The 128,027-nt window shown below is 43.1% G+C and overlaps 2 protein-coding genes across 2 annotated transcripts in view; both read left to right on the top strand.

The window, feature by feature from the left end:
• dnaaf11 (dynein axonemal assembly factor 11) overlaps nucleotides 1-5,270 on the top strand; it is a 13,865-nt gene extending 8,595 nt beyond the window's left edge. The window contains exons 10-12 of the mRNA XM_079215764.1: nucleotides 831-926; nucleotides 1,522-1,592; nucleotides 5,075-5,270. Of these exons, the coding sequence (XP_079071890.1) occupies nucleotides 831-926; nucleotides 1,522-1,592; nucleotides 5,075-5,243 (336 nt within the window). The 3' untranslated portion in view covers nucleotides 5,244-5,270. The remainder of the gene's footprint in view (nucleotides 1-830; nucleotides 927-1,521; nucleotides 1,593-5,074) is intronic.
• Nucleotides 5,271-25,837: 20,567 nt separating this feature from the next.
• Nucleotides 25,838-90,317, top strand: kcnq3 (potassium voltage-gated channel, KQT-like subfamily, member 3; the record flags this gene model as incomplete). The annotated part of the gene is made up of 14 exons (XM_079217132.1): nucleotides 25,838-26,133; nucleotides 75,040-75,130; nucleotides 77,464-77,590; nucleotides 78,107-78,279; nucleotides 78,861-79,034; nucleotides 80,219-80,329; nucleotides 81,704-81,799; nucleotides 81,889-81,983; nucleotides 86,842-87,041; nucleotides 87,143-87,245; nucleotides 88,678-88,809; nucleotides 88,936-89,031; nucleotides 89,292-89,379; nucleotides 89,658-90,317. 14 exons carry the CDS (start codon nucleotides 25,838-25,840, stop codon nucleotides 90,315-90,317), a joined length of 2,442 nt encoding a protein of 813 aa, XP_079073258.1.
• Nucleotides 90,318-128,027: the final 37,710 nt, after the last annotated feature.

The raw sequence follows: 128,027 nt of genomic DNA, 5'->3' as shown, positions 1-128,027 counted from the left end.
TGAGACACTTATACTGATCAGAATGACCTAGATTGATTTATTGCTTATTATTTAGTAGGTTACAGGGGTGTGTGCCTGACTGTAAGGGGGACTTATGAATGTTTTAGTGAAACGTTATAATCACTTAGTCATTTTAAGGAGTTTACGGAATTATTAAAACTTAAGGATCTATTATTTTACAACCAGCGGATCATCCGTTGAGCTCGTGAGACGACGAGACGATCACATGTAACCAAAGAGAAGAAAAGAAGCCTTAACACGCTTCTGTATATTGTACAGACTGAACTTGTCTTATTGTGAGTCCGGGTGTCTGGAGATGACCCCCAACAGACCACTAAAACCGGATTAAACCTCATCAATCCAACAGGCGTCATCTTCCTGCTCCTGAACTTCTTCAGGCTGTTTGTTATATTTATGGATCCTGATTGGACGGCTGGCCGTGATTTACACGGCGATGCATCAACTCAGGCCTTTTTAAAATTCCTTCTGAGTATGAAGTCATGTGGAGAACTGACTGCAGTAGTCATCGTTACACGTCAGTCCTCCTCCTCCTCCTCTTCCTCCGCTGTGAGCAACGGTTCCCCCTGAAATTCGCTCTCGGAATAAGATCCAAGTAGATGGATTTTCTCCGTCGGCTCGTTATTCGTCCCGCGTGGATCCTTCTGTCGCTCTGATAGATGGCCGGCGCTATTCTGGTCCCTCGCCAGGCGTCTGTTCTGCAGAGTCCCTATAAAAAGACCCGCTAACGACTGAAGTCATCGGACTCACCGGAGTTGCCAGATCTGCGCGTTAATCTTGCTAATTAAGGTTGTGAATCATTTACTCTGCAGATATTTCAGATGGTGCTGCCGGCTGAAGTGAAGCCCGACAGCTCGACGGCTCAGAGGTCCCAAACCACGGGACACCTGGTCCTCACCATGACCCGGGTACGTATCGGCTCTCAGGAGGCTTCTTTAGGGCGTAAGACCAGTTCAGTTCAGACCAGTTAAGCGGTCCTCGCTGTTAGTGCCTTTCTGTTAAAGAAAGAATATAAATAAACAGTAAAGAAGAATACAATAGCAATATTACATATATAGACGGAGTAAAAACAGTATATGAAAAGTATTTAAATGTATTTATATTGCACCAGATGAGTGTAATTAAAGTGGCCAAAAGTGATTTAAGTGTTTTAAAGTGTTCTAAGTGTTTGTGGTCTACTGTGAGCTCAGCTTGTTATGCAGCCTGACAGCAGCGGGAAGGAAGGACTTTCGGTCTCGTTAACGCCGTTAGAGTTCATCCCAACGGATGAACTTCAGGCTGCTGGCGTTTTTTCTTCTTTTCTGTAACTGTCTTGTTCCAACGAGGATCGGCTCAGTTTGTACTCTCCGAGGTTTAACGAGGGAACTATTCACTGCAGTCTGCTCCTGCAGTCAGAACTGCTGCCATTAATCCTCCGTGTGGCACCAAAGCGCCAGTGAACGCCTCGCAAATGGAAGTGTAAGAATCTGAAAACCCATTTCCTCGTCTGATGTGTCTGTTCAGGCCGAAGGTGAAATCAAAGTGACGAAGGCCGTCCCACGTCCAGCCAGCAACTCGCCGGCGGACAAGGAAAGGTAAAGATTATCTCTGCAGACTCGATGATGTGTGGACAGGAAGCGTAATCAACATGTTGACTCCTTCAGCCCTCATGCCCCGCTGCCTAATCTCATTCCCAGCCTGTAATGAAGTTAGTCACGTCTCTTGTCTCACACGATTACTTTTAGCCTCCATTTTACCATTTTGTCTTTATACCATTATATATGTTTTACATTTTTTGACAATGTAAGCAAACGTGTGTAAAAAAATAATATATACAACAATCAAAACTGACAAAAAACACATAAAGCACTGAACATAAAGACAGACATTTGTTCTGTTCTTTTTTTGGGTTTAAAGTCATGGAAAAGTCATGGAAATCCATTGGTCAGAATGTGTATGAACCCTGTGAAGTTGTCCTATCTCTGGTGGTATAAGTAGGTACAGACGGGACGTTTGTGATATTATTGAGGCATAAAGAGCGACTAGCAGACAGCCGGACGGTCGGATTGTTTGCATGAATGCGTCAGAGTCCAGTGATGGTCTCTTTCGTCCGGGCCTTGAGCTCAACGCCTCCTGCTTATCAGGTCGCTGTGGTCCTGATCACAGAGGCCTGCTGTTCATTAAACGCTCTGCATGAAGAGCGGCCACTGATAACTTTGACCAGAGGAAGATACTCACACACACTATCTCACATGCAGGAGAATACTCTGAGCTCCAGGCATCCAGGCTGGGATTGATTTTGTATTTTTGGGTGGGCCAAAACAGTATTTTGTAAGATTCTGGCGGTTTCACGGTATTTTTACCGCCATCGTTATTCACAGCAACTGGCCAGCAGCTGTTTTGATTGGTACATAGGGAGCTAAACCTGGAGGGATTTAGGACCCAGGGGAATCGGCTGAGGAGTTATTGCGTAATTTGTGTGTGATTAAGGGCAACCTTTGACCCTCAGGCTCAGCCACATATTGTCCACTCAGCCGCGGGACGGAAATGGATCCAAGGGGTTGAGTCAAACATTATTTAAAACAGCGCAGCTCATCGCCTGAGATGAGGACCCATAAAAGGTCAGATGTCAGGGTCAACTTCATGTGCAAGGAGTGAGCTGGATGGTTCAGACACGAAAGCAAAGAACATTCGTCAATACATATGTTTCATTCTTCTTGCATTAAAGCAATTAATCATCACGTCTGTAAAATATCAGAAACGACTGACGTCTCACAGTCTGAAGCCCAAACAGATTTGATCTGCAGTTATGTTTAATGTAATCAGTTTTTATAAATTAATTGAAAATACAAAAGGGTTTTCTGAAAGAAAAGCTTCAAATTCTCATATTTTAGACACTAAAACCAATAACTTCTTTGATAAAAGAATACATCAATGAATGAACTATCAAAATAAAGTTGGTTAATTAAAACAAAACGCATTGATTAATTGTCTGATTGTTTCTTCTACTTATTAATACCACTTTGTTCCCAGATCTCGGCTATTAACTCGGATAGAAATGAAAACATTAATTTGTTTCAGATCATTAAAATCTCATGAAAACATAGTTTTGCATTTTATATTCCATCTGCGCCCCCTAAATGTTTCACGCTCCCTTTTTAAAGTTGTATTTGTTTTCCTCTTTGAAGGATTTTAAATCCACAAATCATAATTAATTATGCATGTTTCATATTTGGGGCTCCACAGAAAGACGACACTGAAGCCGCTGCAGTGAAGTCACAATAATGCACGAGTCCACTGGACCCGTAATTCAATTCAATTCAGTTTATTTTATACAGCCCAACATCACAAATGCAAATTTGCCTCGGAGAGCTTTACAGTCTGTACACACATAACATCCCTGTAGCGGGACCTCACATCAGATCAGGAAAAACTCCCCAAATAAAGATAGTAAAAACCCTTTCACAGGGAAAACAGGGAAGAAACCTGAGGGAGAGCAACAGAGGAGGATTCCTCTCCCCGGATGGACAGAAGCAATAGATGTCATATGACCAGAAAGAACAATGTAACGGAGTTACAACACATTCAATGAATATGACAGAAATTGTTCATATAATGAGTAGTAGGCATGGTCCATGATCCAGATAACCACGATCCATGTCTGTGTCCCTCTTTTCAACCTCTCAACATCTCAACCTCTCAGCCTCTAAAACTTTTAACCTCTAAACTTCTCAGCCTCTAAAACTAAAGATAATTTTCAGCTGAATAAAAATAAGCTATTTGAAGATGTTACTCTGACGTAAACCAATATATTCCACGGCATCATCATCATCATCATCATCATCATCATCACGACTCTCCATCAGCTGTTCAGCCTCTCCTCTACAGGTGACTCACTCTAATCCTGTGTTGATCGGCGGCTTCAGACACTGAACAGAACCTGCTGATGTTGTTACCCCCCCCCCCCCCCCCCCCCCCCCCCCCAGTCTGCAGACATTAAGGAACCCTGAGAGCATCATTTTAAGGCTTTGAGGTCTCAGGTTGACGTAGAAGGAGGGGACAGCAGTTCTGCAGCCTTGATGGACGGTAGAACTCACAACGTCCTCATTTACATGGTTTTATCTGAGCAGCGAGAACGTTAAATAGTAGTAGTAACATTTTAACATTTAATAATGGAAGCAAAGAAGTCAACAAATATGGCAGAATTATGAAGAACTCCCAAAACAGAAATATCACATATTTATTACGTGTTTTGGTGTTTGAAGCCGTCTCTCTTTTGCCTCCATGAGATCACCACGGCGTGACGAACGTCTTCCAGCAGGAACCCAAAGAGAGTTCCCCTCCCTCCGACATATCAAACATACCGTACGTGACATGAGGTCGTTTATCTCACTGCTCCAGGAGCCTGATATATGTACGCATTAGGAGTTATGGGACACAACACCTCCACCGCAATGCATTACTGCATTTCATATTTACAAGTCCGCCGTATATCACTCGACCATCAGCTCCAGTCCCATTAAGGCCTGACGTCTCTGCACCGACCACAACGAGATCTATTGAACTTTGAAGTCCTTCTCATTTGGTCCATTCAGCGATTATCAGGTGTTGTATATGTTATGTTGTGTATGTTATGTATCAGGAACAATCAGCAGATTTAATGTCTCCTGCTGAGAATTAAGTGGGTTCATGTGTTCAAATCTGATTTGTGTTTTTGTACCAAGGGCTTGGGCCACTGAGATACTTGTTTCTGATTGGCTGGCCGATGTACATGGAGGTAATCAAATATAATTAAAAAACGTTCATTAACGTAAATAGTGTGAATTAAAAAGTACAAAAATTATAAATAATAATAGTAACTTGAACACAATAAAATAAGCGATTAAATAAATACCAATACAATTGAATACAATTCTACAACTCAAACACAATAAACCATGAGAATAAGTCTCTGTGTGGACGTGTGGTCACTTCTCAGGTTCTTTACCCTCCATTCAGGCGCGTTCTCACCCCATAAAAGAGGAAGATGAAGCTGTAGTTGGCTCTAACGTGTGTCTTTCCCCTGACGTTTGAACAGAAGGCGCGGCGTTCCCGAGAGGCTGGAGGTGGACCCCAGCAAGCGCACGGCCGTCGACCTCACCGACATCGTGCCGCGCCAGAGCACCAAAGAGGCTCCGCCCACCGCCGCGGGTCACAGGCTCTCTGACGGGTTCGTGGACGACCCTGACGTCCCCCCACTGCTATAAGACTCTAAGACTCGCAGACTCTAACATTCTATGACTCTGATGCGTCTGTTCTCAAAGCCTTTGTTTCTGAGGTAGCCTTTCAGGTTAGGTGGTGAGTAGGCAGCCTTTATTTTGACCTTTATTTGGACCTTTTGGACCTTTTATTTTTATCTTTATTTGGGCCTTTATTTGGACCTCTGTTTGGACCTTTTGGGCCTTTCATTTTTATCTTTATTTGGGCCTTTATTTTGACCTTTATTTGGGCCTTTTATTTTTATCTTTATTTGGGCCTTTATTTGGACCTTTTGGGCCTTTATTTGGGCCTTAATTTGGACCTTCATTTTGGTTCTTTATTTTGACCTTTTGGACCCTTTTCAGGCCTTTATTTTGACTTTTATTTTGACCTTTATTTGGGCTTTTATTTTGATCTTTATTTTCACCTTTTGGACCCTTTTCAGGCCTTTATTTTGACTTTTATTTTGACCTTTATTTGGGCTTTTATTTTGATCTTTATTTGGACCTTTTGGACCCTTTTCGGGCCTTTATTTGGACCTTTATTTTAAATTATATTTGGACCTTTATTTGGACCTTAATCAAATCAACCGAGTTCCACGCGGTTAAAACTACTGAGAGCTAAATTAGAGTCCTCAAGAGACTACCAGCAGTTTATTAACCCTTTAGATAATTTAAACATTCAAAGAAGCTGTATAAACATCTATGTGACAAAACCCTCCACCGGGTGAAACGATGCAGATCGCTGTCTCAGCTTCTGCGTCTTTGATGACATCACAAGTTGCAAGTTCTGTTGCTGTTGCAGAAAACAATAAATAAAATCTTCATGAAGAAAAATGTAAGTTTCTCTCCTCTCCTCTCGAGCCTCCTCCTCACAGCCCTGATCGGAGAGGCCCAGAGGACACGAGTTCAAAGCGCACTCTGAAGTTTGCTTGTCTCTCCTTGAAACTCCTGAGGTCACCTCACTCGCTGCCTTTGCTTCCGGATCTGTCACCACAGAAGAGCAGCTTGGAGGTCACGACTTGCTCCTCTGCTCCCCGAGCAGCTCCGAGCGCCTCCAGAGATCCTGTTTTTGGCTTCGGACCATTTTTTCCCTCCTGACAGCTGCACTCCTCTCTCCTCATGTCGGCGTTCTATATTTGGATCGCGTTGCTCGTATCGTCCGGCAGATTTTGGTGATCGTGATCGTTGTGTTTTACTCCAGATTTATTAACTGAAGATAAGATAAAATAAGATAATCCTTTATTAGAGGAGTGTGGAAATTGCAGGATTGCACCAGCAGTGCATACAAGAGACACATGGTAAATAAAAGTAAACAGTAATAAAAACAGTAAAGAAGAATACAATAGCAATATTATACTGTGTATACAGATGGAATACAAAAGTATGTACAAATATTTAAATGTATATATATATTGCACCAGATGAACGTAATTAAAGTGGCCAAAGTGATTAAAATGTTAGAAGTGTTTGTGGTTTGGAGGACTTGAAGCCCCTCATTTTTTTCCACTACTCACTTGCAAATCAACTTCAATATATTCTTAAATGGATTCATCCCAACCAATCAGATAACACATGGTTAGATATAGAACAGACATTTTGTAAGGACATTCAGATTTCAGATCTCCCATTTCTCAGCCAATCAATCAAACGCCATCCTTGCTTCAAAACACTAACAATAGCAGAGACTCTGACAGCTTGGTGGAAATTCCACAAAATCACAAACATCACCTTTGCGCCTTCAAATTGTACTCCTATATGGAACAATCCTGACTTTCTAAGCCACAATAAACCTCTATATCTCCACACATGGTGCGCTAAAGGCATCACTCATTTGAAACACATCTTCAATAACAATACCCTGGTTTCAATCCCCCAATTGGTTCAGAAGTACGGCATCGGGAACAATCAATTTCTGGAATATCTGCAACTCAAATCATCCATTCAATCCAAATTTAACATTAAGGCCACTAATCTAGAATTACCTCCCATAACCTCACTATTAATTAATATCACCTCCTAAAAAAACTAATCTCAAAAATATGTAGGATAATATCACAGTCGGACCAAACACTATCCATACCGTCAAGAAAATGGGAATTAGATTTATCCATCACTCCTGATGCTGACTTCTGGACCCAAATCTGCAATAACATTTACTTCATGATCAAAAATGAAAATTTACAACTAATACAATATAAAATACTTCACAGAATTCACTATACTGGGCAAGAAATGTTTAAAATGGGATTCACATCAGACATCTGTCCACATTGCACTCAAAATAGTCTGGATAGCTACGCTAAATAAATAAACCTCAGCAAAACAAAACCGCCAATTACTCCTTGTGGCCTTAACTATCGCCAAGAAAACTATCCTCATGAGCTGGAAATTGAGGAATAACATACACATCACACACTGGAAAAACCTAATGATCGAATACATTTCAATGGGAAACCTAACCCCCTCCATCATTTACAATACAACAGAACACCACTCCATCTGGTCATCCTTCACTATGTTTTTACAAACTTGACCCATTCTATTAATATCCATATTTTTGTCTTTTTTTAGGCTGAAACCCAATTGTATTTTACGCACATACATATAAATCTGCTCTTATTTATACTTTTTTTTAAAAAAAATTTTTTAGATGAAAATGTTTCAATGTTTCACCAGGACGAGCTCCGGGAAATTTATATTATTTGTCAACGGACTTTAAAGCGTGCAACCAGTTCAATGTCCACAGACTGTTTATGAGTGACGTGGTGATCGTGACGTCACCGCGTAAATGACCATAATTTACTAAATGAACATCATGCTGAGAAGACTTGAAACTAGAGATTGAGGCATAAACTCATGTTTACAATACATCAAAAGAGAAGTAGAGTCATTTATATAGACTTCTATACAACTAGAGGAGTCACCCCCTGGTGTTCAGGAGAGAGAATGCAGCTTTAACACATGAAGCATATACTTCTATACAACCAGAGGAGTCACCCCCTGGTGGTCAGGAGAGAGAATGCAGGTTTACCACAAGAAACATATACTTCTATACAACCAGAGGAGTCACCCCGTGGTGGTCAGGAGAGAGAATGCAGCTTTAACACATGAAGCATATACTTCTATACAACCACAGGAGTCACCCCCTGGTGGTCAGGAGAGAGAATGCAGGTTTTAAGACATTTCCACATCGGATTCAAGCTTCAGAACCGGAGGTTTCCGCCAGGTCACAAGTGAAAACATGAATATTGGAGTTAATTGGTTTACATCCAACAAATCACTGTCTTGCATTTAACATCTGATGGAAGCTTTCATCGCTCGCGTTTAAACACAGTTTTGACAGTTTTACACTTAACAACTCTTTTCAGATATTCCTTCAGATCTGAGCTCGTTAAATTGACGGTTAAAACTGATCTGTGGTCTGTTGACAGCACAGACTGCTCTGCCTCATTAATTATTGATGAGTAATCTTCCTGCGGCGGCATGTGGCGGTGCAGATAACACACATTGTGCTTTTAACACCAGACATCAACACTGAAGTATGCCGACGACGCTCAATGGGCAGGAAAAGGCATCATTTGTGGTATTTAACAATTAATTTATTGTCTCTCTGGGACCATTAGGTCAAAGTGGTTTCATGGTTCAGTGGTTTCCCAGCATCACATGTTGGATGCTTCTGGTTGGTTGGAACCTTGTTTATTGTTTCAGTGTGTTTAAGGACGAAGTATTCAGATCCTTTACTGCAGTAATTACTAATACACACTGTATAAATACTTCACTTCAAGTAAAAGTCCTGCATTAAATCTGTAAGTATATTAATGTAGTTAAAGTATTGACGGCTCAGTAAAATGTTTTAATATTAAATCGGATGTTCCTGCTGCATTAATGTGTACGTTGCATGTTAACTCCTTTACATCCCGTTGACTAGTTTAATCAACATCAATGCTTCATATTCGATGACATCATCGTGTTGGCTGTCCTGTGAGAACCTCGGATCTCTAAAGAGAACAAACTTCCTCCAGCTGATCCACGAGGCTTTCACATTGTATTCTCTACAATATTTACCTCTGTTGTAGAACAATAAAAGTACAATATGTACCTCTGGGCTGGGGGTCAAAGGTCACCATGACCTCGCCTCTGAAACCAAATGAGATACAGGCTGCAGTGGAATAGTCCTTTTTGGTTAGGAACCTTCCTAACTGAGTGAAATGACCTGAAGTACCTAAGTGGCCGCCATGATAAGTGCCGGTAGAATTCTCTAAACGCAAAGGAAAGGAGCTTCATGCTTCCTAACTTAGCTCCTTTAGCATAGGAACCACTGGACCTGCCTTTACGAAAAGGAAAGGAGATAATGCCGACCCACAATTCCTTGCGGCGGCAACATTTAAAGTGACGTATCATTCGGCCGTTCACGAGAACAAACGATCATGAAGACAAACGCAGATCATGTAAATATCATTAGAATAATATAACATAGGTGTGAGTTTTAAGCTGTTAGAGTAAAGTAACACACACATAGCTATGAACTGATGTAGCTCATTCTTTTAGATTTATACTATTGTTTAGTTTACATAATACATTATGTAAAAAGGGGGATTGATAATATAAATCATTATATTCTGTAGATATTCTGCATTTCATTATTCTTATGTCAATTAGTGTTCAGGTTGTGCGAGGTCAGTTTAACAAATACTTACGTGAGAAGTTTCTGTGAGAACAGTCCGGTTGTCTGTTCCTCAAGGTTCCACGCTCTGCACCACAACACTCACACCTGTTTATCAGTATATTAATATTAGGGAAGCAGACTGGTCATTGCACGTTCCAGCCTTGTGAGAAAAGATGAGGACACGGGTCTCCTCCTCTTAGACAAGTTAGAGCCAATTCAATGTTAGATGTGTCATGACATGTCATGACACATGTCATGACAGAAAGACGTGTATTAAAAGTCATGACAGAAAGACGTGTATTAAAGAGCCGAACTTCCGGCTGTTCGGGGTGTTTTTGGACGGTCAACCTGCGTGTTGACTGGACGACTCCCTGCTATCGCGATTGCAGCATTTGTTACTCTACTTGTGATCAAGGAAAATAAATTCAGAGAACGAGAGAAGTTGTTTGAGCAAGTTCTTCCCGACGCTACACCAGGCATCCAATAATTAGTACGCATTAATTAATAACTTGGAAATACTTTCAATAATCTGTTAAACCTGCTGGAAAACTATGAACGCTACGTTGCTGAAAACTGCTGTAAAGTGATGAAACTGCTATGAAGTCATACACTGCTGTAAAGTAATAAACTGCTGTAAAGTGATGAAACTGCTGTAAAGTGATGAAACTGCTGTAAAGTAATACACTGCTGTAAAGTGATCAAACTGCTGTAAAGTGATAAACTGATGTATTGATATTATCTCTGGTGTTGAACTGCAGCTTCAGCCCTTATTCTTTTATTTTATTTGACTTCAGTTACAGAAGCTTTAATGAAAGAGTTAAACTGGACGAGCTCTTCAGTCTGAGTCATGTTTCTGATTATCATCTTTTTAATCAACTATTTTGTCACATTACAATAAAACACTATCAAGTCAACACTTCTAGTTACACTGAGTTGTGTTTCATAAACTGTCTGCATATTCTTATGATCACATTATTCAATTCAATTCAGTTTATTTCATATAGCCCAACATCACAAATACAAATTCTCCTCGGAGGGCTTTACAATCTGTACACATAACATCCTGTTTCGGGACCTCACATTGGATCAGGAAAAACTCCCCCAATAAAGATAGTAAAAACCCTTACACAGGGAAAAAAGGGGAAGAAACCTAAGGGGGGAGCAACAGAGGAGGATCCCTCTCCCCAGATGGACAGAAGCAATAGATGTCATGTGACCAGAAAGAACAACGTAACGGAGTTACAGGACATTACATGAATAGTATTCATATAATGAGTAGTAGGCATGGTCCATGATCCAGATAACCTCGATCCATGTCCGTGTCCCTCTTCTCTGGGTCAGGGTGGGCATCAGCAGGGCCATGGCAGGAGGAAGGACCGGTTCCAGGCCAGTTCCATCAGTATTATAATCTGTATATAAACCATAACAACATAATATGAGACACACATACCCGGACTCTTTAGTTATGGTCCTTGGGGACTTTAACAAAGGTAACCTCAGCCATGAACTCCCTAAATACAGACAGTTTATTAAATGCCCTACTAGAGAGAAGTGCATTCTGGACCACTGCTACACCACAATCAGTGGGGCTTATCACGTCGTTCAACGTGCTGCTCTGGGAAACTCTGACCATGCCATGGTTCACCTGATTCCCTCATACAGGCAGAAACTAAAGCTCTACAAACCTGTGGTCAGGTAATTCAAGAAGTGGACCAGTGAGGCTCTGGAGGATGTTTGGGCGTGCCTGGACTGTACAGACTGGGATGTATTCAGGACTGCTACTAACCGTCTGGATGAGTTCACAGAGGTTGTAACTTCCTACATCAGCTTCTGTGAGGACAGCTGTATCCCAACCATCTCCAGGGTAAGTTATAACAATGACAAACCCTGGTTCACAGCGGAACTCAGGAAGCTACTGCTGCAAAAGGACCAGGCATTCAGGAGTGGGGACAAGGACTTGTATACAGAGTCAAAATACAGGTTTAGCAAGGCGGTGAGAGATGCTAAACGACTGTCCTCTGAGAAACAACAGCAACAACAGCTATCAGCAAGTGACTCTGCTTCTGTCTGGAGAGGGCGTCAACAGACTGTTTAAAAAACAAAACCCCCGCAAAGCAGTGGGCCCGGACTCTGTCTCCCCCTCCACCCTGAAGCACTGTGCTGATCAGCTGTCTCCGGTGTTCACTGAGATCTTCAACACCTCACTGGAGACATGCCACGTACCAGCCTGCTTCAAGGCCTCCACCATCATCCCCGTCCCCAAGAAACCCAGGATCACAGGACTCAATGAAAACAGGCCCGTCGCCCTGACCTCTCTGGTCATGAAGTCTTTTGAGCGCCTGGTCCTGTCCCACCTCAAAACCCTGACTGACCCACTCCTGGACCCTCTGCAGTTTGCCTACAGGGCCAACAGGTCTGTAGATGATGCTGTCAACATGGCCCTCCATCACATCCTCCAGCCTTCAACACCATCATCCCGTCTCTGCTGCAGGATAAGCTCTCCCAGCTACACGTGCCCGACTCCACCTGAAGGTGGATCACAGACTTCCTGACTGACAGGAAGCAGCATGTGAAGTTGAGGAAACACGTCTCAGGCTCTCGGACCACCAGCACCCGTTCCCCCTAAGGCTGCGTTCTTTCCCCTCTGCTCTTCTCCCTGTACACCAACAGCTGCACCTCCGGTCATCCGTCCGTCAAGCTCCTGAAGTTCGCGGATGACACCACCCTCATTGGACTCATCTCTGGTGGGGACGAGTCCGCCTACAGTTGGGAGACTGACCACCTGGAGACCTGGTGCAGCCAAAGCAACCTGGAGCTCAACGCCCTGAAGACAGTGGAGATGGTTGTGGACTTCAGAAAGAATGCAGCCCCACCCGCCCCTCTCATCCTGTGTGACTCCCCCGTCGACGCTGTAGAGTCCTTCCGCTTCCTGGGCTCCATCATTTCCCAGGACCTCAAGTGGGAGCTGAACATCAGCTCCATCTCAAAGAAGGCCCAGCAGAGGATGTTCTTCCTGAGGCAGCTGAGGAAATTCAACCTGCCAAAGAAAATGATGGTGCAATTCTACACTGCCATCGTTGAGTCCATCCTCTGCTCCTCCATCTCCGTCTGGCATGCTGCAGCCACTGCCAAGGACAAGCCCAGGCTGCAGCGCATCATCCGCTCTGCTGAGAGGGTGATTGGCTGCAACTCGCCGTCCCTCCAGGACTTGTTCGCTTCCAGGACTCTGAAGCAAGCTAGGAAGATTGTCGCTGACCCCTCTCACCCTGGACACAACCTGTTTGAGTCCCTTCCCTCTGGCAGGAGGTTGAGGTCCATCAAGACCAAGACCTCACGCCACACCAACAGTTTTTTCCCGTCGGCAGTCGGGCTCATCAACAGAGCCCGGGTCCCCCACTGACTGATTCTGTCACCCCCGGAACTACTTCTTCTTTTCTTTCTTCTTCTCCCCTGCACACTTCATATTTAAACACTCATGTCACTTACCATACACTTTAACTTAAACACACATGTCACTTTAACATACACGTACATTAACGTTATCTGTTTGTCTGAACACTTCATCTTATACTTGATTTAATATCATTGCACTGTTGTTGTCGTTGATTGTTGATTGTTGTTTGTCTCGTCTAACGTCTCGTGTCTAATGTATGCACCTTCCGCCTAGAAAAATTCCTCGTTTGTGTAAAGATTCCTGGCAAATAAACGGTTTCTGATTCTGATATGTGACACACATTATTAGTGCAATAACGTATTTAATTCAGCATGTTTGAAACTGAACAGAGAGACAGTTTAGTAGCTTTGTACACTTTCATATTCCTTCTTTCATTTCTCATTAATAAAGTAATATATGAACCAGGTTGTTTATGTTGTTAATAAAGTAATACTATGAACCAGGTTGTTTATGTTAATAAAGTAATACTGTGAACCAGGTTGTTTATGTTAATACAGTAATATATGAACCAGGTTGTTTATGTTAATAAAGTAATATATGAACCAGGTTGTTTATGTTAATAAAGTAATACTATGAACCAGGTTGTTTATGTTGTTAATAAAGTTATACTATGAACCAGGTTGTTTATGTTTATTAGCATAAACAACCTGAGCAGGTTATGCATCCTCCAGTCCCAAATACACGTTTTAAATCAAAGACAATCAATCAATGTCTTCAAACCAAACGCACTGGGTATCAATCACACAGAGTATAGAACCTCAGAAGCTGCTGGCTGAGCAAAGTCTCTCAGCGAGGTCACATCACATGGTGATTTATGCGGACCGGTGAGATTGATATGTTTGCTTTAGCGTTCGTGCTGAATCGTCATATCTGCCATGATATGAGTGCCATGAGCATGCCATCGTCATATCTGCCATGAGTTCAGCAGCGGCTCCAACAGCCGGAGACATTTTTCATGCGGTCGGAGACGCGAGCGGCTTGATTCATGGCGGCTTTGAGGCCGCGGGCGTCTCTCTGGAGGCCGAGCCGCAGCACGCGGCCTCACGTTTTCCTCCCGTGAAGGTTAACACACACACACACACACACACACACACACACACACACACAACGCCTCCACCGCCTCCACCTTCTATCCAACCTCAGTCACACACTGGGATTCTCCAGGTCATCTTGGTGTTTAGGCGTCGCCATCTTGGTGTTTAGGCGTCGCCATCTTGATGTTTAGGGGTCGTCATCTTGGTTTTTGGGAGTCGTCATCTTAGTGTTTAGCGGTCGTCATCTTGGTTTTTAGGGGTCGTCATCTTGGTTTTTAGGGGTCGCCATCTTGGTGTTTTTGGGTCGCCATCTTGGTGTTTAGGCGTCGCCATCTTGGTGTTTAGGCGTCGCCATCTTGGTGTTTAGGCGTCGCCATCTTGTTGTTTAGGGGTCGTCATCTTGGTGTTTAGGGGTCGTCATCTTGGTTTTTAGGAGTCGTCATCTTAGTGTTTAGCGGTCGTCATCTTGGTTTTTAGGGGTCGTCATCTTGGTTTTTAGGGGTCGCCATCTTGGTGTTTAGGGGTCGCCATCTTGGTGTTTAGGGGTCGCCATCTTGGTGTTTAGGCGTCGCCGTCTTGATGTTTAGGGGTCGTCATCTTGGTGTTTAGGGGTCGTCATCTTGGTTTTTAGGAGTCGCCATCTTGGTGCTTAGGGGTCGTCATCTTGGTGTTTAGGGGTCGCCATCTTGGTGTTTAGCGGTCGTCATCTTGGTGTTTAGGGGTCTTCATTTTGGTGATTAGGCATCGTCATCTTGGTGTTTAGGGGTCGCCATCTTGGTTTTTAGGGGTCTTCATTTTGGTGTTTAGGGGTTGTCATCTTGGTGTTTAAGGGTGTCAAAGTACTAAGTACTAAGAATATCACAAACAATTTTCTGCCAGAAAGAGGCCCTTCATCTACTTCTAAAGATCTATGTACCGACCTCTGGGCTCACTTTCTACACAAAGTATTGAGAGGATATCAAACATTTTGGAAATAAACTTCTGTCTTTGCAAGAAGTTCAAGTTCCCCATGTGAAACAAGAAGTCTACGTTGTTTTATTTATCACTTAGTAACTTCAGTAATGACACTTCTGTAGTTATTTTAACCCAGAAGATCTTCTCCTAAACCTAACTGTTGGTGTTGTTGTCTAAACCTAACTGTTGGTTGGTTCAAGTTCAGGCCACAAACCCACTGAGTTAGGTTTAGGAAAAGTGCGTGGTTGACGAACTTTCTAGTGATGCCGCAGTTACCGAGCGACATGATGATTCTTTAGGAGACATCCGTCGTTGGTCTCCACCTCCTGAGGGAAACATCCGTCTCTTTAGCTGCTAAACGCTCCACTTTGTTCCCCAGCTGGTCCACAGCTGAGTCTAGTGAACGGGGGCTTTATTTCAGCTGAAATAGGCTACAATGTGACTATTTCTCAGCAGAGATTGTGCTCCACGAACGTGATCAGGATCGTGTGTATTGGGATTCATCTCGGGGAAAGTGTTAAGTGCTGAGGAGACACCGTGTAACAGGACCCTCGCCGGTCTGAAGACGCTCTCACCGAAAGGAAGTGCTGATGTCAGGGATTCTTTTTAAATTTCTGCTCATCTTGTTGTTTTGGTTGAAACTGAACCTTCGACGTCTCAGAACAGAAATCTGTGAAGCTGTTTCCTGCTCAGCCAGCAACTCCATTACAGTCCAGGTGTGCAAATATTTCGTTAGCATCACAATATATTTTTTAAGTAATACAAACACCTATACTATTCCTTTAACTTTTGAAAACCCACCTAGGCCTCTACTTGAAAATGTCATACCCAAACTAAAAAGGGTATATCGCAACCATTAGGGCTATTTGAATAATTTTTGTTTCATAATAAAAGAGTATAATGTGAGTTGTGTGTTCAGAAGTGTAAATATCAGTATGTATGTTACTGGTTATGAGTAAATGAAGAAGTGAATTATACAGTTTTTATAGCAATATCTGCCAAATGGGCTCCACAGTTTTCAACGGGTAAATGTCTTTATATTATGTCACTAAGAACCTTTTATTAGTTGGAATGCTTGAGCAGTCCAACTATTGTTATCCTCTTCTTTATTCAACTTAATCAAATTATTATTATTCTATTTCTTCCGTACATATTTTGAATCTCTTCTCCTCCTTCATATATTAAGCTATTTAAACCGTTCAAATATAAAAATATTCAGATACTTAAGGACACGATGGCTATGACCTTTCATATTTCTGACTTTTCAAATTTCTGAATTATTAAGCTTTTTATGAAAATTAAAATGACTGGGAGCGGATGGGGAAAACCTTCAAATCCTCTTCAACTTCAAAAGCTTACAGGTTCGGTGCAAATCCTCCTCTCTCCTCATTAGCCCCCCCCCATGTTAAATCTCCCTGCTAAAATGTCTCTCCCCGACGATCGTACCTGATTTCGAAATTGCAACTAGAGACACATCGTGTGACCTAGAGACCCACAGACAACTTCCACGCGTTCGCAAGAGTCTTATCTCTCAGAAAATATCCTTATTTTGGCGTCTTGCCTTTTAAGTTCTTGAAATATTAAGCTTTTTATGAAAGAAATGAATGCATTGAAGTCTATGGAGGTCATCTTCAAAGCAAAAACTCAGTCTGTCACTCATGACACAGGTGCATCAAATTAGCTAATCAGTGCAGCTTCACACACTCAAACTGCTATATCATACAAAGAGAGGACACACACGGAGCAACTGCGTGCTCTTAGTGGAGAGGAAGAAAAGTGAATTTGATGCCAGACACACACAAACACACACACACACACTGGGAAACTCTGTCACACAGGAGAAGGTCTCTCCTGTGCGACGAAGTATCATGATAAGTGGGCGGCGTTTACCCAGCATCCAGTTTGCTGGTGTAATTTTATAAATGTGAAACCATGACTGAACATTTGTACCCTGTCACATAAGTAGCGCCCCCTGCGCTCTCAGCTGTATTCTGTGAAAATTAAATGATCCTCTCTTTCAAGAGGGACATTGCATCATGGGTATGAGTTTATGACAATGTCATACCACTAATCCCCTTGGTCCTAAGTCCCTCCATGTTAGTTTCTTAACATGCCACCAACCCTCCATCTCTCTCTCTCTGTAGCCCTCTCCCTCTAACAACTCACTTATTCTCTCTCTCCATCTCTCTCTCTTTCTTTCTCACTTGCTCCTGCTCTGTCTCTCTCCATCCCTCCCTCTCTCTTTCTTTCTCTCTCACTCGCTCCTGCTCTGTCTCTCCCCCCCTCTCTTGCTCTTTCTCCCCCCTGTCTCTCTTTCCCTCCTTCTCTACCTCTCTTTCTAAACCGCGTTCTATACCCCTCTCTCCCTCTTTTGTCTTTCTTTCTCTCTCTCTTCTGTTTCACTCTCTCCCTCTCTCTTTCTATACCTCTTTCGTTCAACTTTGATATCTTCTTCTATTTCTTCCGTACGCATTTTGAATCTCTTCTTCATATATTCAGCTACAGAAACCGCTCAGCTATTAAAATGTTCAGCTCCGTAAGGACACGATGGCAATGGCCATATATTTTTTTCTTTTCATATTTCTGACTTGAATTATTACGCTTTTTATGAAAATGAAAAGGAATGTGATCCAATCAAGGAAATCTTCAAATCCTCTTCAACTTCAAAAGCTTACAGGATCTGCATACGTTCAGCTGCAGACATCTTTTAAACGTTCAAATGTTGACAAAACCTTCAGCTATTATTCTATAATTTCATATTTTTTATATTCAGCTATTTTCAGCTAAATTCAGCTATATTCCGCTATTTTCAGCTATAGTCAGCTATTTTTTCAAATATCTATATTTAAGCTTCAGTTTTTAGCATTCCAATGCATTTTCAGCAGGAAATGCAATTTCTAGTTCTTATTTCTAATTTAGTGTGGTGAAAAAAGACATTATCATAGTATTCTATTAAATAATTATAGTTTTCTTGATTTTTTTTCGTGATGAGTGTCGATTCCCTCCAGTTGTTGAACTGGGAGGCTCCCCGCTGTGAACTGGGAGGCTCGGTGAGCAGCTGACGGTGTGAAGCTGAATGAAAGTCGTTTTTTTTTCTCACTGTTTTTTTTAGCCGCCTCCCCCTTTGTGTGTCTCTTCACCTCGAGTTATGAAAGTTGGATGGAGCGCGTGAATAAAACATGCGGCCTGTGCTTCTGCAGAGTCGGCCACTTCATGCAGATATAACGCAACGCCTGTAACGCCTTCCATTATTCACCATCCGGAGCTCTGACAAAGACCCTCCTGCTCCACGGGAACCGACCACAACACACACTCAAATACCTCGAAAACAAGGACGGTAACTACTGTGTTCATAGTTGTATTAATCTCAAATGAAACATTCTCATCCACACGAGTAAAGTCTTTAACGTTTCGAGGGACACAAAGTTTAAATGTAGTTGAAACCTACAAAACTAAACATGTTTTGTCTTAAAATGACGAGATTGAAAAGTGAAAAAAAACAACAACAATAATATTCTTTCGAATAGCAGCTGAATCAGAATCTGCTTCTTTTTTTTGGCAAGTATGTATGCACATACAAGGAATTTGGATTTTTTATATATATTTTTTTACTACATTCGGTGGCTGTCCCCGCTAGCACCCCACTGTAGCGAGATAGCAGCGCTAGCTGGCTACAGCCGGCTAGCTGGCTACTTTAGGGACAACCACCGAAGGTAGTAGCGGTGTATAACTTTTACGCTATATATGTGTATACACACACACACACATATATATATATATATATATACATATATATATATATATATATATATGTATATATATATATATATATATATATATATATATATATATATATATATATATATATATTAGCGGCTTATTACCCGACTATATATTTATGGTCGGTTTATAAGCCGCTACTACCTTCGGTGGTTGTCCTCTAGCAGCAGCGCTAGCTAGCTACAGCTAGCGGGGACAACCACTGAAGGTAGTAGCGGCTTATAACATTTACGGTATATATGTGTATACACACACATATACTGTATATATATATATATATATATATATATATATATATATATATATATATATATATATATATATATATATATATATATATATATATATATATATATATATATATATATATATATATATACTGAAGGTAGCAGCGGCTTATAACCCGACTATATATATATATATAGTCGGGTTATAAGCCGCTGCTACCTTCAGTGGTTATCCCCTAGCAGCAGCGCAGCAGCGGGGACAACCAACGAAGGTAGTAGCGGCTTATAACCCAACATTTACGGTATATATATATGTATACACACAAGCACACACACACACACACACACACACACATATATATATATATATATATATATATATATATATATATATATATATATATATATATATATATATATCTGAAACATATCCTCATACAACGGTTAGTATGATATCTAACAAAAAATTTTTACGATTACGTGGCTAACGAAGAGAGGGAAGCTAAACTAAGCTAGACGTCTGGCCACTGAGCCCGCGGTTTCACGTGGTGACACTCGAAACGTTTCTCTAAGTTTCTAAAATATTCACAGCACCGCGATTATACCTCGCAGAAATATAATTTTACGTCTGGCGGAAAGAGGAGACTTCCTGCTTCAGGTGCCTGCCCAGGCAGAGCCCAGCATAATTTTAATATCATCAAGCTAGCGAAATGGCAGCAGTGTGTCATCTGACGATGGTAAAAAAAAAAAAAAATCCTTCTCTGTGATTTGTTGAATCATATGTCCGTTGCCATTTCGTGAACTAAAGAACCAATGTACACTCAGGAAGTCTCAAAGCACTACCCACCTGAGCATAGACACACGCTACAGTTTTTAGTCAGAGAAAAGCGACATCATGACGACAAAGAGATTCAACAAGGAGGAAACAAAACGCATGATTCTGGAGAGCAGCCAGGAGGAGGACATGGCATCGTCATCAGAGCTCGAAGGCCTTAGTTCTTCTGAGTAAGATGGTAAGTGTAGTTACTAAACGTTGTTACGTGTCTGTAAGACTGCATGGTGCAAACTAGTAATGTGTACACTGTGCACTGTTTTATATTTCTCAAAATATATTCTGTACATTTTTTTTATAATACATGTTTTTATTTCCAAAACAAAAATTGTTGTGAAGGTCATTTTTCATTTGCACACACTCCATGAAGCTTTATCTGCAGTATGAAGTCATTTCTCAGTCCCATTTTTATCATTTTGGTGAAAGGTCTGAAAGACCATATTTCTACTCAAAAAACGATAATACAACTTTTAGTTTTAGACATTTATTTACATGTATCTACCATTTTATTCATATATTTCACTGCTTTTGTGAATCTACAACCTTTGGTAAACCAATTTCCATCACCTAAACAGAGTTACCACATGAGTAAAGTTAGGTTTTTTTCAAGCGATCTGAATAATTTAAAAAAATCGAGATTCCATTCTTCAGCTTTAGTGTCATATTGTAACGTTTTTCTCTTTACACTTTTGCCTTATGACAATGGTGCCTCTTTATATAGATAGCTGAGATTGTTCTGCAATGTATGATGTAACTCATGGGTATGTATCTTATATGAAAGTGCCTTAAAAGGTGAATCTAAGAAAATAATGTCAAATCGAGAAAATCGACTGAAAATGACCTCCAGTGTTCAGTGTGCTAGGCTAACCCAGCGAGGACCTGAGGCTGCTCCACTACCCAGCATACTCCTGGCTGTCTGATATTCAGTAGCAGAGGAAGAAGACGGGAGCTCGGGGACTGTTGAGTCCGCGTGTTCACAGAAACCTGCATCCCCGTGTTGCATAAAGACAATAAATGTGTATTTGACCCTTTAGCTGTGAGCGGTGCAGCGGGACCGTCCCACAGCGGGAGTCGAACATGTGACCACGGCGTCTCAGCAGCACGCGTCCCGTCCAGCCGCCTGCAGGATGGATGGTCTCTCGCTCGGGGATGGCGTGTTCCTCTCAGCCAGTGAAATTGCACGGATGATGGATTTGGTTCCCTTTCATGGACAGAAGTATTGATCGCTGCCTCGTCCATCACCAATCACGCTACACCCACATATTGACACGCGGAGCACTTTGAAGCGTTCTGCCGACCTCCATCCATCCCGTCCTGAACGCCTCGTGCTGTCACTGAATGCTCTCCCTCAGGTTTCTTCCCTTTTTCCCCTGTGAAAGGGTTTTTACTGTCTCTATTTGGGGGAGTTTTTCCTGATCCGATGTGAGGTCCCGGGACAGGATGCTATGTGTACAGATTGTAAAGCCCTCAGAGGCAAACTTGTCTTTGTTGTGTTGGGGTATATAAAATAAACTGAATTGAATTGAATTAAACTGTCGTGTATCACAGCGGTAAAACAAGTATATACAAGAACTGTGTGTTTATGACATAATATGTAGAATTCAAGGACTTTGCAGTAAAATAGCAAGAATAGGACACTCATCAGAACTTTGAACTGTCTTAACCACTTAACATTACACCCTGCTGTGTAGGGTTTGTTGAACATGATAGGATCAAACCACAACATCCTGATCCCCAACGTACGTGCCCTGTGGTTTTATTTAAGGTTGATTGTAGTTATTTCCCTGTTTTGAATCCCCGTGCTTTATATACAACCACTAAAAACGTATACACCAATAACTGCCTTTTAACCCTTTTTCTTTCTTTCTAAACTTCCTCTACACATCTTATATATATAACAAAAATGTTTGTGTTTAATTTAAATTATATATATTTTTTACTGTGTCCATTCGATTTTACCACAAAACACCTCCTGTGTATTTAATTGCTGCACGTCTCCACCCTGCCCTGGTTTGTAGGCATTCTGTCTGTGGAAGCTGCATGTAAATCTGACTGGGACCAACATACCCTCACTGACTTGATTTCAAGGGTCCCGCCAACGGATGGGGTAGCTTCCCCCGGGCTCTCTCTCTCTCCCCCCACGACTTTCCCCCACTTTCAGCACAAAGTACCTGGACGGCCCTGATGAACCCAAACCTCACCTCTTTTACCTGCTCCCCAAGATCCACAAGCCTCCGGGGACGTGGACGGTCCCTTCTGTTGTTCCGGTCAGTCGACCCATCGTCAGCGACTGCAATTCAGAATCCTATAGAATCACAGAATATATTGACCATTTCATTAACCCACTCTCTAAACTTCACCCCAGTTACCTTCAATAAAATAAAAAACCTTCAGGTACCCGGCCATACTTTCCTCTTTTCCATAGACATAGACTCCCTGTACACAAATATAGAAACACCACTTGGCCTTCTCGCCCTTCAAGACACCTTCAATAAACACCCAGACCCATCTAGACCCGATAAAGAAATAATACAGTTACTACAGATCACCCTTACCCATAATGATTTTGAGTTCAATGACAGACATTATCTCCAGTTGTGCAATGGGCCGGATGTACTCCCCATCATATGCAGATATATACCTGGCCCATTGGGAGGAGGCGGCCCTTTGGCCTCTGGAATCACACCCAACAGCAATTTCAAAACATTTTGGACACCCTCAACTCACACCATCCCAGGATCACACTCAAACATAACATCCAACAGCACACGGTCGAGTTCCTGGACACACAGGTCTTCTTCCACGACTCCAGTGACCAGCACTAAACACTGGCCACCAAGGTGTTCTTTAAGGACACGGACCGTCACGCACTCCTCCACAAATCCAGTCACCACCCCAAGCACACATAGCCGCTGCTTTCACAGGCGGCACAGGCACCCCACAACCACCCGCCCGATCCCTCGTCCCACTAGTTTTAACATTTTCGGACTGTGTCCACAATTCTTTTTTAAAAGTACAAAAAATAAATTCATGGGGCGAGGGAACACTGTGGAGGCCAGCCGGGTGGATACCATAGACCCTCACGGGCTAAACAAAAAATATGAGTTGTTAGTACCCAGTCTCCTTTTTGATATAATCCCCCAACCTGTTTGTACCTTGTGACCTGATATAAAAGGGTCCACTCATTAGCGGTCTCATCACCCTCTGAGCAGGTTGCTTTTAGTTGCTTAAACTTAACCAAACTAGCCATCTCTGTTGCAGAGCAACGGCCTGCTTAACGTTCATCAGGAGACTGAATGGAGTTGGACGCTAAAGAAAACCTTGTCAGCGTGAAGATTAATTTCATCAGAAAGACCTCGTCCAGGTGAAGCGTGTCGGAGCTGCAGACGGCCAGACTCAAGTAAGTTATTGCTTTTTCAATTACAGACTCCTTCTGCCCGTTTTTCATCCAGATAATTAGTCCTTCCTCCGACCGCCAACGATTAGGAAGAACTGCTAACGGCCGCGGAGACACGCGATCAATCTATTTTAAGATCGCTCTGTTCTGTGCTTCAACTCCTGTGTGTGTGTGTGTGTGTGTGTGTGTGTGTGTGTGTGTGTGATCACATAGAGGATTTTAGTTCCTGGAAAGCGCTGATTGAATCAGTGTTTATTGTATTTTAATTAGCGATTGTGCACATGTCTTCTGTATGTGTTTCAGGCTGCTCTCATGTAATGCGCTGCAACTCGTAGACGTCCCACCAAGTCAAAAACCAGGAAGTGTCACATGACCTGAAGCGCTGAGGAGGAGCTTTTCCTGAATGAAATTAGACGTAAGCACCAGCGTGGAAATAAGGGAATTAGAACGTCAATTAGGAGCTTTTTTCATGCTACATAACTGTTGGTGTTGTTGTCTAAACCTAACGGTTAAAGTAGATTTTAAAGTAGATTATAAAGTAGACTATAAAGTACTATAACACTACAACAACATTAAAGTACTACTTGTTCCTCAGTACACGGTGAAGTGTGTTGATGTATTTTTATTTGTTTTGATCCTAAAGAGCAGAATATCTGATGTTTGTTTTAACACCACCTTCTGGTCCAACGTTTGGTCAATATGGTCAATATACATATAAATAATAAATCTCTATATATATAAAAATGTGTATGTATGTATTGTATGGTATATATGTATATAATGTATTGCATATATATGTATATAAATATATATATATATTGCATGATAAGTAATGCTACTTTTGCCTTTCTTTCTAATACTTCAAACAGTGACTGTAGTACTTGTACAGTAGTAGTAGTAGTAGTAGTAGTAGTAGTAGTAGTAGTAGTAGTAGTAGTAGTAGTAGTAGTATTTCTGCGTGTTGATCCTCTCTGCCTCACCTGTCTGCTGTGCACACACATGTTTCCTTCCTCACTGGACACGTCAAAGTGTACCGTGTCTCTCTCTCTCTGTGTGTGTGTGTGTGTGTGTGTGTGTGTGTGTGTGTGTGTGTGTGTGTGTATGTCTGTGTGTGTTTGTGTATGTGTGTATTTGTATGTGTGCGTATGTGTATTTGTGTATGTGTGTGTGTGTGCGTGTGTGTGGGTGTGTGTTTGTGTGTGTGCGTGTGTGTGGGTGTGTGTTTGTGTGTGTGCGTGTGTGTTGTGTGTGTGTGCGTGTAAGCACGTCGACGTCTGCGCTGCTGCTGATGAAAGCCCGATCCTGTCTCTCTCTCTCTCTCTCTCTCTCTCTCTCTCTCTCTCTCTCTCTCTCTCTCTCTCTCTCTCTCTCTCTCTCCTGCTTCTCCTCAGTTTCAGTATCGACCTCCTTCACGCAGCATCTCTGCTCTCCTCCTCTCCTCCTCTTCTCCTCTTCTTCCTCTTCCTCTTCCTCTTCCTCCTCCGCCGCCGCCTCAGCGCCTCTTCCTCTTCCTCGGCAGGTGGATGGAGGCTGGAAGCCCCGGAGACACGCGCCATGCACGGGAGCCTCTGCGGGTAGGGTTCGGTTCGGCTCGGTTCGGTTCGGCTCGGTTCGGTTCGGCTCGGAGCTGTTTGTGTCTTTTATTTCCCTCCCGTGTGTGTGTGTCTCTTTATGTGTGAAGGGATGCAGCGTGATGCCAGGTCTTTGTCTCTCCTGAGTGTGTGTGTGTGTGTGTGTGTGAGAGAGAGAGAGAGAGAGAGAGAGAGAGAGAGAGAGAGATGTTGCTCGCTGCTCTTTTTGGATTTTAAATTGATTGATTGACAGGATTCCTCCGCCAGGGATCAGGTGATTAATGTCGCGTGAGATCTCTGTAATATTACCTATAATAATAATAATAATAATAATAATAATAATAATACTGATATGATTATTAATAATAATGATAATAATAATGATGTGTGCTCACAGAGAGTTTATCAGACTTTCACCTCCCGTGTTGCGTCACTGTGATATTTAGTGTTTAGAATACGCGCGTGCGGGTCTCTGCTCCTCAACGTGGACCAGATGCCGATAGTCCGACAGGATCAATTCTGTAACGCGCTCTCCTCCTCCTCCTCCTCCTCCTCCTCCTCCTCCTCCTCCTCCTCCTCTCTCTCCAGTCACACCGCTGAGAGTCGGGGTCCACATCCTCGCGTGCCCCGCGGCTGAGAGCAGGGATCATGGCATGCCGCCCGCTCGGCGCCTCCATCACTGAGCATGGGTCTCCGGTCCAGGACCGCCGCTAGCAGCGGCTCGGAGGAGCAGAGGAAGAGCGGCGCGCCTCCCGGGGACGTACCGGACCACGGAGCGGATAGGGACGGCGCGCTGCTGCTGGCGGCGCCGGGCCGGGACGACGTGAAGCGGGGCATCGGCATCGGGCTGCTGGCCAAGACCCCGCTGAACTACCGCCGGCCCGCCAAGAGGAGTCACACCCGCCGGAGGAGGGTCCAGACCCTGCTGTACGACGCGCTGGAGCGGCCGAGAGGCTGGGCGCTGCTCTACCACGCCTTCGTGTGAGTACCTGAAGCAGCTGAAGCAGCTGCACTGTACACTGTAAGACATTTCAAGCCAGTTCAACTTGCAAACGAAAGTTGACCTGCTGCCTTGAGCGATCTAGTTGACTCAACTTTAAATTCCCTTTGATTCAACTGATAGATTAAAGTTCATTAGGTTGATGTAACTAGAAGGTGCTAGTTGTCTCAACTTTATGAGTCAAGTTGTCAGAGTTGAGTGAATTGTTTGTCCCTTGTTGTTTGAACTTGATCCACCAACTTAAAACAAAGTGTTTTTACATTATCAGTTCAAGAAAACTTCCCTTAGCGAGTCAAACAAACGCACATTTGTGCTTTTATGTAACTCACAGTTACAAGTTAAAATAACTTTACCATGTCTATACAATTTGCCATTTCAAGTTAAGGGGATTTACATTCCACATTTTTTTCAAATTGCATATAAATGTTATTTGGACTGACAATTTAAAGTGTGCTTGCTTTATAAAAAAGAAATGACCAATAATTCTTACTTCTGTTCAAAATATATAACATTTATTGGAAGAAAATATACACAGACTGAAACATTCGCTACAAGTACATCTCAACACACCCAAATAGAAAAACATATATAGAAAAAACAACTCGAAGGTGTCGTTCATATTAGGGGTTCCTCCAGGTTAAGGCAGTAGACTGTGCCATCAGCATGAAGCCTGTGGGCACGTCTCTGATGATCGGCTCTGAGCTCATGTTGGATGATCTTCTGCTGCCTCGGCCACATCGAAGACTTCCAAAGGAAGTGAATCGTGCAGAATGCCTTCGTGTCCCATCAACAGTCCAACCTGCATTCATCCAGGGTTTCTCCATGAACCTGAAGACAAAGACATTCACATCTTAACTGACATCTCCAAAATAGTGCTAGTTCAATGTTTTGTGAGTCCTCATTAAAAATCCCTAAAACAAAAAAGGTGAAGGAGACTCCATTGAAAAGGTAGTTTGTAATTATACAAAATCTCTATAAAAATGTGTGTGGCTATGGGTAATAAAGCTAATGAACACAAAACATGTTACCATTGTCGTATTACAACCATTGAGTGTAGTACATTTGTAAATACAGTGTCTTACATCACACATCCGGATTATGTCGGAGGAATCCTCTGAAAGATAGAAGCCCAAGCAGGGCAGCTGTTCTTCGGTTCTGGTTTGTATCCTACAAAAACAGACAAGAGTAGATGAATGCAATATTATGGGTATGATGTTAACTTGAGTACAGAGAAGGCCTAAACACCGCCGATGATGTCCATGATGCTGTTTATAATGATGGATTATTCTTCCTTGTCTATTAGAGGAGAATGCACAAAACTTACATTTCCACATCGCGTACTGGACAGTCTTGATGACATCTGGAAACAGAAAAAAAATGAATTGCACGATAGTTTAACATTTTTATTTCATATATATATATATATATATATATATATATATATATATATATATATATATATACTTTATGCTTAAATTATCAATCTTTTACATTTCTAAATAGTTAAAACAAAAACAAGGATCAAGGGATTTTGAAGCAAAAATCCTCCAGTTTACAAAAAACAACAACATGCATCCACACAGCAGAGGGAGGGGGATCAACACGGTCTGTGCTCAGTGCGCAGCTGCGACCCTACAGCATGATCTGCATTAATATAAGTCATAACTGGCATACACATTAAATAGCAACACATTCATACATACATGTTGCCTACTGTAAGGTCAAAATAAAATACAAAGAGCAAGCAAAACACGGGCAGTGACTCTGCCCGTGTCACTTTACAAGTGTGGTCACTTTAAAAAATGAACCAATAGCTTGTACTTCTACATTAATTACGTTTTATCAACTGCAGGACGGATAAAATAGGTCAACCATTTCTCTTAGAAGAAGTTCTAGCTAAACATTAAAGCCACAAAGTATCTAAGCCTTTCCAGACCATTGACAAGCACGAGCTACATAACTGTGTTACATTACTAACGTTTTACGTGCTATTAATTAAGAAAAATACTTAAAGTCATCATTTCAACTCACCTTCATGTGCCCAAGCGAAAAGAATCCTCAGCGCTCTGGTCAGTTGGCTCTACTTGTTGCAGGTGGAAAGTAACGGTGAATTACTCCGCCTCATTCACTGGAGGTTGTCAGGTTAATAGAATCCCTCCGCCGGTGGAAATAGTCATTTCTTGTTTCCCACAAAATGCCTATATTTTCATTGGAATTTAAGTATATGACTTATCTGCAGTGTTTAACCAGTAGATTATGGCCAGGCTTCAACCTGGCCATGGTTTAAAAAATACAGTTTACCTAAAACACAAACATGACAGCATTTGCTTATTTAAATCCTCACTCCCGCCTTGTCCAGTCTTTTCTGTTTTTTTTCTGATAACTTAAAGAGTCAAGTTCAATGAACACTAACAAATCTCAACAAGTCAACACAAGGCATTATTGTAAGTTGAACTAAGTTTTAACTTGTACAGTTAAGTTGAAATCTAAAACTTGTCAGAGCTCTTTGAGTTAAAGAGAAGAAGTAAGTGGACATAACTAAACAGGGCTGTGATGTTTTACAGTGTAAAACACCTGAAGTACCTGACGCACCGAAGCACCTGACACACCTGAAACACATGACACACCTGAAGCAGCTGAAACACCTGAAGCACCTGAAACACCTGAAGCAGCTGAAACACCTGAAGCAGCTGAAACACAAACACCTGAAACACATATAGTTGGTGAGGCTCATTGGTTATCATCAACCTGCTCAGCCTCTGGACCCTCAGAGGTGGAGCTCCATGGCTGAGGTGTTTCAGTGTGAAGCGGGAGGTGTTTCTGGGTGAAGCAGGAAGGGGTTTCAGTGTGAAGTGGGAGGTGTTTCTGGGTGAAGCAGGAAGGGGTTTCAGTGTGAAGTGGGAGGTGTTTCTGGGTGAAGCGGGAGGTGTTTCTAGGTGAAGCGGGAGGTGTTTCTGGGTGAAGCAGGAAGGGGTTTTAGTGTGAAGTGGTATGTGTTTCTGGGTGAAGCAGGATGTGTTTCTGTGTGAAGCGGGATGTGTTTCTGGGTGAAGCGGGATGTGTTTCTGGGTGAAGCGGGATGTGTTTCTGGGTGAAGCGGGAAGTGTTTCTAGGTGAAGTGGGATGTGTTTCTGTGTGAAGCGGGATGTGTTTCTGGGTGAAGTGGGATGTGTTTCTGGGTGAAGTGGGATGTGTTTCTGGGTGATGCGGGATGTGTTTCTGGGTGATGCGGGATGTGTTACTAGGTGAAGCGGGAGGTGTTTCTGGGTGAAGCGGGAAGTGTTTCTGGGTGAAGCGGGATGTGTTTCTGGTTGATGCGGGATGTGTTTCTGGGTGAAGCGGGAAGTGTTTCTGGGTGAAGCGGGGGTTTTTTCTGGGTAAAGCGGGAGGTGTTTCTGGGTGAAGCGGGATGTGCTTCAGTGTGAAGCGGGTGGTGTTTCAATGTGAAGCAGGATGTGCTTCAGTGTGAAGCGGGTGGTGTTTCAATGTGAAGCAGGATGTGTTTCAATGTGAAGTGGGTGGTGTTTCAATGTGAAGCGGGAGGTGTTTCAGGGTGAAGCGGGAGGTGTTTCTGGGTGAAGCGGGAGGTGTTTCTGGGTGAAGCGGGAGGTGTTTCTGGTGAAGCGGGAGGTGTTTCTGGGTGAAGCGGGAGGTGTTTCTGGGTGAAGCGGGAGGTATTTCTGGGTGTAGCGGGAGGTGTTTCTGGTGAAGCGGGATGTGTTTCTGGTGAAGCGGGGAGGTGTTTCTGGTGAAGCGGGAGGTGTTTCTAGGTGAAGTGGGAGGTGTTTCTAGGTGACGTGGGAGGTGTTTCTGGTGAAGCGGGAAGTGTTTCTAGGTGAAGTGGGAGGTGTTTCTCGTGAAGCGGGGAGGTGTTTCAATGTGAAGCGGGAGGTGTTTCTAGGTGAAGTGGGAGGTGTTTCTGGTGAAGTGGGTGGTGTTTCAATGTGAAGCGGGAGGTGTTTCTGGTGAAGCGGGAGGTGTTTCTAGGTGAAGTGGGGAGGTGTTTCTGGTGAAGCGGGGAGGTGTTTCTCGTGAAGCGGGGAGGTGTTTCTGGTGAAGCGGGAAGTGTTTCTAGGTGAAGTGGGAGGTGTTTCTCGTGAAGCGGGGAGGTGTTTCAATGTGAAGCGGGAGGTGTTTCTAGGTGAAGTGGGAGGTGTTTCTGGTGAAGTGGGTGGTGTTTCAATGTGAAGCGGGAGGTGTTTCTGGTGAAGCGGGAGGTGTTCCTGGTGAAGCGGGAGGTGTTTCTGGTGAAGCGGGGAGGTGTTTCTGGTGAAGCGGGGAGGTGTTTCTGGTGAAGCGGGAGGTGTTTCTGGTGAAGCGGGAGGTGTTTCTGGTGAAGCGGGAGGTGTTTCTGGTGAAGTGGGGAGGTGTTTCTGGTGAAGCGGGAGGTGTTTCTGGTGAAGCGGGAGGTGTTTCTGGGTGAACTTTGACCTTTTGTTTTCTGTCGTTGGTGGAAAAAGGAACCAGAAGGTGAAACGTAAAGTTAATGCTGAGCTCCTGTCTTCCTCTCTGACGATGAGGACGAGGAAGAGCATCTTAATATTAATAACTCAGTCTTCTCCTGTCTGGACTCCGGTCAGCTCATAAGAGTTGAGCATCAATATACGTCTGCTCCGATACCGCCGGGGAAAATACCTTTGTTTGTTTGTTTTGTTTTCATGAAGCTGGAACCGGGAGACGTTTGACTTCCTCTCTCCTTGCTCACCTCTCAGACCAAAACACATTTTAGTATTTAATTGATCCCTGATCACATGTTCACTAATAACTGATCATTGATCCATATCAACAGATCCAGATGTTTGTTGTTGTTTCAACGCTCTGAAACAATCCTACAAGTTATACTTCTACTCTGTAACAGTACTTTATAGCGTTTCTTCTTCTTCTTCTTCTTCTTCTTCTTCTTCTTCTTCTTCTTCTTCTTCTTCTTCTTCTTCTTCATAAAAACACACAATTCAAATGATTAGGAGATGAAAGATTGTATTTTTATTGATAAAACAAATCTTGTCATTAGTAATTTTAATGATGAACGGCTCATAATTCATCTCTAAAATCTATTTATGTTGTTGTGAAAACATCTTCTACAAACAGCTGGATTTACGTACGTTAGCCGTTAGCGGTGCTACCGCCGCTGTTAGCGGTGCTACTGCCGTTAGTGGTGCTACTGCCGTTAGCGGTGCTACTGCCGTTAGTGGTGCTACTGCCATTAGCGGTGCTACTGCCGTTAGCGGTGCTACTACCGTTAGTGGTGCTATTGCCGTTAGCGGTGCTACTGCCGTTAGCGGTGCTACTGCCGTTAGCATTGACCGTAAATAAGAGAAAGTTACAGCTCCCACTTTGGAACATTGTTACATTAATCAGAGATCGGCGACTAGAAAACCATGAATGTTGACATCCTGATGGAACATTGACGGATGACGGTTGTCAGTAAATCTTTATTTCACAGGTGTCTGCAGCGTCTCTCCTCCGTCTCACAGAGTTTTAGCCGCGACCTTGAGGGTTTATTGAGGCTCGAGTCTATTTCTTACATTAAACATTAAACGTGCTCGAGGCCAATAAAGAGAACAACTGTCTGTCTGCAGTCAGCTGTGTGTGTAGCAGTTAGCTATTAGCTATGTCGGCAGGTTAAGAGTAGAGAGTATGTCAATCCACGGCAGCAAATAAAATGCGTTTTCCGATGCATGCAGACATGAATGAAATGCACAATATGAAGCAGCTCGGGTGCAGCGGTGTTAGCGTCGTTAGCTGTGGACAGACACATAGACTCGCTCACTCACGCACATACACGGCCGATCGCATTATCTCCTTGCGGGGAGAGACAATAAAATACTTTTTACGTTGTGTTTTCTTATTAAAGGAAACGTACATCAGGTGATGTATTTACAAACATCGATATTTCTGTACGGGTTCAAGTGAAAACCTTGTTCCTTCCCAAATATGAACTTTTCAGAAACAGAATAAACAACCAGTTCAAAGTGATTCATCGTGATTCAGGTATTGGTAGAAATTCAGTAAATTCCGTCAAGTTACGATGTGATCATGAACTGTGTTGTTACAGTTTAATTGAAGTTAATAAAATAACCTTTTTGGACATAACTCCTCCCTCTTCTCACCTGCTGACCGACACAACGCTTTGTTTTTGTTGTTCTTTGCTCAACAAGAGAGAGAGAGAGAGAGAGAGAGAGAGAGAGAGAGAGAGGGAGAGAGAGAGAGAGGCAAAGCAGCAAAGAGGCTGACTCATTCTTCATCCTTCAGCCTTCAGCACGCACGTTTCCCTGCAACACGACATATGCAACTTCCAATATGACCACTCCATATGGGCCGCTGGTGTCAGAGCTGCACCGAGATGACATGTCGAAGCTCTGCCTTCCATCAGCTGATATCACACAAACAACTTGAGGAGAGAGACAGATTCATTTGGTGTGATGTCCTCTCGCTGATCAGGAGGCGACTAATCAAAACGCCTGTCATCGTGGATGAGATTGGGTGTGTTATGTGGGTGAACTGATATTTAATGCTTGTATGTTGATGGACTAAAATGCACATTTATTTGAAGGGCACTTTAAAGTGCTTTAAGAACAATTTACCCTTCGCCAAGTCCCTCCCCATCTGGTTGTATAGAAGTCTATGCTTCATGTGCTAAAGCTGCATTCTCTCTCCTGACCATCAGGGGGCGACTCCTCTGGTTGTATAGAAGTATATGCTTTGTGTGTGTGCCATTTTGTATCAAAACTCAAGAACTGATGTACTGCGGTACCATCGTGTTGGTTACCATAACAACACTGTGGAGGGAAATTAGAGATAGCAGAGATGCAGAGATAGAGAGAGAGAGAGAGAGAGAGATAGAGAAACATGAGATGTTGCCCGTCAGCAGATCGGTGGTGACCCTTGACCCCGATGAGCCTGTCAGGAGGGATCCCTCCCAGAATGCACGGCTGTTTGAATCCCACATCCCCTGCAGAATGTTGATGTTGATGTTGTTTGTTTGTTTGTTTGTTTTACCAGTAAACAACAACAGCTGCAAAGATAAAACCCTGTCGGTGGTTTCCTGCTCTCAGATGTCTGCGAAGGTTCACCTGCAGGAGTCTCTGTGTCGACCTGTCACTCACCTGTAGCCCCGCCCTAAAACATCCCCACAAAGGCTCACTTAATAATAATATGTTGCTTGAAATGCACATATTTATGGATACACTTCTTTTCTCTCATTTAAAACCTTTCTGTCGTCGTCAGACTGAAGCACAGTTTCTGTCTCCTGAGCCGACAAAAATCTATTTTTACCTCCGTAGAAACGTAATTACCTCAAACCAGCAAATTACCGCCTGAATCTGGCTGATTGAGATTAACGTCGCTCCTAAATGTCACATCTGTCTCTGCAGGCGGCGCTCGCTCAGGAGAAGAGAGGCCGAGCGTCCCGTCACGCCGAGCGGTCCCGAGCGTGGTCCCGTGATAAAATGTGATAACGTTTCTGTGTGGTCGGCTCCACATGCAGGAGGAGGCCAAACTGAATATTGTCTCCCCCCAAAAAGTACATAATAACTTGTTTTTCTATTTTTATACAAAAGGAACCCAGTAGATTGTATTGCCTCAACCTTTATTTTGAAAATACCGTATCGTGTAAGGAGTTAGGAACCAGATGCAGCGTGAAGAAACCTCGTGAAAACAGGCTCTCTCTGAGCCCGTGGGTTCAAGTCCTAATGGACTCTGTGGTTGTGGTCATTTAGCGTAATGACATTTATTAGTGAGTCCTTCTGGAGAGACGAACAAGATGGAGGAGCAGGAAGAGGAAGAGGAGCAGGAAGAGGAGCAGGAAGAGGAAGAGCAACAGAAAGAGGAACAGGAACAGAAAGAGGAACAGGAACAAGAAGAGGAACAGGAACCATTACAGCGCTAACTAGCCACAATAGCTTGTGAAGCTAGTAGCCTTCGATCCCACAACTGTCTGCAAACCACTCCCTCCCCTCAGAGGTCACTGTACTTGAAAGGTGCGATAATTTATGATTATATATTAATGTCGGGGGACTGAACAATGACTTTAAAGTCTCTAATCGCTCCCCACAAAGCCCACGTAGCCGTTTGCTAGCTGCTGCAGGGCGGCTCGGTGAGCTAGCTGCTGCTAACGAGGACCCTCGCTCGTTTGGAGTACGTTTACGGCTCAGAGGATGGAGGCTGGGTCAGTGATCACACGGAGCCTCGTGGACGATGAAGCATCACTCAGTGTTATGGTTATGATCCTCACCGACTTCTGCTCTGAGTTTTAAGGCCGATAATCAACACAGCAGGCGATGGATGATGTGAGACTCGGTTCGACCAATCATGTCATCAGAGAGATGTAGCTAAACTAGAATGGTCTCTTGAAAGGTGAAGAGTCTGTTTAGAACAAGTTCTTCAGGAGCATTTAAAGGAACCTGAAACCTTTGAGAATCGGAAGCTTTGAGCTTAAACTGAGCGTCTGTTTCGATCTTGACTCTTTTCTTTGCGTTTTAAAACGTTAACTTTAAACGCTGCCGTGCACGAGGTCTGGTTTCAGTCAGGAGCGGACTATAGGAAGTAGATTAGCCTTATAGCTCCTAGCTCGGGTTAGCTTAGCTTCCATCTTGACTCTCCTCCTGGTTCTGCAGAGTGAAACCGATGCGCACGCACACACACACACACACACACACACACACACACACACACACACACACACACACACACACACACACACACATGGATCGATGGGTGCAGGTGGAGCAGTCGGACCCTGAGGAGGATGATCTTACCGGGAGGAGAAAGGAGATCCCTCTCCCATCCCACAATGCCTTTCTCCACTGCCGGTGCCGAACACCAAACCTCAGCCACTTCTCTGTGTGTGTGTGTGTGTGTGTGTGTGTGTGTGTGTGTGTGTGTGTGTGTGTGTGTGTGTACGTGTGTGTGTGTGTGCTTCATGCTCTTAAGTCTGTAATTTCAGCCCCGTCAGTGTTTTTTTCTACTTCCTGTGAGGTCCCGTCCAGACCGACGTCTCTCCTGCCGCTTGCGAATGCTGCATGATTGTGTTTGTGAAATCCGTTTTGCACCTGAAAGCAGCAGCGTTCATTACTCTAAACGTTGAGAGCACCGCGACTGATGATGATTCATGGAACTCATCAGTCGTTGCTCCAGCAGTGTGAAACAGGAAGCGCTCATGTTTGGGGATTTCTTGATGCAAAGTCCCTCATTACAACTTCATTTATTTTCTGGGTCATTACCTAAAAAATAAAAGTTCTGTTTCGGCAATGAACGCCGACCGTCTGGTCGAAAGTGATGTTTGTTGGGTCGGCCCACCAATAGTCGTCTTTTGGGATGTTATAAAGTTCAGCTGACTCTTCATCGCCGTTACTTTGGTCCTGGTCTGGAGGTCCCATTCAAGAGCTTCCTCTTCATTAGACCACGCAATTACAGCCGGTCCTCGCTAACAAGACGGTGTGTGCGTGCGTGTGTGTGTGTGTGTGTCAAAAATGAATTTGCAGTTAATTAACATGGGTAGCCGTTTGTGTCTGTCACAGGAGTGACTTCCTGTTGGAGGGTGAAGATGTCGCGTTGTGTAGCTGACGGCGAGAGAACCCTGCCTCCTCCTCCCCCTCCACGGTGCTAGCTGCCGGCGCTAGCCTCTCTAGTGCTAACCTCTCCAGTGTTTCCCCTAGGTTTACAGCTTCGGGGGGTGAGGGGGGGCACGGACGGATGGACATACTACATAGTGGTACCTCACAGTACTAGTGTCTCCATCTGCGCTTTTATAAACAATAGAATAAAGAGCATTGCAATCCCTTTCAAGTAAACCAGATCACTCCATCAGACAAACAAAAAGAAAAGTGCTATCACTGTGTTAGAAAAATTAAAATAAAGTTAATCAAAAAATAACTAATATTGAATTATTAGTAAACATGTTATTGTGGAAAACAATTAGCTATTTTCTAACTTTTAAGCACAAGGCGCGGAGTCGCACAGCTCATCATTAGGCTCGTTCGAGATGATGAAATTCTTATTTTATGTGCAGTTGTAATACTTAATGCTGGATTGTTGACTATTCATCTCATGTTTAATCTGAAAACATATCTTGTGTGGTTGTTAATACAAAATTGCATTTATATAACACACATCAAAACTAGTAGTAATGTATTTCACAGGCAGACATTAAAAGAACAAAGGATGCAGCTACACACTCATTTCTACATAAATATATATATTTATAAACACATATGAATGAATCCAAACGTGATCTGTAAACTACAAGTACACAAAGGTTCGGAACTAACAGGAAGTCATTTTTTCTTTGATTTCCTGTGTATACTTTGAAGGCAGCCTAAAACTGTCCGACTTGACCGCAGTTTATTGACAACTCCTCCTGCTGCGGCCGCTGCCGTTGTCTGGATTCCAGGCAAAAAATGCCTTCCTGAATAAAAAGGTTTTTAGAGAGAGAGATTTTTCTTAAAAGAGTTCAGTGTCTGAGTTGCCCTCAGGTGGTCAGGAGAGCGTTCCACAAGTGTGGCGCTGCAGAGCAAAAGACCCGGTCGCCCATGGTGCGGAGCTTGGTGTTGGGGACCCGAAGGAGCGAGCGGCCTGTGGATCTGAGGGGGCGGGTGGAGGTTAGGGGAGTGATAAGTTCTTTTAGGTAGGGGGGTGCATGTCCATTGATGCATTTATAGGTGAGTACTAAGACTTTGTAGTCAATTCGGAATGAAACAGGGAGCCAGTGCAGTGAGTGGATAGTGGATAGTGGACCTGTATAGTTTATCTGTGCTGTTCTCCATTCAGTAAATCCGCCACCAAGTCTGTTTCTTCTCCTCCTTCAGCCATTGAGTGTTAAAAAAAACTACACCAAGCTGAACACTAAATGTTCTCTCATGTTTCAGCCTGAATGTTTCTTGCTATACTACTGAGTTTTATTTTTATTTTTCATTTATTCTTTTCTGTGCGGTCCAGTACCAGGGGACCCAAGTAGTATAGATGACTTTCACTTTTACTGGAGTAATTTCCCAGTAAGGTATATCTGTACTTTTACTCTAGTATGGCTTTTGGGTACTTTGTAAACCACTGCCCACTGACCAATCACACGTCCAGAGCTTGCATGCAGGAGCTTTTACGTCAAAGAATACGCCCAGCATGTCAAACTAAATATCTGATTGGTTGAAGACTATGACAATCAACCATAACATCCACTCTCCATGTACTTTACTCTGCAAAGACTAGTTAGAAGCCGCTCTGCTTCCATAGAGACAAATGAGGTGAAATCTTATTGGATAAGAGCTCTCCTTAAAAAAAGCTGCACTGGAAGCAGCGCAGCAGGCTGGAAGCAGAGCAACAGAGGAAGACAGGAGCTGTGCAATGAGAAAAAAAGCTAATAGGGAAAAAACATTGTGGCCCACCACTGTTTTTTTCTTTCCTTACAAACAAAGGTTTCACAGTCGGAGAGCGTGAGCCGGCAGCGTCAGACCCCCCTCCTCCTGCACTTAGCTCCAGAGTGAAACTACGCTCTCATCATTTATTCAGGATTTACTTTGCACCAGGAACCATTTGTTCTAACCCCCCCTCTCAGGGCCGTAATGGAGCGTTTCTTCCAAAGCCTCCGAGGCTCATCCTGAGACACGACTGCCTCGCCAGAATGCACTCTGCTTCCTGAAGGCCGGCGTTGAGGCCTCGGGTGACTGAGGGCTGTTGTTGTTGTTTCCAGGAGGCTTTGGAGGATGCGGAGACTCAACAGAAGGTTGAATCAGTATTTTGTGAAACAGGGCCTGCTGCCAACATGAAAGGAGGACTGGTCCTAAACATGGTCGCTTCTGTTCATTGGCAAAAAAAAAAAAGCCAAATCGCTGGCAAAGATGGCCCACAGGGCCTCTGAAGGGCGGGAGAGGACACAGCGGGGGCCGACGGATGCTGACTTGACAAATTAGGGCAGCAGCTCCTGTGTGAGAAGACGACGACTTTTATTTACTGCACATATTTACTTATTGGCTGGAATCACTCTGTCGAGGCGTTTACTGGACGAGGAGCGAATCGGACACGAGAGCTTCGACTGAACCTTCAAAATGAAAAGAGTTTAGTTTCTCTTCCTCCTCCTCCTCCTCCTCCTCCTCCTCCTCCTCGCTGCTGTCTCCCACATGATGTACGAGGAGCTTGGGAGAAGGCCAGGCTCCTCCTCTTCCTCCTCTTCCTCCGTAGCCTTTAACACGTAATTCAAGAGTTAATTAGATCTGAAAACATTTGGGTTCAGGGAGGCGCACAAAGTGCTTCTTCTTCATGGCATAATGTAATCTGCAGAACAGATGGCAGCGAAGAAGACCACGAGGAAGTCAACAAGGAAGACAACGAGACCACAAGGAAGACCACTATGAAGACCACGAGGAAGACTATGAGACCACAAGGAAGACAATGAGGAAGTCCACGTGGAAGACAACGAGGAAGACCACAAGGAAGACAATGAGGAAGTCCATGTGGAAGACAACGAGGAAGACCACAAGGAAGACAATGAGGAAGTCCATGTGGAAGACAACGAGGAAGACCACAAGGAAGACAACGAGGAAGACAACGAAGAAGACCACAAGGAAGACAACAAGGAAGACAACGAAGAAGACCACAAGGAAGACAATGAGGAAGTCCATGTGGAAGACAACGAGGAAGACCACAAGGAAGACAACGAGGAAGACAACGAAGAAGACCACAAGGAAGACAACAAGGAAGACAACGAAGAAGACCACAAGGAAGACAACAAGGAAGACGAGGAAGACCACGTGGAAGACCACGTGGAAGACCACGAGGAAGACCACGAGAAAAACCACAAGGAAGACCATGAGGAAGACCACAAGACCACAAGGAAGACCACAAAGAAGACCACGAGGAAGACACCGAGACCACAAGGAAGACACCGAGACCACGAGTAAGACAACGAGACCACGAGGAAGACAACGAGGAAGACAACGAGACCACGAGGAAGACACCAAGACCACGAGGAAGACAACGAGACCACGAGTAAGACAACGAGACCACGAGTAAGACAACGAGACCACGAGGAAGACCACGAGGGAGACCACGAGGAAGACCACAAGACCACGAGGAAGACTACGTGGAAAGACCACGAGACTGGTGCTCTAATAATTAGTGAGAAACAGCTCATCTGGGATCTGAACCCAGAGAGAATATTCCCCATGTCAAGTAAATATTCCACAGCCAATTACAGGCCACAAAGGAGATATAATGAATCGTGTGTGATTTGGGGTTTTATAGATATATGTATTATAATTATTTAGGTTTAAGAGCATGCCGAGAGGAGGCGGATGGATGAACAGACTTTCACCCAGGAGAATGCTGTTCGTGTGAATCGTTACGTAACTTCAGTGTGAGCACTACATTATTTTTGAGTTAAAAAATAAGTCAAGCGTTGGTATTTTACATAACTAAAAGTACTAATTTGAAGCCAAACCCGATCTTTTTCCTAAACCTTCCCACTTCGTTCTGTCAACACAGCATTTTATTTTGAAAAGACTGCACGGATGTTGCGAGCAGGAAGTCGCCGAACATTCAAAGCAGAACCTCGAAAAACGAGGAGAACTTTTTCGTACAATATCAAACGGACCTTTTGCACGAGGGTCATTTGTATTATGATATTTGTTGCACGTGCGGAGGTTTTTGTCTTTGGTCCGTGTCCATGACAAGACCAGATCCTGTGACTTCCTGTTGGGTAAAACATTCCTCGACATGCATCCATTCATCTGGAGACTCGCGTTCCCTCACACTGTTTTAGTGGTCGATGACATCACCGGCGCCAAAACATTGCAGTGACTCGAGATGGAAGAGGCGCTACTGTGTGTGTGTGTGTGTGAGAGAGAGAGAGAGAGCTGACATTTTGAAGCCTCGTGAATAATTGATCACAGGCTTCACCTCTTTGAGTGTGTCACTCATCGTCCGAACGACTCCTCCTTCATTCTGTCGTTCCCTCAAAACACCGAAAACCGACCTCCACGACGCCGAGGAGGGGTTGTGATTATCTGTAAACTCACGTCTCATATTCATGAAATTCGTAAAGAAACAAAGGTTGAACATCCTGTAGACACATCCTGTTAAAACGGGACACGAAAACCGATCTCCTTGGTGAAAGTCCTGCGTTTGGCCACCCGTAGTGATGAGCTTCATTAACGTAGATTAACTGAATAAATAAAAAAGGGGCGATTACAAGCGGCTGGAAACAAGCTAACTTAACATAACTCTTTGTATAGCGGCGGGTAAACACGTCTGTAATATACGTCTGGTCCTCTGCAGGTAATAAAGAGCAGCATCTCTAATCATTCTGTCACCGCCGGCTGTCAGACGCCTCTTCTTTATTTCTCTAGCGACTCTTCCCTCATCTCCATTCTACTTCCTGTCTTGTGGTCGATAGCCGTCAGAGATGAACTCCTTCCAACTGCTCACTCCTCCGCGGTCTCCTTCTCCTTCTTCTTCATCACTCTTCCTCATCAGTGATTTGCAAAGGCGGTAAAAAAGGGCAAACCTGTGACCACACCCAGAGCCCTGCTTTCAGTGTCAGGTGACCATGTCCATAACCCAAACCCTAAGTGGACGTAGTCGCCGTGACGTCACCCGTTGGTTTGTGGACTGATGTTTTGAAGCCTCGAGTTCTGTGATTTTGTCCATCGTCATCTTGTTTTTTAGCAACCAGTGAACAGGAAGTGACATATGTGGACTCAGGAGGAGACGTATAGACGCCGTATACCTCTCTAGTGTCGACCTGTCAAACTTTTGTTTTTAACAAAATGTTGATGTGAGGCACAATTCATGTTGCTGTGCTCAAAACCAACAGATTGCATTTCAGGACTATTTCCTGAGCCATGTTGGTTTCAGCTGACTCAACATAATAATAACTCTCAGTCTCCTCCGGTGCCACGACACACAGCGCTTCACGACGAAAAAACACGAAGGACGAATGGGCTGCTGCTCATAAAAAAACAAAAAGATGATTAAATGGATAAGAAGAATATGAAGGATCAATGGAGCAGAGACAGAACATCAGTCACGCTGAGACCATCTGCAGGATCATTAATGTTGAGCAGAGAGGATGAATCAGAGCAGCAAAGGTCTAATTAATGCCAGTGACTCAGAAACAGGGACTTTAATACAATATTATCAATACTTTCATTTCTAGAAACAAATTACATGTTTTAAACTGCTCTCATCCCATTCTAGGGGTTGAGTAATTATTAAAGTAATGCAGCTAAACACCTGTTTTCTGCATTGTGTGAAACACACGTTTCTGTTTTAAAATTAGCCGTATTTGAATTGTTTTGTCACCGACGGCATTGTTATTAAAAGCTGGAGTCGGTTTATGCAAACAATCTGAATGCGGATTCCTTCCAACAACCTCATAGTTTTTTTTGAAAGTTTTTTAAACGTTCGTTACGTTTGAGGCGATCATGACGTGCTTGTTCGGTGTGATCCCGCTTTGTTAGTTAAAATGAGTTAACTGTAGTTTCACAGCGTGACCTTGGTGAAAGTCCTGTGTTTGTCCGTCCTCCCCGATGAGTCTTTATCCTCCGTCACCTGATTTCCACCTTTGCTCCCGTCGTGAACCGCCCAACAATAAGCGTGAATATCGGTCATAATAAGCTTAATAAGCGGCTTGTGAGGGCACTCCTGATTCCTTTATGACACCGGGAGCAGCGAGGGCTAATCCCTCAGTTTAGACTGGAGGTAAAAACTAAATAAATAATGATGAGCAACAAGATGGGAAAGTCTTTTAAACCTCATCAACTCCAGAACAATGTCGGTTAACACTTAAAAAAACAATCTATTTTTAGGCCCTTTCCTCTAAATGTCATACCCAAATGTTCACCTGTATGTGAACATTCTCTAACCCAAATCATACCATAATATGTGAACATTCTCTAACCCAAATCATACCATAATATGTGAACATTCTCTAACCCAAATCATACCATAATATGTGAACATTCTCTCTGCAAAGGTTGACTTTGATAAAGTGAAGGAGAACAAAGTTAGAGAGGGTTTAGAACAGAGAACATTCAGGTGAGGACTCATTGGGGCCATTGGGGTTATTTGAATTTTCTAGTGTACCAAATCATATATTTCACTTGTATATTACTTATGGTGTTCAATACATCCAAATACAGCAGTTTTGGGCTTTATTTTCTTCATAAAACAAGCTATGATTTACAGTTTTATTTAACAATCGCTTAGTCTTCCCCCTTCGATCGTCTTCTAAATCTCTTATTTTCAGAAAAATATTTGCCAGTTATTCTGAGATTGTTCAACTGTAATCGTAAGAAGCCGGATCCCAGTTTGATTCCCTTCCAGCAGCCCACTTCAAACTATAACCCACCAGATACATTTTTAAATTCATTCACAGTTGAGAGAAGAATATTTATTTTCCTCGTTGTGTTCCTGACGTCTGTAAATCGACTCTTCTACCTGTGAACAGCAGATTAAAAACACTTTGAACTCCCACAACCCCCACTGGTATCTGGACCAGTGGCACCGGTTAATCATGTGACTAGTTGCCACGGTAACCCCTCTGGATGGGCAGACAGAGCGGAGTGTGTGTGTGTGTGTGTGTATGGGGGGGGGTCTTCCACTCTCTTTTAACATCGCTCCGTCTTTGCGTTTGAAGTCTTTTTTGTCAAATCTGCATCACTCTGCTGCAGAGGGTCGGAGGCTAACCGCTAACCAGGCATGAGAGTGAGACACAAGATAGTGATACATGCGAGAGTGAGATAAGAGAAAGTGAGACATGGCATTGAGACGTGATAAAGTGAGATGTGAGATAGTGATATATGAGAGTGAGACACAATACAGTGATACATGAGAGAGAGTGAGACATGATATATGAGAGTGAGACACACTGCATTTTTTGTATCGCTCTGTCTCTATGTTTGAAGTCAAATCTGAGTCCTCCGAGTTTTTTGTTGACGCTGCAACCCGGCCGATGCACAACGTCAGCGATCAGAAGGGCGGATCACGTGCGACCCGGGGGTTCGATGCCGCCAAATGGTCGGAAACCCGGAAGCGCCACGGGAAGGCGGTCGCACATAAAAGAGACGGAGAACGCCGGCTCCATCAGGCCCGCTATATTTAGCATGTCGGTTCGGATTAGGAAGTGTGTGTGTGTGTGTGTGTGTGTGTGTGTGTGTGTGTGTGTGCCTTTGCTACAGCACAATGACATATAACAACAAAGAGTCCCAGTTGCTAGGCAACCCCTGTCTAAAAACACTTGCTAACCAAAATATAGTGTGCAGGCAGCAAAAGGAGGAGGAAGAAGAAGAAGAAGAGGAGGAAGAGGAGGAGTAGGAGGAGGTGGAGGAGGGTTTCAGCAGCCTTGCCTACACTGAATACACTGGGTTTCATCATCATCATCATCATCATCATCTTTATCAGTGATAATATCATAAGCAGCCAAGCAAATTCTTACACAAATGTTGAGGTATTTCCCATTATTTGTTGTTACCGGGCGGGGTCGGTTAGCGGTTAGCGGTTAGCCTCCCAGCCTCTGAGCCTGCAGCAGAGATGAGCAGCAGGGCTTTCTTTTTCAATGGCGACATCTTTTTGGACTTTTTCAAATATTAGTATCTCCTGTCCTTTTTATTTATCAGAAAGGTTCCTCCTACATTCTTGTACATACGTGATGAATACATTGTGTGCGTGTGTGTGACACTGAGAAACACAATACATAAAGTGCACATTCCTTCTCAACAGAAGGTTGAATCAGTATTTTGCAAAGATGGCCCACAGGGCCTCTGAAGGGCGGGAGAGGACACAGCGGGGGCCGACGGATGCTGACTTGACAAATTAGGGCAGTAGCTCCTGTGTGAGAAGACGACGACTTTTATTTACTGCACATATTTACTTATTGGCTGGAATCACTCTGTCGAGGCGTTTACTGGATGAGGAGCGAATCGGACACGAGAGCTTCGACTGAACCTTCAAAATGAAAAGAGTTTAGTTTCTCTTCCTCCGGTCTCCGGTCTCAGAAGAAGCTCGTCCAGGCTGAATGCCGTTTGACGAGAGCGTGGAGGTCGGGCATCGCCATCTGAATACTGATGAGTCAGCGCTTTTTCCTTTTCAAAAGTGTTGGTTGACAGAATAAAGTTAAGGTGGAAGCTTTTCTTAGTCTGGAGACGCTGCTCTTATGTCTTCATGCCGTGTTCACACCGGACACGGCGCGACCAGATTACATGTAAAGTCAATCCACAGACGCGGCGAGATAGACGCGTTTGAGGCGGCGTGAACAGAACGTTTGACCTGGGGCGAACAGAGCGAAGGACGCGCCGCAAATTCGCGTGAGTTGAATTCTCCCAATCGCGTGACGCAAAGTTGCGGCAGCCAATCAGCGTTGAGAAGCTCCGCCCGTCATCACCGCCGTCCTGCCGTTCCTGAATCAAACTGCCGCTGAGAGAGTGATATGTGAGAGTGAGACATGATAGCATGAGACACGAGAGAGTGAAAATGAATGAAATGGCGAGAGAATAGCAGAAGAAAAAACTGAAAGATAGCTCAGATCAGACCAGACGACGGTTCCCAGAGAGCTTCCTGAGGTCCACGCAGTGAATAAGACCAGTGTTTAATCACAGGGCCGCTGCAGTAAAGGTGCGTTCAGGGGTCACTGTGACGCTGATTATGACGCTTTCCCAGTAATTCATTAACTAAGGAATAAGGAATGTGTTTTCACACACACACACACACACACACACGCACACACACACACACACACTGAAGAGGCGCCTCGATGGGAGGAAAAGAACGAGTGTTGAGATCTAGCGGCGTCACGCTGACTGAATGATGTCATCTGATGGCGGCTGCAATGTTATTCCTTAAAAAAAAACGTCAATTTTTAGTCGTTTAGTAATTTTTTTCGTTTTATTTATTTCGTTTATGGGAAGGATCCAATGTTTTGACATGGAAATGAAAATTAAGTGACGTAAACTGTGTGTTTATTGTACACTTTAACCCGTGAAGATGAAACTCTATTTATGTTTTTGTAACTGAGGTTTAGTTCAGTTTCCACATTGAAGCCCCAGATGTGCAGCAGCGTTCACACAGCTGCAGCTGGTGAATATAATCAGTCTTATTATCATTATTATTATTATGATTATCAATGCTGTTTATTGGAACACCTTCAGCAGGCTGGCTTATAATTAATTCAACGAGCAGCAGCTGTGTTTATGCTGCTGAGACTGGGTTTTCTAGCAGTGCATTCTGGGATTTTGTGAGGAGCTGAACTTCTGGTTCACAGCAACTGTGAACCAGAAGCGAGTGTGGAACGGACGGCTTCTATGATGTGAGGTTCGGCTGAGGGTCGGTTGAGGGTCGGTTGAGGATCGGTTGAGGTTCGTCGGTTGAGGGTCGGTTAAGGGTCGGTTGAGGATCGGTTGAGGATCAATTGTGGTTGGGTTGAGGATCGGTTGAGGTTCGTCTGAGGGTCGGTTGAGGGTCGGTTGAGGGTCGGTTTAAGGGTCGGTTGAGGATCGGTTGAGGATCGGTTGAGGTTCGGCTGAGGGTCGGTTGAGGGTCGGTTAAGGGTCGGTTGAGGATCGGTTGAGGATCGGTTGAGGATCAATTGCGGTTGGGTTGAGGATCGATTGAGGGTCAGTTGAGGGTCGGTTAAGGGTCAGTTGAGGATCGGTTGAGGTTGGGTTGAGGATCGGTTGAGGTTCGGCTGAGGGTCGGTTGAGGGTCGGTTAAGGGTCGGTTGAGGATCGGTTGAGGATCGGTTGATGATCGGTTGAGGATCAATTGCGGTTGGGTTGAGGATTGATTGAGGGTCGGTTGAGGTTGGGTTGAGGATCGGTTGAGGATCGGTTGAGGATTGGTTGAGGTTTGGCTCTCAGCAGCTCCGGCTGGCAGCGTGTTCACAATGCACGTCACCATCGCTGAATCGCTCTGACGCGGAAGAAACCTTCACAACGAGTCTTCTCCTCTCACAGGTGTTTCTCTCTGCATGACACCATGTGACCCACCGGTTCTGCAGCGGCTTCTTTCTGCTGCTTCATTTCTACTTTTATGTGTTTTTTGTCCGCCGTGAACCACATTGGACCAAGACCACAGCGGTCGGCAGGAATCTTGTGAATGTAGTTTTGCGTGTCGCCGTCTGACTTCAGGTCTAACAACTCAGAGCAAACTGCCGCTCGACTCCGTGACCCGAGACGGACATGAAGTTAAAACAGACGCCGCCGGGCCGAAGCTCATCCATCCGTCAGACGGCCCCGAGCGCTCACACATCCCGAGTGATAAATCTGTTGAGCGGGGAGAGGAAGTCGATTGGACCGGCGGCACTCTGCAGCCGGACTTCAATCAGTCCACACGTGGTCACGACGCGGCTGCTGCCGGTCATCTGAAGCTCTGAAACAACACTTCAGGGCCTCCGGAGCCAAATGAGGACAAAACAGATGGATTTATTCCCTGCTGCCTGCAGCTGAGAATGTATGGAATAAATAAAATAAAATGTTATTGGGTCTCTGGCCAGTTTAAGAGCCTCCCAGACTCCTCTGCAGCGAGTCCTCCTTAGCGACCTTGAGAGTTTTCTGTCTCTCTGTGAATCAAGCGAAGCGTCAGGTTTACGGACTTCCTCCGAGTCAGAGGACGAGTTCCTCTCTCGGGTTCGTAGTAACGACTTGACACACAACATACATTTCATTTAGCTGACGCTTTTATCCAAAGCGACTTACATTTTTGCTCCATACACCATAGACACAGCAACGGGGAGCAATTCGGGGGTTAAGTGTCTTGCCCAAGGACACTTCGACATGGACTAGCGTAGCTGGGAATCGAACCATTGATCCTCTGATTGAAAGTCAGGCATGCTGGCACCACTGAGCCACAGTCGCCCCTTCACAGAAACCAACTGGACATTTCTAGAAAATGTTCCTGGAGAGAATCATGTGGTTTGGGAACAATGGAAGAATACATCATTTAAATAAATTTAAAATTGTATTTTTTGTCGCGTTTGAGTTAGTCACCTGTATGAACTGAAAATAAAATGATTGAATAAATGGAAGAGAGATGAATCATCAGTGTTTTTCCAATTATTTTTTTTAATTGTCGGATTTTATTGAAGATAAACTGATTAAATACATACATTTTGTCATAAATTAATATTTATCTCCCTAACATAAGTTCCCAGGAAAACAATAAGAAACAGCAGACTTGTCTGTTCAACAAAGTGTTTCTAACAAACCTTCTCTTTTATGAGTCTTTGTTTATTTTACTTTAGATCTGACGACATTTAGTCGTTGTTTTTTATTCTCAGTCCTCCCGTCGCTTTCTCTCATCCTGCTTTACACACTGTACTTTCAACTGGGAGCAGATTTGCTCATCAGCTGAGACTTCAGCCTGCAGCGTTTTCTGGAGGGGGGGCGAGGGGGGGGGGGGGGGGGGGGGGACTGTCAACGATGCAAAATGAGGCACATGAATAGAACACAAACAAGAACACAAACAAGGTAATTGGGTGTTGTGATCGTCAAGAGGCATGAACACCATCAACGGGGGAATCAGTTTTTCTGACGCTCGGATTTAGTTGTTTGCTGGAGTTTCCTTCAGACAATGAAAGTAACTCTCTGCTTCCAGTCCAATAAAAGAGGCAATTAGCATGTTCATCTTCGCGTGGTGAGCAGGTCTGTGCTCCGACAATGACTGCAAGGTGGGGGAAGGGAGGGTTGGTGTTTCAGACACCATGGAAACTAGAATGCCAAATGCAGCAGTGGAAGAAAAATGTCATCGTTTGATGTCTTCCCACCGTGTTCCAGAGCCATGACTCTGCAGAACAGCAGCACTGGGACCAGTGGGAACCAGTCGTGTTAAAGGACTCGGCCGGTCGCGCCTTGTGTGAAACGAGAAGTCATTGTTGACTTGTTTGTCACGTGACCTCCGTACTGAAGTAACGCCACTTCAGCCGTAGTTTTCACCCCAAAACCAAGAGAGCTTATTTTATAAAGATGATATGTTTGTAACGAGCAAACATGGTTACAAAGACCATACTGGTTGTATAGAAGTACATGCTTCATGTGTTAAAGCTGCATTCTTTTCCTGACCACCAGGGGGCGACTCCTCTGGTTGTATAGAAGTATATGCTTCATGTGTTAAAGGGCGACTCCTCTGCTTGTATAGAAGTCTATGCTTCATGTGTTAAAGCTGCATTCTCTCTCCTGACCACCAGGGGGCGACTCCTCTGGTTGTATAGAAGTGTATGCTTCATGTGTTAACGCTGCATTCTCTTTACTGAACACAACGGGGCGACTCCTATGGTTGTATAGAAGTCTATGCTTCATGTGTGAAAGCTGCGATCTCCAGATGAATGTTTCAGAGCTTCAGCTTGATTCTTTATAACAACGTAGATCTGTGAGTTTTTCTTTTTTCTTTTTTTTTCTTCAGAAATCCCAGAATAAGACTTATTATTTTTAGTTAACGCTCGGCTGGCTCGTTGAATTTGTATCTATTGAGGTCAAACATTTTGGAGACGCTCTTGATGTGAAAGTCTGGATGATGTAACAACGGCTGCTCTTACAGAGAATCAGGCCTTCTCTTATCTTTCTCTAATCTTAGGCCTTTTTCTTGATTTTACATAATTTCTTAATTTCACCTTCTAAAGGCACTTGCGTATGAGACACATATCCATGTGTTAGATCAAAAATTGCAGAACAATTTCAGCTCTCTGTATAATGAGGCACCATTGTCCCAAGGCACAGGTGAAAAGAGATAATATGGCCCTAAAGCTGAAAAATTGAAGCTCGATTTTTGAATGTCTTGTGAAAACACTTTTTTGATACAAACGTCCTGAACAACACAGTTGCACAGATCTCCTTTTAATAATAATAATACATGTGAAGTGACTGTCTGATCACATATCAATGTTAATTATTCCTCACAATAATTATTAACAATAATTTCCATGACAATGATGGTAGGAAAAAAGAAAGAAAATAAAGTTATATCCATTAAAAAAATAACTAATATTTAGTTACTACTAAATAGCTTATTGTGGAAAATAATAAGCAATTTTTTTGCAAAACAAAACAGAATGAGTGCAGATATGTGAGCCATCAGGTTGTATCAGTATTAGTGGCTGCAGTGAGCTGCTTTCCTCTACACATCTTTTTTAAAAGGGGGTTGTAGGTTTGTTACGGATCTCAATTCATGCTCAATGTTGAGAGACGCAACAGCCGAAAAGACGACCTCACGGAGATCTCATAAAGATCGGCTTTTGGCAAAATGCCAAGAATCGACGAGTCGCGCATGCACAGCGTAACCTGTTAACGGCGGACGGTGATCATTTAAAATCAGCATTTCCTTTTGCGCCCCTGTAATAAATACCGCCCCAGTTTGACAAATACTGACTTAAAGGAAACATGGTGTTCATTTATTTGAATGACGACCACAAAGTGAGCAGGCTTTGTCACTGCAGTGTGTTTTTCAGGCTTTTGGAAGAATATTTCCAGAGCCTCGATATGCGAAGTCAGAAACGTCATTTATGGAGCTCTGCAGACTGTTTGTCTTGACCTGCAGATACATGAACTGTTGGGCTTTAAAGGTGATAGCTGATAGCTTCAAATAGTGATAGCTTAATGCAGCAAATCCCATTGTGAAAAGCATGCAACATATTTTTCGCCGCTCTCTGTGTCCGCTGTGTCTCACCTGTGCGCGACACAGAGAGCAGAGAAGTAGCCATGTAGAGACAGAAAGGACATGCTGTCTTCTAGATATGATCAATAACATACGGCCGTTTAGTTTGTTTAATAACAGAACAAGGTGTAAACCTGTTCTATAGGAAAGTGAACCTTAAATTACAGGGTAGAGGGCGCCCGCTGATATAACGGTGGGGGAACACTGAAGATGCTGGTTTGACATGCGCACAATATTGAACATTGACTTCAGAAATGGTCAGAGTTCATATATACAGAATTTTTTAAATATTGTAATTTGAACATCTTTAATGGAAGCGTTCAAAAAAAAAAAAGTGCTTTTGTTGACAAAGCTCAACACTTGTTCTATTTTTAGAACACGCCTTGCGGGCGACTCACGTGAAAAATGACACAAACATGTGCTTTACTTTATGCAAACTCTGCAAACTCTGCTGAGTTTCTAAACGCACACGCAGAGCTAGCATTAGCGCAGCTACAGCATCCTGTCGCTAACATTAGCGTCCTGTTAGAACTACAACACCTTCAACCGCCTTCTGACACTAATTATGATCAGAAGTCTCTCAATGTGGTAACAAAGCACAAAGAAACACACGTTCCCCTTCCAGCTGGATGCTTCATCATCCATGAAGTAAGATAATATAAGATAAGATGAATTTACGGATTTACAGCAGCAGAGTGAATACAAACAAGAGACATAGTATAGAGAGATCAAAACAATTATTATAAATAATAAGCAAAATAAGCCATAAAAAGTAATTAAAAACAGTAAGAAATCTACAATAACCGAAATATTATATATCCAGTCAGAATAATTATATATATTTATATTGCAAAGTGTTTTGCTGTTGTTTATGCACATCACTCTCAGACGACATTAAAAAAAAGGTACTCACAAAATAAAAGCTAACAGGAAGTGGTTGTCTGAGGGAACTATCAAAACACAAGTCTATAGTGTATTTGCATGTGCAGGACGTCTCTTAAATGCATATACAAATATGGAGAAAAAAACAGAATAGCCTCCACGTTTATGCTGTTTCTTCTTCTCTGTCTCTTGCCGATTGTTTAAAGGGGAAGCGCTGCGGTGGCTTAAGGGCCGGTCCCCGGACGCATTACTGCCGGCTTGTACGACACAATATAATCCTTATAATTAAAGGTTGTGAAATTAAAGGAGCAATCTCTGGTGTGCAGACTTTCACCGAGGAGTTAATTGATTACGAGAGCGGTCCGAGAGACGCGAGCGTTCATCTAGCGACAGGAAGTCAGAACAAAAGCAACGCTCTCAGCAGAAGAGACGCAGCGGAGCTAGAGAGCTCGAGCCAATTAAAGCCGACTGAAGGCGGCTCTGCTGGGATTCCTCATTAACGATTGATTACATCGCTAATTACATATTTTCTTTTGTAAATTCAATGAATTACACATTTAAACAATTATTGGACAAGAAATCCCACAAATAAAATGCAAAAACAAGTTTTTATCAAACATGCAATCACCATAAAACATTATACATTAAACAATAGAGCAGAGATTCCCGGTGAAGGTAATTAAACCTTTTATGTCATCATGTTAAATGTAGGTTTGTTATTAATTCATACTTTGAGGAGAGTGTCCCTGCTATATATCTGATCAGCTTTGAAGAATAACAATTTATTTAAAAAGAATTCCAAATATTAAATGTCCAACATTTCTGTGTTTTGAGTCATTTCAAAGTACCGATTTCTGCATTACATTCAAGGAACCAATCTTCAAATAAAATGTGAATAAAACAATATTTTAAACAAGTATAAATGTTTATTTACAGCGAGTAGCTGTCACTTTAGAGCCATAAGTAACTTGTCCCCAACATGACACCCTCTGGCAGCCTTGAGGTCTGGAACTGTTTACCATATTAATTACAGGTTCAGCACACTTACACGTGGAGTAGAAAAGCATTGGGGGGAAAAATCATAACCTTGTTTGTTCGTCAGCTGATTATAATGACAAGTTCCTGCTGCCTGGATAAACATATTCATAAATGTATTTTTGTTATGGGCGTTATGAGCTCATACAACAAATTATATTTTCAGGAGAAAATATCAGATCAGATCACAGAACGCATTCATGTCTTTTACTCTGTGATATTCCACACATGAGGCATTTATTTGATTGTTGTTATCTAGTCTTTATCTCGTACGTTTTGATACTGGCTTTAGTTTATACAGATTCAAAAATGTCAGTAATTTACGTTTGAACTGAGAGTCCAAAACCGTCTCGAGTGTGAACACAGCTGTGTGGAGAGGAGGTCCTTTCCAAGAAAATAAGAAAACAAAAACACGATGAAAGACGCAGCAGCATGCGGCAGATTCATTGCCTGAATGGCATTACTGTAAACAGAAGGTCAGAGTCTTTGTTGAGTCTTCATGCAGAGCCTGTGTATTAATACATGATGCATTGTGTTTCCATATATCCGAGACCACGTGTGCATCCTGATGTCGTGCAGTCAAGGTCAGAGAACCAAACCAGTGGCTCTGCGTGTTTGAGCTCATTTATCACAAATCACAGCCGTGTTGCGAAGCGATGTATTTCGTCTGCAGTTTCAGGCGTCCAACGATTTCCATTTCCCAGCGCTGGCTAGTTAGCTAGCTAGCCTGCTAATTTCACAATTCTTTCTAGGGCTGTGTTTCTAGCGCCGTGTTTCTAGTGTTGTGTTTCTGGCGCCGTGTTCCTAGTGCTGTATTTCTAGCGCTGTGTTTCTAGCGCTGTGTTTCTAGCGCTGTGCTTCTAATGCTGTGTTTCTAGCGCTGTGTTTCTAGCGCTGTGTTTCTAGCGCTGTGTTTCTAATGCTGTGTTTCTAGCGCTGTGTTTCTAGCGTCTAGCGGTGTGTTTCTAGCGCTGTGTTTCTAGCGTCTAGCGCTGTGTTTCTAGCGCTGTGTTTCTAGCGCTGTGTTTCTAGTGCTGTGTTTCTAGCGCTGTGTTTCTAGCGTCTAGCGGTGTGTTTCTAGCGCCATGTTCCTAGCGCCATGTTCCTAGCGCTGTGTTTCTAGCGTCTAGCGCTGTATTTCTAGCGCCATGTTCCTAGTGCTGTGTTTCTAGCGGTGTGTTTCTAGCGTCTAGCGCTGTATTTCTAGCGCCATGTTCCTAGTGCTGTGTTTCTAGCGGTGTGTTTCTAGCGTCTAGCGCTGTATTTCTAGCGCCATGTTCCTAGGGCTGTGTTTCTAGTGCTGTGTTTCTAGTGCTGTGTACCTAGTGCTGTGTTTCTAGCGCTGTGTTTCTAGTGCTGTGTACCTAGTGCTGTGTTTCTAGCGCTGTGTTTCTAGCGTCTAGCGCTGTGTTTCTAGCGCCATGTTCCTAGTGCTGTGTTTCTAGCGCTGTGTTTCTAACGTCTAGCGGTGTGTTTCTAGCGCCTGGTTCCTAGTGTTGTGTTTAAAGCGCCGTGTTTCTAGCGAAGCATGCTGCCGTGTTTTAGAGACGTTGATGTATTTCATCTGCAGTTTCTGGCGTCCAACGGTTTTCATTTCCCAGCGCTGGCTAGTTAGCTAGTTAGCGTTTAGAACGGTCTGTCCGTCACTGTCCGTCACTACCAGACAAACTGCCGACCGCTCTCTTACCTGTGAACTAGTCCTCTAGTGGCGAGGAGTGAGCAGGAGGGGCCTCAGGGTGCTCTAGCTAGCTCGTGTCTCATTTGATAAACGGTAAATATATCAAACTCATTGGTAGAGAACACACAAATAGGCGATGAGTTCACCAAACTTGGAAAAGCTAAATATTAGCTAAATACTAATTGAAATGCCTTCACATCAGAAACGAACCCCTCCAGAGTTCCACTGACAGTTTCCCCTTTGAGCGCGGCGGTTTGGTCCGCACTGGAGTTCGAGTCCGCCGTTCACAGCCACAGCAACCGCTCCGGGGGTTTGGTTCGACCGTTAGAGAGAGATGACCTGGTTTTAACTGTCTGTACGGGTTATGAAACTCCAGATTGTCTGTCGAGGTTCTGTGAGCTCCTGTGTTTTATGGCTCTACTATGGCTGATAGAAAGCTTCCATTCCCCCTGATACCTAAAACATCCAGATAGTGTTCCTCTCTTCACCCCGAGGACACAACAACAAAATCCATCTCCGCCCTCCGAGGTGTCGGCGGTGATGAATTGGCTCGCCGGCTGAGCCAAAACAAGCCGACTGTGCAGCGCTTAGCCTGCAGGCTCACTGCAGGTCACACAGCGATTCCTACTTACTCAGAGCGTGTGTAACTCATCAGGATCATGCATAGTCTGTTTCATACATAAAGATAATAATGCATAGTATGTATCATACATAAAGATAAGAGGACAGAACAGGGGTCTGAACTTAACAAATTAAATGTCTTTATAGTTACGGGCATTCAATCTAAGCTCATTAGTTATTTTTATATTCACAATAAAGCTAAGCATTAAGACTACATTACTAATAATACGGCCGCCGTTGTTGAACTGTGTTGACCTGATCAGTCACAAGCTTTAATAACAGGTTGGACTGGGCTGGCCTTGAGAACTTGAGTGACTAAGTGTGTAATATATACTGTCGCTGTATACATCTACATGAGTGTGTGTGTGTGTTGAAGGTACGATTATTTGTTGCTATAGGACGTGTGAATGCTGACCATTTGATATTATATTATATGAATGTAGGTCTCTGTTGCGTGACCTTGTCTTCATGCCCTTTAGTGCGCCTCGGCAAAGCAGCTCAGGCTAACCAGTGTGTTGAGCGGTGGGGGCGCCCGATCATGACTAGTGAACAATGGCTAATACGCTCGCTCCCTCAATGTAGCCTACGTGAGACTATACACGGGTCGTGTATGTAGTACCGTGTTTCTAGCGCCGTGTGTCTAGTGCCGTGTTTCTAGCTCTGTGTTTCTAGCGCCATGTTTCACTGTGTATCTAGCGCCATGTTTCACTGTGTTTCTAGCGCCATGTTTCACTGTGTTTCTAGCACTGTGTATCTAGCGCCATGTTTCACTGTGTTTCTAGCGCCATGTTTCACTGTGTATCTAGCACCATGTTTCACTGTGTTTCTAGCGCCATGTTTCACTGTGTATCTAGCGCCATGTTTCACTGTGTTTCTAGCGCCATGTTTCACTGTGTATCTAGCGCCATGTTTCACTGTGTTTCTAGCGCCATGTTTCACTGTGTTTCTAGCGCCATGTTTCACTGTGTATCTAGCGCCATGTTTCACTGTGTTTCTAGCGCCATGTTTCACTGTGTATCTAGCGCCATGTTTCACTGTGTTTCTAGCGCCATGTTTCACTGTGTATCTAGCACCATGTTTCACTGTGTTTCTAGCGCCATGTTTCACTGTGTATCTAGCGCCATGTTTCACTGTGTTTCTAGCGCCATGTTTCACTGTGTATCTAGCGCCATGTTTCACTGTGTTTCTAGCGCCATGTTTCACTGTGTTTCTAGCACTGTGTATCTAGCGCCATGTTTCACTGTGTTTCTAGCACTGTGTTTCTAGCGCTATTTTTTTAGGGCTGTGTTTCTAGCAGCGTGTTTCTAGCGCCGTGTTTCTAGCTCCGTGTTTCTAGCGCCGTATTTCTAACGAAGCGTTCTAGCGGCGCCGTTCTAGCGCAGCACTTGTAGCGATGCATCTGCATACAATAACAAGATAAAAACTGATTTGGGTTGGCCGTCTGATCAAGACTTTAAAACTGCCCCCTACTTTCGTTCCAATATAAAAAGATGTCAATACGGACCACGAGACCATAAACATCCCGATGTTTTAGCTCCTCCCCTATTTTGGCAATTTGCACGTTCATTATTGGAGATCTGACCCTATGACCTTCAGACAGCAGCTCCATGCTGTTGCCCCTCCCACCTCGGTGTTGCTTTCATTCGTGTTCCACCATCAAAAGTTCCCAAAAAGACCTGAAGGCATCAATGAGCTCTGCTCTGAAATGAAGTCAAGGCTTCTACACGGAAACAATAAATGGCTTTTCAGGATAAAAAAAACCTTTTGGCAATATTGCAAAATGTGAGAAGGTGAAATATACTTTGTCAGTTGAGTCAGTTGACCTCTGGTACATTTTGAATGTCTACTTTTAATGGAATATGTTTCTGTTTTGGTGTTTGAAGGATTTGAGGACTTATATATAATTATATATGTTTGACCCTTAAAAAGCTCAGTGGGGTCGACATCTTGTATTTGAGTGAGGAGTAAAAGTAGCTGTGGAGTATGTGGACTATGTAGACTATGTGCCGTTCTCTCCTCGGTCACCGGGCCTCGGTGGTGCGTCCGTGGACGACAAGACTTGTGCATTAAGAAGTGATGTTCTCTCAGACACGTCTGATCCGAAGCCACTGCTCCGGGAGCCGTGTAGTTAATCTGCCCAACGTTTAACAACACAGACATTTAAGAAAAGACACATTATGCATGTATAATGAAAAGCTTTGTTTGAGATGTCAAGTGTGAGACTGAGCGCTAACACTGTCGGGGTTCTGGGTTCAGTTTTCATTCAGAGAAGTGAAACTGAAGTGAGTTTGGTTGGAATTTGTCCAAAAGTAGCAAATGAATAATGCAGAAAACAGCTGATTTGTAGCCAATTAATATTTCTCTCTCGGCTTGCTTGGAAACATTCTGTCCAGGTTTTCTGTAAGAAGAGCAGCCAACTGAGCTTTCTTCACCGGTATGAAGATGTACGACGACCACGGCTGGTTGTTTGTGGTGCCGATTCCCCAAAAACATAAAACTTTCCACTTGCTCATCCTCAGCTCCATAAATCAACAACCAGCTGCAAGATTGTTGATTTCCTCTCGACATGAAGTCTCATCGTCGTTGTTGTTGTTGGGTGTGTAAACAATGTACGTTTGCATTCAGACGGTGTATTTCCACTGCACTGCCCACCTGACAGTCGTCCCAATGAACTCAGATAGTTGACGTTTTAAATGACGCCTCTATCGTCTGATTATGTTTGTAGGGGCGCGTTTGTAGGGGCGCGTTTGTAGGGGCGCGTTTGTAGGGGCGCGTTTGTAGCGGCGCGTTTGTAGCGGTGCGTTTGTAGCGGTGCGTTTGTAGCGGTGCGTTTGTAGCGGCGCGTTTGTAGGGGCGCGTTTGTAGGGGCGCGTTTGTAGCGGCGCGTTTGTAGCGATGCGTTTGTAGGGGCGCGTCTGTAGCGGCGCGTTTGTAGCGATGCGTTTGTAGGGGCGCGTTTGTAGCGGCGCGTTTGTAGCGATGCGTTTGTAGCGGCGCGTTTGTAGCGATGCGTTTGTAGCGGCATGTTTGTAGGGGCGCGTTTGTAGCGATGCGTTTGTAGCGGCGTGTTTGTAGGGGCGCGTCTGTAGCGGCGCGTTTGTAGCGATGCGTTTGTAGGAGCGCGTTTGTAGCGGCGCGTTTGTAGCGGCGCGTTTGTAGCGGCGCGTTTGTAGCAATGCGTTTGTAGCGGCGTGTTTGTAGGGGCGCGTTTGTAGCGATGCGTTTGTAGCGGCGTGTTTGTAGGGCCGCGTTTGTAGGGGCGCGTTTGTAGGGGCGCGTTTGTAGGGGCGCGTTTGTAGCGATGCGTTTGTAGCGGCGTGTTTGTAGGGCCGCGTTTGTAGGGGCGCGTTTGTAGGGGCGCGTTTGTAGCGATGCGTTTGTAGGGGCGCGTTTGTAGCGATGCGTTTGTAGCGATGCGTTTGTAGCGATGCGTTTGTAGCGATGCGTTTGTAGCAGCGTGTTTGTAGGGCCGCGTTTGTAGGGGCGCGTTTGTAGCGATGCGTTTGTTGCGGCGTGTTTGTAGGGCCGCGTTTGTAGGGGCGCGTTTGTAGGGGCGCGTTTGTAGCGGTGCGTTTGTAGGGGCGCGTTTGTAGGGGCGCGTTTGTAGGGGCGCGTTTGTAGCGATGCGTTTGTAGGGGCGCGTTTGTAGGGGCGCGTTTGTAGCGATGCGTTTGTAGGGGCGCGTTTGTAGGGGCGCCTCTATTGTCTGATTACTGCGACCCGATTGTTCAGAAAGCTCGCCGCTCTGCTCGCTGGAGGCGATGACGCAGTTCACTTTGAAGAACTCTTGGAGGACTTCAAACGCAGTGAAATTAGGAATTAGCTCCTTTGCATAGAGATCGGTACCTGCAGCTCTGTGCTTCCGCTGCCTCACATTGACGTCTTCAACGAGATGTTTGCAGATGTGGCGGAATGTAAAAGTGCATCTGATTGGTCCGTTTCTTTGTTCTGGTCCTGAGATGTTTCCAGTACAGGTCCCTGATCTTTGCTTCTCTCGTGTGTTCAGCCGGTCAAACAAGAATGACATTTAAAGAAGTCTTTTCTTTTTTTTTAAACCTTGACATTAAAGCAACCACCGGTCCTGGATCTTAGAGAACAAGCAGCAGGACTCTGTCTGTTCATATGTGTCACGGGAAGGAACAGAAAATCAATAACGTGGATGCACTTTGTTTTAATTTGCCGTCTCGGTTTCATTCTCTCGCTGCGATTCCTGACTGCGTCCTCTGACAATCCCAGGAGAGAAATCGTTGATTCGTTCATAAGTTGCCTTCAATCATTTCTGTGCGCTCTCAAAACATAATTCAGCCTCGTGAGCAGCTGCTTCTGGACTTATTCTGCCCTTTTGATTGGTGCAAACAGGAAGAAACAAACACCATCTACTTCTACATGTTTTTAGAAGTCTGATCAAAATGATCAAAAATATCATTTACAAAACACAATATATGTTTCATCGTTCTTACAAAAAGATCGATAGTAGCAATGGAAGTGGAGGCACATGATGTCTTGCATCAGTGCATGATTTTAAAAATGTATTTCAACATCATTGTTAAGACTGTGATAAGAGACGTAACTACAGCACCGTGTCCATCTCAGGCTCAGTTCTTGATGAAATTAATTTCTCTTCTGGAATTAAGAATTAAGAGCACCTTTTTTTGTTTTGTTCTGGTTGACAAATCTCAGACTTCCATAAACACATCTGGGAAACAGTTAGGTTCATGCAACAACTAAGTTATACATTATAATTGAATTGAAACGCAGCTATTGTGTTCACTCCACTACGCTCTTTATTACTCATAAGTCGTACAAATGGCGATTATCATTTTTTTAAATGACAAATAATAAGACGTACATGAATTCTCTGCTTAACTTTTCGTGACCAACAGGAAGCAGAAAGTCTGAAGTCGATGACGCAGTTCTGACCATCAGCTCCTGGGACAGTTTTCCAGGTTCAGAAGCTCCTTAACCTCTCAGGTTGTGTCAGTTCTTCCATAATGACTTCCTGCTTCCAACGGAGCCCATTGATTGATTCGGAAGCTTTTACGGGAGAATAAACACACATGAATACACTTAAACACACCCTGAGGACACGCAGGAGGCCCGATGGTCTTTTGACATCCAGCGTTCAAGGCTATACACAAAATAATTTGTATAATGATGGTTATTAAATAATAATAATATTTTTTTTACTATTCTTTTATACACTACCGCTTTTGTAAACAGGGACCGCCAGAATCAACACGCAACAGTTCCTCATCGTAGCTTTTACACAACTTTCATAATCAGACGTTGAGACCTTCACGTCCACAACAAAACTCATAATTCACTGATAAAACATGTGTGATAATTTGTAACCTGCACGAGAAATCAACCCAAAACTTCTGAAACTGTGAAACTAGAGTTCCCCGATCCTTTACAGGCAAAGTTATCGAACTTAAATGCATTAAAATGAAAACATTTATTTGGTCACCAGACTATTTATACTATTTTCAACCATTTCTTTAAGAAGTAAACCTTTGCGTATGTACTGTACAATACCGGACTCAGGTCACCGTCCTGATTGCTTTTTAATGTGCAACAATAACTGAGGAATATCTTTGGCTTCATGATTCAGGTTCCGATGCTCCGCAAGGAAGGAAAGGAAAGTTTCCTTTTCTTCTGAGTTACTCGCCAGACGCCGACTCAGCGCTCAAGTTAAAACGATTTAAAAACGTAAACAGCGTGTTCCCGTTTCCTCCGGGGAGGGAATTAGTGAAATGAGGAACAGGAAGTTCTGCACAGGTTACAGAAGAAGAAGAAGAAGAAAGGTCTTCTGGGGTAAAGAAATTATAATAAAATGACATGAGATTAAACAGGGACAAAGATGAAAGCCAGTCCGTATCTGATCTAAATATAATCATGACAAGGCCACTATAATAATAATAACTAAGCCCACTATAATAATAACGATTCCACTATAATGATAACAAAGTCCACTATATTAAGAACAGTGTGTTAAAAGACTTTAACAGTAGTACGTTGTTGGTTCTTTGCACATTCTGAATCTGTTTTTAGTAGTTTTTAGTTTCTCAGGTTTTTATGTAAAGACATAGCAAATACAATTATTAGCACATATTTCATAAGAAAATGCTGAATTTGCATATTTAAGCATTATATTTCATAAAACTTGTATCCCAAAAAATACTTGTCTGAATGTAAGTCGTCACCTATGGAAGTTGCATGCTGATATCTATTAATTATTGTCCTGTCTCTGCATCAACAAAGAGAGTTATGACTCCAACAGTGTGAAGATTCCTCCGTCCACCTTACATCCTGAAGCTCGTAAAGTCATGTAACATATGGACGTTTTTCTTCTTGTAAACACACACACACACACACACACACACACACACACACACACACACACACACACACACACACACACACACACACACACACACAGCCATATCGGTAATACACAACCTTTACCCCCCTGACAGTTAGCAAATACAAGCAAAGCAAACGGCGTCAGTGTGTCTTCTCCAGGATCGATGGCGGCACATTGAGGATTTATTGACATGAGAATGTCACCCGCCGCCTGTGAAACGCTCTCGTTTGCAAAAGTTGTGTTTTCTTTAACAGAAAGCGGACGGTTCCAGATGTTTGAAGCAGCTGTTTTCTGTCAACTCGCACCAGTTAGTCCGGGCTGAAGGTCGGAGAGAGTCGCCTGAAGGACGACGTGACGTTTAGTCCGCTGGTCTGAGCCGCCACGTTGTGTCAGAATGAGGTTTCTGTGTTTCTTTTCTGCAGTGAAGAGTTCTGCACATGAAGAACAGAGTTCTGCATGAAGAACAAAGTTCAGCGTATGCAGCATTAAGAAGAGAGTTATCAGCTTTAATCCATATCTGTTGGCCTTCAGCCTACAGAACTGTTCTCTCCTGCCGCCGCTCACAGGAAGAAGCAATATTCATTCATTAAAGAAAGTTTATCTAATGAAAAAACAAAACATTGAATAACTTTTGTTTAGTTTCAAGGATTTTTCTTATTTATTTCGGTTAATGTCGACATCACGAAATCGTGATTTATTTATTACAGAAATCACTAATTTGACAAAATAGTTGAGTGGAAATGTTTCTGACGACGTATTTAAACACACACACACACACACACACACACACACACGCGTAATCACACATCATAAACCCGGAGACGTTCACACCACGTACCGTCTGTGAGGCTATTTCTGCTCTTTACAGTTTATTTCCCACGCGTGTGTGTGTGTGAGGGGCTCTCCTCTCCTGGCGATAGGAAGGAAATATATTTCTGCTGGCGAGTGGAGAAAGAAAAAGAAGGAGATTCTTTTTAGTCAGAGACGGAAGAAGAAGCTCCAGATGTATGTATGTATGTATTTATGTATTTGTTCCTACTTTAACGTGAGAGGAAACGTTTACACTGCTTCAGATTTAATCTCTGCTCTGTATTTCCCTCGTGAGCCGGTTTCTATCTACTTGCCCTGTGAATAATACGGAGGACGCCACGCAGCACTCTGTGGAACTCTGAGAAATGTATACATGTTCATTATTAATAAATGTATCGGGGGCGGAGCTTCCGGGCCGGGACGCAAGAAGCTGCTCGGAGCAGTGTGAGTCATAAGAAACAGGAACCCAGTAGCGGCTCATCCTCCGGGCCACGTTCCCAGCAGAACCAGTAACATCGTGGCTTCAGAGCCGGGTCGTCACGCCGACTGCATCAATAGTTGTTCTATCGATGCGACACCCGTTCCGTAAAGAGGAGATTACCTCAACGTGATACTTGCATCGCGCATTCTTTACAGTAAACATTACGATATAAAATGTGTTTTCTGTGTAGACGTAGGAGGATCTGCTCTCTGCTTATCGTTCACGCGAAGTAATGTTTTCTTTAAATCAGCTGCTGCTGGGCCCCTGGGCGCCCCTGCACTTCAGATTGGGAAACCCTGTTTGAAAGTAGGAGGCAGTTGACCTCACGTTCCTCTTTCCCCGCGTCGGCCCGATCGATGGACATCCCATCGCGTGATGAACGCATCAATCACACGCTCGCTTTCCCTAATGGCCTGTTTGTAAATACATTTTTTTACAAAAGGATTTCTGCTTCGTCGATGGAGCGCAGCCGCTGCTCATAATCCATCGATCATCAATAAATTGTGTATGTGTGTGTATGGGACATAATCAGCATCACTTTGACAAGAACAACAACACATTTCATACGGTGAAAAGCTTCCTGCATGGCTGCTCCTTTAGTTTTGTCTTTTTAACGCTTCCTCGTGTTATTGATCACCGGGACTCGAACCCGCGGGTCGTGTTTACCGGCTAGCGGGCCTCACGTGTTGGACCGGCACACCTCCAGGGTGCTAAATATGTGGCCTTGATGTATCTCCTCCCTCTCAGGCTGAATAGAAAAAGGGAAATGTGTGTTGTTGTTTTTTCTAAAAGAGAACAGAAAGCGTTCTGGAGCATTTCTGCTCGTTCGCAGGTCGCGACCTCTGGGCTTCCCGGTCAGAGAGCACTCCATCGATGCAGGAAAACGGATCCCTGCCGGTCGGGATGCAAACTGAGGACGAAGCACGAAGGAGAAACACGCCTCAAAGTCTTCAATTAGAAAAGACGATTAGAAAAGACAATTTGCCAAACGGAGAAGTCTCTAAACGAGCCTCGTTGCCTCGCTGCAGCTGGAGGCGGCGGAGAGGTGGAGCAGCTCTCACCTCGCTCGCCCACAGTCCAGTTACCCGGCAGACTGAGACGAAAAGAGAGAGAAAGAGAAGCCCAGACTGTCTGACGCATCTGCAGATATGAACCTCGTAGGCCTCCGTAGGGACACGAACCAGCAACACGCAGGAGTTTGTACCAGCGGCATCTGAACCTACTGACACGTATACAGCAGGAAGAAGTTACATATTTACATAACTGTGAACTTTAAGATAATTTATATCACACAAGCTGGTCAGGAAATGTTTACTGAGGGAATAAATCAAGAGAGAAGCAGAGTCATGTATATAGACTTCTATACAACCAGAGGAGTATCCCCCTGGTGGTCAGGAGAGAGAATGCAGCTTTAACACATGAAGCATAGACTTCTATACAACCAGAGGAGTATCCCCCTGGTGGTCAGGAGAGAGAATGCAGCTTTAACACATGAAGCATATACTTCTATACAACCAGAGGAGTCTCCCCCTGGTGGTCAGGAGAGAGAATGCAGCTTTAACACATGAAGCATATACTTCTATACAACCAGAGGAGTCTCCCCCTGGTGGTCAGTAGAGAGAATACAGCTTTAACACATGAAGCATAGACTTCTATACAACCAGAGGAGTATCCCCCTGGTGGTCAGGAGAGAGAATGCAGCTTTAACACATGAAGCATAGACTTCTATACAACCAGAGGAGTCTCCCCCTGGTGGTCAGGAGAGAGAATGCAGCTTTAACACATGAAGCATATACTTCTATACAATCAGAGGAGTATCCCCCTGGTGGTCAGGAGAGAGAATGCAGCTGTTTGTAAACTGGGGATCGATCACTCCCGACTGATCAATACATGCAGATTAGAGACCGCAGCAGCCAGTCAGAGAGGATTCTGTTCACTCTTTACCGTCTGCAGAGGAAACGCTCCGACAACCAGCCGGTGTCTCCATGGTGATTCAGAGACTGAGGGATAATCCACAGCTGTTGCCATGGAAGCGCACAATGCATGTCATCCAAGGCTTCGTGAAATGAAGGTTGTGTGGGGGGGCAGTGATACAGCACCTTAATGCATCTGATTACTCTGCAAGATGACGGTGGCAAACACAGATTTATCTTCGGATGAGGTGAGAAAGCAAAGACGGACAGAATAGAAAGGACAGACGAGCCATAAAAAAGGAGGGATCACATGAGAAAGGAGAGGAAGAAGGATGGAGCTTCACATCAAAGGCGGAGATAGTTTTTTCCGCGGTTACATACAAAGTTTATGGCGCAACGGGAACAAAGCGGATGCACAACGTCAGGTTCTGGACGCACCTTCACCGAGGTCGGCCATCAGCTCCAAGTCGGCCTTCAAGTTCAAGCCAACCATGTTGGTCGGTGTCGAGGTCAAGCTCCTCCGCATTAAAGTAGGAATTCCTGGAGCTGGTTCTCTGCATGGGGACGATGTCCTTATGAAAGGGATGAACTCAAACTGAAAATATATTTGGAACCAAAGAGCCCAAACAAAAGAACACTCGACAGAATCAAAATTAACTCATTTTCGCGGGATCACAAAAAGCTGATTTGACAGATTTTCCAAAGTCGCGTCGTCGCTCACGAACGGCGTCGGCGTGAATGGGCTGAGTTGACGCCGCCGCCACTGAGTTCGCAGCCCAGAGTGTTGGTCAGCTGTCAAGACGCTTGAGCTGTAAAGTCAAAGGATGTCCACATTTATTTATCCCAGTTCGAGTTGACAAGCTCGTCGTTTTCATTGTTTTCTCTGCATCAAAATGCATTGAATTCATGTCCTTTTTTTCCTCCTGACGCCTTCTTCATCTCTGGCGCTGCACCGGCCTCGTCCGTGGTCTAGAAGTCCTGCTGCTTCCTGTCAGTCTCGAATTAATGAGTGAGCCTCCGGGCGTCACCACCCTGACCGGCCAAGGTCAGAGCGCGGTGAGTCCCGGGCCCTGTCAGGTGGACTCGAGGCTCCTCTCCTCTGTAATGAGCCTCCGCTTTGAACCGAGGGTCGGCCCGAAGTGGACTGACGGCTAACGAGCCGATCTGTGATTGTAGAATGACCTCACGGCCCTCAGAGGACAGCTGCAGTAATATTCACACTTGAGAATACTTTCACAATCACTCTTTAGTTAAGGAGGAACTTTGAGACTTTTGAGTTTCGGAAAACTATTGAGGGAGACGAACTGAAACTGGACTTTTTGCAGAAACCTTTAACTGTTAGCGTTCCTGTAAAATTTGACGAAAAACGCCTATCCAGGTATACCCAAAGTAAATTGCAAGCTGTACTTGAACTATTTGGAGTAAATGCATGGTCTTGGTCTCTTTTGAAAGGTAACACTCTGAAGCTTTTTTCCCTCAATAGTCAGAATCACTTTAAGTGCTGCTGACACTGAGTTATATAAGTTTGAACACACTAAAGTATAAGGTTTTTATTTCCGCCTGAACATTTCTTTGTAAATAGATGCCTGTAGATGACTATAAATGGGACTTATGGACTGGAAAACACAATGGAACCATAGCCTGAAGCCTTTTCTAGTCTAAGTAAAAAGCAGATAACAATATCACAGAAAATTAATATTTTACACATGTTTTTTTAATGAAATGTCTAGGCGTTTTTTTAAATTTTGAGACTGAAAATATTCATGATATATATACTATATACCTATTGAAATACCTATATGTATGAAGTATAAATGCATGTTCATGCGAATTCAATTCCAAACTATGGCAGCTGTCTCTTCTCATCAAATGGAAGCCTGTTGTGAATATTTGCCCCCCCTCTTCCTGGTATTCGTTTTTTAGGCAATTTCATTGACTGTACGAAACACCTGTCATCCGAGCCGTATGACGTGACAGGCTTGATCCACGTAAGAAAATAGAGACTAAGCCTGTTCTTCAACGTAGCTTCTGGTTGGGTAATGTAGCCTGTCAGTCAGGACATGAAGCTCCTATTGGTTCAAGTGAGGATTCATAAGAAACGTTAGATTTCTGCGGTCATTTTGATGCCTAGTATTGTAGCTGTGCTCTCATGCAAACCTGCTTTTTTTCTAAAAACAAAACGTTATTCTTTCATATCTGTTCTATTGTTTGTTGTTGTCTGACAAAAGTCTTGTTTGTAGCTGCTGTGGTGGTCTGATCTTGAAACGGATTGCATAGCTGGAACAAGAATCGTAGGTTTCCAGAAACATGTGGCACTCGTACCGAACTATAAATAGGGGATACAGTGTACACTAGAATGTCCAGTAAAGGACGCCTGCGGGACGTTAACACGTTAAGAGGTTAAATAAATCACCTCCATGTTCTAAGTTAGAATTCAGAATATAAAGCAAATGGTAAACATCCATCGGCTTCTCACCGTCAGTTGCACCGCTATTTGTTTACACGTAAAATTAGAAGCTAATGAAACGAAGCGGCTGGCACGACGGCCAGATCGACCTCTGGAGGTCAGAGATGAACCAATGTCGAGTCCAGAACAGACCAGCACGAGTAAACCAGCAACCGACTTAACGAGGTTTATGAAAAGATCGTGAAGTACTTATATGTCAGAAGTAGAAGCAGGCAGCAGTGCCTTTACTTAAGTGTGTGACTTCCTGTGGCATACATGCCATCCACCTCTTCTCCTTTATTGCGTTCTTTATACTTCCTCGTTCATGATTACGTGGATAACATACAAAATAAGTTTGTGGGATATCTATAAAATATGACTCATTACGATGTTGTAGTTTTTCTACGGGATCGTCTAGTTCGGTTTATTTGACTTGCCTCCTGTTGCTTTGGCCAGGTCGTAAAATAAAACATCTCAAACAATCCCGTAGAATAACTACAGCATCACAACTATAGGATACAGGATGGGAAATAACTATATATATATATATATATCGGAGCAATTTTTAGAATTTTTTTATTTATTAGTTTTGTATTGTGGGCATTCACCCTCCAAGCCAGTAGGGGGCAGTAACACTGTTATGTCGTCCATCAAACACTGTGCTGGTTGTGCTGAAGAGACACAGAGATCAAGAGACACAGAGGCAAAGAGACAGAGAGACAAAGAGACAAAGAGGCAAAAAGATAAAGAGACAAAGAGACAAAAAGATAAAGAGACCAAGATACAAAGAGATAAAGAGACAAAGAGACAAAGAGACAAAGAGACAAATAGACAAAGAGACAAAGAGACAAAGAGACCAAGAGACCAAGAGACAGAGAGACAGAGAGACAGAGAAACAAAGAGATACAGATACAAAGAGACAAAGAGTCAAAGAGTCGTTGCTGAGCCGAGGTGTGGTGTGATACTGACACTGATTGCTTGCGCCTCCTCCTGCCAGGCCGGTAATGACCTCCCCAGCCTTAAGGGCGCTCAGGTGACAAATTATAGCCCTGGAGGTTCTGAAGAGAGGTTCTAAAGAGAGGTTCTAAAGAGAGGTTCTGAAGAGAGGTTCTGAAGAAAGGTTCTGAAGAGAGGTTCTAAAGAGAGGTTCTGAAGAAAGGTTCTGAAGAGAGGTTCTAAAGAGAGGTTCTGAAGAGAGTTTCTGAAGAAAGGTTCTGAAGAGAGGTTCTAAAGAGAGGTTCTGAAGAAAGGTTCTGAAGAGAGGTTCTAAAGAGAGGTTCTGTATCACACAGCTGTGGACTGCATGTCAGGTCTCATCCGCCATGTGATATCATTATAATACATGTTGTCTATTTGTGAAAACCAATTACGTTACAATAGATATAACTTCTAATTATTAAAAAAATATATATATACAAAAAATGAATTTAAATGTAAACTTTGTGATTCTATTCAGCCCAGCAGAGAAGGCTTAGCAGGCCCTGACGGCCCACCACTGCATGATTGTATAATTACTAAACTAATACTCTACATGGGCAGTGTACGATAAGTCTCATGTATGGTGACTTCAGGGATTGAACAAATAGTACTTACAAATAATATATATATACATATATATATATATATATATGTATATATATATTTTTTTTTTAAATGTATTTTGATATATATATATATATTTATACGTGTAATAATATGTATTTATATATAAATATGTGTATTTATATTTTATCTATTGATATTTATTCATGTTATGTTTATATTTACATTGACGTGTATTTATATATATATGTATATATATATTTATATATTGGTGATCCCCTCATCTGCCGGGGTGGAACCCTAACCCGTTCATTAGTTTTCTCTCCTCTCAGAGACAGCTGGTCGTAGTGAAGGCGATAATTCACAGCTTTGGAATTGGGTCAATAAATCTGCTTTCATAACTTCCGTAAACAAACCGAACTGTCTGCTCATTACAAGGCGCCGCATGAATGAGCGAGAGCTTCTCTCCGCTGAAAACCGTGATGTCTCTTCGTCACTCCACGCTGCCGTTAATAACTTCTAGCACAACACGAGTGTGACAGCTGGCTGATTGATGAATGATGTCAGAGGACGGTGTTGATCGATGAGTGGGCAATGGACCCGGGGAGCCCATTAACCCACAGGTAGCCGGGTTCCTCATGTCCTTCCTTTCTAGGAGCCTTACACCCCCTCATGTCCTTCCTTTCTAGGAGCCTCAGATGTCCATCATGTCCTTCTTCAGGAGCCTCAGATGTCCTCATGTCCTTCCTTTCTAGGAGCCATACATGTCCTAATGTCCTTCCTTTCTAGGAGCCATACATGTCCTAATGTCCTTCCTTTCTAGGAGCCTCAGACGTCCCTCATGTCCTTCTTTTCTAGGAGCCTCAGATGTCCATCATGTCCTTCCTTCATTTAGGAGCCTCAGATGTCCTCACGTCCTTCCTTTCTAGGAGCCTCAGATGTCCTCACGTCCTTCCTTTCTAGGAGCCTCAGATGTCCTCACGTCCTTCCTTTCTAGGAGCCTCAGATGTCCTCATGTCCTGAAACTAAACTCCACATTTCTTTAATATCACTACCATTGATACCCCGTTTAAATAAGTAGAACATAAAGTATTCATACTTCTCTTAAAGGTTAAGGTCGACATTTCCTCGGTTCTGCAGGTTCTTTGTGTCCTGGTTCTGCTTGGGTTCAGAAAAATTTGATTTGGCTGAAGTGTGTCTTCCCCTCATCTTTCCCTCCATAACCGACGGGGCCGACAGGTGTGACTGGACCTCATTTCCTTTGGAATGACCCTAATTACACGGTCAGGAAATCTAAGATAATTAGCACTCAGGATTTGAGATTTGGTCCTTAACTCCTTCGAAGACGAGGTCAACCAAGTGCATCGGCTTCCCGTGCAGAGGAAGGAAACAGGGGGAGGAGTCACAAGTAGTGTTGACGGCCAGGAAGTGTTCCAGTCTGAAGTTTACAACATTAGCTCGCCGTGTTGTCTGAAAGCTCTGAAGGCTTAATGAAGGACAACTCAACGTGTCTGCAATCTATGAAACTTCCATTAAGAGTGTTTTCACCAAAGAGTTTAAAAACCTTTGCTGCTAGCCTTCAACCTACATTTCTCAGAATACCTCACTGTAACTCCATTGCCATTTCAGAAGTAAAGAATCTTGCTATGTGTACAGTTTTATATCTGAGTTTTATTTTATTTCACAACAACAATGATTTCAGACTTAACCTGGGGACACTATGGCTTTTATAGCTCATAGACCACGATAGGAATACCAGACCCTATTGTCCTCGATCTCTAACGAATCCATAACTCATTGCCTTTAAAAAGATATATAGAGAGATTTTTAAACTTATTTTCAGCATAAATATGATCAAAAGTCAAGAGTCTGAGCAAGATTCCCCAAAAATTACTCCTCAAGTTTTTTAATTGTATTGTTCGCTCCCTTCCCATCATCCTACAGAGTAGTACTGCACTTCTTTAGAAAGATTACGACCTAAAGCATCTACATTTGCAGTTCAATCTGCAAATTGATAATAACAATAAAAACAAGCATTGAGATGTACTTTAGACATTTAAATGAATTAAATCATAACTGTGGATGATGAAATAGCACAGTTTTAGTTTTGAAAAAATTCTCACAATTCTCATTTCTGGGAGAAAGAAAATAGAGCGTCGGGCATATAAGTCTAAAGATGGTGATGCTGCAGTGCATTCTGGACCGTTTCCTGCAAATAAAACCAGGCGGCAAGATTCACAAACTGCAATCTGTTGGTTTTGTGTAGAGGGACAAAAATTGTCAGTTTTCTTTTTTGTCCCTTGGCACAACTTGTTTTACAATAAGTTCAAAATAAAAGTTAGGTTTAAGCATCAACACCAAGAGTTAGGTTTAGACTTTATACTTTTCTCTATTTGACAAAATCTTTAACATGATTCCAGTTGCCGAATACATTGTTTAAAAAATAATAATATATGATGTAGTCTCATTCTTATCTTGAGATATTCTTTGTCTTTCAATATATGAAGTACATTAATAATGTCAACGAGACTGACTTTCTTAAACACAGCCACACCTCCCTGTCGATGATGTAATGACCCCGCGTGACCTCACCGTCAGCTCACTCCATCTCCTCCAAACCGAGAGCAGCATTAAAACGTTCATCCGCTGGTGAAAAAGAACCGAGTGACGTCACGGAGATCTGAATCTGTATTGAGCGCACACACACGGAGAGATTAAACCAGAGCTGCATTGATCTCTTTCCCGCCGCTGAGTTGGCTCCCATGAGGCCGCGGGGCCACCGATGACGAGTCCTTCTGATCGGCTCGCTCCGACCGGGTTTAGCGAGAGTCGACCGTCTTCCTGCTGCTCCTCCAAGAAGCGCTCCGATGTGGACGTTATAGCTGCGGATTAAATTAACAAAAGTTCCTTAATTGGCTCTAATTAATCAGATTAGTTGCACTAATTGCTTTGCTACTGTTCACACATCAGTCAGGGAGCAAGTGAACACACACACACACACACACACACACACACACACAATCACACACACAATCAAACACACACACACACACACAATCACACACACAATCAAACACACACACACACAATCACACACACAATCAAACACACACAATCACAAACACAAACACAATCAGACACACACACACACACACACACACACACACTACATTCAGGATATTCCTGGTCAAACACCAGGTTTTGCATGATCAGCAAATCCCAAATCACCGCCATGTGTATCCTTCATCCACTCCCACCGCTGAGCAGTGGGAGTGGGGTGGGGGTCTGTGTGGAGCGGTCTGTGTGTATGAGGGTCTGTGTGTGTGGGGTTCTGTGTGTGTGAGGGTCTGTGTGGAGGGGTCTGTGTGTGTGAGGGTCTGTGTGTGTGAGGGTCTGTGTGTGTGAGGGTCTGTGTGTGTGAGGGTCTGTGTGGAGCGGTCTGTGGAAGTGAGGGTCTGTGTGTGTGAGGGTCTGTGTGTGTGAGGGTCTGTGGGAGTGAAGGTCTGTGTGTGTGAGGGTCTGTGTGTGTGAGGGTCTGTGTGTGTGAGGGTCTGTGGGAGGTGCTGGTTGAGGAATCCATCACTCCCAGCATGCTCTCCTGTCGGGATCAGTACAAACGTAGACACATCTGACCTCCTGTCACCCGTGGGCTGCACCCCGTCTGGATGTGAACACGTTAGTAGACAATCCGGCTGCCGAGTCGTCGCTAACGATGCTTGAGGAGGCGACTGTGTGTGTGTGTGTGTGTGTGTATTTCCCGTGCTTGTTACATAGCGAGGACCGAATGTTTCTTACCACAGAGTGAGGACTCTTTGGATAGTGAGGACATTCTGCCTGTTTGAGGGTCAATGCTTGGCTTTAAGTTTCAGGATGTAATATGATTAGGGGGTCGGCTCAGAGAGAAGGACGGGAACATGTGTGGCAACACGCCCACAAACGCCTACTGCTGATTGGCTGGAATCATGCCGCGCTTCACATTTACGAATTTCATTTATTATAACAGAATGGACAAAATAACTCGGCGACATTTACTGAATATGACCAAAATAGCTTAGTTGGATTAGAATCGCTGACTGCAGTTTTAAGAATATGAAATGGATTTCTATCACAATCAAACAAAGCATTGGCATGTTATGAAGGATAATCAGTCAAAAAACGGTGTCGCTCGGTTCAAAAATGAAAAAAATACTTATTTAATGGCAAAACAGTGTCAGATTCAGGCATGCTGGGTAATGAAATGTTCAGCAGCTTCCGCATGTGCTGTATGAGGCGGTATAAGAAACGTGGGCGGACCAGGGAAGCCTCAGGACTCATAAAAAAAGGTGGCGCTGGGTGGCTTTGGGCTAAAGAGGTTTCTGTCGCTGTTTCAGCTTTAAATGAAACATCATCCACACGAGTGGAACATGAAACACTTTCGTGTGCGTGATGATGTTTTCATTATTTTCATTTCCGTCATGCGTAGAAACCGAAGCTTTACACTCGTGTCCGTCATCACGGATGTGAAGCCGCTTCCTTGACTTCTCCTCGTGAAGATCGTCTAGTCTGCAGTCATTAACGCCGATGTTTGCATATCGCCGGCAAATTAACAGAAATTGCGTCGTCTGCAACTCCTTTTATTGAATCTCGCCGGCAAATTGGTTTGTTAGGAATCCTCCAGGGTGGTATCAGCCTGGCGGGGCCGAGAAACCCACTGGGAAGAAGGATATAAAGTGGATTAATGGTGAGAGAGAGAGAGAGAGAGAGAGAGAGAGAGAGAGAGAGAGAGAGAGAGAGAGAGAGAGAGAGAGAGAGAGAGAGAGACTCTCATCATTACCAACACATTACCTTTCAAAATAAATAAATAAAAACATACTCGCAGAGCAAGATTCAAGTTTAACTGTTGGACTGTCTCTCTGTCTCTCTGACTCTTTATTATTATTATTATTACTTTCCTATTTATTGTGTTTTTCTTTCACTAAAAAGAACAGATAAGAATATCGATAAGGAACCGAACTGATAAGCAGCATTGATGAGATAGAACCCTAACAGTATCTTGCAGAGGAAGAGCTCTGACTGTGTGAGTGCAGCGGCTCCGCCTCATTCTAATGGAACTTAATGAAGACGCTGACCAGACGGGATCTGCTTTCTGTCGCACCAGAACAGAGGCGTTTAATTCCCCTAAATTTCCTGTCATTTTTTTTACTTTTAGTCCTCTGAGTTTGTTTGACTCATTCCCCCCGATGTGTCAGGTCTGATGGGCGTCGACGTCGACGTTGACGTAGCTCTGTGTGCATTCATTGAACAAACCATTAAAACCAGCTGCAAAGAGACACAAAACAAGTACAAAGAGACACAACACAGCTGCAAAGAGACACAAAACAACTACAAAGAGATACACAATAGCTGCAAAGACACACAGAGCAACTACAAAGAGAAACAAAACAAAGAGACACAAAACAACTACAAAGAGACACAAAGCAACTACAAAGAGACACAAACTAGCTGCAAAGAGACACAAAACAAAGAGACACAAAACAACTACAAAGAGACACAAAGCAACTACAAAGAGAAACAAAACACCTGCAAAGAGACACAAAACAACTACAAAGAGACACAAAACAGCTGCAAAGAGACACAAAACAACTACAAAGAGACACAAAACAGCTGCAAAGAGACACAACGCAACTACAAAGAGAAACAAAACAAAGAGACACAAAACAACTACAAAGAGACACAAAGCAACTACAAAGAGACACAAACTAGCTGCAAAGAGACACAAAACAACTACAAAGAGACACAAAGCAACTACAAAGAGACACAAACTAGCTGCAAAGAGACACAAAACAACTACAAAGAGACACAAAGCAACTACAAAGAGAAACAAAACACCTGCAAAGAGACACAAAACAACTACAAAGAGACACAAACTAGCTGCAAAGAGACACAAAACAACTACAAAGAGACACAAAGCAACTACAAAGAGACACAAACTAGCTGCAAAGAGACACAAAACAACTACAAAGAGACACAAAGCAACTACAAAGAGAAACAAAACACCTGCAAAGAGACACAAAACAACTACAAAGAGACACAAAACAGCTGCAAAGAGACACAAAACAACTACAAAGAGACACAAAGCAACTACAAAGAGACACAAAGCAGCTGCAAAGAGACAAACAACAAATACAAAGAGACACAAAACAGCTGCAAAGAGACACAAAACAACTACAAAGAGACACAAAACAGCTGCAAAGAGACACAAAACAACTACAAAGAGACACAAAACAACTAAAAAGAGAAACAAAATGACTTCAAAGAGAAACACAGCTCCACCAGTTAAACCAGTGTTTGTTGCCGTCTGAAGAAGTTGTTTTTTTTTGTGCGTTTTTTTTATCAGCTGGTTGAATGTATTTAGTGCGGTTCCGCGTCATATATCATAGCAGGGTGGTTAACGCCAGTGTACAGGGACATGTGCGTGTGTGTATCCAATTAAATTCCTCTGTGAAAGCTTTGCATTTAGATGTTAAAAGGGGCTTTAGTAGCTCATTCATCTTTTTTAATAGTTAGGGTTAAACTGCGTGAAACTGAATATTTGGGTTGACCGAGCGCAGAGGAGAAAAAGGGAAACTCGTTATTTAATTTAGTTTTCAAAACACGTATTCTTTCATTCTGGAGGAAAGAAACACATTTATTTTACTTCTTTGTCAGTTTGCGTTCTCATGAATTCACAAAAAGCATATTTAAAAATAACATTTCATAAAACTTTCATAAAATAATGATTTCTTTGATTCATGGAGTGAAATATTTATAATCCCCTCCATGAAAACCTTTGACTCTAATATGGCTGTGGAGATGCATGAAAGATGAGAACATATAATATACTGGTTTGATCCTAGAAGAGTGTTTAGATGACGATCTTTAAACAAGCGATGAAACAAACTCGGCGACCGTCTTTTGTGCATCTGAGTTTCTGCTTTCTGTTTTCTCATCGACTCATACGGTTTATTAAAAGGAGACATAGCCATCTGATGTATCATAGAGACGACCTCATCGTGTATACACAAAGATTCTGAAATCTTCTGGATCCTCTTTTTAAAAATCTTCCATGTTGTCTCGTGAAATCTAAAACAGGTTTTTATGCCTTTTGGTTATTTGCTCCTGTGAGACGATATCACGTAGCCACACACCGTTTATATAAACGATATTATATTTAATATAAAGTAACAATGATTGATCTTTCTCTGTGCTGACACATCGTACATAGAATGATAATTCATGAATGTTGTGATTTATTCAGTAAATAACTGCTTCTATCTCAGTTCTGTGATCTGAAAAGAGATAAAAGCACAACAACAGAAGAGAGAAGAGCTCTCAGTCTCTTTAAAGTGAGCAGCAGAGATGTAGCGCCCTCTAGTGGCAGCAATAAGACACACACATATCCATCTACATATGTATTCATGTGCTTCACGTCTTCATCACTGAGCCGCTGGTTCTTTGTGTCTCTGCAGCTTTCTGATCGTTCTGGGATGTTTGATTCTGGCCATTCTGACGACGTTCAAGGAACACGAGAATGTGTCGGCTCACTGGCTGGTGATCCTGGTAGGAGGAGCATGTTCCACCATGTACACACAACGTCTACGCACACGTCTACACACAATGTGTACACACAATGTTTACACACAACGTTTACACATGTCTACACACAACGTCTACGCACAATGTGTACACAAAACGTGAATGAAGTCCTAACTGTGTGTACACACAATGTTTACACACAACGTCTACACACACGTCTGCACACAATGTGTACACACAATGTGTAGACACAATGTTTACACACACTGTTTACACATGTCTACACACAACGTCTACGCACAACGTCTACACACAATTTGTACACACAATGTTTATACACAATGTTTACACACAACGTTTACACACAATGGGTACACACAATGTGTACCCACAATGTGTACACACAATGTGTACCCACAATGTGTACACACAATGTTTACACACACTGTTTACACATGTCTACACACAGCGTCTACGCACAACGTCTACACACAATGTGTACACACAATGTTTACGCAAAATGTTTACACACAACGTTTACACATGTCTACACACATCGTTTACACACGTCTACACACAACGTCTACACACATTGTGTACACACAACATGTACACACAATGTTTACACACAATGTCTACGCACAATTTGTACACACAATGTTTATACACAACGTTTACACAGAACGTTTGCACACAATGGGTACACACAATGTGTACCTACAACGTCTACATAAAACGTTTACGCACAATGTTTACACACAACAATTACACACAATGAGTACACACAATGTTTACACACAACGTCTACATAAAACGTTTACGCAAAACGTTTACACACAACAATTACACACAATGAGTACACGCAATGTTTACACACAACATCTATGCACAATGTTTACACACAATATTTACACACAACACCTACTACACACAACTACACACAACGCCTACTACACACAACTACACACAACGTCTACACACAACGTCTACACACACGTCTACACACAATGTCTACACACAATGTCTACACACACGTCTACACACATGTCTACACACAACGTCTACACACACGTTTACACACAATGTCTCCACACAACGTCTACACACACGTCTACACACAATGTCTCCACACAACGTCTACACACACGTCTACACACAATGTCTCCACACAACGTCTACACACAATGTCTACACACATGTCTACACACAGCGTCTACACACAATGTCTACACACAATGTCTACACACAACGTCTACACACACGTCTACACACATGTCTACACACAATGTCTACACACACGTCTACACACAATGTCTACATACAATGTCGACACACAACGTCTACACACACGTCTACACACAATGTCTACACATAACGTCTACACACACGTCTACACACATGTCTACACACAACGTCTACACACACGTCTACACACAATGTCTCCACACAACGTCTACACACACGTCTACACACAACGTCTACACACATGTCTACACACAATGTCTACACACATGTCTACACACATGTCTACACACAATGTCTACACACAACGTCTACACACAATGTCTACACACAATGTCTACACACAATGTCTACACACATGTCTACACACAATGTCTACACACAATGTCTACACACAATGTGTACACACATGTCTACACACAATGTGTACACACATGTCTACACACAATGTGTACACACATGTCTACACACAATGTCTACACACAATGTCTACACACACGTCTACACACACGTCTACACATAACGTCTACACACACGTCTACACACATGTCTACACACATGTCTACACACAACGTCTACACACACGTCTACACACAATGTCTCCACACAACGTCTACACACACGTCTACACACAACGTCTACACACATGTCTACACACAATGTCTACACACATGTCTACACACATGTCTACACACAATGTCTACACACAACGTCTACACACAATGTCTACACACAATGTCTACACACAATGTCTACACACATGTCTACACACAATGTCTACACACAATGTCTACACACAATGTGTACACACATGTCTACACACAATGTGTACACACATGTCTACACACACGTCTACACACAATGTCTACACACACGTCTACACACACGTCTACACACATGTCTACACACAATGTCTACACACAATGTGTACACACACGTCTACACACGTCTACACACAATGTCTACACATAACGTCTACACACACGTCTACACACACGTCTACACACAATGTCTACACATAACGTCTACACACATGTCTACACACATGTCTACACACAATGTCTACACACACGTCTACACACATGTCTACACACAATGTGTATTGTCCCGTCCAGGAAACCTTCGCCATCTTCATCTTCGGAGCGGAGTTCGCTCTGAGGGTTTGGGCGGCCGGATGCTGCTGCCGCTACAAAGGATGGAGGGGGAGGCTGAAGTTCGCTCGCAAACCTCTGTGCATTCTGGGTAAATGGCTGGAACTCCAAAACGCACCGATGATGCCGTTAGCATGTCACATGTCACATGATTCATATTATTGATTATTGATTGTTGAATGTTACAAAAAGTTTCTTAATTAGTTGTTGCTTTTCCCGTGGTCCCTGAACTCATCCAAAAAGCACCATCTGGACATTAACTGATGAGAAATCAGCGTGATGAACACATAACTAAAAACATAAACTAGCAACCCTGTAAAACATGTGGATGAGGATTTATTAATTGCTGGATTAATAAAACAGTTGAGTGATCGACGATGATCTCAACATTCATTTCAATAAAATAAATTCATATTCTCAGATTTCCTCAGAATTCAGCCTGATACGTTTGCTCTCTTCTGGAAACTTTGGGATCTGCACAAACATTTAAAGATGTGGGTTTAATGTGAACTTGAGTATTGGCATTGTTAACACATGAATAATAATTCAAAACATATATATGGGACCGACGAGAACCTTCTGTGACTCTTCCTCTTGTCCGCCTCAGACATCTTCGTGCTGATCGCCTCGGTGCCGGTGGTGGCGGTGAGGAACCAGGGCAACGTGTTGGCCACGTCGCTGCGCAGCCTGCGCTTCCTGCAGATCCTGCGCATGCTACGCATGGACCGGAGAGGAGGGACCTGGAAGCTGCTGGGGTCCGCCATCTACGCCCACAGTAAGGTAGGAACGCACCGGCGGAGAACCAATCGGGGGAAGACGCTCTCCGGAGACACCGCGGTGTGAACCGGTACATATATATATATATATATATATATATATATATATATATATATATATTACCAGTGCCTTAACTGTGCTGTCTTAAATCGGCGCTGTCCAAGGTGCTGAAGCAGACCAACTTGTCCGCCTCTCTCTGTTAGAGTCCGGCTCTCAAAGTCTTTTCGTGTAATAACTTATTACATGGCAATAATTTGAACTGCACAGTTATTAGTCGTGGAGGCGGAGTTGTGAAATGTCCTTTCCTTTAGGTTGAGTGTGAGACTGTACCTTTATTTTGTAAGGACACAGGAAGTATAATGTAGGTAAGTCAGTGCACTGGTCGTGGTAATTATATAGTGTGTGATTCATTTCTGATTAACAATGTACTATAAATGCATTTCAAGTTAAATTAAATCTGTCAATCAAAGTGCTCTGCAACACAAAATGCCTCATAACCCTGTTAACTTGCCACACGACCTCTGAACCCCACGTGAAGGTCATGTTGTGATCATGTCAGTGACCCGGTGTGTTACCTCCTGCAGGAGCTGATCACCGCCTGGTACATCGGCTTCCTGTCTCTGATCCTGGCGTCCTTCCTGGTGTACCTGGTGGAGAAGGACGACGTCTCCATGGAGGTGTCCGGCCTCGACAACCCCACCGCTCTACCCAAACCGCAGGACTTCGACACCTACGCCGACGCACTGTGGTGGGGGCTGGTACGTCCGTTACCTTAGTGACGATGCTAGATTTACATCTGTTGAGGGACTAAGATACAAATAAATATATATAATTTGAATGAAGTCCTAACTGGTAACATTCCTCATAGTTGTAATCCTTAAAGGGGACATATCATTTTCTCACAAGCCAGTCAGATCCCCCTTCAGGCGCTGTCTCTTTAAGACCCCTCTTACAGAGATAGAGCGCCAGGAAAACATGTTCAGACAGAAAATATGAGAAATATAATGTGTTTATTCATCATTAAAGCACATAAACATGTGTTGCTAGTACACACCAGAAGGAGAGCATAATATGTCGTCTTTAAGAGTACACTCCTATCTTTAGAGCTGGTTTACTGAATGTACTTTAAAGGAAGAATAAAGACCATAAATATCATGAAAAATAGGTCCAAGTCCAAAAGAATTAATTAATTAAGAATCTTGATTCACATGCATCAGTTTGATCAGAGTTCACCAGCAGCGATTGACAGCAGAGACTCCTCGGCTCTGATTGGTTGTTTTTCTTCGACCATGGTGAGGTTTTCCAAATATTCCATACTAGAAGCACTGAGAGGAGGCAGAGGAACCTGGTTTGTTCAGAGATGACCTCATGTTCTACCGTCAGCACATAGTGACAATGTGAGCAAATTTCTTTTTTACTGTCGCTTTAAAATGCCCGTCATGAAAAAATTTAGAATTTTTGTCCTTAATTAAAGTGACCAAAACTGCCATTGGGGTGAGATTATTTCACAACAACCAAAGATTATGTTATACTACCAAATTACACTGAAGAACAAGTGAATTCGTAAATCTTACGTGTTAAATGTGAGCTTGTATTTTCTTCTGTCGGCTGATCAGTTCGATCCTCAAAGTGGTTTTGGCTGCAGCTCGGAGAACAACAGCCTTTTGCCTGAGATCCACACTGTGGGATATCTGCCAAAAAAACAGGCCAACAATATATTCTGCAGCATTCAGGTGTCGTCGGGAAGCTCTAACTTCAAATTCAGCTTCTTCAAACCTTGATACTTAGTTGGAGAATAATAATAAAAACATGCAAACTGTCAGCGGGCCCGTGCTGTCGCTGATGAACGGATGCCTCCAATATCTGCCGTCAAACAGGCAACTCAAGACATTTGGCGGTAACTTTTAGAGAAGTCTTTATTTGTCCGTCTGGTTCTCCTCAGATCACGCTGACCACCATCGGCTACGGGGACAAGACCCCAAAGACCTGGGCCGGCCGGCTGTTAGCCGGAACCTTTGCTCTGATCGGAGTGTCCTTCTTCGCTCTGCCTGCAGTGGGTACTCCCTCCTGTTTGCATATTCACTGCTGCTGAACGCTGCATGAAGAACACCTGTTGCAATGCAGTTATTTTGAGTCTCTTTGTGGATGTTTGTATTTATCTTTGTGATTGTTTTGTGTCTCTTTGTGTTTTTTGTGTGTCTCTTCGTGGTTGTTTTGAGTCTCTTCGTAGTCATTTTGTGTCTCTTTGTGGTTGTTTTGTGTGTCTTTGTTGTTGTTTTTATTTATCTTTGTGATTGTTTTGTGTCTCTTTGAGGTTGTTTTGTATCTCTTTGTAGTTGTTTTGTGTCTCTTTGTAGTTGTTTTGTGTCTGTTTGTGGTTGTTTTGTGTCTCTTTGTAGTTGTTTTGTGTCTCTCTGTAGTTGTTTTGTGTCTCTTTGTAGTTGTTTTGTGTCTGTTTGTGGTTGTTTTGTGTGTCTTTGTTGTTGTTTTTATTTATCTTTGTGATTGTTTTGTGTCTCTTTGAGGTTGTTTTGTATCTCTTTGTAGTTGTTTTGTGTCTCTCTGTAGTTGTTTTGTGTCTCTTTGTAGTTGTTTTGTGTCTGTTTGTGGTTGTTTTGTGTCTCTTTGTAGTTGTTTTGTGTCTCTTTGTGTTTGTTTTGTGTCTCTTTGTAGTCATTTTGTGTCTCTTTGTGGTTGTTTTGTGTGTCTTTGTTGTTTTTATTTATCTTTGTGATGGTTTTGTGTCTCTTTGTGGTCTTTCGTGGACATTTTTCATAGACATTGTGAGCCTCTTTGAGTCTATTTGCAGAGATGTTTTGTATTTAATCTTTTGGTGTCTCTTTGTAGTTGCTTTGTGTCTGTTTTTGTCAAGTTGAGTCCCTTTTGTGGTTGTTTTTTCTCCTTTAAATAGCCTTTTTGATAGTCTTTGTGGGCTTTCTGTGTCAGTTTTTGCTGTTATTTTGCATCTCATATTAGTTATTTTGGTTCCTTTGTTGTCTTATTATGTCTCTTTCTTGTCATCTTTGCTATTTATTTTGTTGTTCTGTGTCTCTTTGTACTGTTTTATATTTTTCTTTGTGGACGTTTTAAGTCTCTTCCTGATTTGGGTCGTTTTTCTTTTGTCTCTTTTTGTAGCTGTTTTGTAGTTCTTTTGATCTCTTTGAAGTTGTTTTGGTCTCTTTGTAGTTCTTTTGGTCTCTTTGACATCAACTTGAGTCTTTTGTGGTGTTTTTGCCTCGTTTCATGGCCGTTTTGAGTGTCTTTGCATCGTCTCTCTGTAGCTCTTTCTGCATCTCTTTGTTGTCATCTTCTGTTTCTTTGTGGACATGTTCTTGTCTCTTTGGCTGCGTACCCGTGGTCCATGCCTGCTGGTCTTGGTGCACAGTGGGCAGAACCAGAGGCAGCTGACTGTGTTTTGCCGCTGCAGGGCATCCTGGGATCCGGCTTAGCTCTGAAGGTCCAGGAGCAGCACCGGCAGAAGCACTTTGAGAAGCGCAGACATCCCGCCGCCGGGCTCATCCAGGTGAGGACCGGCGTCAGCTGTTTACGTGCATCTCAAGGAGCCAAACGTTCAGCTGTTTAACTGTGACATCACTTCCTGTTTCACTCTAGTCCGCCTGGCGATATTACTCCACCAATCCAATCAGGGACGACCTTATTGCCACGTGGAGATTTTATGAAACCATCATCTCTCTCCCCTGTTTCAGGTGAGTACCGCCACGTGTTTCATCCTACCTTTTCTTACAGTATGAATATATACTGTTACACTAGTTATGGTTCATGTTCAATATATTTCTGCTGATCATGAAACCAAACCAAAAGCCGGATGCTTCACAGCAGCTGTGAGTTTAGACAACTCACAACATAATGAACCTCATCGTCACTTTTTCAGTGAAAGATATGAAAAAACTACACATGTGATAAAAGAACAAAATAACCCATGTAGCTCGTTGAAACTAGACCGCAAAGAGATAAAAGGTCACTTGAAGCGAGAGTAAATTAGTCTCCTGGCGTGCAGAGGAAGGATCACCTGGAGGCCGTCGCCAGATGGGTGCTGCTGTTCATCTCCACTGACTCACACTGAGGCTCTAATGAGCCCCGTAGTGTTCCCAGAATATCCTTTAAATAGCTTCCTGTATTAATTCACAAGTCAAATAAATCTCCCGTCTAATCCGGTAAACATGTGAACGTGATGTGAAACTCCCTCTCGTCTCTTTAACGGCTCGAACTTCCACATCAGCCACTTTGATGACGAGAGATTGTTCTCTTTAGAAACCCATTAGCGAGACCGTTAGTTATGTTTCACACAGTTCAGACCCAGTAATTAGTCCCGAGACAGGTCTTTAGGCTCCATGGTTTTCCTTTTCCCTCGTCATGTGGAGGGACTTTAACGAGACTCTGTCACAGGAAATCTCCCCGCGGAGGTTTGATCCAAGTGATGAATGTTTCTCATCTTCGTGAGCTGAAGCGATGTCTTGAGTCTACTGCAGGAATCAACACCTCGCTGACCTCGGTGTAACAACGTGATTGCACATCTGTCGACATATTTCACAGAGTTAGCAGACAGTTTTATGCAGGAGAACTTTAAATATGGCCTGAAGCGTCGATTAGGACCTGAGAGTTAAAGCAAAACACTATCGGATGTATATTTTGGGAAGCAATGAGAAGATTCAATGCAGAGACCTCTGGTTCTATAAAGTCTCTTCTGTCTGAAAGCTGCATTCTCTCTACTGACCACTAGGGGCGACTCCTCGGGTTGTATAGAAGTATATATACTGTTGCTCTCCCTCAGGTTTCTTCCCCTTTTTTCCCTGTGAAAGGGTTTTTACTATCTTTATTTGGGGGAGTTTTTCCTGATCCGATGTGAGGTCCCGGGACAGGGATGTTATGTGTACAGATTGTAAAGCCCTCCGAGGAAAACTTGTCTTTGTGATGTTAGGCTATATAAAATAAACTGAATTGAATTGAATTGAATATGTGTTAAAGCTGCATTCTCTCTCCTGACCACCAGGGGGTGACTCCTCTGGTTGTATAGAAGTCTATGCTTCATGTGTTAAAGCTGCATTCTGTCTCTCTCTCTCTCTCTCTCTCTCTCTCTCTCTCTCTCTCTCTCTCTCTCTCTCTCTCTCTCTCCCTCTATCGGGTTGATTCCATCACAGCCTCATTACTCTGCAGTGCTCTGCTCCAACGCCTCGCTGGCGTGTTCAACCTGCAGGATTATGTTGCTGCTGCTGGAGGGGTGTGTGTGTGTGTGTGTGTGTGTGTGTGTGTGTGTGTGTGTGTGTGGAGAGAGAGAGAGGAACAGGAAGTGAAGACGTAGACAGAGTTTTAACCCTCGGAGGATCAGCGGCGGGGAAGTCAGTCTGACATTATCTTGTTGCTCAGAGCGAAGAGGTGGACGGCCGCCAGAAACTACAAGGGGCCGACAAGAGGCGATAAGCACTTACTGTGTGTCTGGTGTGTGTGTGAGTGTGTGTGTAAGAGAGAGAGAGAGAGAGAGAGAGAGAGAGAGAGTGTTACACTGCATTGAATGGTATTAGACCTTTTATCTGACTTCTCCAGTGCTATTGTGTGGTCTACTCAACAGCACTGAGAGAAAACTGTATCCCATCTGAGAGTCGTGTGTGTGTGTGTGTGTGTGTGTGTGTGTGTGTGTGTGTGTGTGTGTGTGTGTGTGTTTCAGACCTTTGGGAGTGAGGACATGTGTGAGTAACGTTAGCTCAGTCGGCCCTCCCTTCCTCTCGTTGGCTCAGGATCTTTACAGTACAGAACATTTAAGTGAAAACCAGGTGTGTGTGCAACGACCACCGTCTTGTGGGATTGAATGAACACAACCGGTGCTGTGGAGCGTTGTCAGACATCCTTCATAAGCAGGGATGTAAGGTCAAACAAGCAACAGGTTCAAAGGCGTCGTATAAAAAGCTCGACCAACATGTCAGGTGCGCTCGCTTTCAGTTGGACCTCTGAAGGAAGTTATGTGGATCACAGGTTTCTCCACTTTCTGTAACTTGAGGCACATTTCTGATTGTTCAAAACGTCCCCAAGACGTGACAACAAAACATGATAACAAAAGTTAAAAGAAGGGCTGTAGATCTGAATCACTGGCTGCCATTATGAATCCAAATGTTCTGTATTCAGGGTCATATTTCACATCGCACGTCTCTTTGTGTCTCTGCGTGGGGGAACCTGAGCTCACCGTGAAAACATGCGTGCATTGAGATATTTAAACAAAGCGGGCCTTGTCCACACAAATATGTTTTTTAATTTAATATAACCATCTGGCCACCCAGGAGACCCACAAGATGGCGCTCTGGAGGTTCAGAATCTGTAGGAGTCTTTCTGACGCGTCGGATAGTCTCGATGTTTCCAGATCTTAGCATTTAACTCTCAACATTTTTTTATCATAGCAGTTTGAAACGATGGGGAAAAGGTTTGTGCCGGTGGAGTAAACCAGTATGAGTAAACCAGTATGAGTAAACCAGTATGAGTCTCGTCTGGGTCTTGGGCCGGCGGCGCTGTGGGAGACGAGGAGCATTATTTGGCCCCGTTGTGTTGCCTTGGGATAATCGCAAGTCATTTTCTGTCTCTTTATTTGGCGGAGAAACGGTCAGAAAGAGATTCTCTCGTCCTTTAAAGCGTCCTATTCTGCCGCCTCTCAGCGCCGTAATCTCCCTATCCGGCCCCGGGGCCACAAAGAGGCTCCCATTGTGTGTCTGCTGTGGGAGCAAAGCCGCTGAGAGCGCTCCACGTTTCAGAGGCCCTCGTTTCAGGCCGGTCGTCGGCTCCGATTACCCCCGCCTCTCTGCCTCTTCCAAGGCACACAGGAGTCTTACTTTACCCAGGGAGCTCCGCTCTTTGTGCTGCCAAATATTGCCGGCTATCGGACAATAAAGGAGACCGGGCCCTCGCAGCTCTCTGAGGCGTCCTCATGCCAGGAGAACCGCGTTGTTACGCCCGAGGCAGCGGATCCTCAAGACTACCAGTTCCACCCTAGGGTCCCCTTATTCGTTCTACAGCTCATATGACCTTGATATGAATACCAGACCCTATTATCCTTGATCTCTAACGAATCCGCAACTCCTTGCCTTTACAAAAAATAAATATATATATATATATATATATATATATATATATATATATATATATATATATATATATATATATATATATTTAAACCTATTTTCAGCATAAATATGATCAAAAGTCAAGAGTATGAGCAAGATTCCCCATTCTTCGATTGCACGCCCAAGATATGAAAAAAAAAACTCCGGTCTTGTTTTGCAATCTGGAGACACTAATAATAGTCAGAAAATGATCTAGATTGATTTATTAGACTCCCACAGACCTACGGTTACAGGGATGTGTCTTTGTAAGGGTTACTTACGAAGGCTTTAGTAAAACTATTTAATCGCTTAGTCATGTTAAGGTGCTTACGGAAATATTAAAACGTAATGATTCTTTTTTTTTATGTAAAACCACACGCCTCTTCTCACAAGGGTTCCGGTACTGTAGCAATTTAAATGAATTAAACAGACCCTGTTGATGAGGAGGTAGCCCAGTTTTAGTTTTGAAAAAACACCGTTCTCATTTCCAGGAGAAGATAAAAAAAGGGCGTCGGGTTTATAAGGTTTTAACTCATTAGAAACTCAATGGAGATTCAGGGAAAGACGAGAAGAGGGATTCCTTGAGGAGATTCAGGTGTTGTTGGTTCTTCTTCAGAATGCAAAAAACATAAAAATTCCCCCAAGAAATGGCAGGAAGACCCTCCGACCCGGTGCGAACGGTCAGGTCAAAGGGCCTTATTTGGAAGATCTGGCACGTTTACTTTGGATCTCTCGGTAGTTTCAGCAGGATTGCAATGACCACATTAAATACATCTGCAAAGATAATCCCTGAAAAGATGTTCAAAACCGTAGAAGCCGAAAGAACTTCTAGATGAAACCCTTGGAATATACATTTCTGGGTGGAACCCCCTGCTGGGTTATTAGGAGCACCTTTAGAAGGTGCAAGTGGTAGAAACCTTCACAGATGGGTTCTAGGTAGAACTCTCTGAAAGGCCGAAGAACCCAATATGGTTCTAGTTAGCATCTAGAACCATGTACTGTAGTTGTGGTTTAACGGAGCTTTCAGACTTGTAACCTCAAAGATCTTCAGCTGTCGGAAGAAAACCTGACACAGTTGCAGGTAAATAGAATGATTATTTCTGTGTATTCTTTCTGCAATTTCACCTCTGTAGAGATATCTTGAAGCCTGGACTTTGGTAAAAAATGTGGTACTAACTTCACTGAGAAAGGACCTGAAATCCTTCAAACTGTGGAGATCAGTCAAGCAATCTTCTCCCCAAAGCTAAAGGCCTGTTTAACTCTTAATATGGTCATAATTAAACAATCATTCTCAACATTGTGAACAAGACAAATGTTAAAAGAAGTGGCTTTAAACAACAAACTGTGTCATAATACTGTGACTATTCCTTCTTGCTGGTTGGCGTAGTGCTGTACTATATCATGACTTCCTCATCCTCATCCTCTATTATGTATCTCCTGTCCCCTTTGGGTCCCGTTTCAGCCAGAAACTGAGTTTACTGGAGCGTGTTCGCCTCCCCAACGCGCGGGCGTCGGTTGGGTCGGGCAAGAGGTTCACGGTTCACGCGGACTCCATCGAGGAAAGTCCCTCCAAGGAGTCCAAACCCGCCGGCTTCAGCAACCGCGAACGCTTCCGCACCGCCTTCCGCATGAAGGCCTACACGCTCCGCCAGAGCTCCGAAGGTATGGAAGTAAAGGCCACGGTCTACGGTGGTAGAAAGCTTGAGTTTGGTTTGGGTCATCATCGTATTAAGTATTAAGTCTTCTGGTTTTTTCCTCGTCAGACGGCGGCGCCCTAGCAGAACCCTCAGAGGAGCGGTGCTTCCCTCCGGACATCCTCATGGAGGAGATGATCCCCACGCTGAAGCTGGTCATCAGGGCCGTCAGGTCAGGAGCTTTAAATGTGCATTTCATGATCTCCAGTGAAGTCCCAGTGAAGCAGCATTTAGGGCTTTGAACAAAATATACAGTTGTATGATGTGATGGATGGTTCGTATAAGAACAGGTGTTCTTTTTAACCAATAGAACAGTTGTTATGTGGCGCAAATGAGCTGATGGGCGATCTGATCTGATAACATCTGATTGGTGTAGAGAGAGAAATGAAATGGCTGACATCACCTTTTGAAAACCCACCTATTTGTAGGCCCTTTCCTCGGAAATGTCATACCCAAACTAAAAAGGGTGTATCTCTGCAACCACTTGGGCTATTTGAATACTTTTGGTGTTATAATAAAAGGTGCACATGTGCGATTTTGTTCAGATGTGTAAATATCAGTCTATATGTTACTGGTTAAGAGTAAATGAAGATGACAAATAGATCAGGATAAACAATATTTGACGAAAAAAATAAATAAATCCCAAACAATCTGCTAATTCCAAATAAGATCGGCGTTCAGAGAGCTTGGCTGTTTTTGTGCCGGAGAGGTAACCAGAGACTGGATCTCACAGTGTGCCGGTTCTATCAGCCGTGCCGTTGACATAATGCAAGAACTCAATCTCGTGGAGGACCTGTGAGATGAGTGATTAACCCTGTGAAAGGGACGCTTCCTTCCACGCCATTATTTTGGGTCTGAATGGGTCTGAATGGGAATGCTCGGACCTGGAGGGGTTTCAGTTTCAGGACCCAAGACTTTCTGCCCCCAAAGCACTGAAGCCCCACACACCGCCGCCACCACCGCTGCACTCTGGGAAGAGTCGTGTTTGAGTCCGCTCCCAGTGGGAGTCCTGTGGGACCAAAGAAGGAAGCTCAGTGGGCAGGGCGGGCTCCAGGTGTGAGACACCTCCACAAACTGAAGGATGTTGGGTTTGATCCCACATCAAGCGTTGTGGTCTTTAATCCTAGCTACAAGTAAAGTGTGGAATCTCACTTTTCCTTCATCAAATGTCAGATAGAGGGAAGATCTGGCCTCAAGCCCCGCGGGGCCCATTATCGGACAAGAAAAGAGAAGAATAAGTCAAGTGACGTTACCTAAAGGATCTCCGGAACCACAATGTTGATTAACTTCATTTAAATGAAAATGAACTGAAAATACACTGAAATACAGTACAGCCTTGTGGGAAGGGTTATATCGGCTCAGATTTTTTTTTACTTACCGTTAAGTTGATGTAATTACATAAACCCTGTAGCGTTAATAAGTACAATTTGCAGTCGGATTTCAATAAAAGACACCTCTTCGTAACCCTACGAGGTTGTAGGAGTCTAATAAAGCTTTACAAATCATTCGTTGTACTATATTAGTACCTGAAAAATCTAAATGACCAGGCCAGTTGTCCTTTAACAGTTATGTTTGAATATGTTTTATGTGTCTTTGTCTCACAGGATCATGCAATTCCTCTTGAACAAGAAGCGGTTCAAGGAAACTCTGAGGCCTTACGATGTCAAAGACGTGATCGAGCAGTACTCTGCCGGGCACCTGGACATGCTCTGTCGAATCAAATACCTCCAGACGAGGTCAGCAGCTGCTCTGTGGATGTCTTTAGAGAAGCAGACATTTCGCCCTCTTCCTCCTCCTCTTCCTCTTCCTCGAGCTCATCCTGTTCCTCTTCCTAAAGCTCATCCTGTTTCTCTTCCTTTCAGGATCGACATGATTCTGGCCCCCGGACCCCCCCTCACCCCCAAGCAAAAGAAGACTCCCAAAACGCCCTTTAGCTACCCACCCAATCAGTCGCCCAAGTACGTCACTCACATGAATAGACAACTCATTGTTATCTGATTATATTGTAATATAAAATCCCTACAAAAGGGACAAAATAATGCTCATTGTCTGCATTAAATGTACTTTATGTGCCGTATTAAGGTTAATATGTATGTTCATTGATCTTGGTAGCATCTTCGTCTTGTTTCTCTTAACTCTGCGGAACGTTCTGCGCAGGTGAATGTTCTGTAACAGGTGTGTGTGCAGCGCACGTCCACTGAGTGTCCCTGTGTTCCAGGCACGAGTCCGACCTTGCCAAAGCCGCCTCCTTGCCAGACGGCGAAGACCAAAGCATGATGGGAAGATTTGTCCGGGTGGAGCGGCAGGTGAGGATGAGAACCGCGAACCCCCTCGTGAGATAAACACTGGACTATAGAACCCTTTAGAACACTTTAATAACACTTTAGAACACAGTTTAGTCAAATAAGGATGCAAATCTACAAAGATTGTGTTCCACATGTTGTTGGTTCAAATCCTAAACTGAAATCTGCAATCAGTAACATTTCATACAAATAAAAATATTATTTTCCAATGACTGGTAGGTTGATCGCATGCTGAAATGTGTTTGTTATAACTGTGGATGATCTGGTGCGTCTCTTCTCAGGTGGAGGACATGGAGAAGAAGCTGGACTTCCTGGTGGACATGCACATCCAGCACACTGAGCTCCTGCAGGTGGACTCTGCCGGCGCCGCCCACATGACCCTGGAGACCTGCGACCCGGCGGCCAACGGCGAGATCCGGCGTGTGTTCTTCAACTACGGCGAGGCATTCCCGCACATGTCCTACCAGACGCCCGTCGGCAAGCCGAGTCCGCACCGCGGCCGAGGCCGAGGAGGCGTGGACTCTAACACGGTTCCTTCACCGCCGCGCCTCCACCAACACCTCCCTGCAGCCGCCATCCCCACCTACGCCGAGCGTCCCACAGTGTTGCCCATCAGCTCCCTGCAGGACTCGGCGTCGGTACCGGGAAGGACCGCGGGGATGCGGGGCACCGACTCGCCGCTCTCCATGCTGTCGGTGGACCACGAGGAGCTGGAGCGCTCGCCGAGCGGGTTCAGCGTCTCCGGGGAGCAGGAGGACGCGGGGGACTCGTCGCCGGGCGCCGGAGATGGCAGCCGGACGAGAACCCGGCCGAGCTACCTGGCGGAGGGGGAGACGGACACTGACTCGGACCCGGACCCCTTCACGCCCAGCGGGGGGGCCCTGCCACTCTCCTCCACGGGGGAGGGGTTCGGTGAGGCCGTGTGGAACACGCTGCCCTGAGAGGCGGCCGCAACACTGAAACCTCGAATTCAACCCACGCCTCTAAACCCACATCAGCTTGGGGTCCACACCTCTGGACGGAACCATGGGGGAGGGGAGATCCGCCTCGATGCTGCAAGGTCGGCGACCTTCGAAGGCCGGTCTCGTCAACCGACGGAGAGCCGTGGCATTCGGACTGCCCTGGAAAAATAAACAAAAACTGTTTGTAAAATAAAACTCTGTACAGCGCACTCATAGCTCAAATAAGAAGCATATTAATATTCACACTATTTACGCCCAAAAGCTTTATCGCTGCAAAGCCAACCGCACTGCATGTAATGCATGCGACTCCTAGTGTAGACTCAACGTTCAGGATATCAGGAAACGGAGGAAGCGATCGAATGGATACTTATACTTGCTATGCCATTTTGTAACACTTATTTTTTTATATGGATACATTTTCATGGTTTTTTTGCATGGTTTGCATGATAACGCACCACTAGGGGGCGACGGCCGGAGGGGCGACATGGAAGTCTCCTGTGTGTGTGTGTGTGTGTGTGTGTGTGTGTGTGTGTGTGTGTGTGTGTGTGTTTTCCCCATTGTTTGCTCTCTGAAACGTCACTTTGTTTTCCCGCCGCTGTGCTCTTGGGTTGTGTGTCGCCACTTTTTCGCGTACAAACTTTCCATTTGAAAAGAAGAAAAAGAAAGAGAACAATCTCTGCTGTTCTTTCCTGCAAAGGGGAATTCGCCACCTGTTTTTGAAACTTAAATTATTTTTGTATTTTTTGACCCCATTTGTATTTTTGTTCATTTTGTCAAAGATTTTTGTTGACTTTCAATTTTTTCTATAATTTGGAATATATTTTTACTGATGTTACGGTCGTTTACTGTATTTCTGTTTCTAGTATTCATATATCAATTTAAAGTAATTCAATACTTTTAAACACAGTGCATGAACAAAGTGCCCACATTGATATGTGGCTGTTATGTGTAAACAAGTCTAGAAAATCAGAAACAATAACAAAAACAAACAAATAAAAACATTCCTAAAATGTTTGTCCCAGTCACAAACTCCACCCGCCTGGCTCTCCAAGCTGCTTAAAACAAGCACTCACTGTTGCTTTTCAGCTCAGATTGAAGCCCGGTGTGGACGCGCTAACCAAACACATGTTACTATTATTATTATTATTATTATTATTATTATTATTATTATTATTATTATTATTATTATTATTATTATTATTATTATGTATCTTATTTTATGACAGTTGATATAACTTCTGTTGTTGAAGCCCATTCAAATATATAATTATATATACTCTAACAGTGTATGATCTCGTCATGCAGTGAAACGTAGCCGCTCGCTCCTCTGAAGCCAGAAACTTCCCGGGTTTATTATGGGATGTGACCTCTGGTGACCTTCTGTTGCGATTTAGCCTTTTTTTATTTTGTATTTATTTATTAGTTTTTCGCGGTGCGCTCCTGCTTTTGTAGCTCGTCCTGATTTCAGCTGCACAGAAACGCACACGAGGTTACAATGTTTCACTTCTCGTTTCCTCTCTCTCGTCCATGTGTCGACGTCTCGTTGTGTGTCCGTTTGTGTGTCTTTGTGTGTCCGTTTGTGTCTCCATTTGTGAGTCTTTGTGTGTCTTTGTGTCACATGCATGGCGGTGCATCTGAAGAACCAGCTGCGTTGCTTCCTCTCTGAAGTCAGAACAGCAGAGCCGCAACTCACTACTGTTACATTTAACAATCCAACATTTTATTTAAACTTTGTATTAAATACAATAAATTGTCTTCCAAGACTCGAAACCTGTTCATATAAAAAAAGCACAATAAGGATTGAACTTTTTCCTCTCACAACATGTGAAAACAACCTAAATATGGCGTCACATCAATCATTTGTTTTCAATTAACTAACTAATTGATTTTCAAGAATCCTATTTTCTTTTCGTTTCTTCCAATAATGGAATTGAGTTTGGAAAATTTTGGGCAAAAATATGGAAGGATGAAAAAAGATTTTTTCCAGTGTGCACAAAACATTCCCTCAATATTTAACGACGCGCTCGTGTTACTCTTTAAAGTGTGAAAATGATTGAAATTTCATTTATTTTTCTGTCCTCATTTAGTATGTTATGAACCAATATGTTATTTGATATTTTACTTTCACTTTCACTTACTGGTTTTCTTAAATCAGCTGAGTCTAAATGTTAAAGAGAAACTCAGAATGTGATCCCGTCAATGAATTCATGACTTCAATTGTCCCTTTTTCATCAATGTGTCCACGACACAATAAATAGAACAGAGATTTGACTCGAACACGTTAACTGTTCATTATTTTAATTGTTCATGTCTTTCGTCTGCCAGTTTAAAATGTGTTTTATCTTCTTTTTTTACTATCTTCAGCCTTCTAATATTATCTGAAAGGTACTAAAGGAGAACGATTATTGTTGTTGGGTTATCTTTGGAAGCGACATAGAATATCGTATTTTCTTTTGTTCTTGTCCCCATTGCAACCATAAACATAGTTTGGTGATAGCGCCCAAAGTTCCTCTTTGTTTGCTGTCGTTGTTTTTTGTGTTGTTTGACCCACAAACACGAGCTGCATTGAGTTTCAAATACATTTTGGGTGCTCTCATGGAACACTACATTTAAATAAGGGTGTATTTTTAACCACGGGTACCAGTGATCGAAAATATTCTGTGGTGAATTTCAGAGAGGAAACACTGGCTCAAAGTTTCAGTCGTTCGAGCCGACGTTCACACTTTTCATCCTTCAGCAGGAAATTCTCTCCTGAACGAGGAAACAAGCTTGAGTTTCTCAGTGAGGCTGCAGGAAACATTTAAATGATCTTTTCTCTTGATGGATTAAATACAATAAAAAGTCCTTCCCCTTGTCTTTTAAAAGTCATCATGAAGCACGCATGTGTTTAAAACAACCTTGTTCAACACATTTGTGCTTTCGTGTGCACTTCCATGTGTGTGCATGTGCACTTCCATGATCTCCGTCATCTCTGTGAGTGAACTGGTCTGTGTGAAAGTGATTGTGAGCTGAAAAGAGCACTTTACGCTGGCTGTTCTCATGGTAACTGCATCCCAAGCAATGCACTGATGCACACATTCTACATAATCATTTTTTTATAGACATCTTAATTGCTACGAAATTATTTGTGCCTTGGCCTATTACAGTGCAGTTCTTTTCAATGTATTATTTTTAGGTTTGAAAATCATTTCTGGTCATGCTTTTCTTGCTACAGCTGTCGGAATGCAACTCAAAGCTGCTGGTAATATCCATGTGGAAAGCTGCATCTACACAGAGAGAAATAACCATCTGACAAGTTGACGTTTGACCAAACAGATAGCTGATCGTCTACAAGCTACATCAGACATGTTCACACGTGATAAAGCAACATATTCCCACAACATTATATTAACAGAGAGCTCCTGATGTCACTCTGGGCGCAAACAGTTCTGAAAAGTGAAAGTCATTTAAACGTATTGTCTCCTCTGGTTGTATAGAAGTCTATGCTCCATGTGTTAAAGCTGCATTCTCTCTCCTGACCACCAGGGGGTGACTCCACTGGTTGTATAGAAGTATATGCTTTATGTGTTAAAACTGTATTATCTCTCCTGACCACCAGGGGGCGACTCCTCTGGTTGTATAGACGTATATACTTCATGTGGTAAAGCGGCATTCTCTTTCCTGACCACCAGGTGGCAACTCCTCTGGTTGTATAGAAGTATATGCTTCATGTGTTAAAGCTGCATTCTCTCTACTGACCACCAGGGGGCGAATCCTCTGGTTGTATAGAAGTCTATGAGGAAATAGCTCTACAATGACCTTCATAACTCAGTGGATCCCAGTTTCTGGAGTAAAAGACATGATATGCTGTTGAGTATTTCTGTTGTAAAGCCAATTTACTTTCAGTTGTGTTATCATACATGTCCGTAGGATTGTGTATGACTTTTTCTTTTGGATCAAAGCACAATTCTCGAAACGGAAGCAAGCGACTTGAAAGATGTGCCAAAAAACCTTTAAACTGAAGACAGTGTTTAACCGTAACTTAAACCAGCCTGAGACCGCAAGCTGAACACAAAACCTGCACAACATCAAAAACAGCACAACATTTGCTGCACAGTGTCTTTTCATATGTATTGATATCACAGACGATAGGGTTGTTTTCACAGGAAGATGTGAAGAGAGATCGTCTCTGATGTAAATGTACCCGTCAAGAAAAGGTCTTTCCATTGGATATTACGGACAGCTTTGTGGGAGTTGATTGTCAGCAGCTTTTTTTGGGATCAGAAAAAAGGTTTTGATGTTCTTAGGTTTTATTTTAAAGGAGGTTTGGACAACTTTACACTAGTGGCCTTCACAGCTGTGCATCATTTTTCTCATTCCAGTAAAAAAAAAAGAAACTTGCCATTTCTATTCTGTATTAGACCACTTTGAATATTTTGATTTGATGATATAATATGCAAATGTATTCTTACTTGATTTTTTTATTTTTTTTGTCTTTTCAACTGCACCAGTTATTAATAAAGTATTGAATTGAAACGTGTATGACTTTTCTCTATATGACCATGAGATGAACCGAATGACAAACGACAGGATACGTCAATGTCAACGTTTCTGAACCCTCAAAACTTTAATTATCCGCCTTATCCGAGTTAAGATGAGAAAAATATCATGGTTTGTGTACAAATATTAACGTCACGTAACAACGGAACGGAACAACGGAACAACGGAACGGAACAACTTAATGTAACAACGATTTCGGAACACTGTAACGGAACAGCGTAATGTTACATTAACGTAACAGTGTAACAACGTACAGTAACAACGTAACGTAACAAAATAACAACGCAACAACGTAATGTAACAATGTAATGTAACAACGTAATGTAACAATGTAATGTAACAACGTAATGTAACAACGTACTGTAACAACGTAACGTTGAAGAGCAGAAAGTCAGCGTTTTCTTTTAGTTTTGCATTGGATGAGATCAACAGTCTACTGGGTGAAAGTCCTGTGTTTGTTTGACCCTTAGTAGACTTTATACCACGGTACTTCCAACGTGTTATTCAATAACGGTTGCTTCCTCGGTCCGAATGCAACAACTTTTTGGTTTGGTTTGCAGAAACCCTGCAGCAACACAAATTCACTTTTAAGTGACGATTAAATGTCTGCCTGGATTTGCAGCCTTTTTTTCCTTCTCGAGTCTCTCGTTGATATGAATGTGATTAAGTTGCTTATTTGTTTACAAATGATGTCTTTACTCTTCATTTCATTGAACCCCGTTCTCGTGATACACGGTGTGAGTCCTCTCCCAGGGGGCAGCTGTTCCCAGGCCCTCGGCAGCTCCGTTTCCTCTTCTGCCAAATTACCGCTGTGTGCCTCGATGTGTCCGAACGTGAATGCCAAGGCGAGCAAAGTGCCCACCGATCCCCCGTCATTAAAGACTCGCATTCACTCTTCTTATTCACTGATCTTCCATGCGGCTCGTATGTCACTCCGGCGGCTTATTACGGCCGTTTAGCTACACTGCAAGAAGTGTCCCTCTGGACCGGCACCCTGAACTCTGACTACGAGAATAAAAAGCTTTGCCACAGCTCAAGCTTCATGAAAATGGGTCTTTTTTAAAAAACGTACACTTTACAGCAGTCGGTTTAGAATATTTTTCAGATTTCTGGTCTGTTATCAGGGCCCTCGCACCGACAACGTCGGAGAGGGACCGATTGTATTTCTAGGATTTTTTGGGGGCTTTATCATATCCCAAAAGTCGTTAAATTTGGCATGCATATCACCTTCTATGAACTGCGTTTCCTGCCATGGCCCCGCCCCCACTGTTTGATTGACATGTGTAGTCATTATAATTGTTTTTGTGTATTAAATCAGATTATTATTATTTTGCCACAGAACGATGACAGCGAGTGAGATATCAGCTATATTTCTTGCAGTGGAGCCGGTGGGGTTATGGATCAGTGCCCAGCCTGCAGCCAGACACTGTGTGTGTGTGTGTGTGTGTGTGTGTGTGTGTGTGTGTGTGTGTGTGTGTGTGTGTGTGTGTGTGTGTGTGTGTGTGCCAACCTCTGGAGGCTGGGGAGAGAGAGCGGCATCACGTCCTCCTTATCTGGGCGGGCGTGTGAAGCGGGGCGAGGTCGGATGCTGCCGGGGGACCGAGAGCTCACGAGGGGAATCGAACCGCCGGTGAGTTGTGTTTGTTGGATTTCTGTCAAGAGGTCACAGGGTTAGAAAAAAGAGAAAAGGGTTTAAACGTGTGGACTAAAGAGGGTTCTAATATCTGATTTAGAGTCAGTTCTCATCTCAAACGTTGATGAGTCAAATTACAGGATAAAAAACGAGTTTGACTAAAAGTTTGAACCTGATTCCTCGTTTTGTATCTTTTGGTTCAATACGTTTTGATTCAATACGTTTTTGGTTCAATATGTTTTTGGTTGAATACGTTTCCTGTGATTCATATTGAGACGTCACTGTTCTCTTTGTCTGGATTGCTTGAATTCTATATTTGACTTTTACCCTGAAGGTTTTTAATAATATAGAATGATGTCGTTTGGCAGCAAAAATTTAAAGAAACATGTTTGTTTATTCACTGGAAATAATTTATTTGACTTCTTTGTCTGTTTGCTCCTATATTCACCTAAAGTTACCATTACAAAATGCCTCATTTGCATATTTAAACACAACATTTCATAAAACCTGTAACACAATAAGTGATGAAGTGGTGAAGTGTCATGGCGATATATTGAGTTTGTGTTTTGACCCTTTTCACCTGTAGAGTCTTCAGGATGATGTCATGCAACTAAACATCTCTTTAAAGGACGTTTGATCCAGAATTCTACACTTTTAGTAAATCAAACATTTATTTGATTTCTGGAGTGAAACAAAGAGATATCTATGATCTCCTCTCTAATATGTCAACATCGTGAAACAATAATTTGAACCTTATGTTTATGTTTACACATTATTGTGCCGTCTCGATGATTTAAAGGCATCACGTGTTTTTATCCGGAGGGAGTTCAGTATTATTTTAGTCAGATTGAGGTGGAGAAGTATTTGTTATTAGTAACTGAACCTGCAGGACCGGTCTCTGTTTCCAGCTCTGTTGTGAACGTGGGGCCACCAGGGAGACCGGGGTCCACTGAGACCAGGTCCACCGGTCTGAGTGGTGTGGACTAAAACCTGATGACATCATTGTGGAGAGAGCTTTCTCTTTTCTACCCGAGACCAGTTCACCTGAGACATGAGGACACTGGGGGCGTAGAGGCGTTGATCCGGTTCTGTGGTCCTGTGGTCCTGTGGTTCTGGTTCTGTGGTTCTGGTTCTGTGGTTCTGGTTCTGTGGTTCTGGTTCTGTGGTTCCGTGGTTCTGAGGTTCTGCGGTTCTGAGGTTCTGCGGTTCTCGGTCATGGAGGACTTCCAGCGGCGTCCACGCCTCGGCTTCCTGATCGCCGTCTCCTCTTCGCTGCTCGTCCTCTTCAGCTCAGGTGAGTCTGGAGCTGCACAGCCTCGTGGGGCCGGAGGGTTTAATCTAGATCATATTTCATCTGCACAATGTTTAATCTAGATCATATTTCATCTGAATAATGTTTTATCTAGATCATATTTCATCTGAATAATGTTTTATCTAGATCATATTTCATCTGCATAATGTTTAATCTAGATCATATTTCATCTGCATAATGTTTAATCTACATCATATTTCATCTGAATAATGTTTTATCTAGATCATATTTCATCTGAATAATGTTTTATCTAGATTATATTTCATCTGAATAATGTTTTATCTGGATAATGTTTTATATGCATAATGTTTTATTTGGATAATATTTAGTCTGAATAATGTTTTATTTGGATAATATTTAATCTGAATAATGTTTTATTTGGACAATATTTACTCTGAATAATGTTTCATCTGAATAATGTGTTATCTAGATAATATTTCATCTATATAATGTTCAATCTAGATAATATTTAATCTAGATAATGGTTAATCAAGATCATATTTAATCTAGATAATGTTTAATCTAGATAATATATAATCTAGATATATAATATAGATAATGTTTAATCTAGATTGTATTTAATCTGAATAATGTTTTGTCTAGATAATATTTAATCTAAATAATATATAATCTAGATATGTAATCTAGATAATGTTTAATCTAGATCATATTTTATCTGGAAAAGCAAAACGATTTGAAACCTCTTTTATTAAATCTCAGTTTTCTTGAGTTAATGTATTTCTATAACAGGACTATTAAAATGTGATGCAGCTTCTCCTTTTATGACGTTGCAGTTTACAGGGATTATAAATAATAATAATTATTAACATATAATATATATATATATATATATATATATATATATATATATATATATATATATATATATATACATATATATATTTGTTTATGATGATAGACTCTCCACCTGCTTAATTTTGTAATTTTAGTGTAATTGATTAATCACATGTATTTTTATTTAAATTTTACTGATAGTTTCATAATTATTTTTCTATGAATGTCACCATAATATCATGAAATATTTTATGCAAATCTGATATTGACCATCATAATAATAATTAAATATGTATAATTCTAGTGACTTAAAATATAAAAGTGGAAGCTAAAAGTGACGCGGCACCGGCAATTGTTTGCATGTAGAACTAAAATGTGTAATAATAAATGAATAAACAAGTCCTTCTATTTGTATTTCTCTGATTTCATCTCAGCATTAAGAGACGGACGACAGGAAGAGAGACGAAGAAGAGACGTCCTGCTGAACGCCACAGGTCTCCCTCCTCTCTTTGCCATCATCATCATCATCATCATCATCATCATCATCATCATCGTCTTCATCTTTCATGTTGTTATTGCGGCTTTCAGGCTTCAGCTGCTTATTGATATGAAAGTACACAAACGCAGTACTTCATTACTCTCTGCTTGTGCTTTTCATATTCATAGTTTTATTTACAGCATTGCTGATGCAGATTTGCCAAATTATCTAAAGAAGAGTAACACAAACACAGTTTTTATGCAAATAATAAAACGCCAACATATCATCTTAAAATTGTATTATTTGTGATTAACACATAATTTACGAGGACAGGTTCCATGAGGTTGATCTAACCTTGCAAACCCTGATGCACTATTTTTTAGTTCCACGTTTTGTTTATTCTTGTAAATATTCTTTCTAGGAAATATTAGCCCCTCCACCTTCCCAGGCTCTGCTATATTATTATTTATTTATTTTGGCCCTTACATTGTTTCATCCTGATTTAGATTTACCTAAACAAGACGGACAATTGAACAACAATTGACATATGTTTGAGTAGATATTGATAACAAATCACCCCAAAATTGGAAAAGTGACAAAGTATGTATTTCAGATTGTGGGGTGAACTGTCCGTTTTAGAAAACATTCATTTGTTCCTGAAGTCTAACTGTCCATCATATTTACATATAAATATAGAAGCTAACAAAAATAAAAACTGACTGCAAACCTACTCTTGATGATAAAACAGCTGAAAGGATATGAAATGAAAAGCCGGGGTCAACTCCATATCTGAGCCGACCTCCTCACGGAGCCCTGGTTACTTTAATAACTAACGCCGCAGAGGGCCTGATTCCTCCGGGTAATTGTTCTAGTACATCCTGCAATTATACGGCCACATTGTGCCGATGCGGCTGATTCCGTAATAAAGATTAAAACCAGAATAAACTGCCATTGACTTTTCTGTCTGCTTTTATTTTCCCAGAAATCCCAGCGGAGCGCATCGACCCGGCCGCCATCGACCTCACGCCCCTGGTCAATACTTTAGTGAACACAAGCCAATCGGGTACGTTGTCATAATATCTCTCGTGTGCGTCGTGATTAAACCTTTAAGGTCAAACTGCTCCTCGTCCTCACGGTGTCGGCTCTAAAGGACCAGTCCACGTTCTCTCTCTCGTAGATAAGATAAGATAAGATAATCCTTTATTAGTCCCGCAGTGGGGACATTGCAGGATTACAGCAGCAGTGCACACAAGAGACACATTGTAAATACAAAGAATAAATAAATAAACAGTAAACAGTAATAAAAACAGTAAAGAATAATACAATAGCAATATTAAATATACAGAGGGAATACAACAAGTATTTAAATGTATTTATATTGCACAAGATGAACGTAATTAAAGTGGCCAAAGTGATTAAAGTGTAAGAAGTGTTTTGTGATCTACTGTGAGCTCAGCTTGTTGTGCAGAGCTGACGACGTATCTTCAACTGCGCTGGAATCCTTAGAAATCCCACGAAAGCAAATCGAATGTAATCCACGTCGTCGTGAAACAAGAAGTAAAAAAACAATCACAGTAAAAAAATGGTCTTCCACTCAGAAGACGACTGTTCGATGCTCGTGGGATGGGGGGAAAAGAAAACGCTGATTTATTCTTCACGTGACGAAGCTATTTAGTTATTTCAACGTAACTGAGCTGTTTCCTGTGAAGACGGAAGTTTATTTAAAAAAATATTGTGATTGACACACTTTAGTCTCTTTTTCAGTGAGATATCATAAGAATTGTTGAATGTTTTGTTGATTTGTTTGTATCCTGCAGGCTCCCGGCAGCTCTTCTCCCTCCTCAGCGTGACGTCCTACAGCTCGCTGGCTCTGCACAAACTCACCCTGCTGGTCTACAACAGTGAGTATACATAATACTCTCTCTCTCTCTCTCTATATATATATATATATATATATATATATATATATATATATATATATATATATATATATATATATATACTCTATTCAAACTGTAAAAACTGTTTGTGTTGGACTCATGGAGTGAGATACCTATAACTTAGTCAGCAGGGCCACCTAGTGGTCTGGACGTGCCGCTGCCTGTAATGAGCTGTGTGAGTGTTAGAGGACATGTTTGGACCTGATTACAATACGTATGGAACCAACACGGCGCTGACGTCCAGGTGACCTGTTGGTCTGTGCGCTACAGTTTGGAAGCCTTGAGTTTGGCATTTCTGGACCATTTCTGGACTGAGGAGGAGCGACGTAGAGACGGTGTATACGTCTCTAGTGTCGACCTGTCAATCACCTTGTAGCCCCGCCCTAAAGCATCCCCTGCTTTATGGTCTGTTTGACTCTAAATGACCATCATTTACTAAATGAACATCATGCTGTATTGAAGAAGACTTGAGACATGAACTCATGTTTACAGTGTTGTTTACAGTGTTTACTGAGACGGTGTTTCTCTAAACCGGTCCTCGGTCAGACCTCTGAGCTCTGAACTGTGTTTTTACAGTTTCCAGCATTAAAAGTGTAGAAAGCAACAAGTTCAGGAGAAGATTCTGCTACTGCGTCACAAACGAGACCAACGACCTCACAGGTGAGCGACCTTTTAAAATAAAATATTTAATTTGACCTTTCAGTATTTTAGTTTCAAAAATCCCTTTTTTTGCGTGTGTGGGTGTTCAGACTTCACGGCCATCCTGCTGGACGTGATGGGGAACTCCACCAGTTACCTGCAGGAGCTCTTTAAGTCTGCCTCCATATTATCAGGTGGGTTTGAATGAACATATCCACAGCATGTGTTTCCTGTGGTTTCTCTTCATAATATATACATCTATATATATACACACATACATACTCCTACAGTGTGATTTCTGTCTGTGTCTCAGTGAGCCAGAGGAACAACTCTGACTGTATTTACATCTGTGTGATGGCCGGTAAGATGGGTGAGTAGAGCTCTCTGGACTCTCCTTCTACTGACTTCTATTTAAAACTGTGTGTTTAATGTGCAGCGCTGTTTGAATTCAGATGCTTTTATTCGGCAAAACACTCTTGTTTCCTCGTCCAACCCACATGGAGAGAAAAGCTTTAGCTCCCAACGTCATGCTTTAAGCAGCAAACAAACCAATGTTCATAGTGTAGGACCAGAAGTTAGAGATTTCATCAGATAGATTATTATATTTACCATTTAGAAAGTGTGTGTGTGTGTGTGTGTGTGTGTGTGTGTGTGTGTGTGTGTGTGTGTGTGTGTGTGTGTGTGTGTGTGTGTGTTTTGTCCAGGCAGAGAGGTGCCGGAGCTGTGGGAGGTCGGCTCCATCACGCCGCTCTTCAACCAGACCATCGTGGAGGGACCACACAGAGGTTTTATTTGTTTTCATATTATATATATATATATATATATATATATATATATATATATATATATATATATGTGTGTGTGTGTGTGTGTGTGTGTGTGTGTGTACGACGTGCCACACGGCCACCAGGTGGCAGCGTTGACTTCGCCTGATTTCTGAAAGTTAAGTTCCTTGTCAGGAAAGAAAAGACATAGTTATCCTTCTTCAGATCATTCGTTTCACAAAATGACTGAAATGCAAGATGTTGTTTAGACATTTTATGAGACAATGTTAGTTCCAATGCATCCTCACAGCTACATTCATACATGGTTGGCGGTTCATTTTATGATCGGCTTCTTTCAAAATGTTTTTGGAAGATTCATGACTTCCAAAAATAACAGTAATTCCTGTTTGATGCTGCAGGATGTAACTTGGCTGCAGATGTTTTCTAGCATCCTATTTACAGATTATTAAAGCCGCTACTTAAGAAAACGTTTCTTCACTAGTCATTTATTTTGTATTTCTTTTTTTGGTTTATTTGTTAGGAATGGTGCACATTAATAAAACATCACTGTAAATGCCAGAATATATGATATTGTAAATTATTCATCATTTTGAAGCATGCATAAACAATAATAGGGAACATAGTTTTTTTAGACATGCAGAGCAAATGAATGAGGGGTGATTATGTTAATAGAAAGATAGATTAAAGACAAGATTATAGACAAGACATCAAACCATGCGGAGTAAAATATATAAATCAGTCTGACGCAGCAGTAGCACAATAAGAGATGTGCATGAGTTTACAACACAATCCTGTTTTAGAGACTTCAACCTTGTCTTTCAAAGGGTTTCTCTTCCTCATCTCTTTCTTTCCTGAACCTTTCTTCTCTATCCTCAAGTAGGTAACGTCTCCTCCTTCAGACTCCCTCTCGGTGAGTAACTCTGTAAGAAAAGAAGCTCAGTCGAGCATCTGTTGTCCTCTTCAGGACGCTTCGACAGCCATTAAAATCTTGTCTCTGATCATCTATTTTAAACCCCAGAATGGCACCAACTGCCCACCAATCTGAGTCACATCTCTCCATCTGGGATGAGCTCGCCGTTAACCAGCAGAGTCCATTCCACGGCACACGGTGAGTCTCCGCAGGAGGCCGGCGCCTCATGTTCAGACCGGGAAATAGCTTTCAACAGTCTCCAGAACCACTTTTACAAGCCGTGAACAGGAACAAGCTTCCGGGTTTATTCCTTCTACGGGCTGATGCATGTTGTATATATAATATCCAGTTAGAAACAATGTAGTCTGAATCACGTGTAGAGATCTAAAGTTCCATACACTGTTTTTTTTTTGCTTTCTACGATGAAAGTTGCCACTGTTGAAAGAAACGTGGTCATCAATCTAAAACGATGGTCCTGGATTTTGGGGGGAAAAAGGCCAAAAGAATACAACTTAAACCCATAAAGAGTTTGCAAATTGGTAATAGTTTCATATTAATATCAGGGAGTTTTCTGGAAAGTCAACTATGCAGTTTGGTTTAGGAAAATAGAAAAGAAATGCAAAAATAATAATACATTATCAGTCGCTTATCCGGGGTCGGGTCGCATTGGCAGCAGGTCAGGCAGGCTGACCCAGGCTTCCCTCTCACCCGCAACATTTTCCAGCCCATTCTGGGGGATTTCGAGGTGTCTCCAGGCCAACCAGTAGATATAATCCCTCCAGCATGTCCTGGGTCTTCCCCATGGTCTCCTCCCAGTTGGACGTGCCTGGAAAACCTGTAATGGCCGAACAACCTCAGCTGACTCGCCTTTGACATGAAGTTCCCTCCTGATGTCCGACAGAGGAAACTTATCTCTTTACCCTATCTCTAAGGCTGAGCCCTACTGAGGAAACTCATCTCCTTACCCTATCTCTAAGGCTGAGCCCTACAGAGGAAACTTATCTCCTTACCTTATCTCTAAGGCTCATTTCGGCCGCTTGTATCCAAGACCTCGTTCTTTTGGTCACAACCCAGAGTCCATGACCATAGATGAGGGCTGGAACCAACCAGGTCTACATCATCTGCCGACCCCCGAACCTGACGTTCTCCACCCCCCGGCTGTGGCTAGATATCCTGTCCGTGATGGTCACAAACAGGACCGGCAATAAAGGGCAGCCCTGGCGGAGGCCAACACCCACATGTCTGGGGACATGTCTGATTTATTACAGAGAATACGAGGTTCGGCACCCCGTAATCCTGCAGCACCCACCACAAAAACCACAGAGGGACCCGGTCGAAAGCCTTCTCCAAGTCCACAAAGCACATGTAGACTGGTTGGGCTAACTCCCAGGACCCCTCCAGTAGTCTTGCGAAGGTAAAGAGCTGGTCCACTGTTCCACGACCGGGACGGAATCCACACTGCTCGTCTTGAATCTGAAGTTCAACAAACGGTCGGAGCCTCCTTTCCAGATTCCTTGCATTAGCTTTCCCCGGGAGGCTGAGTAGTGTGGTACCCTGATAGTTTGAGCACACTCTCCGGTCCCCCTTTTTGAAAATGGGAACCAACACCCCGGTCTGCCAGTCCTTGGGCACTGCTCCCGACCCCCATGCAACGTTGAAAAGGCGTGTCAGCCAAGTCAGCCCAACAACACAGTACAGCGCCTTCAGCATCTCAGGGCATCTCATCCCCCCGGGCGCCTTGCCACCAAGGAGCTTTTTGACTACCTAAACTGCCTCTGCCAGGGATATGAGTGCAACCACCCCCAAGTCTTCAGGCGCTGCCCCCTCTCCAGGGACGTGTTGGCCGGGTTTAGGAGTTCCTCAAAGTGCCCTTTACCCATCCGGCAATGTCCCCTATCCAGTTTTGGACAAACCGTGGCTAGCACAGAAGTCCAACAACAAAATACCATTCGGGTTCAGATCGGGCAAGCCGTTCCTCCCAATCACCCCCCGCCAGGTTTCTCTGTCATTGCCCATGTGAGCGTTGAAGTCTCCCAGGAGAACTATGGAGTCGGCAGGTGGAACCCTTTCCAGGACACTCCCACCGACTCCAAGATGGCTGGACCCTCCAAACTGCTGTTTGGTGCATAAGCAAAAATAACAGTCAGAGCCTTACTCCCCATAACCTGCAAAGGCGACCCTCTCGATCTCTGGGAAAAACTCCAAATCGGCGGCGCTCAGCCGGGGGCTCGTGAGTATCCTCACTCCCGCCCGGCGCCTCTCACCCTGGGCAACTCCAGAAAAGGACAAAGTCCAACCCTTCTCCAGGAGCTTGGTTCCAGAGCCAGTGCTGTGTGTGGAAGTGAGCCCAACTATATCTAGCTGGTATCGCTCTGTTAATGTGTGTGTCAATTATTGGATGCCTGGTGTAGCGTCCGGAAGAACATAGTCAAACAACTTCTCTGGTTTTCGGAATATATTTTCCTTGATCACAAGTAAAGTAGCAAAGCAGCTGCAATCGCGATAGCAGGGAGTCGTCCAGTCAACACGCAGGTTGACCGTCCAAAAACACCTCGAACAGCCGGAAGTTTGGCTCTTTAATACACGGTTTTCCGTCATGAACATCTAACATTTCTATTGGCTCTAACTTGTCTAAGAGGAGGAGAATCATGTTCTCATCTTTTCTCACAAGGCTGGAACGTGCAACGACCAGTCTGCTTCCCCAATGTCAATATACTGATAAACAGGTTTGAGTGTTGTGGTGCAAAGCGTGGAACCTTGAGGAACAGACAACTGGACTGTTCTCACAGAAACTTCTCACAGAAAGTATTTGTTAAACTGACCTTGCACAACCTGAACTCTAATAGACATAAGAATAATTAAAGCTGTTCGCCCGTCCGAGAACGTTCGCCTGCCAGGCGGATGTTCGAGGCCGGGAGAGCCGGCGACCCTTCGGCTTACCTCGACGTGCTGGAACGAGGGCGCAGTCACAGCTGCGAGCAGCTTTAATTATTCGTATGTCTATATATATATATATATATATATATATATATATATATATATATATATATATATATATATATATATATATATATTTAAAATAAATTATTATACTTCCAATATGTTGATATGTGTACTTTATAGTTTTATATATTTTGCATTTGTGCTGTAATGCTGAATACTGAAGCTTATTTTAGATTAGCAATTGATAGTAATTCATTGGAATTATTTCTATATTTTGTGTACAATAAGTATCACATTGAATGATGCTTGTAAAACAATTGTAGAGCTACAACTATTGTCATTAGCATTACTCCCACAATCATATTTTCAATTAACTGTTTACTCCAAAACAAAACGTATTACAAAATAGTAATTTATTTAAATATCTTGTTTTGTTTAACCAAATATTTGGCACATGTTTCATTCGTAATTCAAAAAGTGTTTTGTCTTCTTTCTTCTTTTGTGTTTGAATCATTAGTTTCACCAGCAACTATTGATGAAACAGCTGCTAATACAGTGAAGGTGACCACCTCCCAGCCGCTGGCAGCTCGGCAACCTGCAGCCGGCACGCCACAAAGTCCAACTACAGCGGACCGACCGGAGACGACACAACAAGGGACGACGCAACGAGGGACGACGCAAAGATGGACGACGCAACAAGGGACGATGCAAAGAGGGACGACACAAAAAGGGATGACAGCTCAAACAACAGCGACAGAAACAATTACATCAATGCAGCCAACCTCCACCCTGCAGGTCACCACTGCCTCTGTTGCAACAGCTGCAGCTCCAACCACAATAAGAGGTCAACAAAGTACAGTAGAAGCTCCATCAACACCAGTAGAAGCTCAATCAACACCAGTAGGAGTTCCATCAACCACAGTAGGAGCTCCATCAACAACAGTAGGAGCTCCATCAACACCAGTACAAGCTCCTTCAACACCAGTACAAGCTCCTTCAACACTAGAAGGAGCTCCATCAACCACAATAGGAGCCCCATCAACACCAGTACGAGCTTCATCAACCCTAGAAGGAGCTCCATCAACCACAGTAGGAGCTCCATCAAAACCAGTAGGAGCTCCATCTACCACAGCAGGAGCTCCATCAACACCAGTACGAGCTCAATCAACACCAGTGCGAGCTCCATCAACACCAGAAGGAGCTCCATCAACCACAGTAGGAGCTCCATCAACACCAGTAGGAGCTCCATCAACAACAGTGCAATTTCCATCAACACCAGTAGGTGCTCAATTAACACCAGTACAATTTCCATCAACACCAGTAGGAGCTTCATCAACCACAGTACGAGCTCCATCAACACCAGTACAAGCTCCATCAACACCAGAAGGAGATCCATCAACACCAGTACGAGCTCCATCAACACCAGAAGGAGCACCATCAACAACAGTACGAGCTCCATCAACACCAGTACAATTTCCATCAACACCAGTAGGAGCTTCATCAACCACAATACAAGCTCCATCAACACCAGTACGAGCTCCATCAACACCAGTACAATTTCCATCAACACCAGTAGGAGCTTCATCAACCACAATACGAGCTCCATCAACACCAGTACGAGCTCCATCAACACCAGAAGGAGCTCCATCAACAACAGGACGAGCTCCATCAACAACAGTACGAGCTCCATCAACACCAGAAGGAGCTCCATCAACAACAGTACGAGCTCCATCAACACCAGTAGAAGTTCCATCAACACCAGTAGGAGCTCCATCAACACCAGTACGAGCTCCATCAACACCAGTAGGAGCTCCATCAACACCAGTACGAATTCCATCAACACCAGAAGGAGCTCCATCAACAACAGTACGAGCTCCATCAACACCAGTAGAAGTTCCATCAACACCAGAAGGAGCTCCATCAACACCAGAAGGAGCTCCATCAACACCAGTACGAGCTCCATCAACACCAGTAGGAGCTCCATCAACACCAGTACGAGTTCCATCAACACCAGAAGGAGCTCCATCAATAACAGTACGAGTTCCATCAACACCAGTAGGTGCTCCATTAACCACAGTAGGAGCTCCATCAACACCAGTACAAGCTCCATCAACAAAATCAACCACAGTAGGAGCTCCATCAACACCAGTACGAGCTCAATCAACCACATCAGCGTCAGAAGAAGCTCCACGAACCACAGCACGCGCTCTCCCAACCACAGCACAAGCTCCGCCCACCACAGCACAAGCTCGACCAACCACTGCACAAGCTCCCCCAACCACAGTGCGAGCTCCACCAACCACTGCACAAGCTCCACCCACCACTGCACAAGCTCCACCCACCACTGCGCAAGATCCACCAACCACAGCACAAGCTCCACCAACCACAGCACAAGCTCCACCCACCACAGCGCAAGCTCCACCCACCACAAGCACAACCCAACTGGCCGCAGCTTCAACTAAACCCACAACGTCCTTACCAGTTATTATTCTGACCCGGTTAATCACAACGACACACCAGCCAAGTACAAGGACCCAGCACACGACTTCTACAGCTCCTTCCACAAGACCGCCAGTGGTCCGTCCCACAGCAGGATCTACGGTGGAGCGAAGGACTACTGGGCCCCAAAGTAGGAGAACTACAACACCCAGCAAGTCCGTGGAAACAGAAACACCAGGTAAATCCAATATTATTTCCTGAGGAATATATGATAGTTGGTGAAATACACCGTCTGTGTTGTGGTTTTGCATATGACAGTGATTTTGTTCATTGTTTTCTGCAGGATTGACCCTCTCAATTATTAATCTACGCACGGCAGTCAGGCGTCTAATATGTAATGTGATAAACTTACCAGAAAAAGATTTAATGAGCCAGGCAGACCAGACTAACATTTCAACTGAACAACCCGCTTAGCCTTAGCGTTAGTCTTAGCCATAGTCTTAGTCATAGCCTTAGCCTTAGCCATAGTCTTAGACTTAGCCTTAGTCTTAGACTTAGCCTTAGTCTTAGCCATAGTCTTAGACTTAGCCTTAGTCTTTGCTTTATTCTTAGCCGATGCAACTTGTGTCTCCAAAGCTTAAAATTCACTCGTAAATATATACATACATACATACAGAGCACCAGAGCCCCCAACAATGGGGGCTCTGGTGCTCTGGGGTTCCCTGCACCTCTTCTTCCAGTAGTCATATGAGCCCCAAATGAGTCTAATACTTGTGTTCATTTATATAGATTTTTTCAGAATTTTATTTTGAATAAAATGTATATTTCCAAAAATGACACTTGATATTTTGATCATAACTACAAACATCTAGCATGATCTGAGCATAATTTGATCAATATTCCCTAAAAAGTCCTTCTCGAACCGCCCCTGAGTTTTTCCAGATGCATACTTCAAGGCCTAAACAACCTACAGAGTTGTTAGACCCTTCTTTGTTAAGATAAAAGTGGAAGTGACGGAAGTGACGGTGAGGTTACGGGGTTTATGTAATTACATAAATTTAACGCGAAGTTTATTTTTTTCTGTTGGGCTATAACTCTTCCCACAAGGCTTTACTGTATTTCAGCAATTTAAATGAAGTTAATCAACGTGGTGGTTCTGGAGATCCTTTAGGAAACGTCATTTTGCTTATTTGTCTCCTTTTCTTGACCGATAATGGGCGCCGCGGGGCTTTGCGTGCAAAAGGTTAAATTAATATCCGATGATACATTATATTTGTCTACATACATACATTGTCTTTATGTGCAAATAGAAAAACTCCTATTCCAGAGACTCTTAAGATATATATATATATATACATATATATATATATATATATATATATATATATATATATATATATATATATATATATATATATATTTATATATATATATATATATATATATATATATATATATATATATATATATATGATGGAACTGGTCTACAACAGTGAGTATACATAATACTCTCTGTATCTATATATAGATCCATATCTATCCATATCTATAAATCTATAAATATCTATAAATATCTATATATATATATATATATATATATATATATATATATATATATATATATATATAATTTTTTTTAAATGCCATTTGAAAGACCTTAAACGCAGGTTGAAGTATTTCTGACCAATAATATTTGGAGCTGTGTTTTTGTGACTAGACAAAACATCTGTAATCACATCAGACACATTCACTGTCATCTCTGGACACACCGACGGACACTGATTTAATTTCAGCCTGGGGAAGTGTGTGTGTGTGTGTGTGTGTGTGTGTGTGTGTGTGTGTGTGTGTGTGTGTGTGTGTGTGTGTGAGGGAGCCGTGGAGGAGGCTAAGATAGTCACTATGGTAACCCAGGCGCAGCGCCCCTCTTTTGTGTGAAAGCTTTGATGGTTTTAAGCCGCAAAGGTTAAAAGCAAATTAAGGCCAAAATATTCGGCGTCTGTCTCTCCGTCTGATCGACCAGCGAGGAGGAGAGACGCCTACAAACACAAACAACAACACAAACAACACAAGCTGCAGGGTTCAAATTAATTATTAAATTACATAACAGTTCAAATCGAGAGTAGTATGGACCTCAGGACTTTAGAGGCACCAGTTGAGTTAATAAATCATATTTGATCAATAATACATAAAAACACACATTTACATCAAACAGTTACTGACCTAAAATACATTAAATTCATTAATTTGTGTGTGTGTGTGTGTGTGTATGTGTGTGTGTGTGTGTGTGTGTGTGTGTGTGTGTGTGTGTGTGCGTGTGTGTGTGCGTGTGTGAATTTAGTCATTTAGTCCGACTTGTGTCTCTTTTCTTTAAAAGCATCAAAGTTATCATAAAATCCAATTTCACAAGTAGAATATGAGAATAACTCAGTATTCTAGTTGATTAATGTCATCACAAGGATGTGTTTGAGCTCACGGAACAGACTGTGAACGTTTCACATGACATGTTAACATGTACTCCCGCGCAGCCACTAGGTGGCAGTAACGCGTCGCTGCAGAGGCGGCGGCCGCTCCCCGCTGACTTCTGCCTGGCAACAAGCAGGAGGCCGGAGTCACCGAGTCATTAGTGAGAGTAAAAACCAGCTGCACGTCTCCGAGAGACACACACACACACACTCACACACACACACACAAAGACACACACACATTTACACACACACACACACACACACACACACACACACACACACACTCACACACACCAGTGATAAGAAGCGTTGCCTCATTGTTTCTGATGAGATCGCCTCCTTTGCTGCAACTGTGACTGAAGGGGAAATCTAAACTAAGCGGATGATGTGTGTGTGTGTGTGTGTGTGTGTGTGTGTGTGTATGTGTGTGTGACTGACCAACACCAGCTGCTGAAGTAAACACAAGCAGACAGAGTGGTTTTCTGATGGTTCAAGACTTTCCTGCTCCCCAGAGGATGCATCCTCCGGACGTTGGCCCTCTAGCGCCCTCTTCAGGTGGAGCGCCCGCGCTCACATGAAGAGGGTGAACGTGGTGAGACAACATAACGTTGTCCGGATGAATCATCCGTCACATTTGTGCTCAAGTTTTCATACGTAGAAGCTTTTAACTTTTGACTCTGTTAAGCCCCGCCCCTCATATACAGACTGGCCAATCACAGCGTAGCATCGACCAGCGTCCGACATCTCTCCATCTCGGCTCCGCAGACTCTCATCAATGGTTCTGATGTTCATTCTGGTTCAGTGGATTCGGAGAAATTAGACATTTCTTCAGGGAGTGCAGTTAGTGACCATGTGGGCACTGGGGCGGGGGTGTGTGGCTTAGAGGTCAATTATAATATTATAATTATAATTATAATTGTAATAACCGTGCGATAACGTTTCTACCAAAACCTATGCATGCAACGGTTCTTCTTTCTTACGATAAATAACTCCTGCTCTATAAATTTGTCAAAGTAAATTTTACTCAAATTGAAAAGAAAAATATAACATTTGGTCCCATCTAAATATCTAAATAGAGTAGAATCTATTCTTGCCTCAGAGTTAATAATTCAGAGTATGTTTTACTCTATTCCCTGTTCATATGTAACTCTACATGATCACATTCATTTACTAGAGTCAACTCTATGAAGAATTATGTATAGAATTAGATTACATTCTATAAAGAGTTGGATAAATTATATATAGAATTCTACAAAATTATGAAATATTGCTCCTTTAGAGGAAAATAATAGAAACTCCGGAAACATTACTCCCCCGTTTTTTAGTTAAAGTTTTCCTTTAAAACACGTGACAATTTGAGTCTTTTCAAAATAAAGTTCGGTCTTCGCAGGAAAGATCTTTGGGTTAAAATAAAAGTTATAGTGACAACTCGACTGTAATGGACGAACGTGGGTTGCACTTTAATCTCGCTTTACGTCGCGTTGCAATGAAAACGAGCTTCACCTGTGCGTTTCTACAAAAATATGCCAAAACGTCTCCTTATAAACGCTGCAGCTCTACGTCGCTCTGGATCACTGGACGAGCAAACATCTGCAGAGCGGGGAGAAGCATCTCATTGACATTCACATTTGAATATGTATTTTTATGCTAATCGGGAGCCGGTGTACCTGCAGTGCATTAATTATGATTAGAATGCATCGGCTCCAGTGATTCCTGTAATGGGAATTTAAGTACTGAAACGGCATTATGCACACAAAACGAACACAATGAGAAAATGTGAAGGATGGGTGTGAGGATGATTTATGCTACACATTAAAATCTCCAAATCACCACTTTGAGAGGTTAATTGTAATGTCTTTATTTTCTTATTCTACGCGACGGTGCGATCGTCTGTTTTCTTTGCAATTAGGGCGTTAACTCCTCGCTGTGTTTGTCAGAGTCATTGCGCGGCAGGTTTAGCCGGTTTCCCTGTGACTGACGTGACCTCTGGCGTGACCTCTGGCTCCATCTCGTCGGCAGGTTGCCCGTGGAGGAGGGCCGAGCCGGACTCGCTCTCCGGCGGCGGCGTGACGACGGTCGGCGTTCACAAGCTGCAGCCGTGTGTCCTGGAGCTCTGCAAGTTCTTCTCCCAGTGCCTCTGCAGGCCACGAGGCCACAAGACGCGCCCCAAAAGGTTTCAGAGTGTTGCTTCTTTTCACCCTAAACAATGACGGCAACCAAGTGACAAGTAATGTCATTGATTAGGTTTTAATTACTCCAGCTGAAGCCGATCCCAGCTGAAAGACTTATTTATACACATTACTGAGTTGGTTGTGAAACTCAAATCTGCTTCAGACTAGTTAGGGTGAGATAGAAAATATAAATGCTGGTTGGAAAGTAAAAATCGTATTTAAGTCTAACGTACAGGATCGCCTTGAAATATATTCATGCAACAACGATTCTATCTACATTTACAAAAACTTTACTTTTAAATACTTTAAGTGCAATTTTCCAATCATCTTTTTTCCAGACTTGCACATATTTAAAATGATTTTCGTACATGTTGAATTAACGGGACTCTTCTCATCTCTCAGGTACTGCGACGACAGCCACCTCTGGTACCAGACGCACACGGCCGAGGTGTGTCGCCGGGTCAGGAGGGTCTCCTTCTCCAGAAGTAAGTGGTTTATCCAGACATACAGGTCCATGAGCTCCATGGCTCCAGGTCCATGAGCTCTAGGTTCATGAGCTCCAGGTCCATGGCTCCAGCTCCATGAGCTCCAAGTTCATGAGCTCCATGAGCTCCAGGTCAATGAGATCCAGATCTATGAGCTCCAGGTCCATGAGCTCCATGAGCTCCAGATCAGAACATGAGCTCCAGGTCCATGAGCTCCAGGTATATGAGCTCCAGGTCCATGAGCTCCAGGTCCATGAGCTCCAGGTCCATTAGCTCCATGAGCTCCAGGTCTATGAGCTCCAGGTCAGAACATGAGCTCCAGGTCCATGAGCTCCATGAGCTCCAGGTCCATGAGCTCCAGGTCTATGAGCTCCAGGTCAGAACATGAGCTCCAGGTCCATGAGCTCCAGGTCAGAACATGAGCTCCAGGTCCATGAGCTCCAGGTCTATGAGCTCCAGGTCAGAACATGAGCTCCAGGTCCATGAGCTCCAGGTCTATGAGCTCCAGGTCTATGAGCTTATTGTTGGTGCACAATGAATTTACTCCTCAAATTTACTTTGTGTTTTCTTTTTTAAGCCAAACAATATAACATGAACACAAAATGGTGACATAAATAGTCGCTGGAACAGTAACAACGTTTAGGTGCTGCGAGTACAACTTATATCCCATAATATATCAAGATGTGTGGTTCAAATGTCACTGATCCATTAGTTTATGTGAATTAAAGGCTAGCAGGTGTTAGCTTAGCTTAGCACAAAGACTGGAAACAGAGGGAAACAGCTAGCCTATCTCATTCCAAAGGTACCAACATCCTTCTACCACCTGCCTCTGAATCTCCATCAGCAACAGCATTTTATCTCATCAAAAAACTAAGTTTTAAGTTTTAAAAACGACAATTTGTGGTTTCACACTTTAAGTCCTCAAGTCTTTTATCGCTCCAAACTCCAAGCTCGGGTTGCTCTAACAATGGGTGTTTTAGAGATTTAAAATGATTCAGACTGACCTCATCAGGTGAGACTTCAACCCACAGGTAAGTGGGCGTCGGAGTCGCAGCTCTTTAGATATTCAGTTAAAATATGCCATTAGGACATCACTGATCCCTGGTAATGTTCCACTGGGAACCACAAACCAGAGATATTAGATTACATCAATAAAACTGACAAGATTTAGTTTTTAAAAGATTTATTTCCTCATCATTTAAATTGTAGGTTTTATGCGCCAGAAAAAGTAAAGTAGAATTTAAGAAATAGTTAAAATAGTGATTTATAATTGCTCCCTTTTTAATGTTTTGCTCATCCAATCCGTGTCGATAATTCGTCACACAATCCGAACTGTGACTTTTGTGATCCGTTGCTTCTCTATTTGTGACATAATGTAGTTAATACGTCGCATATTTCATAACATATGTGATGTGGTTAACTCCGTAAGTTAAGATAAATTGTCGTATCGACTTTGTGTTTCACACGGAACGCGACCAGCGGCCTCCTGGGTGAAGGTCCTGTGTTTGTTGGACCGGTCTTTCCGCCACGTCTTCCTGAGCTTTGCCACCCTTCACACTGGGTCACCTGACTGCCTCCTTTGCTCACGTCATAATCACTACCACCACCAGAGGTCGCTGCCCAACAACAAACGTACACATGTGTCGTAATACGCCGCTCGCACAGACGACCTAATTAACGTCCTAAGATAATGTCTTTAGACGTCGATTTAGGTGATATTCAATTCACTAAAAATACACACACAAAAAATTGTAGAAACGGTGAATGTTTTGCTGATGATTTAGTCATTTTTATTTTTACGTCATTTGACTAATTGATTGGCGTTCAACCAATCATCTACGAGTTAGAATGTGGCAACCAGTCACTGAAGAAAGAGCATGGAAAACCAAAACAAAGGAGAAGTAATCATCTTTGAGTCTTTAAACTATTTGTTTGCTGGTTACTTTGGATATTTAGTTAATTCTTTGCTGCATATGAATTAATGTTCTTCTGGTGGAATGAAAACATGCATCAGATTCTAGTGGTTTTCTGCGATCAGAACGTGGAGGACAGACTTCACACTGGAGCTCTTTGTCTCTTGTGTCTTCGGTCGTGTCCCCCGGAACAAAGGGGTGTGTGTTTGAATCCCCTTCAGGTTTACTTTACTGTCACCTTCACCATTCAAGGGATTCTGCAGCAGGTTGCTATTAAAATATTAACGAAATTCAAAAATGTGGATACGGTGATTGTTAGTAACCTTTGGATGGTTTGCCGGTCTTTCTATACGACCTTTGGCCCCAAGTATTCCAGAGATGACCACATTAAATTGGCGGCTGACAGAGGAGTCTGTCTCCGGTTGCCTGGTCGTGACCCTCCTCTTCCTCCTCTCCTCCTCTTCCTCATCCTCTCCTCCCTCTGCAGGTCTGAAACAGAGATGCCTGACAAAGATGTGCAACAAGCTGTGACCCGAGAGCCAAACAAAGAGGCGCTCATCGTCACGGGAAGCGTCCGAAAGCTACGAACGTCCAGCCGAGTAAACTCCTGGAACATCTGGAGAATGAGTGGAAACTGAATCGGTTTAGTTTTTTCTAAATCTGGATGGTTTGGAAATTGTTCACCGTGAAACTTGTACGTTTCACGTCATATCTAATGTTTGGGGACATTTATCGCTACAATCTCCACAGTGATGTGATGTTAGTTTTTAGTGCCAAGAGGACGAAATGTACGACTCCAAAACCTGGAATCCTGAAAACTATTTATAAAACTCATATTTAAAACCAAACTTGCCAAATCAACTGGAAAACAGTCTAGAATAACATGTTTTCTTCTTCTTCAGTTTAATAAAAATCTGGCAAATTTTCCCAGCTGCCCAGCTCCATCTCTCTCATTCTCTTTGATCGATACGTTTCCCTTTAAATACATCGACAGCAGAAGCTTTTTGAAAGCAGTGACGTCACCACTTCTTTAACACATAAAGCATATACTTCTATACAACCAGAAGAGTCACCCCCTGGGAGTCTGTAGAGAGAATGCAGCTTTAACACATGAAGCAAATACTTCTATACAACCAGAGGAGTCACCCCTGGTGGTCAGTAGGGAGAATGCAGCTTTATCATGAAATGCAGCTGAAAGCTCACAAAGAACTCTTCCTCAAGAGCAGATAACTACTAGTATTACTGTGCTATAAATGTAGCCTATTTATATAATGTACTGCCTGCTTCTTCACCCTAACATGTTTAATTTTAACCCTGTCCTCATGCATGTGCATCCTGGTGACGCTGACTCTACATGTGCCTTTAAGAGGAAAGTAATGATTATGTAACCAAACTGGTCATAACGTGAGTTTTATCAACTTCCTGCAGGTACCATGACATTTGACATAAACATCTGTACCGTCCTTCCCCACTGCTGCACCTGTCCCACACAATGCCCCACTATCAGCCCCCCCACCCTCCACCTGCCATTAAACCCACAGACCCTCTGCTTCACCGACCCCCGCTGAATCCCTGCAGGTATTCATTGATCTGAACCCTAGGGAGGATCAGATAAGACCATGGGTCGAGCCCTGGGTCACAAATCCAGCCCCCCGCGGCACAAAGACCACTCTGTGGGTCCCTCCGTCAGGACCCCCGCCTCCTCTTCAAATACCTGCACAGGAACCGAAACCCCGATAAGCTCCTGCTCAGGTGTCACCGGATAGCCAATCAGACGTGAGCTGAAGGGGCTCGCCTCCTCAGTGGGACCGATAAACAGCCAGCGGAGCTGAGAGTTTATTCTTTTGGGAAACTGAGGCTACAACAGCACTGACACGGCGTCCACCTCTTCTGGTGCCTGTGTGCTGAGTCGGGGTTAAACACTCATCTTTATTCAATGAGGAGAACGCAACGTCTGCAGGCGCCAACCCCAAACATACGGTACGTTTTCTTCACCGCTCGTCGGTTCGTTCTGTTCGGCTGACTGTCGCTGATTCGTGTTTGTTTGATGGAGTATCTGATTCAAGGGAAAGTGAACACAGCTTTCCGGACTCTTTTAGCTTCTGGTTTTGGGTTCTTTTAGCAGCGTTTTTAAGAGTTATGGAGCTGTGTGAGACCAAAACAGAGCTAAAGTTGGACATGCAGTCAGCAGGTGGACACAAACACATCTCTATTGGGATGAGCACAAAGAACTTTGAGGCCTTTATAGCGTAGACTTTGTATCCGGGTGTCACAGTCAAATTAACTCAAGTCTTTAAAGAGGTTTTGTAGTTGCCTTTATTTTTTTACAATAACTTATAACTTGGAATTCGCTAGAACGCAAACATATACTTCTATACAACCAGAGGAGTCACCCCCTGGTGGTCAGGAGAGAGAGAATGTAGCTTTAATACATGAAGCATAGACTTCTATACAACCAGAGGAGTCACCCCATGGTAATCAGTAGAGAAAATGCAGCTTTAACACATGAAGCATAGACTTCACTTGCCTCTTCATGCACTTCCATTCAGCACGAACACAGCAACAGGTGATGGCTCCTTCCAGTTCTCCCCTCACCTAGGACAGATTGTGACAACACTTTCTTAGAGACACGTTTTCTATAGTTTAATAAGATAAGGCTTCTTGCTCTTTTGATGTAAACAACATCGCGTGGATGTAATAACTTACATTGGACCACTTCAGCATTGAGGTGATATTAAAAAGGAAATAAATATAACTGCATTAAGGAGACAGCTGACCTCCGCTGAGCTGCAACGACACCAGACGTACTGATAACCGCTCTGAGTGGAATGTGCTCGGCCTGAATAACATCAGTAATGATACACTCCGTCACCTTGTCGAGCGGTGGAGCAACAGGTGGGCCGAGCCGTGTGAAGCCATTAGAGACGCTGTAGGTCGTCCATCTCGTCTGGCAGATGTAATCAGCTGTGATGAAGGGGCTCATTCATGGAGCCGGGTATGGAGATGTCGGGGTAGATCCAGGTCTCTAGTCCCCCATAAAAAAAAGAATAAATGGTGACATTGCTGGTCCACCGTGATGAGCGTGCAAGTACGATTGAGTATGAGGTCCCCACGTCACCTTTTTCTATAATGATAATAATAACGTGGAGCTCATTTGTACCTTTTGTGCAGTTGTATTATTGTTGCACCTGATTTACAGTCACTGTAACGGCGCTTCAAGCTCAGAGAGAGATCAATGCTCAGTGCTGCCCCTCTGGTTGTGCAGAGATTTAACATCAAGCCTTCTTTTCCTTTTTCCGATGCGCGGGTCAGAGGAGGTCATCTGTTGTACAGATTTTAAAGCCCTCAGAGTCAAATTTGTGATGTGTGGCTTAAAAAATATATTTTACTTGAAAATTGAAAAGTGTAAATTATTTAACGTTGGGAAAGTATAACACATAATATGAAACATATTTGTAATCGTTGTTGTTTGTGCTGCAATGTACTGCTGGGTAAAGTATTTAATATTAAAACCAGAACAGGATGATGGAGGCTGGTGTCACTGATACAACCAAAAGCATCAACATGGTCCGTCTCTCAGCATCCTCTGACTTCCTGTGTCTTTCAGCATCCTCTGACTTCCTGTGTCTTTCAGCATCCTCTGACTTCCTGTCTGTCTCTCAGCATCTTCTGACTTCCTGTCTGTCTTTGAACATCCTCTGACTTCCTGCTTGTCTCTCAGCATCCTCTAACTTCTTGTCTGTCTCTCAGCATCCTTTGACTTCCTGCTTGTCTCTCAGCATCCTCTGACTTCCTGTCTGTCTCTCAGCATCCTCTAACTTCCTGTCTGTCTCTCAGCATCCTTTGACTTCCTGTCTGTCTCTCAGCATCCTCTGACTTCCTGTCTTCTCTCAGCATCCTCTAACTTCCTGTCTGTCTCTCAGCATCCTCTGACTTCCTGCTTGTCTCTCAGCATCCTCTAACTTCCTGTCTGTCTCTCAGTATCCTCTGACTTCCTCTTAGATGTTTCCCGCCCCTTGCACCTTTTGCTCATCACTAAACGGCAGCACCTTCTCCCTCTGAATGCAGGTACGAGTCATGTTTCTGATTTGGATGTTCATGATATCTGCTGCTCCAAGCGGTGAGTTAAACCTGCGTACCTCAAACACGGGTCCAGCTTCAGCCTCCTGCATGCACGTGGAGCTGAGACTTCTCTCAGTTTTCATGCATTTTGTGTAATTGCACTAACGTTGTTTACTGATGTGTTAAATGTTATTCACATCTCTGCATTATAACGATGACTCATTTGCGTCTTCAGCACTTTCTGCTGGCTCCATCTTCTGCCCTGACCCGGAGGCCGGCGACCAAAGCCCAGATCACATGACTGGTGAGGGTGACACATCAGCTCTGCTCAAATATCAATTAAAATGAATCCGCTAATCAACGCCGTTGGTTCACGGAGTCACGCAACGCTTCCTGTGAGACCAAAAGGTCAGAGCGCTGATGGGCTTCATAAATCATAAGCTGCTGAATATCTCCAGGCCGACCGTCCGTTGATATTCATGAACACATATCTTAATTCTATGCTTATCTGACAGCTCAAAAATATAATACTCATTCATGTGAGAGCAGAGGATCCACTTCTCATGAAAGTAATCGTGATTAGTGGGTCATCTTTTTATTTTTTACTATATCGAAATAGAATATATTATTTTGAATGAATCCTCTTTAATTGATGAGCCCTAATTAGGGGACCCTTTTATATCGGGTCACAAGGTACAAATCAAGAAAAAAACATGGTATAAATAAAATAAAAAATAAAAAACCATGTTAGTTATAAAATTAAAAAAATAATAATAATCTGGGCTACAATAATATATAATCCCCATGTACAACCTCTAAACATAACTCAAACAATAAATAGAATTCGTGGTTAGGGTGAGGGTTTTGGGTTAAGGGTTAAGGTTAGGGCTTAGGGTTTAGGGCTTTGGGCTTAAAGACTTAAAGATGATGATGCAGCTCAAATACTTTACATCACACATTTATGTTTCATAGCTTTCAGCTAAACAAATTAAAGTTAAGACCAATACCTCCCCCTCCCCTCCTGCAGATTGCCTCGGCCAGCGCTTCACTTGGCTCAACTCGGTCTTCGATAATTTCCCGTCACTGCTGACTTTTGCTCTGGAGCTCCGCTGTGCGACGGGTCTTTGTCCACGCGACCTGGAAGACTACGGCTGCTCCTGCAGATACGTGGCCTCTGGAGACGCCGTGGATCCTCTGGACATGTGAGTAAGACCCAGTCCCAGGTCCCAGTCCTCCTGAGGCCTTTAAACCCTGAACCCTCAGGGACCGATTGGTTCACCTGGTTGATGGTTGAGTGTGAGAGTCGTATGTTGACTTCCAGGCTCTCTCCTCACGAGATGAAACAAGCTATTTTATTTGTATTTGTCAAAACAGCTTCAATGACAAAATGGAAAAAATCTGGTTTCTGAATCAATGAAGTGTGTAATATTTAGTCTCTTGTTTCACATGTTTTTATGTTCCACTTCCACTCTTATTGTTTCTGAGTGAATTTAATATACCAGGCTTTTTACGTCTCCATGCTTCCCATTCACATGTTTCACATCACAACGGCGTGGATTGTGGGTAATTCCCTTTCGGCAAACTCTGCAGAAATGGGCTGACCGCAAGGGTCCCTATAGGGATCAAAGTGTCTGCGAGAAAGACCCTCAAACACTCGGGGATTTGACAAGAAGACCGAACCAAACCCTCCCGGGCTTTGCGGGGAACGAGTCTCAAAGTGTGTGAGTGTGGACGGGGAGAGTCTGATTGGTACTGATAATAAAAACCCCACCATGAGACCTTTCATTCCCTGTGGACCCTGGACCATGTGGATCAAGGCCCAATCCCAGTCTCAGTTCTGTCCCCACTGTCACATCGCCGAGTGTTTGAGGGTCTTTCTCACAGACACTTTGAGCCCTTTATGAACACATTAACTAAGTCCGTATTTCTGTGAATTTACCCACAATTCATAGCAATTGGACGTCAAACACAGGGTTACCAGTGGAAGCCAGAGACATTTAAAAAAAGGTTAACAAAGAGTTCAGCTGGGTTTATTACATTGACTCAGAAACATGAAGGACTAGAGGTGGAACATAAAAACATGAAAGCAGAGATAATGTTCTACAGATTTATTTATTAAGGCCAACCATGATGTTTTTTATTAACATAATATCATCTTTAACTTGATGTCATCCTGAGCGTTTTAGAGCGACACAAAAAACAAACAACAAAGTCAAAGATGTCTTGAGCTGTGTGGGTTTTGTTTCGTTGCCTCAACGTTTCTTCTTTGCTGCAGCTGCTGTCAGACTCACAGGATGTGTTACCAGAGCGCTGCCCCCTGCAGGCAGGAGCTGCCGCCGCTGCCCAGCAACCTCACCTGTTCGGCTGCTAACGCCAGCTGTGGTAAGACGTGCGGTTTGATGGGAACATCACAGGAAATGTGCTAAGTAGCCTTCTTGTTGAAAGCTAGACGAGACCATCACTCTCGTGCCGATACAGGAAACATCTCAGCTAGCCTCAGGGTTGCAACAGGACTTCAGGAAGTAGCTGAGCCCGGCCCAAGAAATAGTTTGGCTCATTACCCACCATAAAACCACAAATTTGTTGTTTTTACACTTTTGAACAAACTAAACAAACAAGGTAAAACCATAGACTGAATATAAAGAGTGGACGTAGTATGACGTCCTCATTGGTTTGTGGACGAACGCTTTACAACACATATGTCAAACTCAAGGACCCGTTTTCAGTGAATCGCGGACCTTTGCATGGGCTTTTATTTTGAAGGGGATTTTGTATGTGCTTTTATTTTGAAGGAGATTTTTTATGCAGCGGAGCGCCATCTATTCACACTCCTCAATGTTTCACAACACGCTTTACTTGCGTGAGTTTACACGTTGGACTGATAGTTAGGCTTCATTACCGACTTTTGTATGTTTGTGCATGAAAACACTGAGTCTGTTAAAAAAGTTATAAAAAGATTATGTGTGTTGTAGTACCTCATGTCCTTAAGATGCACTTTTTGGTTTGCACTTTCTTGGAGTGTAAAAGGGAATATTTCCCCCAAAAAATTGTGTGTTGGCATACTGTGATATTGTGTACTTTCTCAGGTTTAAACTGCACCATATCATTAAATCAATTTAAGAAGTTGAAAATGTTCCTCGCATTGGATCTCAGCTTGTCATTAAGGGGTCAAGGTGGGTCCTGCAGCCTGACCAGTTCAGAACCACTGCCCCAGACCAGTTGAACCACTGCCCCAGACCACATGCATGTCTTTATTTGCTCACAATTATTTGTTGGACCAGATATGGCCTTCTTAACTGTGACAAAAAAGCTTTGAAGAAAGTTAATATAATAACGTGCGTTTGATCGTTGTCTTTGTTATTTTCTTCTGTTTTAAGTTTGATCTTTAGCAATGTGGGTTTCTTAACCCTAAATTAAATGGACTCCTGTCATAGTAACAGAGAAATTTGCTTCCATATATTTTTACATCTATATAAATGCATGCACAAATATGTTTACACTTCAATAAACAATAATCTAATACAAAGACAGTTAACATTATGTTCGGGAGGAGTTAAATGTATACAGTGTTACAGTTACAACCGGCCCTTTGAGGACGACTATGATGTTGATGTGGCCCGGGGTGAAAATGAGTTTGACGCCCCTGCTTCACAGGCTTGAGTTTGGCAATTCGGCTGTTGCCAACTTGTTTTTTTTAGAGCCAGAAGTGACCATATTTGGACCTGGCAGGTCCAGGTACTGTTAGCATAACAGACACTAAGTAACCAGCTAAAGATAGTGCTAACTTAACTATTATAAATAATTGGGATGCTAATTTTGGCTAGCGAAAAAAAGACTTGTTTGTAATGGTCTTACCAGAAAAACTGGCAATCAGGCATTTAAACACGAGGATCTACGGGGATTGGTTTCCTGTTGCTAGTCTTTGTGCTAAGCTAGCCAGCTGCCGACTGTAGCTTCATGTTTTATTTTGCACCTGTGTCTTTATCCTCTTAACGTTCTGCTGTCCCGTGGGCGTCCATTTCAACTATACACTGTACATTCCGTTGTACATTCCGTTGTACGCTGTACATCTATTTATAGTTTGGTACGAGTGCCATATGTTTCTGGAAACCTACGATTCTTGTGATTCCAGCTGTCCACTCCATTTCAAGATCAGACCACCACAGCAGCTACAATCAATACTTTTGTTAGACAACAACAAACAAACAAGCGATTTGAAAATCAAGACAACTCACCGATGACGCCTCATATTGATCAATAAATCCATAATATTCCAACAAAAACGGCGTTGTTTCGTCGTAAAGGTCCAATAAAAATAAATCCCATAAAAGATTTAGTCCAAAACACGTGATTACATCCATAAATATCCACCAACTGGCGTTGCATCATTCCATTGCAGCTGAAAGTTATGAACGAAAGTAGTTTGGTTTTTAGCAGAAAGTTATGTTTGCATGGGAGCACAGCTACAAACTCGCTATCAAAATGTCCGCCGAAATCTAACGGTTCCAATGAGACCCCACTTGAACCAATAGGAGCTTCATGTCCTGACTGACAAGCTACATTACCCAACCAGAAGCTACGTTGAAGTTTAGGCTCAGCCTCTATTTTCTTACGTGGCTCAATCCTGTCGTGCCGTACAGGTCAGATGACAGGCGTTTCGGACAGCCAATGAAGTTCCCTAAACAAAGATAGGCGGGAAGAGACATTTCATTAGAAAAACATGTGTAAAATATTCATTTTCTGTGATATTGTTATCAACTTTTTACTTTGACTAGAAAAGGCTTCAGTCTATGGTCCCATTGTGTTTTCCAGTCCATAAGTCACATTTATAGTCATCTACAGGCATCTATTTACAAAGAAATGTTCAGACGGAAATAAAAACCTTATACTTTAGTGTGTTCAAACTCATATAACTCAGTGTCAGCAGCACTTAAAGTGATTCTGACTATTGAGGGAAAAAAGCTTCAGATTGTTACCTTTCAAAAGAGACCGAGACCATGCATTTACTCCAAATAATTCAAGTACAGCTTGCAATTTACTTTGGGTATACCTGGATAGGCGTTTTTCATCAAATTTTACAGGAATGTTAAGAGGTTATGTTCATAGCTGACAGAAGTGTTTAAGGTTATGAATAACTGGTCTTGTCTTGTCTCTGAGATGCTGGTGACTGGTGTCAGCAGACGCTCTGTGAATGCGACGCGGCGGCCGTCAGCTGCTTCACTCAGAGCTCGTACGACTCAACGCTGAGAGGCTTCGCCGAGTCGTCCTGCTCCGCCTTCAATCAGACAGGTAACTTCACCACAGGAGGGCGGCCTCGATTCACCTGCACAGTGCAAGTTAATGCACTGCTTTGATGTGCACATTAAACAGTGCAGGTAAAGCAAAATTAATATTTTAGATTCATGGTTTTGCTTCAGGAAATATTAGTCCTCTGAACCCCAAAACCCTTCGGCGAGATTAAAAAACATGTTTTCTTTAACCAATCACCACAACTACACCGTTTATCACAGCCAGGAGATATACAACTCGCCATGATTGTCAGATTTTCATCTTTCCGACGGTCTTCGAACACATCATGGGCGACGAGCGCTTCTATCAGAAAAAGCAACCAAAATAAATCTTAAAACTCGTGATATTTCATCAAAAACATGGTATTCTCAATAAAGTCTCATTAAAAAATGTTCACGAAATAAATTGTTTACTTTAAATTCTGCAAAAAAACACACATTCTGAGCTCTTCACCGCAACTGTGACGTCATGATTGATTCATCATGTGACAAATAATCTGTGAAACTTTCACTGAACAGAAGTTCAGCAAAAACAGTCCAAAACTGTTTAGGGGTTAATATCTGTTTTAATCAAATGTGACATTTTAGATCAGTAGTGAGGAGAATATGACGGTAATGCATTCCCTTTAGTTCTCTCAGCTACAGACACATGATTTAAAAATAATTTCCAGGATGATTTCTGCTTTATATCAGGAATATTACCACAAATATTCATTTCTAATCTCAATTAAACTGAATCCGAGCCCCGCGTTTGATGTCCTCCTGGAAGGATTGAAGAAAGGAATGAACACATTCGGGTCTTGGCTCAAAACCAACAACAGCTCGAGACTCTCATCCTCTCGGTTCTGCGTTCTCGGATGTGTTCAGCAGCACCGTGGAGACGACGAAGCCTTCCGGGGAGCAGGTGAGCCCAAGTGACGTCCGCACTCTGCAGCCGATCTAATGACTCCGAGTCGGGCAGCTGCCAGATGACACGACCTCCCCAAAAACCTCCACGTCAGCTCTCTGTCCAGACGGTGCGTCAGGCGGCGTTCCGAGCTGCTCAGACATACGTCAGATCAAAAGGGGAGCGATTGATTGGATGAGTCACAGCTCTCAGCCAATTAAAAGAGGATGACCTCTGGGGGGGTTAAATCATGCAGCTTCCTGCCCACGCACCGCTGGAGGAGGGAGGAGAAGAAGAAAAATCAAGGGTGGAACAGAGTTCCTTTGATCTGTCTCTCAGTCACAGAGGAGCAGGAGGAGCTGAGGTAGAGGAGTTTATCCAGGTTCTCTGTTTGAGTGTTTTACAGTCTGAACTTGAGATCAACTTTCATTTCTCAGCTGTGACGTTCTCCGTGCGTTCTCCAGGCCAAACAATCGTAGAACCAAACAGAAGTTGCTGAGTCCCTTTGGGGAACCAGTGGACCAATAAAAGAGGAACTCCTCCCTGGATCTCTTATTCAATTCAATTTATTGTGTGCTGTAATAAAATAAAAGGGCAGTTTGTTAAATTTGTAAAATTGTAGTTAATTCATAATTGTTTTGTAGTAATACCACAGTGTAGGATTACAACAAGTAAATGTCCTGCATTCAAAACAAGTACGAACGTAGTATTCATCAAAATATACTTTCAGTACAAAAGTAAAAGTATTCATTTTCCAAAATGGTTCATTTAAAATGAACAAAACAAATTAAAGAATACTATTACTAATGCACAATTATGAATGCATTAATGTGTTCATTTTAATTACTTTCACCAAGGAACCACTGAAGTCTTTCTTATCCTACAATAGTACAACATAATTTATTTGTTGTTCAGATATTTAATTATTAATCTGAAACTGCAAATGTATCAGATACTTGTAGTGGAGTAAAAACTACAGTATTTGTCTCTGTGATGTAGTATAAAGTATCAGACAATAGAAAATACTCAAGTAAGGTACCTGGATCAAAGTTGGTGAAAATCCCTCCTCGCAGAACGGCGGGTCATTGCAGAGTTACCGTAATCGATTTCGGACCACCTTCGTCGGATCAAAGTCAGTGAACCGCCCCTCGGAGTACCACGGGCACGAGGTTCAGTACCAGAGGCATGAGGTGGAGTACCAGGGGCGCGAGTATAAAAAGCATTCTCCGTTTTCAGACAGGAGAAGGGAAAGGTATGAGGTCTTGTTGAGTATATTTATCAATACACGCTGGTCTGATATCTCGTCTTTGTCTCTCTGCAGGAAACGGCTCTGTGGGCCTCCAGCTGTCCAACACTTCCTTCTCTTCAGGAGGTAAAACCCTTCTGATTGGTTCTGATAAATTAATGAAGGGGAAGTTTATTTTCTGATGAAACCGACCTGTCTTGAACTCGAGTTGTTGTTGTGTCTGACCAGCAGAGAGGGACCAGCTGATGACCGGCGGGAACTGGAGTGACCCCGCGGGGTTGGACGGCGACCTCGTCACCCCGCTGCTGGCGCCTGCAGGTATATGCGTTGTCATTGGTCCGCGGGTCACGGGAATATAACGGGTCGACGACCTGGGCAACAGCTGGAGGAGTTAAAGAGAGAAGGGCTTCTGTCCCACGCTGCAGAAACAAGTTCATTTGATCACAGAAGAAAACGTCTTCATGTTAAACCATAGGGTCCACTGATTAGGGGACCCTATGGTTTAATAAATAGGATTAGGGGGTTAGGGTTTAAAGGGTTAATATGTTGAATCTTTATGTTTCATATCACAAACGTTCTCATGGGTAAAAGTCCTGTGTTTGACCAATTCATCCATCTTTCAGTCCAAAACGGATCGTTTTTATTGGCCGTAAATCAATTTCCCATCAGCATCAGCTGTATTTTGCATGCTAACACGCCAGTGAACAAATGTTAGCATCTAGCTAAAATCACAGCTGTGCGCATTTAATGTCGTATTGAA

Source organism: Taurulus bubalis (assembly GCF_910589615.1).
Source record: "Taurulus bubalis genome assembly, chromosome: 1".
NCBI classification, from domain to species: domain Eukaryota; kingdom Metazoa; phylum Chordata; class Actinopteri; order Perciformes; family Cottidae; genus Taurulus; species Taurulus bubalis.
This window is presented reverse-complemented; position numbering and strand designations above follow the sequence as displayed.